Genomic DNA, 144,179 nt, shown 5'->3' with positions numbered 1-144,179 from the left:
ATTCATTTAGCCCAGGGTTGAATAATGCACCCAATTTGGTGATCCATTTCTTTTCTTTCAAATCGAGTTTTTTATGCCAGCCACTTTTATTGGTTCTATCACCAATGATTTTATCAATAATAGTGAAGTGAAATTGTGCATTACTATGTATAAGGGTATGTTTATATAATGCATTATGTTTTATAGTTAGAGTATTTTGAAGTATATACACTTCCTGTTTCCAATGTAGGATGTTTACTATTGTGTATGTTTATCAAAATGTTTATCAAAATGCTGGGTAACATTATTTCTAGGATTATTTTTTTATTGGAACCTTTTGCTATATTATAACAGCAATAGAGCTCCATGAGGGCTTATATAGCAACTTTTCCTAAATTATAGGTGGTACAAAATTATGGTATTGTTGTTATTTATTTATGATAGGATACACTGTTTATCCAAGAAGTACATAATTTTTTCAACACAGAGAACCAGGTATATTACTTTATACAAACTACTCATTTTTGAGCCTTTATGATTGCCTTTATCACAATATAAGGTGACTAACTTTTTAGCATGAGTAGCTTTAACTATATAGTCTATTAGGCCTTCATAGTTATATACTTATTATTGTATTATATATTTTGTCTGGCATATTTATATACTGTCAGTATCTGTCCATGACTTATATGTATATTTCTTAAATAATTCTAATAATATTAGAACCAAAAGAAAAATAGTTACAATATATGTGATTATATATACATCTGACTTCATTGAACTAGTGTATTTTTGTATGCAGGGTTTTATTTTTTCATATCTGAGACCTTCTAAATATATCTTAAGTTTCATTTATGAGATAACATAATTTGTGTGCCAAACTACAGACTTTCGTCTGCTTTGAGAGTTGGAATTACTATACCATTATTGTCTTGTACCAGACGTGGCTATAGGGTGCTATTATTTGGCATCGATAGTCTATTGCCATTATTGTCTGATTACTTGAGTTTTATGTACAGGACTTGGTTGTATCTAATAATATTTTGAACAATATAAATATATTATGGATCTAAAAAAGATACTTTTGGATCTATCAGCAGATAAGGATGATATTGCAGCATTTGGCATTGGTGATGACACCATGGCCTCGGGGAATATCACCTCTATGAAACCTGAACAAAAATGTGAAAAACAATTTGCTGAATTAAATAAAAACATGAAAGCACTTAGATCCTGTGTTTGGCATCACAAATTACTTAAAGCTTATTTGGCCAAGGGCATTTGCCCTAGGGGTCTCAGAGTGAAAATACAGCCTTTGGTGGCTAGCCCTGATGAGAATTTAACTGCAGAATGGTCTTCCATTCAACAGGAATGTTCAATGAAGTTTGTGAGATCTCTATCTGATTATTACACTAGGACCATTGATAGAGAAACTACTTTAGTCCTTAAGTCCATTGAGGATTGTAATTATTATCAAAATGAAACTTTCTTTCCCACTTTATTAGCAAAGCTGAGTACCGAACTTTTAAGTTTTGATACTATCTTGAAAGAAAGGAAATTTAAAAATTTTCTCGTGATCTTTCTGATTATGAGAAGGGACAACCATTTAAAAACATCAGACATGTTAGATTTCAAGATGGACATAATACAAACAAATATTTTTCTAAATCTAAAAGGAAACGTCCGCGCTCTATACTTAAAGGGCATGGTAGTAACATTGAGTCTACTGACTTTGATACCTCGTCTGGGACAGATACTGACACACAGTCCACCTTGGATTCCCCCACTCCCAAACGTAAAAACTATGTATCCCCTTTATGGAACACAGAGGGAGGAGGAGGGGGGGCAGGAAGCATAGAAAAAGTTACAAGTCTACAGAATCTGATGGAGATATTGACCAAAAAGTAAATAATGTATGTAACATCTCTAGTGCCACACTCACAGCTGAACAGATTTCTTTATTAAATAAAGGTTTATCTTTCATCCCCGGTTTTTTTGTTTCTGAGGACAAATTTACTAATGATTTATTTTCATTTTGTAGACTTATTAATCTCAAATTATTTTTTCAGGATCAAGGAGATATTGAACTCTCACAAATGGAATCCTTTAAATATCATACTTCACTGTTTACACCTCCCATGCATCCAACTGTCAACCTATTTTTGCGGAGTGTACTGAGTTACACTTTCAGTATAATCATTGTTTACCTATGCCTAATAATATGACTGATGGTGAAATATCCTGTTTAGAGGAACTTGTACGCAACAAAGAGTTGGTCATTATCAATGCAGATAAAGGAGGGGCAGTGGTGGTGTTAGATTGGAGTTACTATGATATTGAAGCACATAAACAATTAAATGATGCTAGATATTACACAAAAATGCCACTGGACCCCACCTTAGTATTTAAAAAGGATATTGATGATTTTTTGAATTCTGCTCTTGATAATGGCATTATTACTAAAAAAACACTCTACCATTTAACTATCCCTGACCCCACCAGACAATACATTTACTTTCTACCGAAAATACATAAGGACCTTTTACATCCACCAGGTAGGCCCATTGTGTCAGGTATGGGGTCTATTACTGAACCTCTTTCTGAATTTCTAACTATGCATTTAAAGCCTTTGTTGTCATATGTTAGATCACGAATACAGGGCACCACTCAATTTTTGGGTATTGTCAATGATATGCAGTTAGATTCAGATTGGTGGCTCTGTACCTTGGATGTGTGTTCACTATACACTAACATCCCACATTGGGCTGGACTTGATGCAATTGAATTTTGGCTTTACAAATCTAATATGTACCAACCAGGATTCAACACGTTTTTGTTAAATCTTACTGAGCATGTTTTGACCAAAAATGTTTTTTTCTACAATCAGGAATGTTATTTACAGATCAGAGGTACAGCAATGGGGGCATCTTTTGCCCCCATATATGCTGATCTTTTCATGGCTTACATCGAACAAATTATGATTTATGATGATACTCATAATTTGTTTTTACCTGAAATTGATATTTGGCGAAGATATTTGGATGATTGCTGGATGGTGTGGAAATCTGATGTTTCATATCTTCAGGAATTCATGGAATATCTGAATGATAACAAATGGGGAATACAATTTACCATCACTTATGACCAAAAATCCATAACATTTTTGGATGTTTTGGTAACCAGAAACAATGATAATACTTTAAAAACTGAAACTTACAGAAAATTCCCCCAGTACAATACCATCCTCCACGCATCCAGCTTTCATCCAAAACATATCGCAAAAAACATTCCTAAGTCACAATTCATTAGAATAAGACGCAATTGTTCTGATAACAATAGTTTTGTCAATCATGCTCAAGATTTGCATAATAGATTCATGGAGAGGGGTTATAACTCAGGATATGTTACAATGGCTCGGAATTATGCCTCTGGTTTACATAGACCTAATCTATTGACATATAAAAAGAAACCCATCAAGTCAAATACATTACGATTTACAACAACATTTGGCAGAAACACTAATAATTTTATAAATATTATTAGTGACAATTGGAACATATTGGAAGCAGATGTCAGAGTTAAAGCTATTATTCCTAACAAATGTTTATTTTCTTTTCGAAAAGGAAAGACTTTAGCCGGTCATTTTAACCATTTCAAACACCATTTTGAATCTACTTTACCCCAGGTTTATCAAACTACTATTTTGGGGGACAAACTAATTGGTTCCTTTCCATGTGGACACTGTGTTAATTGCAAACATATGATGAAAATAAAAGAGTTTACTAGCAGAAACACCAATAGAGTTTTTGATATTACATTTTTTGCCAATTGTAATACTGACTGGGCCATTTATTTGGCATGTTGTACCTGTCACTCATTTTATGTTGGGCAAACTTCTCGACCAGTCAGATTACGTGTATCAGAACATTTGAGTGACATTAGATGTAAGAAAGCATCTAATGCATTATATAAACATACTCTTATACATAGTAATGCACAATTTCACTTCACTATCATTGATAAAATCATTGGTGATAGAACCAATAAAAGTGGCTGGCATAAAAAACTTGACTTGAAAGAAAAGAAATGGATCACCAAATTGGGTGCACTATTCAATCCTGGGCTTAATGAATGTTTATAAATAAATATTTCTACATAGGATATATCCTTGTTGCATATTTGGAAGTATATTATTATTATTTTTGTATTTGACAATCAATGGTCTAAATATTATTTAATAATATACTTTGAATGTATTACATTCTGATGAATATTTATGAGCATATGTCTATTGTTTAACCAATCACTATGGCTTTATCTGTATAAATTCAAGCATTTCATGACAAGCTTCCTTGCTATACACTGAAGAAGGCTAGGTTTAAATTCAGGCCGAAACCGGTTTGTTTGTAAGCTGTTATGCTGTTTGAGTAGTTTTTATTAAACTACTTTTATTCTACTTGCAGTCTACTTGTTGCTGGCTTATCTCCTTTTGTTATTGATTCATGCAGAGCCATGCAGCTCCTTACGTGCAGGGGACACTTTTGGATGGTAGTTGAAATCGCCCATTATTAGGGTGTTTGGTTGAACCCTAATTTTTTTCAGTATATCAAGAAAAGAGGAGTGGGAATCCTGGGTCATGGTGGGGGGATCTGTAGCAACTACAATTTGGATTGCAGTCTTGTCCAGAGTACTTGCACTTGGATAACCTCGGATGCATTATTCTGCGCAACTAGCCTGGAAGTGTGGATATCCTTAATGAATATGGACACACCTCTGGCTTTGGTGTTCTGGTCCAGGTTAGATGGCTAAAAAGTGTGGTATGTGTTATAGCCTGGTAATGCAGGGGTGATCTCTAGAGCCTTGAACTAGGTCTCAGTCACTGCACAGATATCGATGTCATCCATTTAAAGAAGTGCCTTGAGTGAGTGCATTTTGAGATTTAGACTTCTAGCATTGAGTAGCAATACCCTCCATTTTTGCTTGCCTGTTCCTGTTACATTGGTGAATTTGTCATTTGAACCTTTCCTAAAAAGGCACTATAGGGGTGGCAAGACCCTTAGCCAGTATCCAGAATCCCAGGCATGACAGGTGCAGGCCATCTCTGGCAAAGCATTGTGGTCTGTCGACCATGTCGTCCCAGGCAGACAAATACTAGATCCCCTTAGAATGACACCAGAAGCTTAGCCAATTGTTGAAGTCAATCATTTTGTCTTTGTATTGTGGTATAATTCTAGGTGATGGCAGGATGCTACTCAGGGCTAGGGTCATTCCAGCCTGGGCTACAAGATTGGAGACCTCTTCCATGTCTCTTATTATGTAGTCCAGAGAGGTACTTTCAGGGTGTTCACATCAACAAGGACAATGACAGAGTCATATTTGTATTTGTTGTAGAGTGATCTGAGTGTGTGGGTTATGTGGCAGATTCTGGAACCCGACAGACAGCTGACAGTAAACTTCTCTTTGTTTAGCCTGGTGAGTGGGACATTAGTGTGCCTGACTATAGAGTCACCTATGACTAGTGGGTTGGGTACGTTGTTTTGCCTTATGGGCTGTGGTTTATTGGCACACTGAGTCTGTGGGCTATGTGTCATTTGGGTTGTGTTGGGGTGGAGGTTGCTTGCATTTCTGCTTTGGAGGTCTCTGCTGCTTGAGTAGATTATTATTGAGAGCCTCTGAAAATGTTTTTGTGTTTCTATATGTGGATTTTGGTGGTGTAGGTTTAGTGGGACTATGTGATGAGTGTGGTGTGGTGCAAGTGTTTACCTTCTCCTTTTGACTGTCAAGTTCGGTCTTGGTTGGAGAGAGCTTAACCTCCTGTTTGGCTAGATAAGTGCATCTCTCACAGGTTGTGGTGTTGGGTGGTAGGAGGAGAGGGTTGTCTATGTACATGAGGCAATTGCTACATTGCCCCAAGATGCTGAGATTCATCAGATAGACAGGAGAGAACACTGGGAGCTGACCCTTGGACATGCCTGAATAAAAAACTACTTTCCTCTAGACAAGTGAGGAAAGTCAGTACAAAAACTGTTTTCCTCTAGGTAAAGAGGAAGGTTGAGTGCTGTAGTAATTTGTAGCTTATTTAGTACTAACAACACGTTCTGAACAAGTGCTGAGCATGAATAAGCAAATTCAAGTGCTAAAACTAAGAATCTGTTCCTGGATCTTGTGGTAGAAAGGCTACCTAATGTAGTTGAAAGTTGAAAGAGATGGAAAAACTGCCCAAACAGCCAATAAACTACAATTTCTGGGCCAGAAACCACACTTGTACTAGATAGGCTATTTGCTGCTTACCACTCCCGCTGATAAGCTAGAAGGTTTCCCTCCAACACAGAAAAGCTTTGGAGGCTCAGAAGTTTACAAGCAGTCCTGGATACAACAAATCTGTACCTGGACTAGACTAGTTGCAGAAAAAGTGGGAAACAAGCACAAATGCAGGCTTTTAAAGCAGAAAGTTGAAAAGATGGAAAAACTGCCCAAACAGCCAATAAACTACAATTTCTTGGCCAGAAAACACTCATGTGGTAGATAGGCTACCTATTGCTTACCACTCCCACTGATAAGCTAGAAGGCTTTCCTCCAACACAGAAAGGCTTTGGGTGCTCAAAAGCTTATAAACAGTCCTGGTTACATCAAATCTGTATCTGGACTAGACTAGTTACAGGAAAGGCAGGAAACAATTTAGAAATTTTCTTTGGAAAGTGGAAAGGGAGAAAGGAGAAACAGAAGACAATTCAAAATTAACAACCTAAGTGACTTTCCTTTCACAAATGTTCACTCTGTATTAGGTAGAATGAGCTATATATATATATATATATATATATATATATATATATATATATATATATATATATATATATATATATATATATATATATATATATATATATATATATATATATATATATATATATATACATACATACAGATATCTACGTATATAAATACATTTCCCCTACTGTTGAATGACTGTGCTGAATGATATGTTTGAGAAAACATCACATTTATTTACATCTGACATGCCTTAGTGATAAATAACTTTGGCTATAGTGTACAGGGTCCTGGGTTTGAGACTTGCAAGGGCTGATTTTTTTTTTTTGTTGTTGGGCAGAACAGGGGCTGTTGTAGATAGAGTGATTAAGCCACTTTAAAGCAGTTGTAAGCAGGTTTGCACAGAGCTAAGCGATGCTTAAGTGAGCTTAGCTTTGCTTACGTCCGCTTAAACCCACTCTAATTTCAAATAAAAAAAAAGAAAAAAGGGAGCTAGGAAAGTGGTGAAATTGGGGCAAGCAGGGGGATAAACAAGAGAAACAAGTAGGGATGTGCAGGATGGGTATAGAAAATGACCATAGCTCTGCATTTCTTTGGCAGCAACAGCTGCTTTCAATGTGGACAATTTAGAATTTGGAGCCTCACAACTACAGGAAGGTGTGTGGGCATCATACAATATGGATGATTGGTAGGGTTAGATTGTGTGATGGGTACATGTCACTGGGCAAAATGCAGAGCTATGTATGGGGCGTGAATTTTTTGTGAGACAGATGCCCTTTTTTAAGGTGAGAGTGGGATATTAAGGAATGATTACTGGTAAGTGTGGTGAGGGAGGTTTGGTAGGACAGGTTGCATTTGCAGACAGACAAGACAGCAGACAGGGGTGGTGTATGACACTTGGGGGTAAACCCCTTGACAGGGAGGGTGGTTGGGAATCTCTGGCTCATGAGCCCCCAGATGGTAGTAGTGGCACTGATGTCCCCGCCCAATGGCAGCCACCTCTGCTCCTTTACAGCCACAAAGGTGGCTGTGCTGGGGGCTGGGCTGGAGTGGCCACCTACCTCTTTAGCTGTGACAGCCTGCCCTCCACCTGGTGCAGGCAGTCATCCAGAGCTCCCTCTGGAGGACACTGCCAACCATGCCACAGACCTCATCCTGGGTGACAATGTCCTCACCGCACCCACTTGCAGGGGGTGAGCCCTATCCCCTGCAGCAGTTCCACCCAAGGGTGGTACAGGACCAGCAGATGAGGGAGGTCTGGGATGTAACCCGGTGCCTCGGCCAGGTGGGGTGGGAGAGGCGGATCCGCTGGGATCTGCCTTCCCATATGTGCTTTGGTGTGGAAATTAACAATGAATATTGGTTAGTCATGCACAACACATTACAACATTAGTCAAAATAGCATGCATGGATATTCCCATTTACCCAAAACAGTGCAATTATAACAGTGCCATAGCAAACAGAACCCATGCATATATGGAATGGCATTCAGTGTTGCAACAGAACACCAGTTTGTGGTATGTCAGGCAGGCAATAAGATGATTATTCAACAAGGAATATTAGTATGCACACAGTTTAAACAATGATAAACCAAATGGAACAACGGTCCCAACAGTAGAGGTTTGTTTAGGAACATACCCATGTTGGTTTCAGTGTGATGGTTGGATCAGTTGAGTGGTGGGGGAAGACAACAGATTCAATTGACAACTGCTATCAAGTATATTTGTCAGTACACTACTATTCACTACTCTACATTCTGACCACACTTACACTCTACCTATGCCATGGGGCTGCTACATCACACCAACAGCTGTATATATAAACAGAGTAATTGTACCTTTATTTTAGTTATACACATCAGACCTGTTTCTCTACCAATTTCTTTACCTGTGGGCCCGTGCAGATGAACTGTGTGCACATTACATTGCTGTTTCTACACGTATTTCAGATTCACATAGTTGCAGGCCCTGGTGTGTGTGTTGTGTCTTTCACATACATCTACTGTGATATTCTCTGTGTGCAGGTTACTTGGCAACTGGGGAAACTATCTGTGACAGGGTGACACTTGGGGCTTGTCTGGGCCAGACTGCAGAGTGTGGATGTGTAGCTTGCGTCTATTTGTGGGACTGGGGCTGATCAACACAGCAATTGTACACCTTTCATAGCTATACACATCATACTAGTATTTCTATTCAGATTTCTTTACCTGTGTGCCCTGTATTGACAATGCATGTGTTGCAGTACATCATTTTTTCTATTCAGATTGAAGTTTAAAATGGTAGAACCAGACTGAGATGTTAGTGGTGGCCCCTGGATTTGAACCATGCTGTGTGTGCAAAATTGAACTACAGGCCTAGTCCTTATCAGACTGGGCTACTGAGGAGGTGCTGTGTGTTGCTTGTGACATTTCTATCTAGTACATTTTTTTGTGCACAGTACTTTTATTATGACATGTTGCATTATTTGTTTCCCATTTTAAGTACAAATTATGCATACACAACAGACATTGGTGTCACTGTTTGTGAAACATGTGCACATAAGCTGGATTGCACATTTGACTGTTTTACAACTACATACTGCAATTTAGATTCCTGAGTACACAGTGTAGGTTTTAGGTCTGCACCTGTTAGCCTTATACGTTTCTCAGTACATTCACAGCTACATACAACTGAAAATAAAAGGTTAACACAGGACAATGCTAGTGGACAAACAAGTCAAACACATTCTGATGGGGATATGTACTGTTGCTTTTTTTACCAGTTATTTGACATGCCCATTCTAAAGTATGCAGACAAGCAGTGCTAAATCAGTTCACCTCAGTTTATGCATTCTGCAAGACATACACATTTCTATTTATCAGGTACAAGTCAGATGACACACACCAGTGTTTGGGATCACCTTTATTAGTTTTGGCATACATATCTGTGTATGCCTCGGAACTCCACAATTACTATTCCTGCATGATCTGCACATGGGAACATTTTTCATTTCTAACTGTTACAGTAGCCCTGACATGGCACTTTCTTGGCAGGTTCACTCAGACACACTCACATATATTCTAATATTCCTCTCCTGCATATTGTACCTTGTTTGCTACTAATATCTGTATTACACAACATCTGGGAATACTCCATTGTAACACTGGCAGCCTGACACAGGCATTTATTCCTGACTTTTACAGCACAATTATATATACAGGCAGTACTACCATTACTATAATTTTGATTTCTTACTGCAAATAGTAGGGCATATTCTGTACTCAACATACTGCTTACACAGCCGGGCCAGTCACTGGGCATGAGCCTGCACATTCTGGGACCTCCCCGCAGCAGCTGTATGGGGAGACATTACACATTAATCACACCTGCATATAATCACAAGTTGAACTTTTTCCATACTTAGAGATACAGAAGACTGCATACTTACAGAGAGGTGGGACATCCTGCTCTTGGGCTTCTTGGATCCACTGGTCCAAGAGTGCACCAGTCCTCTGCTTCAGGTCATTATGGTGATGATGTACCTGCTCACTAGTCCAGGGTATGCCAGTGGCACTGGTGAGATCATGTGAAAGCTGGTCCCAGGCCTCCACTTTGTACTGCGAGCCCTGGTATTGGCCCTGCAGTAGCCTGACATCATGGTTTTTAATTAGGAGCCCAACCATGACCCTGGACTCCTGTATGCCCCAACATTGCACTCAGAAGTTCACACCTTCTTCAATGATAGCCATTTTGGTCCTGCTGTGTGCATTTCCAAATGGTTATGTCTGTATTCCCACCTGTGCGGTTTAAATAAGGTTTTCCCACACTTTTTCTTGATTGGCCAGTTTTAATATGCTGCACTATGCTTAGCACTGAGCAAATCCGCATAGCAATGCTTACACCAGCTAATCAGAGCTGAAAGCAGGTAAGCAATGCTTACACTAGCAAAACATTGCTTAAATCTATTTTTTCATTAAATTTATAACTTTTTTTTTCAGTTATATTTTACGTATTCCCAGCCTTACTGTGCTATATGTGAGCCATATGATTGACATCATTCACATTCATTAAAAGTTTATTAAATAATTTGCCAGAGGGGGGATTTCAACCAGGCATGCTCTACATGCTATACCATGGTAGTACCACTATGCTACAGCAACTTGATGATGTATTCTAGCACTTGTCTATCATTTTCAGGATTTCAGCCAGGCTAAGCATAGTGGCGCACCGCACAAACAAGTTGCAAGGCACTTAAACTTCAGATTCATTTCATGAAAAAATATTACTACATTTTTTTTATTTTTTACTACTTTCCTCTTGCCCTACTGCTTCCATGCATGTAGGGCAAGAGTGCATACATTTGGGGTGTGCACTTGAAGGCTGCTGCCATCTAGGTGTTTGTGGTATTTTTTTTTCAGTGTCTGCGGACACTGAAATGTTAGCTATTTACATTTTAGTGTCTGTGGACACTCGTTTACTATATAATATTAGAGCAAGGCTCTAATATTATATAGTTTGACAGTCATCTGTGTCAGAAAGTGCCATACGGCACTTTCAGAGTGAAGGGGGCATGTTTCAGGTACTGACACTGCTGTCATATGCCCCCTGCACTTGTTCCTGGTTTGTGTCCATTTAGTTTAGATAGCACGCCTTCATTCATATGCAATGTGCGCTGCTATCCTAAATGGACACAAACCAGTCCGTGCAAGAATAGCCTTATTCTTGCATGGAGCTTCGTGAATCCAGGGGTTAGTTGCAGTTATGTTTATGATGACATTTGGAAATTGTAACATATAAACAGGTCTGGCAAAATGAAAAATAAACTCAGTGGTTATAGCAGAATCAGTCTTTCATAAGTACATGCTTGCACAGAATTTCAGGAGAGGATCATTCTGCTTAACCCTAGATGGATGTTCAAGATGAGTCAACATTGGAAGATATGCAGTCAATATAACTTTCAAACTAATTTATCCTTCAGTTACTGAATGTTCACAGTAGTTTCCTTGTTAATCAAAATGTAAACTACAGATATTTTTTTTCAAAAGCTTGGGTAACTAAAAATCCTGGTTATCCCAGGCTAAATGAATGGTGTGTGTGTGTGTGTGTGTGTGTGTGTGTGTGTGTGTGTGTGTGTGTGTGTGTGTGTGTGTGTGTGTGTGTGTGTAAAAGTGTTTGTAAGTGTGTATGTTTGTAGGCTAAAGTATTTTGAGGACTTTCCTAGCCACAACACTTCCCAGTGTCCTGTGCATTTCAGCTTCTGGTTTCCCTTCCCCCCAAAAGGGCACATTTTCTTTTACATTTATAGTTTCCAGTTTGCTCCTGCTTTACATTAAACTAATTGGTGGTCCTGTACTCTTTTTACTCTACTCTCACTTGTGTTTTGCATTTTGCTGCAGCTCTATTGAAAATAAGTTTTAATGTTTTATCCATCTTTTCTCATTTTGCCTCATTGTTTCATTTTTGCTAAGTGTAGTTTTAGGTTACATTTAGTTTTCTACCTGGTTTGCACGTGTTTACTCCATTTAGACCTGAGGTAAGTTTTCTTGCGATAGCCCAAAAATGAAACTTGAGCTGAGGGCAGATCCCTTTGAGCAGTACTACCCAAGTCCTTTCTTTTACTGACCAGCTGCACTGGCATTACTGACACCACCCATTTGCTGCATTGTCAGGTTGTTGATCTGTAATCCCAAGTTCCACCTGAGTAGCTTAACATTTGAGCACTAGTCCATTGTAATCACTTCAGGTAATTGTGATCAGTAACCATAATGAATGTCTTACCATACAGGTAGGACTGCAGCTTTTGAAGAGCTCAAATTGTCTCAAAGCAATTATTTTCTACAGCTGCACAGAATTCCTCCATTGGCTATGGCATAGGTTAGCCTCAAGTCACAGTTTGACAAATACCTCCAAAATACATTATTTTTAACTAAGCATTGTTGTTTATCAGAACACAACACAACTTTAGCAGTAGCTTAACACTAACATTCAAACAAAACATACCTGCAATAAAAATATATATGAGTGAGAACATGACCATATCTTGGGCCACTCCTGTAACAGTCAGTCTTACACTTTATATCAGTTTTGCATCATTATGTTAATAATTTTTTTACATTATTGTCAATTCCAATACATACTATCACATACATATTATTAATTTTAACGTGTTAGTCATGGCCTCCCAGTCACGTCATATATACTGTGATCATTTCATCTAAAAATAATGGTGATTACCATTTTGCACTCCAGTCTCAAATGAAAGTCAAAATGTTTAACAGCAACAAACACCTCTTACTGTAAAGGGTATTTCAATTTAAATATTCTTCAGCAAATACATTACAGTTATCACCAACCAAACACCATCACCAAGCCAGCATATGAAAACCATAGCATTTTATCCCATGGCACTTCAAGTCCCAGTCTTTCCAGAAACTGAAAAACAATCAATAACCATAAATCATATGTCAACTTAATAAATAAAACTCACAGGCATGTACCTACCCAGAGTGTGGTGCATTGGCAACTGATATAACATAAAAGGAGTATACCATAGCAATGTCCCTAGCTGCAACACTATTATGTATGATGTGCAAACATGAGCAGGATGTGATTTATAAATGCATTCGGTGTGAGCTGCAGAGATTCGACAGCACAGCTGCTCAAAGTATATACTAATGACATTAAAATGAGATGATAATGAAGGACAAAATCAAAATGTAGGGCTAAAGTACACAGATGCATGAAAACAAATGGAGTAGCAATACTGAAATATATAAAGATATATCAGATATACAAACCCCAGTGTTAATGACTACCACAAATCCCAGTGTGCATGCAGGGAAGCCACAGAAATATGTTAGGCATTGCTGCAGCATTAGTCAACACATATATGCAAAAGGCTACAGTTGCTTCTAGGAGCCAAGATGGTGCGAGTCCTCACCCTCAGAAGTGCACTGCCACCTGACAATGTTTAACATTTCATCACCCTCACAACATTGACATTATAAACTTGTACAGCATGGATATGGACTCCATGCAAGAGCTGGGAAATGTGTTGGCCTTAACTGTAAGCTCACGGGAACCATGGACTATAATTCCAAAAATATGTAGGTTTCTCTATTTATATCAAACCTTAACACATCTCAAGGTTGACCAAACTGTATGACATGCTTGAGCTTCTCCTTGCCCAAACTACCATAGGAAAGGTTCAACACCAATTTCCCGACAAGCTATTGGTTCCCCCTCTTTAACTTAGAAAATGCATAGCACATACTTTAATGTTTTTGGGACAATCCCCATTCAACACAATATTCTATTACATTGTAACCTGCAAATCCTATACAACCCCATATAGGAGGCCCAGAGATTCAGGGACAATGTAGTACCAACACCCTGGGTTAACAAGTCTACACAAACATGGGAACATGTTGCACCCTCCCCCACAAACAGTGCAATGTCCTCTGTCTCAGGTCTGACTATAAAGCTGTCTCCTTTGAAATAAATTATATCATCATATTGTTAGTGGAGGCATGTTATCATGTGGCAAATGTAGTGGTTGTCCATATATAATTAATTTTTTTCCCTATATTAACAATATTAGTTTTAGACCTGATGGGACGTATAACTGTAGGACTGAGAGAGTTATTTATGCCATAAAATGTGGATGTGATAAGTTTTACATCGGCCAAACTAAGAGAATGTTTAAAATTAGGTTACGTGAACATTTGAGAGATATTAGGATAAATAAATTAGAGAGCCCCTTTAGCTCAACATTTTTATACATATCATGGTGGCCAATGTGATAGTCTAAAAGTTACTATTTTGCAACAATTGGTTGTAAGTGATTTTGATGTAAATATGATCAAGAAATTGCTTCTAAAAAAGAAACTATTTTTATTTTAAAATATAACACCTTGACACCCAAAGGTCTGAATACAGACTGTTGTTGGAGAAGTGTGGTTTAAAACAGTTTTATCTTTTTAAATTGTTTAATTGTTTGATTTCTTGATTGTTTAATTAATGAATAATGATTGTAGCTGGTATTATTTAAACTGCTTGTTTATTATACCTTGAAGGCTTACTGTGGCCGAGGCGCTAGAGAAATAAAGAAGCTTTTTTATCTTGGTTGTGTCGTTTTGTGGTGTAGCAATTTGGATTCAGCTGTTGTTCGTTGGTATTTTCCTTTATGGCCAGTGATCCAGCTACCAATATTCCACGTATTTTTAGAGAGGACAGTGGTGGTACCTCTCAGTGGACTATTGATGGTTTCTTGAATGTTAATTCTAATCATGAGTGTCACCGTTCCGATATGAACACAGGCAGTGATAATGGTTCGGGTGTTCCAGTATGGGACCGTTTCCTAGCAGAAACACGTAATAAACGTATGAACAATCCTTTTGCTAATATTGGTAAACATTCTATGGACTTTCCGACAGAGGCAAAAACATTGATTTCTAAGCTTAGTAATCTAATGAATAAAGAAATGTCTACATTCTACAATTATACCAGCCTGCAAAGATATCTGGATTTGGATATCATTCCACGAGGGCTGAGAGCTGTGAAATTTCCCTCTGAACCATTTAATGTTACGTGTTCTGCTGATAAGGTGTTTCAGCAGAGATGGGAATGTGCAGCACATCAATGCTCTAAAGAGTGGATTAAAATTTTGGTTGAGAGATGTATTATCAAATTAGCTAATTTGAAGAAAGATATCAATATGGTGTGCACTAACGTAATGTCTGTACTAAATAGAACTAGACTTGAGTCTTGTCTACGTGATATTCAGGACAAGGTAAATTTACAAGAAAAGAAAGTTGTTGAACAAAAGACGTATAAAATCCAGAGAAATCTCTGTGATTTTGAAAGAGGTACTGCCTTCTTCAGGGGATCCAATCAACGTTCACGCTCCAAAGCTCGCCCGCCTAATGGGTTTGGATGGGCGAGAGAGAGAACTGCTAGTACTACTAGTATTGACTTGCTGGTTAATGCACAAGATAGACATTATGGTGAGAACGATGCTAATGATTTTCCACCTTTGTCATCTCCGGTAGATGACCGGTATTTTTATGAGCATTTTCGTCCGCCGCGAGATTATGGGAGACAATAGAAAAGAAGTTATGCTGAACAAGAACATAATAGAGGAGGGCCTCAATGCCAGTGGCGTGACAACAAAAGGACTAAATGGTACTAATATATGTTTTAATCTTAATAATGTGGTTAATTTATCTGGTTGCTTTATGAACAACAGTATTATTACAGTGTTAAATTATGGATTAAAATTTGTACCGACTGTATTACCTAAATTATATGAATGCAAAATAGAGTTGTTTAGATTTGTTAGGAAATTACATTTATGGTATTATTTTCAGTATTTAACCCCTGAGAGGGTTGCTGAAACTGAGTTAAATAACACATGTAGTATAGATGAAAATGTAGTAGATATTGACACCAATGATTTGTTTATATCTTGTTCAAGTGATTTCAATGCTTACTGTAGTATAGATACTTCATTGGTGGCTACAAAAAATGATTTTATGCCTCCGTGTTCCCATGAAGGCATTAAAAGATTTCAAACTATGGTTGAATTTGAAATAGATTTGTTGTTAAAGAATTTTGATAAGAAACAGGTGGATTATAATTTAACTAAAAATGAATGGTTAGAATTAGTTAATTTTTCTAAACAGAAAGAGTTGGTTATAAAGCCCTCTGATAAGGGGAATAAAATAATTATTATGCATTACAGTACCTAAACATGTGTTTAGATTTATTAAAGGATGAAACAGTTTATTGTATAGTAAGTAATGATGTTGTTGAATGAGCTAAAGATAGTTACATATGTTTAATACAGAGAGGTTTGAGATTAGGTTACTGGTCTGAAACTGATGTCAGGAATAAGCTGACAATTTTAGCTACAGGTCCAGCTTATTTTTATTGCTTACCTAAAATTCATAAAAATATTAATAATCCTCCTGGTAGACCTATAGTTTCAGCCAGTAAATATTTTTCACATAATTTAGGAGCCATATTACATCAAGTATTATTAAAAGAAGCACAAAAGCTTCCTTCTTATATACAAGATTCTTTTGATTTTTTAAATAAAATAAAAGATGTTATATGGAAGGATAATATGTATTGGATTACATTAGATGTGAAGAGTCTTTACACTAATATTAAACATGTGTTTGGATTGGAAGCATTATACAAACGAACGGGTGATCATCCTCTTACACATTATGCTTTGGATTTAGTGAAATTTTGTTTGGAAGATAATTATTTTTATCTTGAAAATCTATTTTTCATCAAATACAGGGTACAGCGATAGGTGCTCCATTTGCACCCATGTATGCTAACATTTTCATGGGATTGGTTGAACAAGAATGTATTTATACTAATTTATTTGTTAAAAAGTATGTGAAATATTATTTTAGATATATTGATGATTTGATTTTTTTTATGTGAAGAGGGTATACATCTGGTATCAAATTTTGTACGGGAAATTCAACATAATAGGTTTGATATATCTTTTGATGGGTTACAATATGGACAAACAGTTTCTTTTTTGGATATTCATTTGCAAGGTATTGTTGGAAAACATGTTGGCACAAGTATTCATAGGAAATTTGGTTTGCCACATGATTTTTTGATGGGTACTAGTTGTCACCCTAAACATACCATTGAAGCCTTACCGTATGGTGAATTTTTGAAAATTTCCTGTTTATGTAATGAAGATGATATATTTATGAAGGAAATACAGTATACTAGAACTATGTTTATAAAAAGACAGTATGATGTTAAATTGATTGATTTAGATATCCAAAAGGTACTGAATATTAGATATAATACTAGACCCTTATTAAAAAATAGAGGCAATAGTTATGGTGGTTATAGTATAAAAAAAGAAAAATTATTTTTAGTCTCTACTTATAATGTTTGTAGTGATAGTATTAAAAAACATGTAGTACATTTTTGGGAATTTTGGTGAACTCAATAATTTAATGGATAAAAAATTATTTTTTTCTTACAAAAGGGGTAAAAATATTAAGGACATGGTTGTATATACAAACTTTTTCAGACCTGAGTTAAAATTATATCATCATATTGTTAGTGGAGGCATGTTATCATGTGGCAAATGTAGTGGTTGTCCATATATAATTAATTTTTCCCCCTATATTAACAATATTAGTTTTAGACCTGATGGGACATATAACTGTAGGACTGAGAGAGTTATTTATGCCATAAAATGTGGATGTGATAAGTTTTACATCAGTCAAACTAAGAGAATGTTTAAAATTAGGTTATTTGAATGTTTGAGAGATATTAGGATAAATAAATGAGAGAGTCCTTTACCTCAACATTTTTATAAATATCATGGTGGCCAATGTGATAGTCTAAAAGCGACTATTTTGCAACAATTGGTTGTAAGTGATTTGATGTAAATATGATCAAGAAATTGCTTCTAAAAAAAGAAACTATTTTTATTTTAAAATATAACACCTTGATACCCAAAGGTCTGAATACAGACTGTTGCTGGAGAAGTGTGGTTTAAAACAGTTTTATCTTTTTAAATTGTTTAATTGTTTGATTGCTTGATTGTTTAATTAATGAATAATGATTGTAGCTGGTATTATTTAAACTGCTTCTATATGTGGTTTGTTACTCCTTGAAAGCTTACTGTGGCATAGGTGCTAGAAAAATAAAGAAGCTTTTTTATCTTGGTTGTGTCGTTTTGTGGTGTAGCAATTTGGATTCAGCTGTTGTTCGTTTGTACTTTTCTACTACACTGTAACTTGCAAATACTATACAACCCCATATAGGAGGCCCAGAGATTCATGGACAATGTAATACCAACACCCTGGGTTAACAAATCTTCACAAACATGGGAACATGTTGCACCCTCCCCCACAAACAGTGCAATGTCCTCTTTCACAGGTCTGACTATAAAGCTGTCTAATTTGAAATAAAAGTAAGACCTGTGACCGCAGCTAACTCAAGAACTTTTACAAACTATACTAATGAACACTTCCTACTATTAAGTAACACTTTAGCAAAATTATCAGCCTCCCCAAACCTTCAGAATACACCCGCCGTTGGTACTGTTCACAGAAACCTTATACAATCATATAAATGGCTGCACAGAGACAGCTCTATCTATCCAGAACAAACACTGGACTAAAAAAATAAGCTACCCTGGTGGAATTCCAACATCAGTAGGTTATACAACAAAGAAAGAAAATTATGGCAAAAACTGGGAAGTTTAGTGCCAGCAAGATAAAAACTGATCCTTCATCAAGCTAAAAAACAAACTCAGAGTGCCAAGAACAACCAAAAATCCTTCTTCAGACATGTGCAAAACCGCAAAGGCAGTACACAATAAAGTGCCAAACTAATTGTTAATGGAGACATCTATATAGCAGCAGAAGATATAGGGCAGGATTCACAATGGCTTGCATGGAGTCTAAGAGTCGTGTAAGACTCCATGCAGGCATCGCGATCCAGGAACAGCCCGAAATCCCGTGTAAGAGACAGCTAAAAACGAATCTTACACGGGCAGGGCGTCGATATGCTAATCACCTCATTTTCAGCCGAAAGGCATGCAAATGAGGTAGATTAGTGATCCACAAAGCTGAAACCAGCCCGTGTAAGAGTCGTGTTAGGTGCAGAAATGTACTCAGTCGACAACTGAGTACGTTACAGCAAATAACACAACGGAGCCATGACAGCTCCAAATAAAGTGTGCAAATGTTGTAGTCAGCATTCCAATGGCCAAATATGTGGCCATTGGCATGGTAACCTGATGCAAACATGAAATAAAATATTTTTTTTTTTCGGAGATCGGCGATGTTTAAACGCAGCGCAGCCCTGCGCAAATGGGCTGCGCTATATAAAACAGAAAAATAAAGGTTTGAAACCCACAAATGTGGGTTTTATGTAATGCATGGATTTGCAATGCAGGGACTAGCAGACCAAAAACAACATGGCCACCGTCTAGTGGTTGCTAAGGGGGGAAGCTGAGTGTAAGACATGTAACTAAGCATTAGTAGGCAATCCTATGTAAATGAGTGGTAGGATAGTGAATCACAGTGTCACATAGCAAATGAGCACATTCTGTGTAGTGTAAGAGTTAAATAAGGGGGAGTAACAGAGTAGGAGATAGGTGACATCACAGGGGGGAATGTCAGTAAGAAATCAAGCTCATTGGAGCAAAGTGGTATGTGAAAGATGTCAATCACACAGCATAAAAAGAGGAGTGTCAACAGATAAGCATGGGAAAGTCAAGAAATGGAAGGTGTACACTGTGACCAACATCAAAGTTTCTTGCTGTACGTGCATGCGTGTGCGCGCTGGGAGGCGCGAGTAAGACAGAGTGCACGCGTGTAAGCATGAGTGCGCGCGGCAGAGTAAGCATGTAGGAGCCTGTTTAAAGATGTGTAAACCTGTTTGCGCTGGTGTGCATGCGTTTTAATCCAAATAAGCAGATTCTAGTCAGTGTAAGCATGTGTGCGCACGTGGTAGCCACTGTGAGCGTGTTTTCGCTTGTTTGCATGCTGCTCCCCCCTAAGGAAACAGAGAGGAAAAGGAAGCAGAAGAAATAGTAGGAAACTAGAAGGGAATACTTGTAGAGGTAGCAGGTGAAAACAATTAGAAGCAGGCAATTACACAGGCAGAATACAAGCCCAGCCCAGCACTTAAAACACTGCAAACAGCATTGCAGTATGTTTCTCTCAAGAGACACTGCATGACAGGAGTAAGCTAGTAGAAGTGAAAACTAAAAAAGCTACACTCAGACCAAACATGCTAGGGGCTGCCATAGTTGTCATAAGGAGACATAGGAGACTTGCTGAGGGTGGTGACAATGGAAATGCTGCCAGACAACCCACAGTGAGGAGACGGAGAAGAGTGTACAGGCCCAGGGTCACCTACCAGGGGTTACATGAGCTGGAGATAGTGGAGTGCTATAGAGTGGACAGAGACCTCTTGCAGCAAATTGTTGAGCTGTGCAGGCCACGCCTCACACACAGAACCAACAGAGGGGAACCCATCCCAGTGGAAACCACGGTATGTGTTGGCCTAAGAATACTAGCAACAGGTACCTTCCAGAGACCAACTGGTGATATGATGGGGATATCACAGGCATCAGCCTCCAGGGTACTGCACCAGTTCCTGGATGCCATGTCAGCACATGTCGGTGAGCATGTATATTTCCCCAATGCCCGTGAGGTATTGGCCAGCAATACGAGTCTCTTCCAGCAAATAGCGGAATACCCTGAGGTAGTGGGTGCAATAGACTGCACTCACATATGCATCAAAGCACCAGCCGGTGAGTGGGGTAGGGCCTACATTAACCGCAAGGGCTTCCTCTCCATCAACTGCCATGTTGTGTGTGATGCCCAGGGCATAATAATGAATGTGTGTGCTGGCTGCCCTGGGAGCTACCATGATTCCCATATCTGGCATTTGACGCAGCTGTACCAGACATTTGGCAATGGGTACATCCCACATGGTCACCTAGTGAGGGATGCAGGTTATGCACTGGAGCCGTGGCTGATGACACCCATCAGAAACGCACACACCTGAACAGGAATGCCATAATGAGGCACACGCACAAACACGTAATGTAATAGAGCATGTGTTTGGGCTGCTCAAGTCACGGTTCCGGTGCCTGAACACATCTCTTGGAGCCTTGCAGTACTCACCAACTACATGTACCCAAATTGTCATGGTATGTGCTATGCTACATAATATGATTCTGTGAAAACAGCTGCAGCAGGACCAGCATGGGGCTGGGACAAACAGCCCCCCACCATTGCCAAGGCCATCACAGGCAGAGCGTGACTCGGAGGAGGAACAACCTGAGCCTGCCCCAGTAGGCAGAAGGAGGCGTGCCCAGTATGCCCTGGCCTTGGCAAAGAGGCAATGCATAGCATATACACTGGCTCAGTAGGAACCCTGGGAATAATACCCCTCTCTGACTCACTCATATAGTAACAGGGATGCCTAACATGACACAACCTGCTCTCAAACATGTACAGGGAGTGTAGTATGTGCATCCAACAGAGGCAGCCCTGCAGCACCACCTGATGCATGATTGCCATGTGTTAAGCAATGTAACACCATCTAGTATATGCAAACATGAAGACCCAACCTAACATCTCAATCTCACCAAGCATGATGCCACACTATGAAGACAACAAGATCAAGTACATTAATTGGCTGAGGTATTGCTGTTAGCAAGGGGGAACACATGGCTGACAGCCTGGGCTGACATGCCGAGCAAGACATGATGCCCCACCTGCTAGGGATGGCACGCACCCAGCACACCTGGCTGTGTGGATACTGGCAAAGGCTGTTGTCACCCCCACTGTGCCTGGAATAGGTAAGTCTGGAAACACAAACCCACCACCATAAGTAGCACAACAGATAATAACCTGGATGTAATGCTACCCAACGCCAGAAGTCTAACCTGCAAGGTGCATGCAGACCAAACCCACCACAGCATGGAGAATGGTAATATGTGTTCTGTAACAGAAACCTTGGCAAGGCCCAGAAGAGCACCCTAATACTACCAGGTTATGCCTCATACCATGCTCTACAGCTCCAAAACATGGAACACATGACAATAGGAGTGTGGCTACCAGTAATTATCAAGGATAACCACACCCCCAGGCTGGTACCACAGCAAGAAGCAGCATGGACTAACCACGGGCAAGTAACACTGTCTCAAACTGTGTACCTGTTTGAAGCCTGCTACAGACCACACACACAAACCCAGGTACCCCAGCCAGCCTTCCTGAAGACACTGCAGAGTATGAATGTCTCAACAAATACCAAACAAGGCACACACAAAGTATGACATAGGTGGCAATCCATTATATATGGAAGAAGTAATCAAGGACCTAGGGACACAAGTAGATGGTAACCTGTCATGTGACACTCACATTGCCAAGGTGGCCAGGAAGACCTGCTATATTGCCCACCTTAATATGAAAGGATGCACATAAAGAGCTAGAGAGGTCACTGTGCCCCCATACTCTTCTCTTATCAGGCCCATACGTGACAACGATGCCCCAGTTCGGATGTACCTTACCTTACACATGCAGCAGTCAGAAAGACCCCAAATGTACCCCAACAGGATAAAGGGTCCAAACATTGGACATCTGCAGCCTGGCTGAAGAAACCACAGCCCAATTCAGAAGCATACTGCACAGTCAGAGGTGATGTATGCCTGATGTACAAGGCCATGTCCAATCCAGAATGAATGGACATGCTCCACTGTAGAAACCCCAAATCCAGCAGACACAGCACAGTGAGATATCTGAACCTCCACACATAGATTAATAGGATGTGCTGGAGGGACACATCCATAACCCAGAGGCTCCTGACACTCTGGAACAGAATCCCAGTCCATGATAGGCTGAGCTCCACACACAAACTCAACAAGAGAAATCTGGTGAAGTGCATGGGAGATGGTAGGTGTACACTGGGGGCCATCCCTGTGTCACATCAAGGAAAGTAAACCCTACGTGAGCATAATATGCACATTGCAAGGGGTGTTGAGACCCACACACAGTCTGTCCGTGCTCAAACAAGGCCAGGGCAGATAGCCTAGTATGAACCTATGATGATACAAATTGTGCAGGACACAAAGGATTATCACACAGCTGTCCTACCTGATGGTAGGAACCATGGTGATAATCCACAGATATGCTCTGCAGCACTCTAATATCACAAACAATACACCAAACCCACACACATTGCCAACAGCCTACCGAAAAGATTCCTTCCAACCTCCCCACCAGCACCTAACTGCCAAATATCTATCCCAGGAGAGTGCTGGCCCCCTGACATTGCAGATGCTGAGGTAACAGCCAGCATCCACAAAGCACAGCACACAACATCAATGGTACCAGATGGTGTCCTGGGTTGTGTCCAACAAGTACTGTAAGAAGAATGGAACAGCAAATAGCATTACTGCGCACTATTAGTCCTACCACAGGATATGTACCCAAAGAGCAATGTACAGCAACAGTGGTCCCACACCACAAAGGGGGTGCCTGAATGGATACTGCAAACTATCACCCCTCAACCCTGACTATCTAGGTTGGCAAAGTAATGGAGAGGATGGTCATGGATCCCATGAATAATGAGATTGGGTACCTACAGACATTGGACCCTACCCAGTGTGGCTGTCATAGGGCAGATCCTGCCCCTTACACATGTCTGACTCATGTGAAACGTGCACCAAGCCCATTGATGTGGGGAATGTTGATCACACAGCCTATCTGGACCTTGCTAAACCCTTCCATACAATACCCTAGTTGGCGGTACAGATAAGCTCACCAGCCTAACTATAGACCCCTATGCAAGTAGATGGGTTGCAAACCAGCTCAAGGACAGAACTGACCTGGCAGACATGCTGCAGCCATGGCAGACTGTAAACCAGGTACAACTGGCATCCCACAAGGCATGGACCTGGGACCTCTCTTGTATGCTGTATATGCCACATAGGTACAGGCCAACATGGAAGGACTCTGTCTGAACAGGTTCGCAGAGGACTACAAACTGGCCACCATATCAGACCATCCAGCTGACACAAGCAACCTACAAAAGGCACACATAGAAACACAAAAGTGGTGCCACAGCCATGTCAACAAGCTAAATGCAGAATAGTGTATAGTCAGCCCCTGTGGAAACACAGTACATGGTCAGAAATTACCACATAAGTGTTAACCCAGTAAGTACATCAGGAGCAATAGGAGACCTGGGGACACAAGGTGATAGATATCCTGCATGTGACAACCATGTGTCTGTAGTGGTTATAGAAACATACCATATACCCACCTAATCATGAAGGTAAGCACAGCTTGGTTAGGGTAGGTCAATGTGCCTCTCCAGTCATTCATCAGCAGCCTCACAATTGTGTACAATGGCCCTTCAGGGATGTACCATAGCAGACTGTTAGAAAAATATGTATTTAAATATATGTGAAATGCTAGTTTAAAAGCAAGGTAGTTTATAATGTATTTTATTCTATTAATCATATAACAGAAGGGATAAATTCATGTGTAAATGCAAGTAGCTTCTGAAACTGCAGTGTGCTTTGACCCCTGACCCTGGCAGCTGCCAGCTCAGCAAACTTGATGTTTATGCTTTTCATAAGTGATTATCTGCTGGGTCAGGAAATTAAATGTGTAAATCTTCCGCTCCTTCCTGATAAGATAACTTGTTCTTGTAAATAATTAAATCTTCCTTTCCTGATGTAGTAACTTGCCCTTGTAAGATAAAAATACAGCTGGTTGGAAAGTGAAACAGTGAACAAAGAGGTGAATTTAAAGACAATCTGCTATTGTATTCGAACTGATATGAGACCTTTAAGAAGTAACTTTACAGAAAGACATTATGACTGACCAGCTGGATAGCAAGGCCGTATTGTATCTAAAGGAAAAGTTTTTTTAAATGTACTGCATCAGCATTATTAGATGAATAGAATCCTGTTAGTAAAAGTGATGTAGATGCCTTGTGACTAACCATGTCAGTAAGGTGGGCATAACTTGAATGCAAACACTATAAAATATTCTGTACTTCCTGCATCATGTCAGACAAAATTCTGTACTTGTATGTTTTTTTGCCTCCTGGTGTACACTAGTAAACTTTTGAATCTGAACCTCCTGTGTATTGAATTCTGATTTTTTATTTAACAGTTTGGTCCTTGGACGAATTCCCTTGGTAAGCTGCAGATCAGAGTGTATCGGTGGTCGAATACTGCGCAGGAGAAGTTACCGAAATGGTTCTCTTGAGTGAAAAGACCTCTGACTGAATTGTCGTGTGTAAAGAGGCTGGCCACTTTCTGATCTGTGGCTGAAGAGCGGAATTTGAACGTTTTCAAAACCAGGAGGCTCAGGTAGGAAGAATTTGCCTTTTTTTCTGTTTTAGATCAGGGACTAGGTTACAGTATATTGTTGTCAAGATTTGTTTTTGCAGATCAGGGACAAAAGGATGTACTGTATATTTTGTCATAGATCAGGGTAACAGAATAAGGTAGACAGTTATTCTAGATAAACTGTAAACAGGAACTAATAATTTGATATCACGTGATAAAAAAGGGTTACGTAATGTTTTCTTTGACATGGGTAATCAGTGCACTAAAACCTAGAGAGATCCGCCCCTAACCGAAGACGCAAAATACATGCAATTACAGCGTGCTGATAATATTAGGTATTATACGAAATGGGTTAACATATATGAATTTGATGGTAAACTAGATAAACTTACACTAGTTAAACTCCTTAAACAGCTTAAATCTGATGCAGGAGGTCAGGCAAAAAAGCAACGCCAACTAGGCATACCTCAAGCACACAGGTGGATTGAGGAAGCAAATCGTAGAGAACAGAAGCTTAAAAATTCTAAAACATTATTTTTTAGACAAAGAGGATAACTTGGTAATAGCTCCAGCTCCTCCTCCTCCTCCCTTGCCCCCTCCCTTACCCTTTTCAGGATATGAAGCAAGTGGACAGGCTGGTCCGCCTCTGCGTTATCCTGAAGTTTCAGTAAGACCACAACCATTTGTTAGAGATCCTATTGAGACTAGGTCTCGAACACGTAAAACATATAGAGACACAGAATCATACCAAATAGAGAGAAATCTACAGGATGAGAGTGAGGAAGAAATATGCTCACTTATAGAAGTTCCAAATCCTCAGGCAGGACAGGAAGGGCAAGACCCAACACTCTTAGTATATAGACCATGGACACCGGAAGATATCCGAAAGGCTACTGAGGGAATCCCCCATCCAAAAGTTAATTTTACGAAATTTTTAGAAGAAGATTTACAAGGCATGAGGTTAAGTTACCACTTGAATGGGGAAGAAGTAGAAAAAGTAGTAAGACAAATTATAGGTCCAGATTGGCACATGATTTGTGGCACCTGGAATCCTCGTAATGCAGAACTTAGGCCACTCCCACATAGTGACGCAGAGTTAGACAACAGAGTGAAAGGTCTGACAGACCGAATCTCTGAGAAATGGAAACCTAGAGCAGACTGGACTTGCATTAATCAATGCATACAACAGGAAAATGAGACAATAGATGGATACTATGCTAGATTATTAGAATGTTTTAATAATCATAGCGGTATGTCGGTTCCTGAGAACCAAACGAATGATTCCCCGTATGAACAACAATTAAAAAATGCATTTTTGAAAGGTTGCATTGCACATATTAGTAGCTTCATTACGAAGCATATGACAGATCATCGAACAGGGAGGCTACAAGCCTTACTCGAATACGCTAGACATGCTGAGAGACATTTTAATAGCAAAAAGAAAAAGAAGGCACAAGTCTTCACTGCTGAAGACGGAGCTGAAGTATTTGTATTACAATCAGGTAAAAAGGGCAAGAAGAATGCCCAGGGAAACAAACAGTCTGACAAACGATCAGAAGATTTTGAAGAGAGGAAAAAGAGAGGTGAATGCTTCAAGTGCGGAAAGAAAGGGCATCTAGCTAGGGACTGTAAACAAAATAAGAAAGCAACGACGGAAGATAAAGGGGATGAGGACTGACTATATGATAGTGAGGATACATCATATGAAAGTCAGGAATCACCAGTAACAGCTAGAATAGAAAAGACAAATGCCAATGTAGTAGAAGGAGTAGAGGAAGTACAAATCGACTTAGACGAAAATGAAAATGAAATTTTAGATTTAGCATTGTTGAGCCTGGAGCTCTACCTAGCAGATACAAAACCAGAAGTGACACTTCTGGTGGAGGGAAGTCAAATTCCTGTGTGACTCAGGAGCATTGCGGACTTTGATACACCCCTCCAAGTTACCAGAACATTCCGAATCACCTGATTATATATTAGTAAAAGCAGCAAATGGACAGCTATACAGGGAGCCACTCTCCCATGATATAGCAATAACTGACCCTATTTCAGGTATGACCCAGAGAAGTAAAATAGCTGTTTCTGCAAAGTGTCCAGTAAACTTATTGGGCAGAGACCTTATGCAGATATTTGGCATAGCAGTAGTTCCAACTGTACAAGGTATGGAGGCACAGAGACAAATGGATACCTTTGTAGTGCGATCGGAGGGTGAAACGTTTTACTGGTACAGCCAGGACCTAGTCACGACTGGTCCAGGGGCAGTAACCGAGGAACTGATGAATGTAGCCATCAGTAAAGCCCCCTCCCTTGACACTGATCGACAGCATTTGTTACACTGTACTCTATATTACTGTACCACACCAGGACCTGATAGAGAGTATGAGCAAGAACTGTTTAGAAATCGTGCAACTAGATTGGTTTTGCGTACTTTGTACTGGGATACAGAGGGGAACAGTGTAGTTAGCTGTTCATTACCTCAAGAATTCCTTGCATTGTATAGATCAAACTGGTTGCCACGTCAGCTTGACAAAGAACAAAAGTGTCAAATGGGCAGACTTAGGAGAAAAAGTAACAAGATGGGAGAAACAGACTGATTTAGAACTGTCAGAACAAGGGATACAAAAACAAAAAATGAACTGGTTGACACAGACACATCCAGCTGTACACTTGCAATCTAGCGAGGACAGCTGATTAGCATTTTTATTAGAAGAAGAAGAAAAGGCCTTATGTGAAATTCCAGCAACTCTTTGGTCAACAGGCAAGTCAGATGTAGGACTTATTCGAACAGCAGGACCAGTTACAATTACCCCAAAGTCAGCTTTTAGACCACAGAAAAGACAATACCCTTTGAGAAAGAATGCAGAAATAGGAATTAAGCCTATAATAGCAGCATTACTCAAAGAAGGAGTACTGGTAGAATCTCCTGATTCACCATGTAATACACCCCTATTTCCTGTTAAAAAAGCAAACGGGGAATGGCAGATGGTACAAGATTTACAAGCTGTAAATAATACAGTAATACCTAGAGCACCTACGGTGCCAGACCCACAGACTTTGTTAAATGATTTAGAACTGCAACAGAAGTATTTCTCTGTGGTAGATATTAGCAATGTTTTCTTTTCAATACCTATACATCCTGATAGTCAATATTGGTTTGCATTTACATTTCAGGGTAAAAGGTATACATATACTCGACTACCACAGGGATATTGTGAGAGCCCAACAATTTTTGCACAATAAATGGCTAGCAACCTGGCAGGGTTTACCCCACTGGGAGGTAGTCAAATTCTACTTTATGTAGATGACATCTTGCTAGCACCCCCCACCCAGCAACAGTGCAGGGAGGATACTGTAGCATTATTGAAATTTTTAGCAATACAAGGACACAAAGTAAACAAAAGTAAGTTACAACTTTGGAGAAAATAAGTTAGATACTTGGGATACGTAATATCCAATGAAGGTAGAATACTAGATGAGGAAAGAAAAACAGCGATTTTGCAAGCACCCAAACCAACAACCAAGAAAGAAATGATGTCTTTCTTAGGTACAACTAATTTCTCGGAGCTGGATACCAAATTATGCTTTGGAATCTGCTCCACTGACTGATTTGATATATAAGATACCAATGGCAGCACAAGACATTTTACAATGGACAACAGAAGTAGAAACAGCTTTCTGCAGGTTGAAGCAGTTGATAGCTTCTTCATTAGTTTTAGGACTTACAAATTATCACAAATGGTTCTTTCAGACCATAGATTGTAAGCAAGGGTACATGACGTCAGTATTGACGCAACAACATGGGGACAAGCAACGCCCCATAGCTTACTATTCATCACAGTTAGACCCAGTGGCACAATCTTTGCCTCACTGTGTACAAGCAGTAGTTGCAGCTGCAATGGCAGTACAGGCTTCGGCCTCAGTGGCGTTATTCCACTCTCTCACATTGAGAGTGCCTCATGCAGTTGCAATAATTTTACTGCAAGAGAAAGTGGCATACCTTTCTCCTGCTAGACATCTTTCATGTATGACTATACTGCTGAGTCAACCTCATATGACAATTGAATGATGTACGACATTGAATCCATCAATATTACTTCCAACTCCTGTGGAGGGCACACCACACAGCTGTCTGCAGGAAATTGAACAGTTAGCTTTACCTAGACAAGATCTTACAGATATGCCCTTGGATAATGCCGAGGTGACATATTACGTGGACGGCTCATGCAGAAGGGGTCCTACAGGGAAGAATCTGGTAGGGTATGGAGTAGTTTTAGAAGCTCAATCCTTACCACACAACTTATCTGCACAAGCAGCTGAACTGATAGCTTTGACGAGAGCATGTACTTTAGCAAAAAACAAGTGTGTAAACATATATAATGACAGTCAGTATGCTTTTTCTACAGTACATGTATTTGCACAACAATGGAAAAATAGAGGAATGATAACATCCAGTGGAAAACCTATTAATCATGCGCAATTTATTTTGGAGTTATTAGAATCTATTCAGTTACCTACCAAAGTAGCTATTTGTAAATGTGTAGCTCATACAAAACAGCAGGATAGGATTTCAAAAGGCAATGCACGAGCTGATGCAGCTGCAAAGCAAGCAGCCTCAGACTCAGAAACTTTACTTTTAAATGAGGAATTACAACCCTCTGAGATTTTAGATTTAGACATGTTAAAAACAATGCAGATGCTTACTACAAAAGCAGAAAAACAAAAATGGGTAAAACGAGGTGCAATTCTTGAGAATGGACTGTACATTTCCAAAGAGAAAAAAACTATATTGCCGTCTAATTTATTTAGATATGCAACTTTGTTGAGCCATGGGCAGAGCCATGTCTCAACAGGGGGGATGGTACAGTTAGTAAATCGAATATTCCAAACATATGGATACATAAACTACACAAAGAAATTTTATGCAGCTTGTCATACTTGTAACAAGCATCATGCACAAGGAGCATTTAAAACCAAGCAAGAAAGTTTTCCTATACCACCATACCCATTCCATTTTATTTAACACAGACACCTGCAGAAACTGGAAAGCCCACACAAATACCCCACCAGGAGGATCGCAGAGCTGTAACAGATGCCATGTGTCGCCTGAGTAAAGAAACTGCAGCTCCACACTGTGCCATACTGCCTGGCTGGAGGTGAACTGTGCTTTATGTATAGAGCCATGACCAACCCTGGTATCAATGGACATTTGGCACCATGTAAACACTGAATGCTGGTGACCTATGCAACTGACAGGCCTGAACCCCAGCACAGACATAAACAGGACATGCTGTACCGATTGGTCCATAACCCAGAAGATCACTCCACTCACGACTAAACTCCCACTACAGGATATCCAGGGAGTCCCTCAGTGACTGTCATCCAGAGGAATCATGATGACTAGATGGGAGATGGTAGGTGTACCCTGGATATCACCTGTATGTCATGGGTAGACAGAGGCACAGCACACTAACCATGACATATGTCATGGCAAACACCAGTAAATGTGTGTTGAAGGACAAACACTCTCTGACTAGCATTACAAATGGACTAGGGCACATGGCCATTGTTTGTCACTCTCCACACAAGTTGTGGAATACATTAACAATGTCGGACAATCATGTACTATGCTGTCCATATCTGAACAAAATGCAACATGGTCATATCTGCACAACTGGCCCTCAACCAGTCTGGTGTGCTCACTATAAATATTACAAGCAGTGATAGGACTGAAACCGATTATACTGCCCACCACAGTGAAAGTTCTGCACCAGTACACTATACGACAATACAACTGTTTGGTCAGCAGGAAAGGATGATGACAACTGTATGCAAACTATCCCATGGTGACCCTGCAGGCACAGCATAATGCCTGTTAGGTTCAGACACAAAGCAGTTGGGCAGTAAGAACACAACCTGATGTCTAACACTCAACTGTACATGATATATAGATGGCGTCCACACACAAACAGAAATGTGGTGGTTCACAGATCCCAACATAAGGAAAGGTCACACTGGGCATGCTCGCACACTTAGATAAATGAGACGTGGCAGTCAAGAAGCCATACAAACTGCGAACTGGGCATGCTCACACACTTAGGCCATGTCACAGTTCAGCAGTTGCACACACATCTGGCATCTCTATGTGTTAACACAGGAACCTCCCACAATACAGACATCTGCCCAGTGCACACAGTGAAGTTACAACTGAGATATAAGTAAAGTACTGGATCCCACTCATATGCAAACATCTCCCACAGTACACACATTGTTTATAGAGATAGGGAAGGCTATGGCAATAAAGACCCACAAACAGTATATGAGCAACACATACTTGCATCTGACAGGTAAACATATAGCCGTAGAGTGCAATACCCGACTGTTGTCCCTAGGGAACACAGAAGGCTATCCACAGTGTATTTGGTGTCTGCCTCCACAGTACAGTAGGCCACTGTGCCTGTGCAAAGTTAATGCATAGATATGCTCTCCCCTGTACTGATGGATAGTAACAGACGTACATACCTCTTCATCCATAATGATGTCAGCACACTATACATATGTCAGGAGCAGAAATTATACCCAGTAATGTGAATAGTGCGCTCCGCTACTGCGTCTCTAACAAGTGTCATAACATTATTAGGTAGGGGTTTGAATCTTGCAAGTGCACAGTGTGCGTGTGAATGTGTGTGGGGGAGTAGTGTGTGCAATGCCATGTGTAAGAGAAATGTCCCTTTTGGCAACTATTACTACACAACACATGCTGCATATTCCACTGTCTAAACACTGATGATGTCAGCACCCTATAAGTACAGCAGGAGAAAGCAATCCCCCCAGTAATGCAAATAGTGCGCTCTGCTAATGCGTCTCTCACAAGTGTCATAACGTAGGTAGGGGTTTGAATCCTGCAAGTGCACAGTATGTGTGTGGGGGAGTAGTGTGTGCAATGCCATGTGTAAGAGAAATGTCCCTTTTGGCAACTATTACTACACAACACATGCTGCAAATTCCACTGTCTAAACACTGAAGATGTCAGCACCCTATAAGTACAGCAGGAGAAAGCAATCCTCCCAGTAATGCAAATAGCACGCTCTGCTACTGCGACTCTCACAAGTGATCTAACATAGTTAGGTAGGGGTTTGTATCCTACAAACGCCATGTGCATTTTTGTCACACAGTTTGTCCATGTGTGTGGGGTGTTGTTCCCAATATTGCACGACATACATTATATCAGTAATGTCAATGCACACATGATGTATGTGTGTGCCACCTACACATATGTACCTGTGAACTGCAAGAGTTTCCATGTCTGAAGCCTGCCTCATGTATATACATGGAATATGCATCAGACAACTGTATGACTGTGGTGTTCTGTGCAGGGGCTGCATGTGGTATGTGACTATACAGTGTGGGTTGTAGATGGTGTCATCCCACCAGCGAGGGATACATGACTGGTCTGGAGCATATAGTCCACATGCTGGTGATGAACAGGTGCAGCATGTTGTCACCACTTGTGGGAGTGGTTACAAGTTGTTCCATAGCAATGCAGGGAATGAATGATAAGAACCCTTCAGATAGGGTCTTGCAGCTAGAGTAATGCTCACACTCTATGTTTGGGTAGTCACAGTACAACCATATAATGGTGTGTGTAGAGACCGTCATATTCCCAGTGTTGTCAGGAAGGCCAAGTGGGGTTCCTGGGGATGGGAGTGTGGTGTGTGCCAGGCTATGAACCTGAAGGCAGTCTAACCCACTGTGTGTTGCACATGGAGAGGCTCTGATGCTTGGTGCAGTGCCACCAACATGGGAGTGTGTGTATCTGAGGTGCCTTTGGATACATCCTCCCTGTTCTGGTTTGGTGCATGTGTAGGGGATGACAAGCATGGTATCAGGAATGACCAGGCACTGATGGTGTGCACCTGTGAGCCTTGTACCAGGAGTCTGTTACTGCATGGATATTGCTGTACCCCATGCTAAGGACAGTTTCCACTGCATGCATCTTGAGGTTTACACTGCTGCTGTTGAGTAGCATTTCTATTAGTGTCCTATCCCATGTGATACCTGTGTAGGTGGCTATGTAATGTCAGCCTTGCATACAAAGGCACTATGTGTGTAGCAACAGCCTCTGCCAATATACAACAGCCCATGGGTGACAGGTGCAAGCTGTCCCAAGCAAAGCAATGTGGCTTGTCCAGCATGTAATCCCACACTGACAGGCATTGGATCCCCTTTGAATGTCACTGAAACATACGTTAATTGCAGAAACTGATGATCCTGTCTACATATTGTGGCAGCATTCTTGGTGAGGGTGAGATGCTACTCAAGGCCAGGGTCATACCAGCCTGTACCACAAGCTCAGAGAGCCCCTCTATGTCCCCTAACATGTAGTCCAGGGAGGTGCATCAGAGGTCATACACACTGGCACAGACAATGACTGAGTCATACTTCTACATGCCTTGGAGTGACTGGTATGCTTGTGTTATGTGGTGGATCATAGTGCCCGATGGGCAGCTCAGCATGACCGTCACCTTGTTCAGCCTGGGGCAGGACCTCAGTGTACGTGACGATAGAGGTACCTCATACAACTGTAGCAGGTGTGTTGTCAAGCCGTATGGTCTGTGACTGTTTGGCACACAGGCTTTGTGAGCTATGTGTTGCATGTGCTCTGATCTGGATTAACGTTTGCTTGTGTGTCTGCTTTGCAGATGTCAGTTGTTCAGGCATGATGCTATTCTGAGAGTCCAATAATGTACCTGTGTGTTTCTGTGTTTGGATTGCGGTCGTGGCAGGTCTATGGGAGACTGGTACTGTATTCACTGTAGTATCCCACTCCACCTGACAGGGAATGCCAGTGCTGTGTTAACAGAGCTTAGCCCCCAGTTTGGCTATGTGGTTGCATCTCTCACATGTGTTGTACGTGTATGGGAAGGGGAGAGGGTTGTGTGTGTACATCAGGCAGCTGTAACATTGCCGCATGACTCACAGATTCACCAACTGGACCTGAGAGTAGATCGACAGGTGACCTTTGCACATGCTACCATAGCATTGTGACTCCCATACTAAGTAACGACACATAGGGCCAATGGGGAACAAGGTACTCAAGGTGACTATGTGAGGGTGTAGTGCTCCTGATTTGTTAGTGCTGGCATATATGAATGCTGTCTTGAGCAAATGTGAGGTAAGTCATATGCAATGTGTTACAGGCAAGCTACATGCAAACAGGACAAACAGTGATGTTCTGTCAAGTGACACATGGACATCAGTACAGTAAGCAATACAGATGTCACTAGGGATCCACAGAGGCACTGTATATCTGCACCGCAGGTGGAATCAGTGTTTCAGGAACATAACAGGCAAACATGCATACAAACAAAGCTACAGTCAGCAGGCCTGTATGTAGACTATGCTACAACAAACAAGGTGTACGACTTCCAGTAGGTAACAGTGCATATATGCAGGCACTATAAGCCAGCACCCAGACATTCACAGGTCAGACTCCACACAAGTGTATAGACCACGTACCTTCGTAATGTTGAATAACTGGCCTGATACCCAAGTGCTCATACCTGTAATAATACACATGCCAAATAACAGACACTAAGCCCTCACTCAGAAGTTCCAGACTTAGTATGATGTATGCTACCTGTCCTGGCACCACAGTATCCTTGACATGTATGGACACTCTCCCTCCTGTCATAGTTAGTTCTGTGTTTTGGTGCTGTCCTGCATGGCATGAGGTGTGACCTTGTAGTGCTAGTGTGCTCTTGTAAGCCTTGAACCTGTTGTGTAGTACTGCACAGATATCAACATCCTGAAACATCTGCATTGCAGAGTCATGTGTGGACAGCATGCAACTCGCAGTTGACATGACCATCATCGAGTATCAATATGTACATTGTTGTATCCCCTGTGCTACCTATGTAGGTGGCCATCCCTTCACAGCCTCACCACCAGTATGCAAAGATGTGCAGACAGAACACTGTGGTAATTACTATGGGTGTACAAAACAATACAATGACATTCATACTGTAACTGCATCAGGCATGCTGGTATATACCCACAATGCTATCATTGCACTGTACTGTTGTCAACATCATACTATTACAATACGTCTATGTAGTCACCCTGTGCATCAGCACCATGTTAACCTGTTCCTGCACTGATTTTACAGATTGCAGGAGGTGGCACAGTTTCATCATATGCACAGGTTGTGTACCTGGTATGCCTGAGTCTGCCACTGATACAACCAATTGACATGTCTGTGTGTGTGTGTGTGTGTGTGTGTGTGTGTGTGTGTGTGTGTGTTGGTGAGGAACAGCAGTACAAGATGGGGCAATGCTAATGCAGTGTGTGCGTGTATGCGGTAGCCCTAGGTGTATCACTTTGTATGTGTGTATGAACGCACAGTCCCACCTCATGGCTGCCATATACATGTGGACAGCCACAGACTGTACCTGCCAGGTCATACAGATCACTGTCTGTGGCCACAGACACGGTACCTGTGCCTAGCAGGGGTGCTATGGACTGTATCAGGTACTAAGCCAGACTGGGTACTGTCATCAGAAGCAGGTGGTTGGTGACTGGAGACAGGTCCCTGCTGGGACTGTCCAGCACCACGTGCACGTGGTCTCCTGGGCCAGTCTGATGACAGCACAGACCCAGCATTGCTGGGGTTGCTGCTGGCACTATGTGAACAGCCGCAGGCCTGTTGTCATCCGCGACAGCTGCCAGCTGCTGCTGTTGCTGGCATACGGCCAAGTCAATGCCTCAACCGTCCACCATTGCCCTGGCTCATGGACATGTAGTTGTGGAACAGATCTAATGTGCCCCCCCCAACGTCTGTCAATGACCTCGGTGAAGTTACGGATGGCAGCCGCAACATCACACATACTGTCACTCATGGCTGTGCGACATGCTCTCAGCTCCCTCAGACCCTGTCTGGTGTACCGTTCCATATGTGACTGTGCCTGCATTACAGCCCGAAACATAGCTGAGGTTGAAAGACCTCTGTGGGCATGTCTGATAGGGGTGGTACGCCCATGGATGTTCCCACGAGAACCCCTGGATGTCTGCTTGTGTGGTACCGTGTCAGGACCCTGGCCATGGCTGCTGTGTGGGGATGCATGTGCCACCAGTACCACATTACCCTGGTCAATGCCCACTGTATCCTGTCCATCACCTAGGGACATTGGTGACAAAGGATGTATTGGCAGGATGACTGTGCGCATTGATGGGGTCGACAGCTGTGTAGTGTCAATTGGCTGACCAATTATGGACCCTGGCACACCTACCTGTGCCATTACACAGGTATCATCATTATCACTATCCACAGCAGCTGATTCAGGTTCCCGGCTGCACGACACCAGAGCAGCACCAGAACCTGTGGGAGTAACACAGGAAATACAGTTTACAATGTGTACACAATGTCACCACTGATGCGCACGTGCACACATGCACACGTGCACAGGTGCACACAAGGGCACATGCACACATGCACACATGGGCACATGCACACACCTCAGTATATGAGATATCAACCCACAGACACAAACACACCTGGAATCAAACACATAGCACTACTGCTTCAGCCTATTATTACTATTAGTATCAAGAGTATTGAAGGTAATGGTATTACACACTCACCAGCATGGATAGGCTGCTTTGCTGTTACACCAGAGGGACCTGCAGAAAAGAGACATTTATTGTCAGTGGGCACAACTGTGCCATTGATACTGTGGGTATGATACAGTTCAGTAGTGCAACAGTTAGCTTCCACAGGTGTACTGCAGATATTAAGGATATCACTCTTGCACAATAATTACCAAGATTACAGCTACAAAACGAGGACACACCTCACACATGCATAACCTAACAGTGTACAGAACAGTCAACTATACACATGGCATGTTACCTGCACGCTCTGTGTCCTGCTGCTGTGTGGCTCCAGCCTCCATCATTACACATGTATGCTGCTGCTGTTGCTGTTGGGCTGGAGCCACAACACTTATGAGTAGTCCCTCCAGTCTGGTGAGGGGGGGGTGTCTAGCCACCCCACCACCTGTGGCAAGCTGCTGCCTGTGGATATCTGACGCATGCTGACAGACATTTCTAATTAAATCACTGCAGTGATGGCGTACCTGCTCATATGTCCGGTTATGTGTGCCTATGTCATTTACCCGATGGACCAGGTCTTGCCACAGTGCAGCCCTCTCCTGCTGGTTCTGGCTGGTGTGGGAAAAGAGTACAGCGAAATCCTGCACCAGGCTCTGGTGTATCTCCTCCTCCTCTGCAGCGGAGTAGACAGGGTTCCGCTGGTGAACCATAGCCCTGAAAAGGAGAAAGAATATATGTCAGCAATATCTGTCAGCAAACTATCGCACACATAATACACATAATACTCGACTGCAGTGATATAACTTAAACACCATATATAGCTTCTGTCTGTCCATTGGGGGATACACATGTAAATGACCAGATATCAGTGCTCATCCAACAACTGTGCACACTTCATACGACAGACTAGTATACTGCAGCAGTCAACACACTGTTTCAGGTAAAATACACAACCTCACACTGGGGGTTTGTATCAAGGTACTGTATGGGGAACATTATCAGCCCATGCACTGCACACATTGCACTTTACATATTTCACTGGTAATGCACACTACTCTTACTTGCCATAACCCTATCTACACCACAGTGACATACAGGGTAACACAGCACAACATATGGCAATGGATCACAATACTTCACACACCTGTCTCTGGCCTCACACGAAGGACACACACTACCATGACAGACAGACAGTCATGGTGAGCAATCACACCAGTATACAACATGCACCCAGTCACTAGCACACTCATTCCACCTCACATATTTTGTTTGCAATGTGTTCATGGGTGTGCATTGTGTCTTAGGTAGGTAGTGTGCTTTTGGCCCTGGGCCTACAGCAGCATACTGTTATGCTACCCTGCCCCTTGTGACACATGTGTTATGATCGTACCTGCTCCTTACAAACAGTTACACAGGGTGACTCGTATGGCATATTACCTATCTGCATAACATTCAGCAGGGGTATGTCTGACATCTACTCATGGGGAGCCTTGCTTCTTAATTCTGTGTGGTCTACTACAGGGTATGTTGTATCTGTGGGTAGGGTCCTGTACCTCCACCATGTGCTCTATACTGCAGTGACAAGGACGACAGACATAGGTAATTTGTGTTGTGGATGTTGGAGGTGTTACCATGGTTGTTAGACAACTGTCATGGGTGTGACGAACTATATATATCCAGCAGTGATAACCTCTATGTAGGTAGTCTGTGTGCGCTCTGTGGTCTTGTCAGTCACTCTGCATAGGTATTGTGTTTGAGTGCATTGACACAGTTACTTGCATATGTCTGTGTCCTTCTCCATATCTGTAGCTGTCATGGGAGGTACATACCATGTAGGACATTGTGGGGTGTGGAGGGGTACAGTGACCTACATGTCCATAGCTGACACCATGTCCGCTGACACATTCCATGTACAGGTATTACAGGACTAGTGTGGTACTGTGTATATCAATGTGGAGCCTATTGTACACTTGTTGCCCCTGTTCCCCCCTGACACATGCAGTGGTGGGCAGGCATGCACATATGTGGTGGTTACTGGTGTCAGTGTTTTTGAATGGGGTATGGTACTCCAGTATCCACACTGGTGTTCACTCCATGCCTTTGACACCAGGCACCTGTTGCAAGACATCTGCACACATGTGCCTAACACAGTATACATATATATATATATATATATATATATATATATATATATATATATATATATATGTGTGTGTGTGTGTGTGTATATATATATATATATATATATTGATATATTTATATCTGTATATAGATATATATATATATATGTTTGTATATATGTATATAAAATATGTATATATATAGATGTAGATATATACATATAGATGTGGGGAGAGAGGGGGAGAGAGAGTGAGAGAGACACAGGGAGAGTGAGAGTGAGAGGAGGTGGGACAGAGAGAGAGAGAGAGAGATAGTCATATACAGACATATCTGTTGTCAGTCAGATCTATTGTATATGTATATGTCTCTGCATATATCTATATATGTATGTGTGTATTACATATATCTGTACGTACATATTCTACCAATCCCGATGTCTGTGCAGTAAGTGAGAACCTGGTTCAAGGCTCCTGAGAGCACACCAGTGGTACCAGGCTATACCCCATATCATGCTTTTTGGCCCCAGGACTCGGGACAAAACAAAAAGGGAGGGTGTGTGTCCATATTCATGGACAACCACACCTCCAGGTTAGTGGCACACATGAAGCATCACAGACCATCCAGGTGCAGATAACCATAGGCAAACCTGCTATACAACTGGTAGCATGTTACAGACCACCCTCCCAATCGTAGGAACCACAGTCAGCCTTCCTGAAGACATTGGAGGATATGAATGCCCCACCACACACCATCATATTGGGAGACTTCAACTACCCTAACATACACTGGGTGCATTATTCTACCCCAAACACCCTAGCCCAAAGGTTCCCGGAATTCACTAAGTCAAATGCAATGGAACAGCTAGTCACCTCTCCCACAACAGGAGATAATATACTAGACCTGATCATCACAAACATGGGGACAATGTGCTACACACCGGAAGTATACCCCTCACTAGTCACATCTGACCACAGACTAATCCCCCTGGATATACATATCCCACCTCCCCCACAACACAAAAGATTACAGTGGGAAACCTCTCACATGCCGACTTTACACTTCTTATAACTGAGTTGGTATCCTTAATGCCCACTGGGCCAGTGGAAACCACTTCCCACAATGCAGACACCTTCACATATGCTTTCTACGGACATCTCCAAGAATGCATGGATCATGCAATCACAAATAAAACCAAGACCCTCTCCATCAAGGGCAGGCATCCTGTCTGGTGGACCCCAGCATTGAGCACATTGTATAACAACAGAAGGTAGCTTCTGCATGGCAGAGCAGAATGCCATAGAGCTAAGGCATCTCTGAAGAGCAAGAGTAAAAAGATACATTTTGTCGTACAAACATGCAAGGCCAACAATGAGAGGGACATCGCTATGGACACTACAGATAACCACAAGGCCTTCTTCTGCTATGTTACACACCTGGGTGGGAACCCTCAGATATGTTCAAAGTTAGTTCACAGTGACAAACGCTACACTGAACACACAGATAATGCCAACATTCTGGCAGACAGGTTCAGTGCAGATTTCTACACTCCCTCACCCACACATGAGGAATTACTTATCCCAGCTGACTGTAACCTCCCTGTCATCTCAGATGTCCAGCTGGGAATCACCCTCAGCAAAGCTGTAAACACAGCATCAATGGGACCCGACGGTATTGCAGGTTGCATGCTAAGTGAACTCCAATAGGAGCTACACAAGCACATTAAATGCTATTCAACTGTAGCCTTACTACAGCATATGTACCTGGACACTGGCATACAGCAACAGTAGTCCCACTCTACACAGGAGGCACCTCTACAGACCCTGGTAACTACCGCCCCATAAGCTTAACCAGCCTGGTCTGCAACGCTATGGAAAGGATCATTATGGAACTCATACACAGAGACATTGGGGACTTAGACACTTGATCCCACCCGGTTTGGCTTTGTAGAGGGCAGATCCTGCCTTATGAACCTGGTTGACCTTTTCAAATCAGTCACTAGAGCCATTGACGTGGGCACAGCGGTCCATACAGCCTACCTGGACTTGCCTACGGCTTTCGACACAATACCGCACTCTGGCATCATAGACATGATCAACAGCTGAAATGTAAATCCATATGTCACAAGATGGGTTGCAAACTGGCTAACGGATAGAAACCCTACAGTAAAACTCACTGGTGTCATGTCAGACTCAGAGCCAGTCACAAGTGGTGTCCCACAGGGCTCTGTCCTGGGACCGCTCATGTTCGGCATATAATTCTCAGATGTGGAAGCAGACCATGGGAGGGTAGTGGCTGACAATGTTCAAAGATGACTGCATACTAGGCGCCATAGTCGATACACCAGCTGACACATACATCCTACTGACAGGCCTCACGGACACCGACAACCGGTGCTGGAGTCATGGCCTTAAAACTGCATGCCACGTAATGTATACTCAAACCCTTTTGGACGGACAAGGTACCCACATATTATCACATGGACAGTAACCCACTGAGTACAGACAAAGTAATCGGAAACCTGGTGACACTGATTGATACTGACCTCTCATTTGACACCCACATTGCCAAAGTGGTTGGATAGACTTCCTACCTTGCCCACGTTATCATGAAGGGATTCACATCCAGATCAAAAGGGGTCATTGTACCCCTATACTACTCCCTTATCAGGCCCATGACTGTGTACTATGCCCCATTTGGTATGTACCTCACCTGGCACTTGCAACAGCTAGGGGGACCCCATAAGTACATCACCAGGAGGATCAAGGGTCTCCAACAACTTTCATATGCTGCCAGACTAACGTAACTCATGCTCTATTCCATAGCATACTGCCTACGAAGGAGTGATCTGTGCCTGATGTACAAGACCATGTCCAATCAGGTATTGATGGACATGCTGCACCTCATACAATCCAAATCCATCAGAACCACAACAGCTACAGATTTAAACCTCAGCACACATATGAATAGGACATACTGTAGGGACAGATCCATCACTAAGAGGCTTCCCATACTGTGGAACAGGATTAGGCAGAGACCCTCACTGACACTCTTCATGTGAATTCTTGATGAGTGGATGGGAGATCATAGGTTTACACCAGGCGTCATCTCTGTGTCACTACTAGACAGAGGCACAGTAAACTAATGCTATTATGTAGGGGGGTCTTCACTGTGTCACTACTATACAGAGGCGCAAGTTTATAAATCTATTCTATACACTGTCTGCAGATAGCCTAGTACTACACTATGACACTTTGAAACTATATATGTCTATGTATTTCTACATCCCTCTCTATGTATACACATATGCATATTATTTATATATATATATATATATATATATATATATATATATATATATATATAGATACACACACACACACATATACATACATATCTCAATATATATACATATATATATATATATATATATATATATATATATATATATATATATATATACACACACACATACATATACACTCCTTTTTAGTTCCACATATGTATACACACAGTAACGTACTGCTAAACATCCATTACTGTACAACCTACTTGTACATTGCACTAGAACCTACACTGCTATGTGCACATAGCTACCTTCACATACATATGTATGTAGAGCCTTCAGTGACAGTTGCAGTATGTCCCTGGCCCTATGCACATCTTCATATACATAGATACAGACCAATAACACATCTGGGGGGTTCACAGTATGTAGACTATTATAGTACTACTTTACATTACCTGTGTTTGTTGCAGCTGTTTGTGCAGGCTTGCAGTTACTTGGCCTGCTGTCAGCCTCTACTATTATAGTACTACTTTACATTACCTGTGTTTGTTGCAGCTGTTTGCGCAGGCTTGCAGTTACTTGGCCTGCTGTCAGCCTCTACTATTATAGTACTACTTTACATTACCTGTGTTTGTTGCAGCTGTTTGCGCAGGCTTGCAGTTACTTGGCCTGCTGCCAGCCTCTACTATTATAGTACTACTTTACATTACCTGTGTTTGTTGCAGCTGTTTGGGCAGGCTTGCAGTTACTTGGCCTGCTGTCAGCCTCTACTATTATAGTACTACTTTACATTACCTGTGTTTGTTGCAGCTGTTTGCAGGCTTGCAGTTACTTGGCCTGCTGTCAGCCTCTACTATTATAGTACTACTTTACATTACCTGTGTTTGTTGCAGCTGTTTGCACAGGCTTGCAGTTACTTGGCCTGCTGTCAGCCTCTACTATTATAGTACTACTTTACATTACCTGTGTTTGTTGCAGTTACTTGGCCTGCTGTCAGCCTCTACTATTATAGTACTACTTTACATTACCTGTGTTTGTTGCAGCTGTTTGCGCAGGCTTGCAGTTACTTGGCCTGCTGTCAGCCTCTACTATTATAGTACTACTTTACATTACCTGTGTTTGTTGCAGCTGTTTGCGCAGGCTTGCAGTTACTTGGCCTGCTGTCAGCCGCTGTTTGTGCAGGCTTGCAGTTACTTGGCCTGCTGTCAGCCTCTTTGTTTTGTTGTTACAGGTTTTCTTTCTTTCTTTCTCTTTCTTTCTTTCTTTCTTTCTTTCTTTCTTTCTTTCTTTCTTTCTTTCTTTCTTTCTCTCTCTCTCTACCTCCAGCAGGTGCAATGAAAGTATTGCATGTGTGGACTGGGAGTACAGGATGCTTTTGTAGGTATCTGCACATGTCCATGTGATTGCCTCTGCACCAATTGTTCTTTCTTTCTTTCTCTCTCTCTCTCTCTCTCTCTCTCCCTCCAGCAGGTGCAATGAAAGTATTGCATGTGTGGACTGGGAGTACAGGATGCTTTTGTAGGTATCTGCACATGTCCATGTGATGGCCTCTGCACCAATTGTTAGCCAGCATTTACTAATTGCATGCAGCCTGTTGTGTAGTGATTGCAGTTCTCACTGTGATTACAGGACTGTGCTATAAAAAGGTCTGTTAGGTAGGCGTAGCCCTTTCAGATTATCAGGGTGGGGACCATGCTGATTTGCTGTGGACACTGTTCTGAGAGTGTAAGAGTTGGTATGTCTCTCATATTTCAGGCTGTGTTGTAGACACTGCAATACATGTTGTTCTGTAAGCTGAGTATTCCTTCCTCCAGTGTCCTCTTCTCCGTGTGTATGTAAACTGACACCTACGACTAGTAATACTGTGTATATGGGTGTGTGTGCTTTCCTGTGGGGATTGTGGTGTAACTGGTATATAGCAGTGGCTCTTGCAATCTATTGATATGGCTTCAATATTTGGCCTTTACATTCACTCCTTGTATGCCTGCTAGGTGTCTTTCCTGTAGTATGTTGCTATGGCTTTCCTATTTTCCATTTACATTCACAGCTTGTAATGCTTGCTAAATCTGTTTGGGCAGCAATTCCCTATGTGTTTGTTGTGGTACGGTGTTACTGCATGCAGTGTGGTCTGGCCATGGTATGGGCCTTGACACTTACAAGGGTATTTGATCATGCTGCTGAGCAGGCCTCAGATACTCTCCAGTGCATCTTTTATCAGCCTCATGGAATGGTACATAGCAGTGGGATACTCCAATGACATATTCTGATATTCTGCAGTTGTGACTGTGGGTTATTTCAAGCATATGTATTAGTACATCATTTGTGCCGTGCAGGTGGTGCATACCTTCAGTCAGTCATAGTTACCACTGCATGTGTAGTTACACCTTTCTGCCTACTGATAGTACATTTGACAGGGTGTCAGTGGGGCACAGTTGACATTTGTTTTCACATGAGGGACATCCCTGTAACTCAGTCACAGTTGTTATGTCTGATCTCTTAACTATTCAACTATGGCAGTGTTTATCCTGCTCTGAGTATGTGTGTGGCTTGCTAAATGCTACTGTGACATTATTACCTAGTAGCTACCAACTAGCATGACTGTTTCTCAGCACACAGTACTATTTTACAAATCCACTAGATTTGACAGTAAATATACATGACATGCTTTGTGTACTAGACTTGCTATATTCCCTTTACATTAATTCCTACTATTTTATGATATATTTCTTTCAGCACAATGCACAATGTTCTTGTATAGCAGTCATGGCTTAGTGGTAAGTCATGCAGACTAGTGTTTCCAAGGTCCTGGGTTCGAGACTGAGGGAGGTATTTTATTTTGCTGCTGAGAAGACTACAGGCCTTGTCATTCAGAGTGACTAAGGCACTTTTAAGCAGTTGTAAGCAGGTTAGCGCTGGTTTGCGTGGAGGTCACGCATGTGCACTGCCGCTTAGCTTCGCGCACACACGCTTAGCTAAACACACAGAAGCGCACACCCGCTTAATACTGCTTAAAGGTGCTTACTCTCGCGCACACCTGCACTATTTTCTTTTAAAGAAAAGAAAATGGGGAGATAGGACAGTGGTGAAAAAGGGGGGCACAAAGAAGGTCGGACAGTAGGAAAACAAGCTCAGGTTTTGCAGGAGGGATGTAGGAAAGGCCCATAGCTGCCCATTTCTTCGTCAGCAACAGCTGTGCATATATTTGTAATTTGGTGTGAAATTTGAAACCTTCCTCCCCTGAGAGAGGTGTGAGGACAACAATAATATTTGTTGTACAGCCAATTGTAATTGCTAGTTTACATGTCCAGCAGACATGTGTGCAAAATGGGCAGCTATGTATGGGGTGTAATTTTTTTGTGGGTACAGAGTGCCCTTTTTTTTTTTTTCAGGTGAGAGTGGTATGTCAGGTACGGGAAGTCGGTATAGCTGGGGAGGTAGGTAGGGGAGGTTAACAGACAAGACAAACAAGATGCATACAGGGGTGTTGTATGACACATGTGGGGGGGTTACACAATTGACGGGGATGGATGTTTGGATATCTCGAGCCCATGAGCCCACAGATGGCAACAGTGGAACTGAGATCCCCACCCTTGGGCAGTTGCCACTGTGCCTTCACTGCCCAGGACGGGGCTGTGCTGGGGGCTGTGTAGGCTGGGCAGCAGGCACGCCCGTGAGTTGTGTCACCCATGCCTCAAGCTGGCGTAGGGGCCCAAGCACAGCGTGCTGGATCTCCCTACACACCACAGTCCGGACACTACAGAGGGTGAGTGGATGTTCTCCTCTGGCCACGCTTGCAGAGGGGGGGCGAGCCCCATCCCCTGCAGTGCTTCCACCCACAGGTGGCACAGGGCCACCAGAGGAGGGTCCGGCCTGGGCACTACTGCCAGGTGCACTCGCCAGCTGAGGTGGGAGAGGTGGGTCCGCTGGAACCCACCTTCCCTGTCGTCATATGTTTTGCATTATTTAGTAACAGTTTGGGTTAGCAATGTGCAATACCATTCACAATTAGTTGTAACAGCATGCATTAGTATTCCCATTAACCAAACACCCATAAATTCAAGCCGTTGCACAGCAAGCATAACACATGCATAATTTGAACAACAGTACACATTCCAACAACATGCAGGGTTGAGTGATGGCAACAGGCCATCAGGTTTGGATGTATGAACAGGGCACATGCATCAACGTACATGCAAATATGTATGAACCAACAGGACAATTGTCCAGGGGTGTTAATTGTGAATACACATACCCTTTTCACGTGGAATGGATTATTTGTGGTTATAGGGTAGAGTGAAGAAATATTTCATTAACAACTTCAAAATACCTATACGTATGCTGTACATTTCTACTAGCTGCAGATATATACACACTACAGGTCTGACTACAGTTTCCTATGTGACAACTTATTCATGTTGGTGATAGGAATGTTACTTCTACATCAATATACATTTCATTTTTATTCATACACATTCATATCTGGCTCTGTTCAGCTACATCATCCTGCTACATTTGCTTTATATGGCTATAGACAACTGTGGATGTTTGATATTTCATACAACCATAATATCTGCATATTGCAAACTGAGAGCAACATATCCAGATTTTGTGACACACATTCCAGCTTCAGTACTTTTTTCAACACATGTTGCTGTTTGGTTCTGCCTGTCACATTCATTTCATTCTGTTCTGACTGCAGTATACTTTATTCAGGAGTTATTACTACTTTATTTGTGGATTCATACCTCTTTCTCACACTCTCTCACTTGTTTTATTTTTACAATTCAGGATGGTACTTAATTCTAGGCTTTATTGCCATGTTTTACCTTTAGTTATAACAATCCTTTCCAACAGTCTCACTTGTGTCATGTTTCAGAATTTAAACAGGGATATATTTCACACATGTGTTTTACTCAGCTTCTGCAGCTGTACTTTTCAGCCTGCTGCAGGTTATGTACTATTATATTACAGGTGGAACATCTTTATTTCAGACTTGTTTCATTTTTATTTTTGGATTACAGGCTGCATCACACTTTTGTAATCAAACAATACTTGCAAACTCTCTTACACTGTTACTTGTACTTTTTATTAATAAGTGACTACACTGCACTCTTTTGCAAGCTGTCATACTTATAGTTTTTTACAGTTACAGGGAGAGAATTACTGACCTGCCTGGTGGTGCAACCACACCAGCCTATCGGCATAGGCTCGACAGTTCACAGAACGGACACCTGCAGCTGCAATATAAATGAAGTAATATTGGAATACACATCTCCATAATATCAGCTAGGTTAATTTCTTACATAAATAATTACATGTAACTTACTCAGTAGTGGGGCGTTGGGCATTTGCCGGGCCTCTTGGATCCAATGGTTCAGTTGGTCATGCTTCCGTCTCTTCAGGTCCGCATGGTGGTGACTGACCTGTTCACCAGTCCTTGGTATTCCTGTGGCACTGGTGAGATCATGTGCCAACCGGTCCCATGCTTCAGCCCTATATGCTCCCCACAGGACCTGGCCCTGCATGAGTTGGGCCTCATGATCATGGACGAGGAGCCAAACCATATATTTGGACTCCTCAATTCCCCACCTCTGTGCTCAGAAGCAACTACCCTCTCCTACACCTGCCATCCTAACTGCAAGTCGGTTCCACAATCGGTTATGCTGTGTATTCCCGCCTATGGGGCTTATATATGCAGTTTTTCCTGCACTCATCTGTGACTGGCCATTTTGGAATTGTATCAGCTTCACAAAACCTGCTTTGTCATGCTCCTCTTTCCATTCATTCCTATATATATGCTATTACTGCATTTCTAAGAGTAACTGTCATGGCTTAGTGGTTCAGTACTTTGACTATAGTGCATGGTATCCTGAGTTCGAGCCTGGCCATTGCTTTTATATTTTATGACCGTCTACACAGGCTAGGAGGTGTGTCTGTGTAAAGGCAATTTTGAGAAAAGATGAACCAGTAGCCAACAGTCTCAAAACCACGAACACTTTAATATATTTCTTTCTTTAAGTGCGATAAATCCACATACACTTTTCGTTGCAGTATATAATGCTAACTTTTTCAGAAGACAAAACAGGTGTTGGATTATACAAGGTACTTGCATAGTAACCTTGTGCTAAAATCAACTACAATCAATTAACCAATCAATTAATTAATTTAATTCTACAAACAAATAAAACAGAAAAAATAATAATAATAATAATATAAAGCAATATAAAATCCAATTCATTTTCAACAATTAACTAACCAGGATCGGACTCACATAGCTTGAGCATATACAGTATACTAAATAGTGTACTAAATTAGTTGCACAAATATATCATACTTGGAGTAATACTATTATTTACCCCCAATAAAAATTAATAGAATGTTAACTAAAGGAAAACCTACAGGCAATTAATCTATACCGGAACGACACTCATAGCATTACCTTAAAAAACTGTTAATACACATTACTTACTTGGATAGTGATATATTTTTATGTTATGTTTTTTCTTTTATTTTATTAATATTTTATTGGTGTTTTTTTAGAAATAATAAATATGTTTTTTTAAAACATTTTAAAAATGTCATATATTTATTTAAACCAGCCTTATAGTTAAGTTAATAAATATTTATAAGTAACCAAACAAGAATGATGACTAATGAATGCTAAATAAAAACTTCTAAAAATATTCTAAAATTGTATATATGTATACATAATTTTTTTATTTTATATAAATATATATATATATAATTATATAAATAAATATAAATATAAATATGCACATCATTAAAATACATGAACTTGGTAGAAACTAAGCACCATTAAAATATAGAAATAGTATGGCACATATATTACTACTGAATATGCAGAGAGAGAATCTCATCTGCAATATTATAAATCGGGCAGTTAACAAATTACCTTTCCAAGTTCTTTAACCTTAGAATACATTTAATCGAGGTCATTTCATTTAGACCAGGGAACTGGTTGGCATTTGTTTTCAATTGCCATATGAGCTCATTTCTCTCTAATCTTAAAGGCTCATAGCCTCCCCTAGGGTCATCAGGTACTTGGTCAATTGCTTTAAATTTAAAGAAATGACCCTCATTTGCATGGCAATGCCTAGCAAGTGCATTTTCTAACTTCACCCTATTAATACTGTATATATGTTCATAAATCCTTTCCTGTAACTTTCTGTCAGTTTTACCAATATAGAAGGCTGCACACTTTACACATTTAGCCTTATACACTAATTGTCGGCTACTACAATTAAATCTGTTCTTAATTCTATATGTGAAGTTCCTAATTGTAAAGCTGCAGCCTTCTTCAACAAACTTGCAATAGTTACACATATTACATTTAAACATTCCAGCATTAGTGGGTATATTATAGTTCTTCATTTGTAAAATTTCTTTAAAATTCAACCCTCTTTTATAGATAACCATTGGTTTATCAGGTAATAAACTATTCAAATTACTGTCCGTAACTAATAAGTGCCAATTGTTAAGTAAAATATTTTTAATATCTTGAGCATCAAGATTAAAGCACGTAACAAAACTACATAAGAATGGTACCCTATTTTCACTTGATGCTACTACACTAGGGTGGTTACTTTCTAACACGGACCCTCCTAAAAGGGGAATATACTTATGTCCCCACCTTTTATTCTTAACCTCCATTGCTATTTCACAAATAAATTCCCTAGGGTACCCCCTCTGTAAAAAGAATCTTTCCAATAAATTACATTCTTCAAGAAAGTCAGTATCTTTTGTTATCATCCTTGCCACCCTAACCAATTGGGCTTTAAGAACGGCTTTTTTCTGATGGGTAGGGTGGCTGCTTGAAAAATGCAAAAACATATTTGAATATGTCTCCTTCCTATAAATAGTTGAGAGATACCTTCCATTGACATAATATTTTTTCAAATAGACATCCAAGTAGTTAATAGAGTCTATACTGAATTTATATGTAAATTCTAAAAAATCAGTGCTATTATTAAAAACTATCATTTCTTCAATTTCATCCTGTACACCTTCATACAACATAAAAATATCATCAAGGAACAGAGTATAAAAAACTGTCTTATCCTTAATTCTTTCATTTTCCAGTACAGTATTCCTCTCCCAAAATGCCATCACAAGGTTAGCGATGCTGGTAACGCACGGGGACCCCATTGCCACTCCTATCTTCTGGTGGAAGATTTCCTTATTAAATAATATAAAATTGTAAGAAAGAACTGTATCAATAAGTTCACTCACTAATTGAATTTCGCTAAGCGATGCTCCCAGGAGTCTCAACATGTCAGATACCCATTCTATCGCTTTATCGTGTGGAATACATGAATAAAGGTCCTTTACATCGACAGTAATAAACAATCCGGTAGTAGTAAACTGTAATGCATCAATAGACTTAAGGAAGGACCAAGAATCTTTAGAAATTTGCCTTTCCATTTTAATGTATTTCTGCAAAATTTTGTCTATAACTTTTGAACAGGTGTAAGTTATACTATTTCTGCCATTCACTAAAGGCCTCATAGGTGGGTTATGTAAATCTTTATGGACCTTTGGGACTCCAAAACAATACTGGTATTTTAACACTGGATTGCTGAAGGTAGTTATACATATTATTAATCCTACCTTCAATAAACAATTCTTCATAGAGAGATTTAATTCTAGCATGTGCCAAATTCATTTCATTCCTAGATGATTTTGAATAAGTGTCACTATCCAAGATTATTGTCATTTTCTCAACATAGTCACTATTAAACATTAAGGCTAGCCCTCCTCCTTTATCCGGTTTCATTACTCGTATAGGGGCTTGTTTTAATAAATTTATTAATTCCTTTTCTTCCCTTGTCATATTATAAATATGTCGATTTTTTACATCCTTCAAATTCCACAAATCCATTTCCATAATTCTTTCAAATAATACCAATGAAGGATGGAGAGGGGGATTATAGACACTAGATACAAAAAAATGAAAAAAAGTGGCAATGGGGTCCCCGTGCGGTGCCAGCATCGCTAACCTTGTGATGGCATTTTGGGAGAGGAATACTGTACTGGAAAATGAAAGAATTAAGGATAAGATAGTTTTTTATACTCAGTTCCTTGATATTTTTATGTTGTATGAAGGTGTACAGAATGAAATTGAAGAAATTATGAGTTTTTAATAGCACTGATTTTTTAGAATTTACATATAAATTCAGTATAGACTCTATTAACTACTTGGATGTCTATTTGAAAAAAGATTATCTCAATGGAAGGTATCTCTCAACTATTTATAGGAAGGAGACATATTCAAATATGTTTTTGCATTTTTCAAGCAGCCACCCTACCCATCAGAAAAAAGCCGTTCTTAAAGGCCAATTGGTTAGGGCGGCAAGGATGATAACAAAAGATACTGACTTTCTTGAAGAATGTAATTTATTGGAAAGATTATTTTTACAGAGGGTACAGAAATTTATTTGTGAAATAGCAATGGAGGTTAAGAATAAAAGGTGGGGACATAAGTATATTCCCCTTTTAGGAAGGTCCGTGTTAGAAAGTAACCACCCTAGTGTAGTAGCATCAAGTGAAAATAGGGTACCATTCTTATGTAGTTTTGTTACGTGCTTTAATCTTGATGCTCAAGATATTAAAAATATTTTACTTAAAAATTGGCACTTATTAGTTACGGACAGTAATTTGAGAAGTTTATTACCTGATAAACCAAGGGTTATCTATAAAAGATAGTTGAATTTTAAAGAAATTTTACAAATGAAGAACTATAATATACCCACTAATGCTGGAATGTTTAAATGTAATATGTGTAACTATTGCAAGTTTGTTGAAGAAGGCTGCAGCTTTACAATTGGGAACTTCACATATAGAATTAAGAACAGATTTAATTGTAGTAGCCGACAATTAGTGTATAAGGCTAAATGTGTAAAGTGTGCAGCCTTCTATATTGGTAAAACTGACAGAAAGTTACACGAATGGATTTATGAACATATATACAGTATTAATAGGGTGAAGTTAGAAAATGCACTTGATAGGCATTGCCATGCAAATGAGGGTCATTTCTTTAAATTTAAAGCAATTGACCAAGTACCTGATGACCCTAGGGGAGGCTATGAGCCTTTAAAATTAGAGAGAAATTAGCTCATATGGCAATTGAAAATGAATGCCAACCAGTTCCCTTGTCTAAATGAAATGACCTTGATTAAATGTATTCTAAGGTTAAAGAACTTGGAAAGGTAATTTGTTAACTGCCCGATTTATAATATTGCAGATGAGATTCTATATATGTGCCATACTATTTGTATATTTTAATGGTGCTTAGTTTCTACCAAGTTCATGTATTTTAATGATGTGCATATTTATATTTATATTTATTTATACAATTATATATATATATATCTATATCTATATATATATTTATTTATTTATATAAAATAAAAAAATTATGTATACACATATACAATTTTAGAATATTTTTAGAAGTTTTTATTAAGCATTCATTAGTCATCATTCTTGTTTGGTTACTTATAAATATTTATTAACTTAACTATAAGACTGGTTTAAATATATATATGATTTTTTTAAAATAATGTTTTAAAAAAACATATATTTTATTTTAAAAAAAACATATATATTATTTCTAAAAAAACACCAATAAAATATTAATAAAATAAAAGAAAAAACATAACATAAAAATATATCACTATCCAAGTAAGTAATGTGTATTAACATTTTTTTAAGGTAATGCTATGAGTGTCGTTCCGGTATAGATTAATAGCCTGTAGGTTTTCCTTTAGTTAACATTCTATTAATTTTTATTGGGGGTAAATAATAGTATTACTCCAAGTATGATATATTTGTGCAACTAATTTAGTACTCTATTTAGTATACTGTATATGCTCAAGCTATGCGAGTCCGATCATGGTTTGTTAATTGTTGAAAATGAATTGGATTTTATATTGCTTTATATTATTATTTTTTTTTCTATTTTATTTGTTTGTAGAATTAATTAATTGATTGGTTAATTGATTGTAGTTGATTTTCGCACAAGGTTACTATACAAGTACCTTGTATAATCCAACACCTGTTTTGTCTTCTGAAGAAGTTAGCGTTATATACTGCAACGAAAAGTGTATGTGGATTTATCGCACTTAAAGAAAGAAATATATTAAAGTGTTCGTGGTTTTGAGACTGTTGGCTACTGGTTCGTCTTTTCTGAAGTTTGTTCTAGTTGGATTTGTGAATAAAGGCAATTTTGATACAGCTTGCTCAACATTGCTCGTCGGTTAGCTTGTTGGCGCGGTGCACAGCTCTGCGCAAATGGGTTACGCTGGCTTACGTGCCATTTGGCTGTCAGCATGCATATTACGCTCAGCTCAGCTACGGGCACACAGTTTCAGCGTGTTAGAACTCTGCTCAACCCCGGGCACTCCTACACCTGTTAAACCACTACTCACCTACAGGCACTCATTTTACACCTGTTATAACACTGCTCACGCACGGGCAGATGTACTCAACTTGTTAGAGTGTAGCTCAGCTATAGGCACATCTGACATTTTTATTATCTCACATTTCTTTAAAATACATGGCCCATTTCATTACATTTTACATAAAATATAATTTTATATATGTACATATGTCAGAGAATTGTTTCGTGCTTATTTCACTAAAAATAAAAATTGTTGTGGGGGCTCGAACCATGACTGCCTCCTCTTCAGCCGACGTCTCTACCGCTATGCTTTTGCTTCTTGGCTTACTTTGCACATTTAGTTCTTATATGCTTTTCCACTGACTGCTAACTGTGGCTAAGCACCGGGCACGCCCGTGCAAATGAGCGCACTCATGGGCAAACATCTTTAAAACTTAGAAAAAAATATATAACATGTTCATTTTTACATTTTATGTTCATAGTCTGTGGGGGCATGTGTTGTGTTGTGTTTATTCACATTTACACGGACTCTGTCGTGGGGGTTTACTTTTGGGACTTTTACTCTTCTGGGGGCGTGTCCATTTGCAGGGCTCGCCCTACGGACACGCCCCCTACTGTCTTACACAGACCGTGTTAACCTTAGGTGTGATTCAGCATGCCCTCATGCATATGCATGGCATGCTGATGTCACACTGTTTAACTGCAACCTCCGTGTAAGATTTGTAACTCTTACACAGAGGCTTCGTGAATCCTGCTCATAGTAAATCTACTGGATGACAAATTTAGTTCCATTTTCACCCCCTTTCCCCAAGGCAACCCTCAGGAAATACCCTCAAATATAACTCCCAACTATCACTAGGGAAAAGGTTCTGAATGCTCTCTCCAAAACCATACATGCTGGTGCTGATAAAATACCAGGATGCCTCCTGAATAGCATGAAACACAACCTAGCAGCTGTACTAGAATAACTATTTAACTGCAGTCTCCAGACAGGCTCTATACCTAGTGAATGGAGGACTGCAACTGTCATTCCTCAGCACAAGGGTGGGCCATCTAAAAATCCTGGTACCTAAAGACCCAGAAGTCTGACTAGTCTCATATGCAAGGGTATGGAAGTAATTATCATCGAACTGATAAACAATGACATAGGAAACAGACACTGTACTCAACTCTAGCCACATCATGGTCAAATGGGGCCCTTGGCAGGATAATGGAGTGGGCCACCCCCACACTAGCACCCCCCATCGCAGCATGCAGCAGGATCCTCAGCCATTCCAGTGTACCATTACTTGGCTATTTCTCCCCAGTTACCATAAACACTGTTCTAGGCTGTCAGTGTGCATGCTATTTTCTGCTTTACTTCTACAGTGACTACAGATATTTGGATTTAATTTAAAACCTTTATTTCAAATTTTATAGAACAAACACTGATATCCATTTGCTGAAAAACAAGACAGTCTCACAATAAAAAAAACACTCTTAGCATAAACAGTAAACCTCTCTGCCCTTGAAACTAACATTCACTGAAACAGAATAGAAATCTACATTCAAAGAAAATGCATCTGGACAGTAGTGGATTAAGTTTAGCTTTGTACTGTTTTCTAACCAAAGGCGCCTTTCACACATTTTTAGGACCATGCATACATGCATGTGTTCTTTGATTCATCTTCTTGATTGTGTTAAATTGTATTAAATCATATTCCTTGTATAGTTCAGCAACACTTATTAGAATATGTTTTAAACTGGTAGTTTTCAGCGTTTTTCTAGTAAGGAATGAAACAAAGTATATGAACCAGTAATAACAAAAGTATCTGTGTGCTCATTGCATTCGTGGGTAAATATTTTACTGTATTTGTATTGTTGGAACACACTATACAGTCTAGTTATTTTTTGACCTAACATAGTTCTGTCTGTATGTTGAAATAGTATGTCACACTGACTAGTTTTAGAATCCAACAGTTTGAATTTAGTTAATATTTTTCACTGCATACTGTTGGGTTCTTGATTCTAGCAGCTGTTTTTTTTTTGCCTAATATCCTTTGTGTTTGGTGAACCAGCTATTGTGGAGTTTGTACTGCATTCCTGGCAGTCTCAGCCTATAACTATTATTGTAAATTGTTAATTGTTGGTGCAGACTTATTTTTCATTTATACTTATTTTACACCTCCACAGTGATGCAAACGCTGTCTAGTTAGTAAGCCCTATCTGACATTATTGTATTCCACTACTGGGTGTGACAGTTGTATGCCAGCAGGAAGATTGTTTGTCTGAGTGTTTATTTTGATGACCGCACGTTACTGTTCTGTACTGCAATGTCTTTGCTAGTTTAGGCTTCTTTCCTTAAAGTTTATATTTCTGCTCTAAAGAGTATCTTTCTTCTTTCCTTTTCCTATAGTTTCTATATCATATCATAACATCACAGCTCCTGGTTGTGGACATCCAGCTTAAAAGCCTCGCTTTCATAGCTCAGGAGCAGACGCTCTCTATTATCAAAAGAGATCGCTGTAAGACAGTGCTTATGAAACTGTTTTTCAATTATAATTCAACTGCATAGCCCCTGGACTGTAGTCATCAAATTTTGTAAGCCTCACTTTCGTGGCCTCAAGAGCCAATGTTTTATATTATCGGCAGGAAATAACTGCAAAACAACACTTAGGATAACTAAAGTGTTGGTTTAAGATTTAGAGATCTGTTTTTTTCTCTGTTAACCACGTTTATTAGTATGCACACTACTGGACCTATACCCCCCATATTGGCTTGAATATTATTAAACTCAGCCTGAATTGGTTAAAAACCAGTAGTTTGTTCCCCTTTTTTCTTTCCCTTTCTTTTTCAGGTCCCTCTACTCAGTTTATTTACAGTTTTGAATAACTGATCTTACCTCAGCTAACAGAATTTTAACTCCCCTGCATTATTTGGGTACTATACCTGATGTAGTATAGTGAGCTACATTTAGCTTTCATATTCCTTTTTTTCTTTTATGCAAAACTGATTGTTTCTGTCTGTCTTTACTCTCCAACTTGTGGCTCAACCTGTTTCTGACGGTCTTTACTCTCCAACTTGTGACTCAACCCACTTCATTTCCCCTCACTTATGCTCGGGCTCACTTCGCTTTCCTACCCTATACTCATTCCGACCCACCCCCTCTTTCCTGTAATTTATACTTAACTGGCCACACCCCATTGAACAATTAGCCAATTACCACTTAGTTTATAGTTATGCACAGCTAAAGCTATCCCAGATCTTTAGCATCTGCCATATATTATATACAACGGCTAACATAAACTCAAGTATCACTCCCTCTCAAGCCCTAATGTACAAGAGACTACATTTTAGTCATATTACTCTTATGATAACACTATTATCCCTTGCTCACATCACTTCTTTCCAAAATAGACTTTATGCACCACTCCCAAATTGTGTCACCTCTACTCCGTATGTACCCGAACTACAAAGTATGAACATTAAAATATCGTCTTCACTCATAAAAAACATAATACATGCATTTCTCATTTATTAAACACCCCAGTATTTCAAAATCATCTGTAAAATTCAATAAACATATTTACTATCACAAAGTTCACACCATACCTAGTCAACAAGCTAACACTTAGTGGTGATATACACTTGAACCCAGGACTTATCACTAATCTAAATTCAGACATAAACATTACCATGGACCACACTCCACTAACAATAATTTCCAAAAGAAGTAAAGGTGATATACTCTTCTTGCATTTGAATATTAGAAGCATCACAAATAAAATCCATGACCTGCATGCCACTATCACTCTATATACACCTGACATATTAGTGTTTACTGAAACCTGGTTGAAACCCCATATCACAAATGGTGAGATTCTCACCCCCCTCCCCCCGGTTATAGCGTTATTCATCAGGATAGAATGGTGAAAAAAGGTGGAGGCATAGCTATATTCTACAAAACAGATCTATCTTTAACAGCTGTTGATCTTACCATGCTAAACTTCAGTAAAGCTGAAATACTATGTTGCAAACTTTCCATAAATTTAAAAAAACATATTAATATAATTGGCATATATATTCCCCCAGAGGTTAATATATCTACACTGGAAAGTATCCTAAATTACATTTCTCATAAATTACTCCACAAAACAATTATATTAGGAGATCTTAACATTAATTGGACAAACTGTAATGGCCAAAAACACTAAATATGTAAACCATCATGGGTTTATCCAGCTCATACAAAAACCCACCAGAATAGACAAAACATCAAACAAGTGCTCCATTCTAGACTGGATACTTACAAATAGACCTGACTGCTCTCCTCACTCAGGCTGTCTCCCAGACAGCCTTAGTGAATATCTCCCAACATACTTACTAAGACTATGGCTGTACCGCAGTAAATTGACACTACATTGGCAGATAAGGAATAAAAAAAAACATGCACCTTGATAATTTCCTTTATATACTTAGACACTGCAACTGTTCCCCTCTTATAGTTTTACTGCTAAATGAAGCCACTAATTACTTCACTAATACCTTCCTATCCATCCTAGATGAGCATGCCCCTCCCAGGACTATAAGAGTTAAATCAAGGTTTTCCCCATGGTTAAGCAATGACTACAGGTCTCTACTAAAAGCAAGAGATAAAGCATGGCTATATTGGCAAAAAAACGAAATCCCAAGTTACTAGGCAATCTTATTGTGAAAATAGAAACAAAGCAAAAACAGAAATAAAACATGATACAATAAATTATTACTCTCGTATACAAACTAAACACCACAATAGCCCACAAATATTCTGGGCAGGTATTAACAACATTCTACGACCTGGTAAAGCTGGTACACACCCTCCCACTACAAAAAAAAATAGCTCTGACTTTATAGCAACACAGTATAACACCTATTTCAGAGAAACTATTCTATAACTCTCTAATAGCCACAGCCCTACTAATACTTCAAAAATACCTACACTCCATCAAAACAAGCACAGCTTCTCTCTTCAACCAGCATCATTACATAGTATAGAAAACTTCTTAGAAAACTAAAACCCACTTCTCTAGCTACAGATCACTTACCACCTGAATTCCTCAAACTATCTACTGACGTAATTGCATACCTGTCTCTATTCTAATAAACAGATCTATTGTTTGGAAGATTTCATACGTCACACCAAATCACAAGGGTGGAAATTCTACTGCATTGTCTAACTATTGCCCTATTGCAATTCTATCTCCACTATCAAAAATACTTGAAAAAATTATTCATAAGCAACTCATGGATCACTTAAATTCTAATAAGTTGTTATCCAGCACTCAACACAGCTTCCAAGCACACCACAGTACCACCACTGCACTTTTGTCATTTGCAAACACAGTTAACAACCACAGAAATAATGGCAAGCATGTATCCTCCATTTTTTAGACTTAGCTAAACCTTTTGATATGGTGAATCACAACAAACTCCTACATGCACTCTCTGATGTAGCCTTGTCACACTCTACACTTAATGGTTTCAGAACTATTTAACTGGAAGACAGCAAGCAGTACATTGGCACCAAAGTCTATCTCCTTTACTACCAGTCACCCAAGGAGTCCTCCAAGGATCTATTCTTGGCCCCTGCTGTTCTCCATATTTGCTAACAATCTTTGTACTGCAGCCGCCTCTGCCACAATTATTCTATGTGCTGATGACTCTACAGTACTATGTGCTGCCAGTACCCTTCCTGAACTGCAAGTACTCACTCAGTCATCATTTCTCAAAATAGAGTCCTGGCTAAAAAAATCCTGCTTATTATTTAACCCTAACAAGACAAAGCTCATGCTATTCCATCCTAACAAAGCTATTATAAACACAGAATCTTTTCAGATTGTCTCCAGAAATAACACTACTATCACTCTCTCCCCACATACCAAACTACTAGGTGTAGAAATTGACACTAATATGAGATTTGACATCCATACCCCTCAATCAATTAAGAAGGCACACAAAAAACTAGTTACACTATATAGGAACAGGCAGTATCACACAAATAGCACAAAATAGCTATTGCCCAAACTCATTTGACCTCAACTCTTCTATATGCACAACCTGTATTTAGTAACCTCAGGAAAACTGAGCTGGTAAATCTAAAAGCCTGTTTTAAATAGCTGGTAAAATAGCTAGATATGCAGCAAACACCACATTGAGATCACAGCATTGCTCTGCCCTAAGGAAACTGCACTGGTTGGAACGTCCCCATCTCTTACACATGTCTCAGCTTAACATGGCTTACAAAATCTTCTATCTTTCTGCAAAAACTCCATCATTACATGACTTGCTAGAGCCCTATTCCTGTAGAAGAATGTTGCGTTCAAACAATAAGCCCCTCTTAAGACTCTCAACAGAGCACAATCATGCTGGAGAATCCACCTACTCTCATATTGCTAACATTTGGAACTCTGTACCTAGTAACATCACATCTAGCACTGCTTTAACTAAATTTAAACAAACACTAAAAACTCACCTTAACACTAAATGGCTCTGCTCTTGCTCTGCCCCAGACTGTAAAATCCTATAAACTCTTTCTTCTTACTAACACCTTTATCCAGGTTTTTGACTGTTGATTTTATGTATTAAATATAACCTAATATTATTTCACATCCCCTTTATGCTACACATTTTTATCTCAGTTATTCCTTTATTTGTACACATTTGTGGGTATCTAGACTATGAAAAATTATACTCTATGCACAGCTGGGTTTTTGTAATCTTTCTTCTCTTTTATCTTTCCTTTAAGACATCTTTTCTTTGTTCTATGTGGGGCTTTTCTCCCTCAGCCTCTGCTGAAAATGGACATTCCATCCAGTCGGGCCTTCCCGGTAATCAAATGTAAAATAAATAAAATAAATAATAAATTTCAACCATAAAAGACCACTCAAACTTCTCATATTATGGTCCATCAATATCAGTCAATATGTGCAGTTTCTTCTTCTTTTGGCTTTTCCTAGTTAGGGGTCACCACAGTAGATCACCTGTCTGCTCATGATTGGCAGTAGAGTTTTATGGTGTCGAGTTGCCAGCCTGGCACCCCACCTTCCACGGAAGGCACACACATAACGCCCGAGGTCAATTTAAAGTGTCCAATCCACCTACAGCATGTTTTTAGGATGTGGGAGGAAACCAGAGCACCTGGAGAAAACCCACATGACCAGAGGGAGGACATGCAGACTCTGCACAGAAGGTACCCCAGCCAAGGATTGAACCGGCGAACTTCTTGCTGTGAGGTGACAACACTAATTGCTGCACCATCGTAGCCATCATCAATATGCATAGTCTCTACAGAAGTAAAAGTCATCTGAATAATTCCACATTAAAGAGATCTGTAGCTAACAAAGAGGTTATGACTTGCAAACAATTTTATATTTCAGTGTTTCATCTACAGTTTCGGTGCCTGCTACCCTTGAAGAATTAATTGCCCATGTTAAATTAAAAAAAAGTTGGTAACTGGTAGTATTGCAATAGGAAATGGCTGGCAAACCAACAACAAGTTCATAGTTACTAGTCATGTCATCCAAAAGATAAGGATACACTCAGGAGTGCAAAACCCCAACCTAATGTGCCCCACAGTATCAGGCAATCCATTCATATGGCATAAGAGTAGAACCCACAATGTTCTGTACCAAAAGCAAGTTTGTTACCTGTTGTGCTACAATCACTGCTTGGGTATACTGCAGCACAAACACTATCATTTTCTAAACAAACAGTTGCACATTCAAACCAGATTTTGCATGAGCTGCAGTATCTTTTTCCTTGAAACTCACAATTCCATGAAAATGCACTGAAACTCACAGTTCCTTTAGTAGTCTGGTAGTTGGTGTAGAGGGTTCAGGTTTTTGTCTCCACTGAAACTTGCAAATCTTCGAGTTTGGTGTAGAGGATTCAGGCTCGTGTTTCCTGTTATTAAGGTACAGAATTTCAACCTGTGTAAGTTAATTGACTAGCCTGCCATCCTTCAAAAGGGAGTTTCACACGAACTCTGCAAAAGAACAGTATGGCAAATTCTACAAACACAGCTTTAAACATAGAAATAGAACAGCTGTAAGTTAAATTCTGAATGTTTCTCTCAAGCAGAGAAGATGCTAAAGAATGTTTACATTATGCCCACATTGGTGTGTATGTTGTATTAAATACGCACAGATGGTGAGTGCATGCGTGTGCCTTCTTGAAGGAGAAGATGCCCAAGAAATATTTTTAAAAAATTAAATAATTCATAAGTATTTGGAAGCCCCTGGCCAGTGCCCATGCCCCAGCCACTGGGACCTAGGAAAATGACTAGGTCACCTATTGCTGGATCTGGTTGTGGACCCAAATCAGTTTAGTTTCATCAATGGAAAGTCATGCCTACTCAGCTTGGGGGGTTTATTTGAGAGGGTTACAAAAGTAATGGATGATGGCAAAATGCCATATACTGTCTTCACCTGGCCAAGGTATTTGACACAATACCCACCTGCAGCATTTTAGACAAACTCATGAACTTGTAAATAAACCCATATGTCCCCCTGGATAGCCAGTTGCTGCACATATATGACCCAATACTTTAGGACAGGGGAGTATATCTCCACAAATGGACTTATCAGTAGCAGAGTCCATCAGGGCTCTGTGCTATATTTTTTTTTCATTTTAGGTATCTTCTCTGAAGCCAAGGCCAACATGAAGGGCCTGTGGCTGTCAAAGCTTGCAGATGGCACAAATCCCCTCCAACAAGGCTTCACACAGACTAATAACTAGTGCCTCAGCCATGGTCTAAAATTAAATTCCAAGAAATTCATAATACTACCCTTTGGGAAAACAAATACATCTAGAATCTACCACACTGATAATACACCCCTAACAGAAGACCTGATAGTCAGGGACTTGGAAATGTATGTAGAAAGTAACTTCATCTTTGATCATGTGTCTATGGTTGTAAGGAAACTTTTCTATTTTGTGCAACTTATAAACAATGGTATGGCATTTAGGTCCAAGGATGTCATTGTTCCACAATATTAAGTCCTTATCAGGTCAATCACTGAGTACAACACCCCCTTTGGTACATGCCTGATGAGTCATTTAGAACAGGAATATCCACAGAGGTTCCTCACAAAAAGAAAACAGGGCATAAACAACATGTCCTACATGGATGAGAATCAGTCTGTGTCTGGCATACAGGCATCCCCTGATTCTAATCTGATGGACCTGCCACATGTTCTCAAAACAAATAGTATCACAATTATCCAATCTAGGGACCTAAACCTTGCCTGTGACATAAATAGGACACGTGTAAGACAGTGTAAGACAGAGGTCTTACCAAAAAGTCTTTATTATAATAAATCTACAAAAACACTATCCCCAGGATTCAATAAACTCCATGCAGGAATAGTGCTATTTCTACACAGAGTGAACAGTGCCCATTTCCGAATAGCCTTAACAGCAGCATGCCTTGCATATTCATGAAGGCATGCTACTACTAAGGCTAAGTGGACACCAACACTACTGAGTGCAGGGGGCATGTTTAAGTAGTGGCTGCACATCCAACACACTCCCTGCACTCTGAAAGTACTGTACAACACTTTCTAAGTGCTTTCAGTGTCCGCAGACACTGAAAGCAGCTATTTATTTATTTATTTTATTTATTTTACATTTGTTATCCAGGTTAGTCCAACTGAGTTTGCAAACAAACTCATTTTCAGTGGAGACCTGAAGAGAAAATCCCCTATTTAGATAGGAAGCAATGCAGGGGGTGTGTGACAGGTACTGTCACACACCCCCTGCATTGTCAAACTTTCTAAGTGATTCCAGTGTCTGTAAAAATGCTGTACGGCACCCTTAACCTGTCCCAACCTCTCAGAGCAAAAAAATAGCCAGAACCTAAAATGATGGGGGGACAAGTAGGCACAGATCATGACTATTGCCCTTACAAACTTAGAATGTTGATAGAGGAACAGGATTTGTATTAATATAACAACATGTAGAGAAGGATTAGAAGTCTGAAACAAATATATGCCGTTATGTAGTGACTTCAATCCTGATATGCCCCATACAGACATAGACAGTTGATAGAATGACAGGTAGTCCATTACCAAACATGCTTTACCAAATATACCAAAAGTGCTTTTAATGTTTTTTTCCATTCTAAGTTAAGTTTAAGTGTAACTGAGCGAGTTTGCACGTTATGGGCCTCTGCTCAGAACATCTCATAGGAGCTAAATAAAAATGTATAGCTAAAATCTTAATGATGAGATAACGTAGTGGTTAGACTCCCAGCTTTGCATGTATGTGTTCACGGTTTGAGTACCAAGACAGCCTTATTGTTACATGGGGAAAGCATTGTAAAAATTAATTTTTATATGTTAAATTATGTAGTAAGTGATATTTGTCACCCAGGGTAATGTAGTGGGTCCAAAATGGAAGTGTGAGTGCATATAACATGTGAAATCACCTATGTATACACAAGCAACCTATACAGAATAGTCGCACCCCCAAGGACAGTATAGTTACCCAAGGGAATATAATGAAAACACATAGGGGGATGTCATGTAAAGTAAATCATATACACTTAATATGTCAGTAATGATGAATTAATCTAAAATCCTGATCATTTTTTTTAAATGAAAATTGAGCAATGCTAAGCAGTGCTCAGCTCTGCTTAGCTGGTTTAAACATTGCTTAGATGTAAATTCTAAACAGCAGTCAGTCAGCTAAGTGGAATTGCACACTGCTAAGAACTGCTCAAACACTAGCCCTTTAAACACAGCTCACCTCTGCTTAGTGGGTTTGCACGTTGCTAAGCTGTGCCCAGCATTTTCAAAATGGTCCAATGATGGAAAAGTACAGGAATATGGCCTTATTTAAACCATGCAGGTGGGAATACAGCCAGATTCTGTTGTAGTTTCATCTGTGCATGAACTATGTCAGGTGTTGTAGAGGGCTCATTCTTTTATGCACAACACTGGGGAATTTTGGAGTCCAGGGTCATGGCTGGACTCCTTGTATCAAACCATGATGACAGACTGCTGCAGGGCTAGTACCAAAGCTCACAGTATAAAGCAGAGGCCTGAGACCATCTGGCACATGACCTCACTAGTGCCACTGGTATCCTCCGAACTGGTGTTTGAAGTGTGAAGCAGGTATGGCATCACTATTCTCACCTAAAGCAGAGGAAGAGGCACTCTTGGCCTAATGGATCCAAGATGCTTGGGACAACCATGCTCCAGCAGTTGACAACCATGCTCCAGCAGTTTTAAAAGTATCTCAGATATAGCTGTACCAAATTCTAGCCTGACTATGTGATAGGTATGCATAATGTTAGTTTCTCACCCTTACAGCTGCAGCAGAGAAGGCTAGCAATATTAAGGCCCATGCTGACAGACTGACATGGAGGCACCGACAGGCTAGTGAGTACATATCTATCCTGTAGTGTATAGTGTTATAAAGTATAAGGAGTACATTGTTTACTGCCAGTAGGTATAGTGTGTGCTGTGTCTAATGAATAAATGACATTTGTCACACTAATATTGATCCACTGGATATCCATTAATAAAAGTGTAATTTCACTGTAATAAAGATTTATACCACAAACTGTTGTGTTTACTCTGGTATGTTGTTGTAGAAATAGAATGTGTACAGGTTCTTCACAGCAAATATGGCATTGACAGCATGAAGTAACTGAGGCTGTTCTGAGAACCAGCTAGTATGCAAAACAGTAGAATGTTGAGCTGTCAAACAAGATATAAAGGAAATATTAAATATTGTATGCACTAAGATCTGAACCCTGAATAGTAATGTCTACAGTATTATAGTGCATCCCCTGCAGCATTGCATTCTTATGTTAAACTTTGCTTTCCAGATTGTATTATTTCAAAGGATATATACACAGTACAATAATTGTCTGGCAAGCATGAATGTCAAGATTACAAGGTCAGACTGTCTAACCCAGAGACTATTAGGCAGAAATCAGTCAAACAAGAGACAGAAGTTTCTCAGTAGCTCAGTGTGATGAAAACTAGCCCTGTTCATTTTAGCACACCAAGACACAGTTAGAATCCGGGGAGTGGTACTGAGATGTGTGCATATATACACTAAAGAAATATTGAATATTTGTAGAAACAGCCAGAAAGTGTTAACAGATATTTTCTCCACAGGTCTTACAGGTAAAGAAATGTTTGTAGTAGCTGTAAGAAAGGTATACTAATATATCAGGTACAACTGCTCTACTGTCCAAACCCATATGCCTGCAAATGACAGCAGGATAGGTACATACACCATGCAATCTCCCTGATACATGTCCCTCAAGTGTCACACTGTCAAGAATAGTGGTCACTGCTGCCAATAACCTTGGACACAGATAGGAATCCAGGGAAGTATGCCAGTAGCAGACTCACACAACATCAGTGCAGGGTACCCCTTCTTTGTAAGCAAGCCCCCTCTAGTAATGTACTCATAGTTGTCACAGTGTGCCCCATACCATTACAGATTGACAGTTTAATACATATGTATGTGCTACAGAAGCTATGGGCCATAGGTAGATGTAAAGTGAGGGCAGACCAATAGATTATTGAGCAGTACTGTTGTGAAAAATCGATGCCTATGCAGTTGTTAATGGACTTTTTTTCTCTCCACTCACCCCTTATCTACATCACTTATTAATATTCATATACTACGGGTATATTTTTCCTCGAAACCTAATGTTGGGACTTGTGTTCTATCATTGTTCACATATTTGTTGTTTGCATATTAACATACCTTGTTCAAATTTCATTGTCGGTGGCCTGTTGCCATCAATGTAACTAACATGCTGTTACAACGCTTACTGTTGTTCCATTTATGCACATGTTCTGTTTGTTATGCAACTGTTTCAAATCTGTTGGTTTGGGTGAATTAGAATACCCATGCATGCTGTTATAACTAATTTTGAAATGTTTTGTTCATGACTAACCAATATAGCTTGGAAAACCACAACACCATAGCACGTTTGGAAAGGCCGATCCCAGTGGATCTGCCTGTCCTGCCTCATCTGGCTGTGGCACCAGGCCCCAGCACATCTGGGACCCAACCTAGAACATCCTCATCTGCTGGCCCTGCACCAACTTTGGGTGGAACCACCTCAGGGGACTGGGCCCGCACCCCCCCCCAGGTGCAGAGTGGAGCCCATCACCCGCAAATATGTTCTGGGGTATGGTGCGCAACATCATCTGCTCTGAGTTGGATGGACAGCTGCACCAGATGGAGGGCCACCTGGTGCACCTGGAGGGGCAGGCGGCCCCTGTTGTCCAGCCCTCAGCACAGCCACCGTGAAAGTGCAGTGGTGACTGCCCATGGGTGGGAACCTCAGCCCTACTGTATCCATTTGGGGGCACATGGCCCTCTGATTCCCAACCACCTTCCCTGTCCAGGGTGTTTACCCCCATCATGTGTCATATACTACCACTGCCTGCTGTCTTGTGTGTCTTGTCTGTCTGCAAATGCAACATATCCTACCAAACCAACCTCCCAAAACATACCTACATCCCTTCCCCAACATCTCACTCTAACCTTAAAAACAAAAAGTGCATTTGTCCCACAAAAAACATTGCCTTATACATAGCTCTACATTTCACTTCCATGTCCAGTGATGTAAATCAATCAACACTCAAATTACTGTACAAATGTATGTTGCCATCACCCCTCCCTGTGGGGTGTGAGGCTGTAAATTGTTGCAGTAGAAATGTAGAGCTATGGTACTTTCATATACCTGTCCTGCACATCCCTAGCTGGTTTCCCTAATATTTTACCCCCTGCTTGCCCCCATTTCACCACTTCCCTATCACCCTTTTTTTCTTTTCTTTATTTAAAATTACTGCAGGAGTAAGCACCGCTAAGTGAAGCTAAGAGAACTTAACTGTCTGTTAGCATCGCTTAGCTTCATGCAAAACCATGCAAGCCTGTTTACAACTGCTTATAAATGCTTTAATCAGTCTGTCTCCATCAGCCCTTGTTCTTCCCAGCTACAAAATAATCAGTGCTGCCAAGTGTCAAACCCAGGGTGCTGGGTTATATACTCAACCTCTTACTGCAAGACATCTGCAAAAAGCCTGACAAAGTGGGGGGATAAAGGGCAAACAATAGTGACATATTTGAAATATGGCTGTTATAAGCATAGAAGTCTGCTAGAGTAGCATGGTTTGTTTTAACATATATTCTCTGATAGATGTCAGGTCTGAATCACACATAATTGTCATCATTTACTGATGTCAATGCTCACATCATCCCAGTGATTTGTCAAAAACCCACAACTGTTACGGGGAACAGACCAAACATATGAGCCACACATCTAGACAGTGTATAGACATCTGGACAGTGGAGTGGTATGACTGCAGTCATGTAACAGAAGGAAAAATACACTGACAGCTGCCAACCATTTCACCCAGCACCTTCTGAACTACAGTCAGACCAGCACAACACTACCCCAAATCAGCTCTGGGGAATTACTCAGCAATTTACAAATATATCATGCACTACAGAGATGCAACTGCAGGGAAAATCAAACATTGGTGAGAAATTCTACACCCGTAACCATTAGCACCACAATCACAGCAACATACCAGTACCCTGACTGAACTCTAGAGTACAGCAGCTGTTTGAACAAACATATCCTGATTGCCAGTCACACACTACACTGACATATACCGCCCCACACCACAGTCTACTGGAAATCCTGAGATGTTACAGGACATTTCTCAGTCTATCCCTACAAACATATACACCTGATAGACTACCAGCAACTGTAGCAGCACGCACAGTCAGATAGAAAAGGATCTATGACACTCACATCTACCACTCTCCCTACTTAGCCCAACAAACATTTCCACACTACACTGCTGCACAGTCTTGACAGTCTGTTAACAATGGCCAGACATAGATAACTCTCAAATGTACATATTTCCACAGAATGTCCAGGGCATAGGACCATATTTATGGCCACTGCCACATACTACTTCCAGGATTCTGCTAAGTCACTGGGATGATATCAGGAGTGAAGTCACTAAATCATGATATGCCATACCTCTGAACCTGTTACTGAAAGACATCTGGACAAAGCCTGACATACTTGGGGACAGGAGGCCAAAAAGAGGGACATATCTCACATAATGGTGTTACAAACTGAAACAGTTGCTGGTGTTACAGGGCTTGTTGTAACACAACATCCCTGAAGGATATGATGTCTGAAACACAAATGGATGTCAACATTTACTGACTTCAATCCTCATATTATCCTACTGATTTCTCAAAAACAGAAATTGTCTGAGGAACAGACCAAACACAAGAGGCAAACCTCTGGGCATTCTGCGGACATCTGGACAGATGAGAGGTATGTCAGAGACATATCACTGTCAGATGTCAAGTCACACAGAAAATACAAGTCCAGACAAACCCTGTTAATCTAGCAATCTTCTATGTGTATAAGAGCAATACTTACAATCTTTACCCAGTTTTGGAACATTGACCCCCCCATTCTGTTGGGCTGTCTACACATTTCTTGTTCTGAGAGGTATTTCCACCTACCTTCTGTGAAGCTGTAACCCCCACCCCTCTATAATGTCCTCCTCACAGGCAAGGAAAAGGGGCAAGTCCCACATGAAGGACTTAATTATAGCATTGTGTTGCTATGGCATTGGCTAATGGAAAGACAACACAGCTGCTCTGGATGCAAGTAGCAAGTGGGAGACATCAATTGGTGCACAGGCCATCAACTGCTCATGAGCATTACCTACAAAAGGCAAACTGTTGCCTATGCAAAACAGGTCTGAACCCATCTACACAATGACAAACTGCGACTACACAAACCTAAACATTTGCATTAGTCTAAGGAAAGTCTTCAGCACTATAGCAAATATGTCAATCAATTCTGCATGTAATGGAATGCAGGAGGGGGGGAAGCAATAATATGAAAATAGGAAGTTAAAACACTAGGTTGCAACAAGACTTGCTGGACTCACATGTTGCTGTCTGGCACCTACAGCCATTCCTGCTGGCCCTGTCTGCAGTGTAATAGATCACAGCTCTGGCCCCTGTGTCACCCAGTCAAAGGTCAGCTCATGTATGACTACTACTGGAGTGTCTGTTGTCCAATACTGACTGTGACACTGTTAGGCCAGCTACCTGGGATGTTGTAAATATTTATATGTCACCTATGAATGCTACTATGATACATATGCTTGTCTTACAAATGTAACATATGTATATAGGGTATGTGAATAATAAACAACTGGCGCAGAAGTGTGTGTTGAACGGTATGTCATATACTGAGTTCATACCTTTCAACTGTCCAGAGTGTTGCAGACTGACCACATGTATGCCTCCTATTTGTAGTCAATGCCTCATACAGTTTTGTATGCTCTGGCAAATCACTGGCAGCCCAGTAAAGACTGAACTACTAAAATGGAGAACATCAATATCTGTGCAGTAACTGAGACCTGGTTCAAGGCTCCAGAGAGCACCCCCTGCAATATCGGGCTACAACTCTTACCACATTTTTCTGCCACCAAACCAAGACCAAAACACTAAAGGTGGAGGAGTGTCTATATTCACCAAGGATATTCACACCTCCAGGCTAGTTGCCCAACACAATGCATCTGAAATTCTCCAGGTGCAACTAACACTAGGTAAGACTGCAATCCAAATTGTAGCTTGCTACAGATGACCCACCATGTCCCAAGATTCTCACTACACCTTTCTAAACATACTGGAAAATATTAAGATGCAACCAAGCACCCTAATACTGGGTAATTTCAACTACCCTGCCATTAACTGGGAAAACTCCTCAGGTACCAACACCTTTTCCCAACGGTTCTTGGAATTCATAAATTCCAATGCCCTGGATCAACTAATCCATTGTTCCACTAGGGGCTCCAATATCCTAGACCTGGTCATTACCAACATGGGTGATAGATGCTCCACACCAATGGTCACTCCCTCATTGGTCAGGTCTGACCATAAGCAAATCATCCTTGACATCCACATCCTACCCCCACCCCCCAGTAAGGAAACCTCCATAAAAAAACTTCTCCAAAGCCAACTTCATGCTACTCAAGTCAGAAGTGGCAAATTCATGACACCCATGCAGATGGGAGCTAAACGCTTGACTGCTGAATCCTACACCAAGGCACTGTATGAGCACATCCACTCATGCACGAATCGTGCCATCCCAAATAGAACCAAGATGCACTCCTCCAAAAAAAGGAAGGCAATCTGGTGGTCCCCTGCAATAAACAAACTATACAACAGAAGGAAGAAACTGTTGCAGAACAGAGGAAAATCCCAGGATGCAAAAAACTCCCTTACCAGCCTGAGTAAAAAGCTAAGATTCCCTCATAAAATCCTCCAAAGCAAGTTACGAAAATAAAATTGCCAAATATTCCAAAGACAACCACAAGGCATTCTATAGTTATGTCAAGAATCTAAATGACCACGCTGAGATCTGCTCTTAGCTACAACAGAATGGCATTAAATACACTGATCCCAAGGATATTGCCAATATCCTGGCAAATCTATTTAGTGCCAACTTCACCCCTCCCTCTCACCCCCTAAATGTCAATACCAAAAGATTGCCAAATTCTGGTGATCATGACCACACAGGTAGAAACCACACTCTCCAAAGCTAAGAATACAGCATCCATGGGACCAGATGACATCCCGGGCTGTGCACTACATGAACTACAAAATGAACTGGCACCTCACCTAAGTGTCATGTTTAATCATAGCCTCACCTCAGCCTTCGTGTTCACTGAGTGGTGCACAGCTACAGTTATCCCACTCCAGAAGGGGGGATCCACCTTGGATCCTGGAAACTACCACCCCATCACTCTGACAAGCCTGATCTGCAAGGGCATGGAATGCATTATCATGGAACTTATAAACAAAGACATTGGCAACCTTCAAACACTAGACACCACCCAGTTTGGGTTCATGAAGGGCCAATCTTGTCTCCTGAACCTGATTGACTTCTTTGAATCAGTCTCCAGAGCTGTGGTTGAGGGTAAGGTGGTCCACACAGCCTATCTGGACCTTGCCAAGACCTTTGACACCATCCCCCACTCTGGAATTATAGATAAACTACTAAGATTGGCATAAATCCCTACGTCACTCGATGGGTTGTCAACTGGCTTACTGACAGAACCCAGACTGTAAAAGTAGCTGACTCCAAATCCAGCTCCAGACAAGTGACAAGTGGAGTACCTCAGGGTTCAGTCCTGGGACCACTCTTATTTGGCATCTACTTCTCTGAAGTAGAGGCCAACACTAAGGGACTCTGGCTAACAAAGTTTGCAGTTGACTGCAAACTGGGAGCCATTATTGAATCCCCAAATGATGTGGATATTCTACAAAAGGAGACAGTACACTACACCGAAAGTGTGATGAGAGACTTAGGGACACAGGTGGACAGTGGTCTCACCTTCGATAACCTCATCGCCACAACAGTCAGGAAATCCTTCTACATGGCATACCTCATCACTAAGGGCTTTTCATACAGAAAAAAGGAGGTCATTGTCCCACTGTACTCATCCCTCATTAGACCCATTATAGAGTACAATGCCCTTTTTGGTATGTACCTCACAAGACATCTGCAACAGCTGGAAAGGCCACAGAAATCCCTCACTAAAAGAATCACTGGCCTAAAGCAGATGCCCTATGCTGACCGTCTAAAAAAACTCCAGCTATACTCTGTGGCGTATAGCCTACTCAGAGGTGAGCTCTGCTTAACACACAAGGCCATGTCAAACCCTGAGCTGCTGGACATGCTCCGCTTAAAGAAATCCCAATCCCTCAGAGCCACATGCTCCAGGGATCTAAACCTTGTCATCACAATGAACAAAACATGCTGGAGGGATAGGTTCCTGACCCAGAGACTCCCCATACTCTGGAATAGACTGCCCATACATGTCAAGCAAAGTGCCTCCTTGGACCTCTTCAAAAGGAACCTTGACAATTGGATGGGAGATAGGAAATTCATCCCATGGATCACATCAGTTGTCCTACTAGACAGGGGTCCAGGGAAGTAAATATTGTGGGAAGAAATATCCAAGGAATTGTTATGGCTAGGCTTGTATAGTCCCTAGGGCCAATAGCCTAGTACCAACCTATGAACCTATAAACCTATAATAGCATACATTTGAATGTCAGATATCATATCCTGTGGAGTATTCCTGTGAATGTGAAACCATCTTTGCTAGGAACTAAGTGTGTTACAGCTAGATTTATAAAGTGTCACTATTTTCCGGCTTTTGCACACCATTGATGGGTGCCTTTTGCAGATGTCTTGCTCTAACAGGAGCTAGGAGTCTTAGCATGAAACTCATGTCATTGCAAGTGTACCTTGTCCTGGAGGATGCTGACATTTATGCAGTCACTGACACCTGGTTTGCAGCTGTGGAGAGCACACTAACCTTGCCAGTTTACTCATCCCACCATACATTTAGACTCCAAATGGAGGGCTGCAAAGCCACAGAATGTGGAGTTTTAGACATTACCATACACATACACACCTCCAGGCTGGCCAAACAGTATAAAGCATGGGAGACATCACTAGTGCAGTTAACTATTTATAAAGCACCTACTGAAAGTATAGCTAGCTACAGACCTTCAACCATGACTCTGGACACCGACTACACTTATCTGGACTTGCTTGAATCTGTCAAGATTGAACCATCTACCCTGTTCCTGGGTGACTTTACCTACCCAACCATAGTGTGCATGACCTGTTTTACCTGAACATGAATGCACAAGGATTCCTCGGCTATGTCAATGCCAATGCATTGGATGAGTTGGTCAACACCCCTACGGCAGGTGGAAAAATCCTGTACCGGGTCCTCACCAACATGAGTAGCCACTGTACTACTCCTACAGTGCCATCCTCCTTGGTAAGATCTGACCAAATAGCCATCACTGTTGAGGTTACCATCCCCCTGCCTCCCCGTGTCAAGGCCAAACAAAAAACACTTTCCAAAACCGACTATAATCCTCCTCAGAGCAGGTCTGAGTAGCTTTACAGCCACCATTCCATCAGATGGAACTAGCAGTAGTGTCCAATTCTACACCACAATATTATGTGAGCACCTACATAGCTGTATGGACTCAGCACTACATGACAGGACAAAATCATCTCCCTCAAGGTAGGGTAAACTGATGTGGTGGACAGCAGCAATACACAAATTCCATAATAGGTGGAAATAATTGCTGGACAGGGCCAAGAAGAAGCAGGTGCCACACTGGAAGCAATATCACCTTGGTTTGAATAAGCAAATAAGGTCACAGTTGAACCACCCTAAGGCTAACTTTCAGTGCAAATTGGACACATCCACCAAGGCCAATCACGAGGCCTTCTTCACATATGTCTGCAGCCTCAGAGGGAACACACAAATCTGCTCCGTAGTGGTGGTCAGTAGTACCACATACACATATGGCAAAGATAGAGCCAACCTGCTACAGACAGGTTAAGTGTAAACATCACCCCCTGTCCTCCCATCAGTACCCATGGACATGCACAGCACCTGCACCCCCCTCATCATCAGGAAGCAGATCCATAATGCCCTCTCAAAGGCAACAAACTGAAGTCTCCATGGGGCCTGTGATGATCCCCTGGCTGCATCCTACATGAACACAGGCATGAGCTCTCAGCTCCATTATGCACTGTAGTCGACCAAGGCCTCAGAACCAGTGTCATCCCATCTGCACAGAGGAAAGCCATTGTCATCCCTCTGCATGAAGGTGGAGCAATCCACTGACCCAACCAATCATGTGCACATCAGCCTAACTAGCCTGATCTGCAAGGGCATGGAAGGCGTTATCAAGGACCTTAGAAACAGGGACATCAGCAACCTCAACATGCTTGAGCCCACACAGTGCGGTAGTGTCAAAGGGAGATCAGGCCTGTTAATCCTGGTTGACATCCCTGAAGTGGTCAACAAACACAAGGATGAGGGGAAGATGGTGCACACTGCCAACCTTCACATAGTCCAGAGCTCTGACAATACTCCCCAGTGAGACATTATACATAAGCCTACATAGCTAGGCATCAACCTGTATGTTACCAGATGGGTAGGTAACTAGCTCAATGATAGTAAGTCAAAGCAGTGTAAGCCACCTCTAATAGTAGGCCCTTACAGAGCAGTGTATCCTAAGGATCAGTCTGGGGGCCTCTGCTGTTTGAGATATACGTTTCTGAGGTACAAGACAAAACCAGTGGTCTGTGGCTGACCAGGTGTGCAGATGACTGCAAGCTGGCCATTGCCTTACATTCCTCGACTGATGTGAGCATCCTCCAAGAGGCCCTTAACCAGTTTAATGACTGGTACCAGAAGCATTGCATCAAACTGAATGCCAGGGGATGCATCATTTTCCCTGTTGTGGTAGATGTCATCCACACTAATTATGACAGTAATAACAATGTACTGAGCATGCAATCAGGTGTGAGGAGAATTGTGCACCAAGGTTGATAGCAACCTGATGGTTTCCCATTGCATTGGCACCATTATATGGAAGGCTGTCTACATGGGTCACCCCCCCCCAAATACGGGTATGTCATTCAGGAACCAGGAGGCCACAACATCCCTGTACTCCATCCTTAATCAGACACATTATCGAGTACAGTGACTCATTTGGCATGTACCTTGCCAAGCAAATGCAGCAGTTGCAGAGACCACAGGGTTTCTGACCAGGCAAATCCAGAGTCTGCAACACCTACCCTATACAGATAGGCTGAAAGTCCTGTCCCTGTACTCAGTCTCATACAGACTGATCATAGGCAGCCTGTGTCTGGCATACAAGGCCATTTCCAAACCAGCCTTGATGGCGTTTCTGCATATCCATAAGACAAACCCCATTCATGCAACCCGTACACAAGGCCTTTACCTGGTCTGTGACATGAATAGTACTTGTTGGTGGGATAGTTTAGTGTCCCACACAATACACTTTCTGCAAAATGCACTTCCTCCCCATGTCTAGCAGAGTACCTCTATAGCCCTCTTGCAGAAGAAGCTGGACTACTGCATGGGAAATGGAAAAGACACCCCTAGGATCCTACGTGTGTCGCAGAAAAACAGGAGAAACAGGTGCTGACTTTGAAGGGACTTGGACAGAACTCTGGACTAGGCTTATGGGGATATCTGGGCCAATAGACTAGTATCATCCTATTAATCTATGAACCTAGTACTTTATGTGTTTCCTGTATGTATTGCAGACTGTCCTGCAATGTTGTCTGAACTTAATCCCTGTGAGTCTGAACTGTGCATGTACTGCATTGATGGAGTATTCTCATTAGTTATTATCACATATTGTTAAACCTTGCCATTGTGTCTGGTCTGTATAGCAGTAGGCAGCTCTTACAGTACTTGCATATGTACTTAGTGACAATGCATAACACACTCTAATAGCCTTGGTCTTGGTTACACTTACCATTCTGCTAATAGGCCCATCACACAGTAGGAATTGTCACCCTTTGTTGAGGGCCTTACAGTAACTGTTAAAGAGATGGATTGTGGCAGTCAGAACTAGGTCTGGCCTGTAGGGCCCAAAGGTAGAAAAGCTATGCCAGATTTTACCAGGAGTGTGTGTGTGTGTGTGTGTGTGTGTGTGTGTGTGTGTGTGTGTGTGTGTGTGTGTGTGTGTATCAGCAAACATTATACTGCAGGATATTGATTTACATATGTTGTCTTCCCATCACAGGTGAACATGGGGGTTGGTGTTTGTCTCCCTCACAACCTGATGGGTGGTCATAGTGAGGAACAAGGGGGTTGTTGGGGGCTGAATCTGTGCCAATAGTTTGTATCCCACTTTCACCCACAATGCCCCCACTCACAGTCAGTATGCTCACACATACCCAGTCCCCAGCAGTCACAGATAATGGACAGTTGGATGGTAGTGGCATGGAACAAGCTAGTGTGGTGACTATGGCAAGTGTGAAAGTAGACACCCATAGCCGGAGACCAGGTGAGATCACACACAGGCAAATGGACAGGGGTGTCGTTGGAGGACTGTTGCCCATCAAACTGCTGTCACAAGTGTCACAGCAGGCATCACCAGATGCATGTTATGGTCCATCAGGGAGGCACTGACCGCAACAGCAAACAGATACTCAGGGTCATGAATGCAGCACTTCCTGCCATGCGTGATGACCTCCATTGCATTTTTGATGCCTTACATCATTTTTTGATGTCATGGATAGATGGTGTGGTGAGACATTGTCACTGCTCGACCATGCAATGTCTGTGTTCGAGCATGTGGTGAGAGTAGGACATTGGCCACATGGACATAGGTCAGCAACCAGATCAGTTGAGAGCCCACATGATCATGTACATTCACACTCCCATAGTGGCAGTACCAACAGCCCTACCAAAGGGAGGGTGCTGTCCACACCACACCAGAGCAGGCCATGTGCAGGTGGTCCTGGCCAGTCCTGTCAGGTACACAGATCCAGCAGACAGCAGTCACCATCGGGGAGTAGTACTACATCTGTCAATGGGGCTGGTGGTGCCAGTGAGACTCCTGGCAGAACCAGTTCCCGTGTCCCTGTTGGGAGATGATGAACCTTACATCCTGCCATGTATGGCCCACAGCTGTCCAACATAACTCTGTGTAGGGCATCCACATGGCTTGATTGTGTGCATATAAACACTCAAACATCTCTATCACAGGCTGCCGACCACCAGACATGCATAGCTCCTCTTCATGGCCCAGTTGACCACCACCCCTTCAGACACATACATACATGATGTCAACCATATGGCCCAGCCTAGGCCTCTGTCAATTCCACACCACACCCTCTGCATGTGATGATACCTGTGCCACATCCCTGTTACCCATACCATCGCTGCAGGGACAAGCTAATATGGGTCGGATGCACAGGGTAAATATAGTAAAGTGTAGTAATGTACTGCTGTGTAAGGTGTTGCCTGCTGGCAATAGTTAAGGGTACACATCAAGGTATATGTACCTTTTTAGCCATGATGCATTATTGCTGTTAGTACTGCTGATGGACTGTAGTGTCACATACTGTATTCTGTTTGTGTTCCATGTGTCTGCAGGCTGTGGGCCTGTTGACAGTAGTAATGATGAGTATGGAGGAGTGGAAAAACAGTGACCTTTTCATAGCCGAGGTACAGCTGTATATGTACATGTTTACCAGGTGTGTTTACATGCAACAGTGTGTGAGGGACAATTGGGGCAAACAGTGTGACCTTGCATACATACCCCCGTGACACAGCCAGCTGGCCTTCATACATGTCACCTGGGTGTTCTGTAGGACCACAGGTCATACATACAAAGGAGGTTACTTGAATACTGGCACGAGGTCCCTCACAAGCTTAGCCATTACTTTAACTGCAGCAGATTCACCTATCAGCACGTGTTTCCCCTGCCATTTCTGTCCCATCCACTCAACTTTGATGCAGTTGATGAGGGTATGCCTGGTACTGTGTATGACAGGTTTGGGGTATGTATTCCTGACACAGGTCAGTCTGTGTTAGTCTAACCTGACAATCATCAGCATATGTATCTGCTATCTGATATGCAAGTCTAGCCTCTCATGCTGGTAGTGCACACAGAGTCATATTCCTGTACATGGGGCAACTGTTGAAGGGCTGAGCACAGCCCCTACCTGCCCAGTCTTACAAATGATAGCTCTAGATACATAACACAAATACCACAGAGGTAATGTAGTGTTGCAGTGTTTGCCACTACTATTCAAGTGGGTTACAATTGCAGGGGCTGTTAGGATTGCCAATGGTCAGTTCAGAGACCCTTAACATGGTAGAGCCATCTGACACACACACACTGTTGCATGGGGACATGCATTAAAACACACATGCACTTAGAGTTGACACTTCTCAGAGTAGATGACCTACCCATCTATTTATGTACAGTACACAGTGATAAGACCATTGTATGCACCACAGTGGTGTTGTGTTAGAAACTGTGTAACTGTGCTTGTAAGGTTGATGACATATGTATGGGCTGAAATTGGGTTGGCAATGGGGAGCTCACAGCGTGGAAGAGGCACACAAAATGGTATAGCCATCACATACTCACAGTAATGACAGCCACAGGGTATGTGCATACAGAAACACATACACAGTTGCCAATAGACATATTAGTAACCCTACATATCCATGTGTATGTACTATAGTGCTATGTACACATGGCATGCTCTACATAGATTATCTGCATGGGACATAACATACAACCTCTTACAACAAGTAATATTGTGAATGTCTTCATGGATGGTGGGATAACCCATCAGAAATAGCGATTGGTCTCATCTACTGCTCCTACAAACCTGGACAAGTGATAGAGTGATAGACTTTGTATCAGCATGATGTGTCAGTCAGAATTTATATCTGATGCTGGCTTATGTGTCACTATGGTAACTGTGACATATTTGGCAATGATATCACAGGAATGCTCATTGTTAGGGGACATGGACCATGTATAGGTTGCAAACATCTGGATATTCCACGTACATCTACACAGATGACTGGTATGGGCAGTATAGTGTAACATAGTGCATGTGAGGCAGATGCCATTAACAAGTTCTTTAAAGTAATGCCATGGGTAGGGGTCCAACAGACCTTCAAATGGTATAACCTACACACAACAGCCACAGGAGATATGCTGCACACACACACACACACACACACACACACACACACACACACACACACACACACACACACACACACACACTACTATAGTTGTCAGTATTGAGATTAGAACCCCAACCTATCTAATTATTTGTATTATAGTATTACGCAGTTATTGCACACACCACATAGCTTAGAGGGCTGACAGGTGTATACAGGTACTGCTAAGATGAATGCCATCAGCAGGCCTTGTAAAGTAGGGCAATGGGAAGTGTACTGGATGGTACATGCCTCAAAATGGTATAACCCACACACCTATTGGATATAATTCTCACCCAGACACATACACACAGACACACACATACACACACACACACACCATCTCACAGTTGCCAGTATTGAGTTTAAAACCCCTTCTTATCTACCTATGTGTAATACAGTGTTATGCAGTTATCACAAATGCCATGAAGCTTATAGGGTTTAATAGCATCCCAAGGTATGTTTAAGGTGAATTACATCAAGAGCCCTTGTAAAGTATGGCAATGGGAAATGTACTGGGTGGAAAGGGCATCAACATACATTACCCTACAAACATACACACTTACAAACACATTTACACACACACAAATACATTTGCCAGAATTGAGAGTCGAACCCCTGCCTGTCTAGTTATTTTTACTATACTGTTATGGAGTTATTACATGCACCACAGAGGTTATAGAGCTGAAGGCTGTCCAAAGGTACTTCTAAGGGGAGTGACATCAGCAGGATTGCTAAAGTAGGGTGCTGGGAAGTGCACTGGGTGGGAACGACCTAAAACTATTCACACACACACACAAATAGAACCCCTGCCTATCTAGTTATGTGGGAGCTTATAGGGCTAGGGTTGGGGCTGTCCAAAGGTACTTCTAAGGGGAATGACATGAGCTGGACTGCTAAGGTAGGACACTGGGAAGTGTTGTGGCTAGGAAAGTCCTCAAAATACTTTAGCCTACAAACATACACACTTACAAACACTTTTATACACACACACACACACACACACACACACACACACACACACACACACACACACACACACACACACACACACATTTGCCGGAACTGAAAATAGAACCCTTGCCTATCTAGTTATATTTTTACTATACTGTTATGTAGTTATTGTACACATCACAGAGCTTATAGGGCTGAGGCTGCTCCAAGGTACTTCTAAGGGGAATGACATCAACTGGAATGCTAAGGTAGTGCACTGGGAAGTGTGGGTGGGAATGGCTGAAAACTGTTCTCACACACACACACACACACACACACACACACACACACACACACACACACACACACAGGTGATGTGATATTTCAACCCCCACCTCAGTACTATTACACAATGGAGCTCACCTTCATGCTGGCACATGTGACTGGTATGCCACTGTACACAGGACATCACTGTATGCCATTCAGGGTATCCCTGTGTATGACTCACTCTGTGTATGTCTCCCTGTGTATGACTCACTCTCTGTGTATGTCTCCCTGTCTCTCTCTCTCTCTCTCTGCATCACTGTCTGTCTTTCTCTTCCCCACGTCTATGTGTATGTATGCTTGACATATTGTTATATGTTGTCCATATAAATGTCTGTGTATCAGATGCAACAGATGCAGATATATCACATATGGGCCACCTACAGCTGAGAGTAATCCTGTCTGATGGGTGTGTGTAGAGACAGTAAGGTGTACATAGCTGTCTGTATGCAAAGACATCTATGCACAATACAGTTATATAGTCTGATGTGGGTTCCAACATGGGCTGTGATTCCCTAAGTGTAGGAGCATGGCCACTATGACCTTCTACAGTAAAAGTGGGCCTCCATTCTTGAAATAGTTGTTCTCCAGTCGTGGGTTTTGTGTTACAGCCATACCTCTCAAAAGAAAACAGGAATTTGCTAGAGGTACAGAGTTTGTGTTAGCAGACATTTTCTGACATATCTGACATCTGACACTGAAATATATTGTGTCATTACCTAGTGACAGACATCCTCAGATCCTCACAGTGCTATACCAGAGAAATACAAGATGTATGATGCACAGACCAATATTATGAGCTACACTCTAGACATTCTTGCCCAAGCTAGTTGAGAGGTGTGACTACAGCCAATTGACTGATGAAGCTGTGTAAACAGTCCAGCAACTTGGTGATATACTGGCTGGGGACCACCTGCTTGTGTGTTTTTCTTCTTACCTGAAAAGTCATATCCTGGTATGCATACCTCTCAACTGTACAGTTTTCTGCAGATTGTCCAGATGTTTGACTAGACGTTTCATCCAGTCTACATAAATGTGTGTTTAATGGCAAGCTAGTTGCAAATAATTACAGACTGAAGTTACAAAATGATGACAGACAGTGTTTCAGACCTCAACCTTCAGACAATTCCTGCTAATGCAAAACCCATTATTCTACCAACTTTCTCAGTTTGTAAAAGCAATATTTACAACACATGCCTATCATTGGGCCTTTTCCACTTTTATTTATGACCTTGTCCAGATGTCTTGCTGTCAGAGGTTGAGATGTATGGGTGTGGGAACAGAGCACATTCTACTGAACAGAAATGTCCATTATATGTGTGGTATCTTCCACATAGCACTGTGACTTCCAGGTATGTCAGTAGCAGAGCAGTACAGAGTAATGTGGTGAACCACTGACAGACAGTTGTGTACAGGTTGATAGGTTGATATGACATTAGTAGGCTATTGGCCCAGAAGTCCTTATAACACATGCAGATGAGAGTGTAGCCCATGTTAAGACATGTCAGCACCCAGAGACCCTGTCCAGCAGGGACACAGGTGGAATCACAGGACTATATTTTCTGTTTCCCCTACACTTATACAGGGAGCATATCACTAGGGGTATTGAAGCACTTGGCTTGATGTGGACAGGAAGTGTATTTCACAGATGGGGAGTGTGTGTGATACTTATCTGTCACACCAACAAGCTGTACTGATATCACAGACCAGGTTGATTCTGGGCCTACAGGTTGATGGAGTGGGCCTTGACTTCCTGATGTGCAATGATCCCATCAAGGCAGGGTCTGGATTGCTTTGCTTGCCAGACAAGGGTCACCCTGCAGAGCCTGTATGGAATGGAGTAGAGTGACAGTGCTGTTAGCCTATCTGTGTAGGGTAGGTTTTTGTGGTCCTGCATTCTCCTGGTGGGGAATCTCTGTGGTCTCTCCAACTGCTGCATGTGCTTTGTGAGGTACATGCCAAAGGGGGCGTTGAGCAAAATAATTGGCCTCAGACGGTTACATGGCTCTTATGACCTCATTGTTCCTGGATGGGATGCCCTTGTATTTGAGTTGTCCCATCTATGAAGCTTTATGTACAACAGGAGCAACATGGTGCTCAGACATCAGGTTGCTATCAACCTGGGTGGCCAACTGCCTCACTACTGATTGTGTATGTAGAACATTGTTGTTACCAAGATACTATGAGGGGACGTCAGCCTCCCCAAAGGGGATGATGATGCATTGGCAGGCATTCAGCTTGAGGCCATGTTTCTGGCATCAGGCATTTGTTTTTGTGAGACCCTCTTGTATAATATCCACATCACTTAGGGTATTGATGACAGTTCCCAGCCTGCAGTTATCTGTCAACTTGGTCAATCATGGACCAGTATTTTTGGCCTGCACATCAGGGAAGTATATCATGTATACCAGAGGCCCCCAGACCGATCCCTGTGGTATGCCACTCATTACAGGTGTACTGTTTGATCTGGCTACCTCCATTATGATTGTGTGGGTTCTATCAATGAACCAGTTTGATACCCCTCTGTTAACATATGAATTGATGCTTAGTTGACAGAGTTCATGTACTATGAGCAGGTGGGGAAAGATGTGTAAGGCTTCAACCAGGTGATGGTGACCAGAGTGCACCATCTTTCCCTCATCCATGCCTTTGTTGGCTGCCTCAGGGAAGTCACCCAAAGTTCACTGACATGCCTCCCCTGAGGATGGCAGACTGTGTAGTGTAATGTATTTGGATTTTGCCAATGTTCCTGTTAATGTGATTCATGATAATCCATTGCATGGCCTTGTGGATTAGGCTAGTTAGGCTGATGGGTCTTTCATTTCCTGGAATGGTGAACACTCCACCTTGGTGTAAAGGGATGACAGTCGCCGTTTGCCACTCAACTGTGACATAGACAGTATAAAGTTTTTGGGTTTTGTAGGATGCGTAATGATACTGCCAGTTCATGCCTGGGCCTATGTAGATTGCAGCCTGGGATGGATTCAGGTCCCATGGAGGCTGTCTTCTTGACTTGGTGAGGGCAGTGATGCCCTGCTTCCTAGTGATAAGGATTGGGTGTTCAGGTACTGGTGATGTCCTGATTGAGTGGCAGGGGGACATTTCCACTGAATCTATCAGCCAGTGGAGTGGCTATATCTACAGCATTTGTGTATGTGGTGTCCTTGACCACCTGCTCTGCACAGATCAGGGAACTTCCTTTGGGAATGCAGACATATGCGAGGAAGGCCTTATGATTGCCTGTCTTAGATGTGGGCAATTTGGACTCAGAGTTGCCTTGAGTGGATTCCACTGGTGCTCTTATTTGTTTGATCAGGCTAAGGGGTGCTTATTTCCAATTGTGCACCTGCTCCTTCTCAGTCCTGGACAGCAATGTTATACTTTTGGTATATAGTTACTTTATTACAGATGTTTGCAGACAGGTTTACTCTCCCTTGCAGACAGTGATGTTGTCCTGTCAGGTATACCTGTTTCTGTGCATCTCTGTCTGTATGCTGGCATGCTAGTTTTGTGTACATTTGGAAGTTGGTGCCTGTTCCTCTATTGGGGTAGGTGGCTGTTCAGCTGTTTATACCATTCCTGTGGTGGTTGTGAGCAGCTTGTAGGACATCTTCCTTTTGCCAAGGCTAGAGGTGGGTCAGGAGATATGGTGGAATGACATGTGACCGCTTTTTTGTCTGATCTTGCCAGGGAGGATGATACCATAGGGGTGCTTCAGCAGTTGATCATGTTGGTCACTGCCAAGTCTGACGTAGGTATCACATCTTGTGGGGGTATCAAGTGGCTGTCCTAGGGATATAGCATTGAAAAGGTGGGGGCATCTCTGTACATTTCTGTTCTGGCATGGTTGGATTCCCAATCAGTGATTGAGTAATATATGTCAGCCAGGATCAGGGTGATGGGTGGAATCATGATAGATTTGTAGTGGACCAGATATGTAGGGGTTGGTGTCCTGAATCAGATATGTTGGCCTGTAGCTACATATAATTTGCATAGGGGCCTTGCCACCAGTTGACTATACTTGGGGTGTCTCATGGTGTTAGACTGTTTGACCAGCCTGAAGGTGTGTGTCTGTCTAATATACATTTATACTCCACCTCCTTTGGTGTTGTTGCCCTCATTTTGGGGTCTGGCTGTGAGATGGGATGAATGATCAGGAAAGGATGGGTTTCTCTCTGCAGCTGTGGGCCAGGTGTCTGAGTGCACATATGTCACTATCTTCCAGGGTTACAACTGCTTGCCATGAGTGCATTTTCCTGTTAGACTCCTAGCATTTAGCAGCATGGCCTTTAATTTGCATTTTGTTGAGAGTTTTATGTCAGCAGTATGGACCTCATGACTTTCCCCACAAAGGCACTATAGAGAGGCAAGCCCCTTTGCCAGAGGCCTGAAGGCCAAGTGAGACAGATGCAGGCCTTATCTAGCAAGGCAGCATGGTCTGTCAATCATATATTCCCAGGCTGCCAGGTAGTGGATCTCCTTGGGATTACACCAGTAATTGAGCCAAGTGTTACTGACAATCATTATCTGTTTGTATTGTGGCATCATTCTGGGTGACGGCAGAATGGTGCTAAAGGCTACGGACATACCTGCATGGCACCAATATTCAACAAGCTGACTCAGGTCTGTCTTCCTATAGTCCATGGAGGTACATCTGGCATTGTTCACATTGCCATGGACCAGGCTGGAGTGATATCTGTACCTGTTGTGGGGTGACTTGAGTGCATGTGTGATATGGGGGATTATGGCACCTGACAAACAAGTGACCGTGACTTTCTCCTTATCCCACCTGGTGAGGAGCAACTCTGTGCGTCTCCCCATGGAATCTTCTACGAGTTATATGTTGGATATATGGTAAGGCCTTAGTGTTTGCAAGACCCTGGTGTGTGGACTATGCATGGTCTGTGGTGTGTAGGTTTGTGGAGGTCTCGTGTTTTTGTCTCTGAGGTGTCCTTTGTTTGGGTTTTTGTCTTGTTGCAGACCTCCACTTATGTGGGTGTGTGTTGTGTATTTGCAGGTGATGTTTACTGACTCCATACACTGCAGGGCACCTATGTTACTGCACAATTTGATCTGGTGTGCACATTCTCCATTTGTCTAGCCAGTGGTTCCCCTTCCCCTTATGTGTGTCTCTTTATCCTTCTGTAGTCCAGTCACAGGCTTTGCCCATGGTGGCTGCTGTTATGTATTTGTACTTCAGGTGTGAATAGGGTGAATGCCGTAACATCACACACAAGGTTATGGACGTCACACCTCTGAGTGTACCTATTTAGCAGGTTGTCCATCATTGCACCACTACATCTGCTGTGATCCTCAGATGGTTTGTGTTACTATGTTATTATGAGGCTACATGTTGGCCTAGCTGCCAAACTGTCACAGACTACAGGCCCATATATGACAGTCAGACAAAGGCCCACACATGGGGACAGGGTGTTAATACTGTTCTACCAAGACAGCTGGGAGACCTGTTTGGTATTTGCTTTCTTTTTCTGATGGTTATGACATCTGCTTCTCCACTGTCTGCCATTAATGTTTTGACATGACCCTTTCTGGTTTTGTAAATAGTTGGCAGGTGAATGCAATGTTAGGACAAGTTGAAAAGATATACAAGGCATAATTGTGCTCCTTCTGTGACAACCTGTCATTCCAGGGGTATGGATGTTGGCCAGTGACATGTTGTCAGTACTGACACAATAAGGTGGCAGCCTTTTATAACCTGGCAGTGTAATGACCTTCAGGTACCTGCTGTACTACTAGGCACCATACCTCTCAACTTCTTAGAGCCAGACATCTGGACAAAGCCATAAGTAATTGGGGGACAAATGCCTAAATATAAGGACCATTGTTAACTACTGGCCTTACAAACCTAGAAAGGTGATACAATAACAGGTTCTGCATTAGCATGCATTTTTCTAAAGGGTATGAGGTCTGAAACTACAATCTGTCATTATTTTCTGTCTTTAGTCTTTCGTGCCAATGGTTTGCTAGAAAACACAATTTCATGATAAACAGACCAAACATATGATGCAAACATATGGACATTCTGCAAAATGTCTGTACAGTTGAGAGGTATGGTAGGCACTGTATAGGTTACTTCGAGCTGTTTACTGTCCATGTGTGTCCCCCTGTCCCTGACCTGTCCAGCTTTCCTGCAGTAAAAGATATTAATGTCTAGACAGTGTGTACAACTCCTACCATAGGTGTAGATGACATGCAAAATAATTGGCACTGCAGTTTTTGGAACATGTACCCTGTCAATCACAGTACTGTACCTAGGCCATTGAGACATGACAGCCAGGCATAAGTGCAGACCACATACTGACAGTATTAACCACACATATACATAGCTCATTGACCACTACATATTGTGGATATGCGACAAGTTTTCAGGTTGATTGGGACAGCCCTAGGAATGTGTGCTCTGCTGCTAATACCATACAAACATTAATGTTACAGCATTTCTATGGGAAGATGTGTGTGTGTGTGTGTGTGGGGGGGCACACCTGTCAACTGTACACAACATTTGCACAGACTGTGCTGATGTTGGCTTTACATTTTGGTTCCATTTAGCATAGTATTGTGCCTGTCTTGGAGAATACAGGCATATCACTAAAGAGCACAGGTTAGATTGTAATGGCAGACATTTGGGTTTCATACTTCTTATCCTTCAGAGCCTTAATACAACTGCAGGACCTGCTGTGATATCACAGTGTATGGCTGTAGGGGAATATTTCATCATTGTCCCCATTTGTGGGTCTTTGCTAGACATTTTTTTCTGGATTTCTATGGCTGATGTGCTGTGTGGGGCTGAGGGGTGAGTATGGGATCCCCACATTGACATCCATGCATGTGACCTATGACCCTCCAGTTAGTTAGCCCCCCACATATACTGCAGTGAGATTTGTCACCTAGGGGACTACTGCATACTCTGGGGAAGCCAGTATTGGGTGGACGTTTCCTGTTGTCCTACATAGCTGTTGGTCATTTGCTGCTATCCCGGTAGGTCATCCCATTCCCTTGCATGCATGCAGCGATACCATAGTTATGCTACCACAACATAATACTCCATTCACTTATTGTTAAGATGACTGACTTACCTTGTGCCTGCAGTGGTTATGAGGATGGTGCTTGAGGGCTGACTCTGTTGGATGCACGCAGTACACAGCCTATACATGGTAATGTACAGGTAGTGTGATGTGTGTGGCATCCATTTTACTGTCAGAGAGAGGTGTCAGTCCCTGAGTCCCTACAGTGTCAGTGTGTGTGCTATGAGCTGCCTCTTTGCCAAGGCCTGGGCATGCTGGGCATGCCTCCATCTGCCTACAGGGGTAGGCTCAGGGGGTTCCCCTTCCAAGTCCCCTGTACCTGTAGGGACCTTGGCAATGGTGGCAGGCTGTGTGACCTTCCCTGTGATGTTCCTGCCACAGCTGTTTCCACAGGATCATATTGTGTAGCATGGCACATACTATGAACATGTATTTACATGTGGCAGAAGAGTACTGCAGGACTCCACCAGATATGTCAAGGCAGTGGAACTGTGACTTGTGCATCCCAAACACATGCACTGCAATGTTCCTGGTTTGTGTGTGTGCCTCATTATGTCGTTCTTGAGTGTGTGTGTGTATTTTTGATGGGTGCCATTATCCACAGCTCCAGTGCATAGGCAGCATCCCTCACCAGATGGCCATATGGGATGTCCCCCCTGGTAAATGACTGATACAGCTGTGAGGTATGCCAGATGTGGGAGTCATGATAACTACCAGGGCTGCCAGCACACACATTGATGATAATACCCTGGGCATTGCACACAACCCGTCACTTAATGGAGTGATAGCCCTTCCAGTTGACATAGAGTCTACTCTGTTCACTGAGAGGTGCCTTGATGTGGATGTGAGTGCAGTCTATGGCACCCAGTACCTTTGCTAGTCTGCTACATGGTGGAAAAGGTGCATATTGCTGGTCCTCTTCTCAAAGGTGCTGGGGAAATAAATGTGCTCACTGGCATGTGGTAGCATGGCATCCAGGAACTGGTGGAGTACCCTGGATGCAGATGGCTGTGAGACCCCCATGATGTCCCCAGTAGGTCTTTCGAAGGTACCTGCAGCTAGTATTCTTAAGGCTACACATACCTTGGTGTCAACTGGGATGAGTTCCCCTCTGTTGGTTCTGGGTCTGAGGTGAGGCCGGCACAGCTCGATGAGTTGCTGATGTATGTTCCTGTACACCCTGTAGCACTCTAATATCTCCAGATCATGTAGCCTCAGGTAGGTTACCCTGGGTCTGAAGACTCTTCTCCTCCTCCACGGTCTGGGATGGTTGTCAGCATTATCCTCCTCACCGCTCTCAGTCTCTAGCACATACTAATGTATTAAAGTGACAGCAGCCCCTAACATTTTGTCAGTTAAAATTCCCCATCTGTGTACACCAATGGTGCAGAGTTTGTGGGAAAAATCAGACTGAAAGGTGTTTGCATACTTTATACTGGTGTGCTGCAAATGCTACCTGTGTGATTGGCTGACTATGATGCATTCCACCTGCCAGCTATATTACTGAGGGGTTTGAATGGGCCACTGTGACTGGGAGAGGCCATTTTAGTGATCTGTAGGTCATTTCCTTTATGCTGCTATTTCCTTTTCTTTTTTTTTTTTTTTGCTCTGTTTACACCCAGTGGCACACCGTGCAAACTGTTTTAGCAAGTGTAAACATTGCCTAGCAGAAAAACCCCTCCCCTGGACACAAAAATGCTCCTCAGTTCTTCAAATAGCTAAGCACAGCTAAGCAGCCTCAGACACACACCCCTTGCTTAGCTGTGCTTAGCTGAGTGCAGAGCTCCAATGTGCTTACACCAAGCATGACACACCCCCTTTTCAGATCAGCTGCTTCTCCTGCTTAAACTACCACATTATAGTTCCTACATGGTTAGGTGCATATGGACATGGTCTCCCATTTTGCTGTTCAATAAATTTAGTTCATTTGTATAACCCACTTACTTAGTCCCTTGTTACAGCACTATTCCAGAGCGAATGTCCTAGGCTACCACTGTTACCTGTTATTGTCTTGGTTCTGCATGCTACCCATTATAATGGAAATATTCATCTTTCACAATAAATTGTCTTTTTACATGTTTTTTTTATTTTCTACAAGATCTCATTTGTGCGCCACTGCGCTACTCTTAAATGGCCAAAACTGGCCAAAAAAAAAAAAACTTTAATTTTTATAATTTTGAATCTGTTTTGCATGCCAATGGCCATATCATGCCTAATGCTCTTAATATATCTTTTACTTTGAGCTGTCATGCCCCCGTTTTGATTTTTGCAGAAATGTACATGGTTAGTAACCGAATACATTTCTGCAGCGGACACTGCTCTGACATGGATGCCTGCCTGAACTGAATCACTAATTAGCCTAATTTGCATGGTTTTCATCAGCAAATAAGGTAATTAGTATTATTCAGTGGTGTCCATGTCAGAATAGTGCTGGCAAGCTCATGCATACCCCCAACCTTGTTTACCGAATTGCTCGGGAGCCATATTCCATGCAATAGCTGCTACACTATTCTGACACAGAGAATCGGCTTTACTGAATCCCAGCCTTTGTCTCTTGATAAATGCACACAGCTGAGGAATTTCTCCACCAGCCTATCAAAGAACTTATGAACCTATACAAATGTTGAGGCCAGTTCTTTTCTCATGCAGGTATCAAAGATGTTGAGGCCAGTTCTTGTCTCACACAAACGTCAGTCATTTTCCTTTTGGCTCACTCTTTTTTATGGTCTAAGATGGATCCTTTGACAGTATGCCATGACTATTATGACAGCCTAAATGTACAATTTCTTCTTTGCAGCTCCAGAGTTGGGGGGGCAGCCCTGATTACTGATCATTGCTAGTATGGAGTTTTCATGTTTTATCCATTTCTGTGCAGGTTTCTTCTTATTGTTTTGATTCTATTTCACCTTACAAAATTGATTGATTACATTACACTGTATATGTACATATATTTTACATGTAGTCTTGCCCTTGTGAAATGAGTTATGACATAAAAGTGTATATGGGCTAACCCAGTTTCCGAATGCTATATAAAGTAAATAAATACATAGGTGCAAGTCCTTATTTTAAAACTTCAAATATCTTCCTAATCGTCATATGACTGAGACCACCTCTATGAATTTTGGTGATATAAAAAACAACTTTACAAATGCCCGACTGCACATTCTTGCAAGGTATCATGAGAAACAAGGGCACTCATGCATGCATGATGTCCATAATGTTGATTCACTTTCATTTTATGTATTTTGATACCATTTTTAAAATAGAAATTATGATTTTTTTTTTTTAATTACAGTACATAATACATCTTAAAAGCATTATGGTCAGAATGCAACAAATGCAGTGACAGTACAGAAAGTAGTTACAGCAGCGGTTGTGGAAATATAGTTCACATAGACTAGAATTCTTACTATTAAGAAATCACAATATGCTTCTCCTAAATGAGGTCAGTAGCCACAAATAGCATTGAAAACCTTTACATAAAATATTGCTGCTTTTATTTTAGACTTAGTCCTTATGTTTTCGGAAGAGATCATGACCTTTCTTTGCTCTAATTAAGAATCAAAAGCACCAAAGGCTTAGCAGATTACTGGAAACAAACAATTTATTGAGTTAGCGCTTTCGGAAACAAACTGTGTTTTTCCTTCTTCAGACAAGGTACTACCATTTTGCAGAGCTTATAAATAACACATACAATGCCAATTAACTGATTGGTAAAACTAATTGAATAGTTTTAAAGTGACAGATACAATTCAGTAGATTTTACCAAGCCAAAGGAATACACCTTAGGCAAATACACTTAAGTCACAGAATCCTAACTAACAATTCAACCAACATGTAAAAAAATGATGCTGTGTATAAATGTTAAAAAACACTTAATAAAATTGTTGTTAAACAAATCCAATAAAAATACTTATTAAACCATTAAAACAAATCTTTCATGGCACTAATACTTTAACTAAACTGAAGGCTCACATGTAAAGTCAGTAAAACTGTTATCTGTTTAAAGCCAACTTCTTTAGAAAACATTTTATAGAGACCATTTCGTTTAAACCTGGGGTAAGTAAGCAGCAGTAGAAATTTGCCATTTGAGTTCATCAATTTCCAGATTAATGTGCCAAGGCTCCTCTAATGTCTGTATTAATTTGTTTTAACACAGAGAACTTAAAAGCATGGTCTGAAAATATGTGCCTAGCCAAAGCATTATTTGTATCCCTTTTGTTAACAGCATAAATGTGCTCATAAATGCATGTCCTGAGCTTTCTTTCGGTCTTCCCGATATAGAAAGCTTTACAGGCCTGGCACTTGGCGCAATAAACCACTCCCTTAGATTCACACGAAAATCTACCATTAGGTTTATATACCCTCTCCCTTATTTCAAAATGGTGATTCGTGTTCAGGTACCTACACTGTTGACACCTCCCGCATTTAACCATGCCTTTACTAGTATTGGGGTGTGGGTTACTGGAATATTGGAGCAACTGTTTCAAGTTCTTCCCCCTTCTAAAGGTAATCTTGGGTTTATTACCAAAAAGTTTAAATAGGGAGGGGTTCTCCATAATGAGGGCCCAGTTCTTATAAAGAGTTTGTCTAATAAAAGAGAGGTTAAGGTTGTAAGTAACAACAAAACTTGTGTGGTGGCAGTCTTTGGAGTTACATAAAGAAACAACCCTCTGGTGAATGGGAGAGAAGTCCTCAGCCAAAGCTTGAGTTGTACCTAAAAGGGGTGTAAAATAGCCAATCTGCCTTTTAGTAATGACCTCGGTGGAGATACCAGAAACTAGGCTCAGAGGGCATCCTCTCTTAAGAAACATACGTTCAAGCTTAGAACATTCATCCGTGAAATCTCCCTCATCGGAGATCATTTGGGCTGCCCTGACTAACTGCCCCTTAACCACTGCTCTCTTTTGGTGGTAGGGGTGGCAGCTGGAAAAATGAAGGAAACAGTTAGAATAAGTGGGTTTCCTATAGATGGTACTTTTAAATCTTTTTCTACCCACATCCTTATGCAGACTAATGTCAAGAAAATTAATACATTCATTTTGTAGGTTGAATGTAAACTCCAAAAAATTAGTTGAAGCTGAAATCAATTCAATAAATTCTTGAACACCTTCAGTCGGCCCTTTCCACAAAATGAACATATCATCTTGGTACCTTGTGTACCATGCTATGTTTTCTTTAAACACAGCCATTTTAAAGAGGAAGGTGGCCTCCCAATGAGCCATTATGCAGTTGGCAAAACTGCCACCACAAGGGGATCCCATCGCCACCCCTGATTTTTGCAAGAAGATCTCTCCCTCATAAAGTTCTTACTCAACACTAAATCTAACAAGGAGGTGACGACATAAATGGTATTATTGTCGCATTTCCTTGCAGACATAAAATCCCTAATCCACTTGATCCCCAAATCCTGGGGAATCACTGTGTAGAGTTCCTTTATGTCTACTGTCAACATTTTGTAATCTTCCTTAAAAGGGATGGGAAGATGGGTTAAAAACTCCAAGAGTCCTTGCATATTTGGAGCTCTTAACTAGGGGCCTTAGGATGCTATCCACATAGTTGGCACAATCATAAGAAATAGACCCACGTCCGTCAACAATGGGTCTAAAAGGGGGGTCAATAATCCGCTTATGGATTTTAGGAATGCCAAATAGGGATGCCATTCTGGGGGCATAGTCAGAAAATCAAACAACTCTAAGTCAATAGCCTTTTCAATAAAAGCTAGTCTAAAGCAGCCCTAAACTTAGCGCCACATTAACCTCATTAAGACAAACTTGTTGGTAATGAGTTCTTAAGATATTCGGTCATACATGCCATATATGTACTGTGATTCATATAAACTAGGCCCCCTCCCTTATCCAGTTTCATAATCCTGATTTTGCAATCGATCAGCAATTTAATAAAATCGCGCTCATTTTGAGTGATGTTATAACAGTGTTTCGTGGTTCTTAAACCTGAATCAACACAAGCCCTAAAATCCAACTCACACATTTTCTCAAAAGCCAAAATATTAGGGTGCAGAGGTGGGTTAAAGGTGCTTGAAACAATAAAAATTGGCAAGGGAGGGACGGACCCAAAACAGCATTGAGGTTAATTTCATGCAAAAGTTTCAAATCCACGATGGAATCTACTAAGTTCATCCCTGAATCTGGGACGAAAGATAAACCCAAGGCAAAAAAGTCAATAATATCCTGTGGGAAAGTCAAGTCAGAATAATTATAAATAAAAAAGTCACCAGCAGAGTTAGGCAGCACTTGGGGTTCTAAAAACCCCTCTACTACTACCTCCTGCGCTGGTTCCTTCGTTTGCATGTGTGTCCTTGTTGGTTGGACACTCTCGGATTGTTCTGCCCATTGCCCTGATGTAAGTGAAAACCCTGTTGCATGGACATCGAGGGCTGGTTAGACTGAGCACAATTGTCTGTGTTTCTATTTTGGTTCCTGTTAACAGCAGCTCGAGTGTTAGCAGCAGGGAAGGTATTAGAATTATTTGCATTGTTCCTAATTCTTTCACTTCATCTGGGCACATTTTCCTCATTGAAACTGTCCATCTCCTGATCCCCATTCTCACCTGGTGTGTCCTGATCCACATTGTGTGTACTCAGAAAATTGTTAACCAAAACAGGTGGGGGTGGGGGATAGGCAGTCCCAGAAGAATACTGCTGAGTGTCTCTTAAAATTTTCTTTTTCTTAGCAGAAGCCAGCTTGATAATAGTGGCCTCAATACTGTTGAAAATCCTCATATATTCATACTTGTAGCGAGGAAAGTCAACATTGGATGTGATGTCAAACTCCATCTGTTCTAATTCAGCTTTAAAAATAGCCACCTGAACTTGGTACTGCTTAACCATTAATTTAATAAAATCAAAACCTTGTTTGTTAAACAGCTCAATGAGTTCCAAGTGGAATTCCGACTGGTTTACCAGCCCAACAGGATAACGCCATTGTCTAAGCCCCTTCGGAATAATTTCTTTCTTAAGGCATTCTTCTAAATAGGAAATTTGTAGCTGCAGCTTTCTGCAGCGAAAAAGTTTGTAATCAAATGCATTAATAGTATTAGAAAGATTAGAGGGCGTGTTATCTGAAAAAACAGTGGCGTTGGTTGAAACAGTATTGCCAAAAAAGTTGTCTTTACCTAGAAAGCTTCCTAGCTTTGGTGGCAAGTCATTGGAAATCACATGGTTGTCAGTATTCACAACAAAATGAGAGCCTTCATTCAAAGGTGTTGTCAGCGGTGCCTCAATGTTAGCACTTGAGTCGCCCACAGACCTTCGACTGCCTTCAGCATTGTTTCTGTTGGAAGAAACAAGCAAGCTTCCACTGCTCACATTAGAAAGTGGGAGAGACCTCCCAGTAACGCTCAAACCAGGAAGTTGTTGTACACTAGGTCGCTGTACACAAGGATTCTGTAAAACAGGACTCCGTTGCCTGGCTGCCTCAGCCAAGCCATCTACTTTCTGCGTCAGACTGTCAATACGCCCCATTACCAAATCTAATAGGGCTGTTAGGTTGCCGGTGGCATTCGCCTCCAGATCTTACATTTCCAATAGATCCTCCACTTGGAATGGGCTCTTCCTGAGTAAAAAGCGAGCCCTGTGAATCTGCTGCACTTTGGTTTGCCATGTACATGAACTACACAAAAAGGCAAACACACAAACTAAGAGTCAAAAGCACCAAAGGCTTAGCAGATTACTGGAAACAAACAATTTATTGAGTTAGCGCTTTTGGAAACAAACTGTGTTTTTTTAGAACCCCAAGTGCTGCCTAACTCTGCTGGTGACTTTTTTATTTATAATTATTCTGACTTGACTTTCCCACAAGATATTATTGACTTTTTTGCCTTGGGTTTATCTTTTGTCCCAGATTCAGGGATGAACTTAGTAGATTCCATCGTGGATTTGAAACTTTTTGTACGCAAAATTAACCTCAATGCTGTTTTGGGTCCATCCCCCTCCCTTGCCAATTTTTTGCGTGTTTCAAGCACCTTTAACCCACCTCTGCACCCTAATATTTTGGCTTTTGTGAAAATGTGTGAGTTGGATTTTAGGGCTTGTGTTGATTCAGGTTTAAGAACCACGAAACACTGTTATAACATCACTCAAAATGAGCGCGATTTTATTAAATTGCTGACCGATTGCAAAATCAGGATTATGAAACCGGATAAGGGAGGGGGCCTAGTTTGTATGAATCACAGTACATATATGGCATGTATGACCAAATATCTTAAGAACTCGGCTTACCAACAAGTTTGTCTTAATGAGGTTAATGTGGCTTACGCTAAGTTTAGGGCTGCTTAGCTTTTATTGAAAAGGCTATTGACTTAGAGTTGTTTGATTTTCTGACTATGCCAGCCCCCAGAATGGCATCCCTATTTGGCATTCCTAAAATCCATAGGCGGATTATTGACCCCCCTTTTAGACCCATTGTTGACGGACATGGGTCTATTTCTTATGGTTGTGCCAAGTATGTGGATAGCATCCTAAGGCCCCTAGTTGAGAGCGAGCTCCAAATATGCAAGGACTCTTGGAGTTTTTTAACCCATCTTACCATCCCTTTTAAGGACGATTACAAAATGTTGACAGTAGACGTAAAGGAACTCTACACAGTGATTCCCCAGGATTTGGGGATCGAGTGGATTAGGGATTTTATGTCTGCAAGGAAATGTGGCAATAATACCATTTATGTCGTCACCTCCTTGTTAGATTTAGTGTTGAGTAACAACTTTATGTGGCTTGAGGGAGAGATCTTCTTGCAAAAATCAGGGGTGGCGATGGGATCCCCCTGTGGTGGCAGTTTTGCCAACTGCATAATGGCTCATTGGGAGACCACCTTCCTCTTTAAAACGTCTGTGTTTAAAGAAAACATAGCGTGGTACACAAGGTACCAAGATGATATGTTCATTTTGTGGAAAGGGCCGACTGAAGGTGTTCAAGAATTTATTGAATTGATTTCAGCTTCAACTAATTTTTTGGAGTTTACATTCAACCTACAAAATGAATGTATTAATTTTCTTGACATTAGTCTGCATAAGGATGTGGGTAGAAAAAGATTTAAAAGTACCATCTATAGGAAGCCCACTTATTCCAACTGTTTCCTTCATTTTTCCAGCTGCCACCCCTACCACCAAAAGAGAGCAGTGGTTAAGGGGCAGTTAGTCAGGGCAGCCCGAATGATCTCCGATGAGGGAGATTTCACGGATGAATGTTCTAAGCTTGAACGTATGTTTCTTAAGAGAGGATACCCTCTGAGCCTAGTTTCTGGTATCTCCACCGAGGTCATTACTAAAAGGCAGATTGGCTATTTTACACCCCTTTTAGGTACAACTCAAGCTTTGGCTGAGGACTTCTCTCCCATTCACCAGAGGGTTGTTTCTTTATGTAACGCCAAAGACTGCCACCACACAAGTTTTGTTGTTACTTACAACCTTAACCACTCTTTTATTAGACAAACTCTTTATAAGAACTGGGCCCTCATTATGGAGGACCCCTCCCTATTTAAACTTTTTGGTAATAAACCCAAGATTACCTTTAGAAGGGGGCAGAACTTGAAACAGTTGCTGCAATATTCCAGTAATCCACACCCCAATACTAGTAAAGGCATGGTTAAATGCGGGAGGTGTCAACAGTGTAGGTACCTGAACACGAATCACCATTTTGAAATAAGGGAGAGGGTATATAAACCTAATGGTAGATTTTCGTGTGAATCTAAGGGAGTGGTTTATTGTGCCAAGTGCCAGGCCTGTAAAGCTTTCTATATCGGGAAGACCGAAAGAAAGCTCAGGACATGCATTTATGAGCACATTTATGCTGTTAACAAAAGGGATACAAATAATGCTTTGGCTAGGCACATCGCAGATTTTCCAGACCATGCTTTTAAGTTCTCTGTGTTAAAACAAATTAATACAGACATTAGAGGAGGGCCTTGGCACATTAATCTGGAAATTGATGAACTCAAATGGCAAATTTCTACTGCTGCTTACTTACCCCCAGGTTTAAATGAAATGGTCTCTATAAAATGTTTTCTAAAGAAGTTGGCTTTAAACAGATAATAGCTTTACTGACTTTACATGTGAGCCTTCAGTTTAGTTAAAGTATTAGTGCCATGGAAGATTTGTTTTTAATGGTCTAATAAGTATTTTTTATTGGATTTGTTTAACAACAATTTTATTAAGTGTTTTTTAACATTTATACACAGCATCATTTTTTTACATGTTGGTTGAATTGTTAGTTAGGATTCTGTGACTTAAGTGTATTTGCCTAAGGTGTATTCCTTTGGCTTGGTAAAATCTACTGAATTGTATCTGTCACTTTAAAACTATTCAATTAGTTTTACCAATCAGTTAATTGGCATTGTATGTGTTATTTATAAGCTCTGCAAAATGGTAGTACCTTGTCTGAAGAAGGAAAAACACAGTTTGTTTCCGAAAGCGCTAACTCAATAAATTGTTTGTTTCCAGTAATCTGCTAAGCCTTTGGTGCTTTTGATTCTTAGTTTGTGTGTTTGCCTTTTTGTGTGTTTCTTTGCTCTAATAACAAACAGTTATGTCTTCAGGCACCTTCCCCTTACATGCCCAGCACAATTCTTATGTATTGAAAGACAATTAATTTCTCATACAAATCGAAATGTCAAAAGAATGCCTACACCATACAAATCTAATAATTAAATGCAAATCTTCTGAAATCATTTTGCAACACCCTAGAAAGAGACAATATAAAAAGGCATATTTTCCGGTGTGCCTCTACATCATTTCAGAAGTTGATTGCATCAAAAAGGTGAGATATATTTTCTTAAAACTCATAAAGAACTTTTGACATTGATAGGATATTTGTTGGATTAGAATTCTCATGTAAAGTGCAGAGACACACATTGTTCAATTTACTACTAGTTAGTTGTATGAAAGAGAATTAAGACTAATCTATCTTCTGAGGTTGTTTTTATTCTAACATACTGTACACACACTGTTGTTCTAGCAGACTTTGCACATGGTTTGCAGTGTGTGTACCATTTCACAGGACATTAAACCTTCATTAGTAATGGTAAGGGTGGCTAGGGTGTGGCATTTGTGGTAAACCTGGTTCTTTTTTTCATGTTCTTTAATTACGTTTTCACCAGGTAGACGAAGTAGACTTATTAAATGTTATATGTTCTCAGAAAAGTAATGACATAAACAAAATGTTAAAGACAGCATTTGGAAACAGAATGTGCGTGTATATTTTACAATACAGTGCTTACATGTAGGCTAAATAACTCATAATACATTGTGAAAGTAAAAGCCCTAGGGCATACTCCCACTTTGTCTTTATGTGATTTGAGGGCCACTAAATTTCACTTTAGAGTACTATAAGTAACCCAGATATGGTTTGAATGATGGCAGCTTAAATGCCATTACTTCTGTGGTAATTGTCATTCAAAGAATGATTGGAGAGCATACACATGCATACCTTACAATAAAAGAACATACATGGTACACATTCTAGATATGCTCCCTGCATAAACAAGGTTAACAACAAGTATATTTCAATGAAAGTTGCAATCAACAAGATGTCACACTGTGTAGCTTAGTGGGTAAACACAAGAGATGCCACAGAAGTGCATAAGGCTGGTGCAGACTTGTAACAAAATCAAATGAGACAAGCATTGTGGTAAAAACTAGACAGTGCCTGTCAAACACAAAGGAAGGAAATTTAAAGGCTGAGAAGGAGCAAAGAACAGTAAATTAGATATAGTTCACACTAATCATGTGACTGCCTATCAGAAGTGGGGAAATCATTATTCTGACTTATCGCTGGAAATTCTGTAAATAATGTACGGTTGCCAAATAAAACCACAACTCTTGAAACTCACTGTATGGGTATTAATGCTACCATATATCTGCTGTTTACAACGCTGATATTGTCATGGCTCACAGAAAGGAGTGTACCCCAAGGTACCTGCACCTTATCCCCCCTCACTCACATTTTCTGTCTCAGTCTTAAGGGGATCATATATGTGGTTCCCATGCTTTCAACAGGGACCCTAATTAATGTAGTTAGAAAACTTGGCAGATTGTATGAGGCACATAAATCCCAAAGTCATCTATGGATGTCCTTTCAATATAAGAAGGTAGCCATCTGCCTACATCTATAAGCTACACCAAGCTTTCTTCCTTGTTCTACAGATTAGAATAGAGCACCACTAACTGAATGGATAGCTTCAGTGCCAGCTCTTAAGCCACATTCGGCATGAAGGAGGGATTGGTACTTAATGCCACTCTGTAAAAAACTGGAAATGGTTCACTGCAAATCACAACTAAGGGAGCCTTCAGGAAGATGTCACTGGTACCAAAAATAAGCTCTCCAAGAAAGAATCTTTAATATAGCAGAACTAGCAGGCTCACAGGGAAGTAGGATCATATTTTTTTCTATTATGGCATTTAGGAGTCTGTAGGTCTCCTAAGTAGTATTAGATGAAAGCTGCCCTTCAAGAATTATCTGTCAAAATGGATGTCAAGGATGGATCCTGGATTATGCAAGCTGTGATGGCTAAAATTAAATGAAGGATAAGCTAGTCCCTTGTCAAAGAGTTATATTAGGTACTTTAGAACTGTAGCATGCATTGGGTCTACTGTACTATTTGTACAGAGTACTAAACACATTTTCCATTTAGCCAGGAGTATTTCAATCTGCTAGGTTTTCTGGTATTCTAGAAAAAGAGGGAGGGGTGAATCTAATCAGCCAGTAAGCCATGTTTAGGCACCTGCAGTTTAAGTACACAAGGGATCCCTCTTGATGTCCTAACAGAGTGTAAATATTTTGGAGGAGTGGGAGGGGGGTATCACCTTCTTATGTGAACTAGAAGGGAAAACAAGGGGTGCCTTGGCCACAGACTGGCAGTCAGGGTTAGCTTTACTATTTTATTTCTTGCTTTTAGAAGCAGTAGACAAGCTAAGAATACATACAATTCCTGACCGCAGAGAATTGTGATGACATACACTACCCTTGGCTCCCTTGCATGGATAACACAATTTAGCTACTTGATTGTTGTTTTTGTTTTTTGAAAAGCAAAGAAATTCACTTTTTGGACACCCTACTTGTATACCAGCTTCATAAAAACGTATCTGTTCAACTACATATTAATAGAGGCTAGAAGATAATATGCTTCGTTGGTCTGACAAGTAGCTCTCATTTGAGGATAAGTATATGAACATAAAATGAAGATACTGCTGTCAGATCAGTTATAGTGCTGTCATAACTAACCTGCAGTAGGATAGGAGTCATCTCCCCCGATTTTTTATATACCACTTTGAGAAAGGGAGATACTGCCAGCACAGTTATCGGATCTGGAATTTTGTAAATAATTATATGTTATTTGTGAATATCGACATGATCTATATAAGATGCTTGTGTTACAAATGAATTATAATTGTACATCATGCATATCAAACTGGTCTGTACAGATATGTGTGTTAAAAAAGGTATTTTGTAAAGTACTGAGCTTAAAGATGTATCCACAGTGTGCCCTGCTGGAAGAGAACAGAAATGTACATACACTATTGTAACTGTTTAAATGTATATAGTTTAACACTGGAAACTGGAATACAGAGAGTTAACTTCAGAAAAATAGTGGAAATTAAATTATTTTATGGCTATGAAATAAAAGATGATGTCTTTCAGTTTCAATGCAGCAAGGAGACACAATGCCTAAAACTAGGAAGGTTTCTGTATTGTCTTTAAGCTGAAATAATTACTAGACTTTAAATGTGGAGGGACCTAATTGTTTTATGACTTCCAGCATCTGCAAAAGATCTGAGGTCTATGTATTTTCAGAGGTAGATGCTAAATACTGCTATCTTCCAGCAGTGGGGCTTTCACCTGGGATAGAGTCAGATGACAAGAAATGATGTAATTCTGAAAGCTATCCCAGCAGTAATATTTGAGATATTAATTTGAGAGCTCTCTGAGTGAGACAGAGCATTCTACATTCTGTCTTGGACCTGACAACAACTAGAAGATCCATTCACCACATCTGCCTTGCTCTTAAGTAAGTCACCTAGGATATAGTAATTCTCTTAGTTTCAGTGAGGAATATAGTGAAGTATAGTTTAGGTGCTTTTCTTTATTTATTTGAGACTGTCATGCAATGTTGTTTTAAATATTTCCTGTAGTTTTGAACTCTGATGTCACTGTGAATATATGCTGAATATTTTTCTTGTTCTTTTATTATTTATTAATATATTTAAACTTTTCATTGTGGCTGATCTTTGTGAGATATATTTAAGTTTTGAGAGTACTTCCATATTTATTTTTTCTCACTTTGGGCCACTCCTAATAGCCTTGCTCTTGGTCAGACTACCATTAGTATTAATAGTAACATTGCAGAGTAAAAGTGGATACCCTTTGTTAAGGTCCTTAAAGTAGATAATAAGGAGTTGGCTGATGGCAATGATAACTACATTATAGTCTGGGCAGAAGGAGGCATAGCTAGTAAACCTGTGTCAGCCTTTCCCACTGTGTGTGTGTGTGTGTGTGTGTGTGTGTGTGTGTATGTATAGGGTTGCCACCTTTTCAAATGTCCAAAGTGGGACATTTTTCATACAAATGTCAGATTTTGCAAGGCAAAACATACCCATGGCCAGTACAAAGGACAAAACTTCACTTTTTTTGCCTAAATAAACACTTATTCTTGTAGCATTTTAGTTGCTTATTCTGTTTCTTATAACATTTAGGCATTTCAGAAACAGAATAACTTTCTTGGGATGAGAGTTGCTTTTGTTAGATTTGTTTGGAAATATAATTAACTTAGTCTTTTTAGGGTTAAGAATGAGTTGGTGGCTAGAAAGGAATGATTTAGTTTCTTGAAATGCTTTTTGCATCTTGCCTTCGAGTTCTAGGGAAGAGGGGGCTGATATAAGGGGTTGTGTCATCGGCATGCTGTATGATTGAGGCTAGTTGGGTTGCAGACATAAGGTTATTTGTAAAGATGATGAAAAGAAGGGGGCCCAGTATGGACCCTTGGGGTACACCAGTGTTAACAGTCAGTATAGGGGAGATAGAGTGGTCCCATCTAGTAGCATGTTGCTGTTTTGATAGATAGCTGTGCAAACATGTTAGTGTTGATTGACTAAGGTTGTAAGTGGCAGGTTCGTTAAGAAGCAGTTGGTGGGAGATGGTGTCAAAAGCTTTTGACATGTCCAGGAAAATTGCAGAGACTAGTTGACCATTGTTTATAAGGTGGTGAAATTTGTTTGTGAATGTTATTAGGGCAGTGTTAGTACTATGCTTGGGACGGAAACCATGGGTGTCTGCTAGAAGATTATTTGATGTAAGGTGGTTTAGGAGTTGTTGCTGAATACATTTCTCAAAGATCTTGGCTATGGGCGGGAGGATTGCTATAGGGCAGTATTTAGCGATTTCTCTAGAAGGGCCACCCTTGTGGAGGGGAATGATGTGAGCTATTTTCCAGAAGTGGGGCACATATTGTTTGGAGATAGAGCGATTGATTATAATTGAGATAGGGTAGGCAATGAATGGGGAAGCGATTTTTAGGAACTCATTTGGTACCTGGTCGGCAGCATGGCATCAGGGTTTTAATTTGCTTAGAAGATTTGTTATATAGGCTGTTTGAATAGGTTTAACAGAGAAGGATTCTGTTGTGCCAGATACCAGGGAGGGGATTGTGAGTGGTGCATGTCGATGTTTTTTTAGAAGGGTGGAGACAGAGTTAATAAAGTATAAGTTGAATTGTGCGGCTATTTGTTCAGAGATATTTGATGTAGGAGAGGAGGTTATGGGTCTACCAGGGTTGAGGAGGTAGTTGATTGTCTGCCAAAATTTTTGTGGGTTTTGAATGTGCTTTTGTTGGGAGGATTGGAAGTGGGCTTTTTATCATGGTTTATTTTTAGTTTGGTTTCTTAGTTGCTGGCAAGTGGAAGGCATGGTCTTGTCTTTGGAGGATAAGTATATGGCTCTGGCTTTGTCCTTTTGTTTTATAAGTAGTTCAGTATCAGGAGACAGCCAAGGAAGTTATTTTGCTTTGGTGCATATTTTTCTAGTGGGGGCAAGGTGATTTAGAAATGTATTATTAAACAGTTCTACTGCAAGGTCCAGTTGTAGGCATTTTAAAGGTAACCAGTTGCAATTTTGAAGTAATTGACTAAACAGGTCAGGGGAGAAATGTTTTTTGCTGTGGATGCCTTTAAAAAGATTGTGGGTCTTGGGTTGAAGTTTTTTTCTTAGTAGGAATGTAGGGGTATAGTCACCAAGGCTAATAGGTAGACAGCCAGACTGGTGACTCAGGTTTGATTTATTAGTTAATATCCAGTCCAGCAGTGATTGTTTTTTCTTGTGTTTATCCATGCGAGTCGGACAATCTGTAACTTGGGAGAAATTAAAGAGGTTGATGAAATTAGTAGGACTGTCAGAGGAGCAGGAGAACCAGTCCAGGTTAAAGTCTCCTATGATTATAGTTTCTTGACTGAAAGAAAAGGAAGAGAAGAGAAGTTCTATGCTGTGGAGACTGTTTCCGGGGGGGGGGGGGAGAGATAGGCAGCAATAATAATTATTGATTTATGGGCTTTTATTTGTAGCCGGGTGATGAGGATTTCTGCATTAGGGATATCTCTTGATATACAGTCTAGTTTTTCTACTTTTAGGGAGTCTTTAAACATAACTGCTACACCACCACCTCTTTTAGTTAGTCTATCTTGTCTAATTACATTATAATTCTTGTATGTAATTTCTGAGTCTTTGATGCATGGTTTTAACCAGGTTTCGGTAATGGTTATTATGTCTGGAGAATAGATGACCGGGATAGTGTGAAATTCTGTGATTTTGTTTACAATGCTCCTTAGATTAGTTAGTTATTAGAAGGTCAGAACCTAAAGACTTAGGCAGGGAGGACTGAAAACTAGAATTGCAGAGATCTTGGTTAGGAGAGTACAGGTGGCTTGGTTGAGTAGTGGGTAATACATATGAGAGAGCTACATCTGGGAATATTGTGTGTTTACCGTGTCATCTTCTCAGTGTACACCCCCCCCCCAGTGCTGCCAGTGGTGAGGATTGAGGCTCCTTGATTACGGGTCCAGTGGTTGGTTTTCACATTTAATGGTTGGCAGTGTTGGGATATCCACATATTGGGAATCAGTGGTGTGGATATTGAACTCATGTAGCCTGTAAACAGTGGTCACTAAAGAAGGTGTTTGTACTCTCAAGCAGCCACATGGTAGATATTTAGAGTTTCATATCACAATATTTTTATTTATTTTTTGTTAGCTTAGTCAGTCAGGGAGAGCAGGCAAGGATGTCAGCAGAGGAGTATGGCAAGCTGACAAGGAGCCAGTTGGCTTAGATGTGCCAAGACAAAGGACTGGTGCATGCCAACCTGACTAAAGCAGAAATTATTGCAGCCTTAGTTCCAGCTGCACCACAGACTAGCAACCAGGAGGTCAATCAGACTGGTTTTGGAGATGTACAACTCTCAGAAAATGGACAGTTCAACTTTGCCTCAGAGGACTTAAATATATGTCTAGAGTTAAAGAAACTTGAACTGGAGGCCAAATGGTTGGAACTAGAATCACAGTAAGACTGTGGTTTTTGGAGGCTGAAGAAAAGGAGAAACAGATGGCATTAGAATCAGAGAGACTGAGACATCTGGAAGCCGGAGAAAATGAGAGGCAGAGGCAACATGAAAAGGAGATGTTGACTCTTTGCCAGGGTCATGGAGGTAATGGGGGAGGGAATAACCAAACCCCAGAAGCCACAAAGGTGAGTAAATTTCTTCCACAATTTATAGAGGGTGATAATTTTGATAGTTTTATTCATATGTTTGAAAGGGTATGTAAACCGTAAAATGTGACCTAGGGCTCTGGGTACTGTTCCTGACCCCCTTAGTCCATGGTAAAGCTGTAACTGCTGTTTCTAAATTGTCTGATATTGATTGTTTAAATTATAGTACTGTTAAAAATTGTTTATTAGAGTGTTTTAAGTTAGCACCTGAAGCTTATAGAAAAAGTTTGTGAGCATAGACACAAAGCAGATGAAAGTGCGTGAATATATTGCTGAGTTATGCACTTATTTTCTTAGGTGGGTAAGTGGGTGTCAGGTCATCACTTTCAAAGGGCTGTGAGATGTTTTGATGAGGGAACAAGCTCTTAGCACTTTGCCTGAGGACCTGAGAATCTGGTTAGCAGATAGAGAATTTAATATCACAGATGAATTGGGGAAAAAGGGAGACCTAATCCTAGCAAGCAGGGCATCACTGCACAGGAAAGGGATATCCAGTGCTGCACATGGATCTAAGGGAACCCATGGTGGGCAGCCTAAACTGCCCCAACAGAGTCTGCCAGTAAGATGAGAAGCCACTAGTTCAGATACATGGCCAGGGTCAAGTGTTAAATGTTTTAAATGTAACCGGTGGGTCCATGTAGCATAGAGATGTCCATGGAGGCAAGATGGGGAGCAGAAGGTGGGAGATCCAGTAAGTGAGAATGACAGAATGACAGTAGTAAGCTGTCTGGAGACAACAAGGGTACCAAAGGTTGCATCCTATCTTAGTAGATAGAAAACAGACCACTGCTAAGAGACACACAGCCTCTGACCTAATCATTGTGAAGCCTCCAATGGTTAAGGAGGAGCACTACTTGGTTGGCAGTCCACTCCAGTCAGAGCTTTAGGAGGGACCCCATTTCAAATACCTTTGGCTAGGGTTCCCCTTGGCTGAGAGGGTAGAAAAGAAAGCAAGTCGGTGTGTTTGAGGATATCCCTGCAGATATCCTGATAGGGAATGATTTTGATAATGCAGTACCTTGTGTGCATGCAGTCACAGGCAGTCAGGTTTGGAGACAAGCATGTGAGTCTGGTAGCCTGGGGGAGGGACCCAGACAGACCGCACACTTGCAGCCAGGACTGGTGAGGTGGTTACTTCAGGGAGGGAGCTAACATGTAACAGTGAGACTGAAGTGAGCCACTGCTGCTTGTGGGCACTGATGTTCCCCTTGCACAGAGGGACTGCAAGGGCAGAGGTGAGTAGTAGTACCCAGGTTGAGAGTGAGGCATCGCTGTCAGAGGATACCAGACTTCCTGTGGAAGGGGAGCTAGTAAGGGTTACAGAGAGAGTTGAGACAGCCTCATCTTTCAGACCCTACATTACAGGGTTTGAGGGAGGTAACCAGAGAGCTGCCTGATGCTCAAGGAAAAGGGGAATCTGTATACTAGGACAAAGGGTTACTATATAGAAAGTGGACCCTTGAGGGAGGGCTAGAGGGTGAGAGAATACAGTAGTTGGTAGTGCCCATAGCCTACCATCTGGCACTTCTAGCCATAGCCCATGATATCCCCTTTGCAGGTCATATGGGCATAAAGCATACAAAGAGAAGTATTATGCAGAACTTTTATTGGTCTGGGATTTCCAGAGATGTAACAGGGTACTGCAGGACCTGTGAGCAGTGCCAAAAGGTAGGCAAGGCAGGAGCTTCTTTAATGCTTTGCCTGTGATTGAGGATCTGTTTCAGAGGGTAGTTATGGATATTGTGGGGTCTCTGAGTACCCCAAGTTCCAAAGGAAAGAAGTATATCCTAGTGGTAGTAGATTATGCTACGAGATACCCTGAGGCAGTGGCCCTCTCCTCAATTAAGGCAAAAAAGATGGCAAATGCTTTGTTAAGAGATTTTCAGCAGGGTAGGTTTCCCAAATGAAATACTGACTGACAGAGGTGCCAATTTCATGTCAGACATGTTGGCTTGTCTGTGGAAGCACTGTGGGGTGAAACACCTAAAGACCACTCTCTACCACCCCCAGACTAATGGTCTTATGGAGAGGTTAAACTCTACACTAAAGACCTTGTTACATGCATTTGCAGAGCAGTTTAAGAGAGAGTGGGACAAATATTTGCCCTATCTGTTGTTGAGTTAGAGAGGTGCCCCAAGAATACACAGGTGTTTCACCTTATGTGCTGCTGTATGGGCATAGGGTGAGGACCTCTACATTTGATATGTGATCAGTGGGAGAATGAGGATGACTCACAAGGAATCTGTTGTGCCATTTGTCCTAAACCTCAGGACAAGGCTCAGGGAACTCATGAGCTTGGCCCAGGAGAACCTGGCAGAAGTCCAACAGCAGAAAAAGGTCTGGTATGACAGTAATGCTCAAGCTAGAGAGTGTGCTGTAGGGCAGCACATTATGGATCTCAATACTGTCAGACAACAAGCTGCAGGCAGCTTAGAAATTACCCTTTGAAGTGGTAAGGAAGGAGTGCTGTTAACTACATGGTTGAACTGCTAGACAGGAGGTAGGGGCACAAATTGTACCATGTTAACACAATGAAATATTACCATGATAGGGAGCCCTTGTGCTAAGTATTTGCAGTATCGGCAGGAGGAGTCTGAGGGGGATCTATTGCTACAGGGAGCCAGCCAGCAAAATCCCAAATTATGGTGGAGCCTAAGGTTGCAGGCATATGATATGACAGTGCAAAACTGTAGGGGGGGTAGCCAATACAGATGGGCTCTCAAGACAGGGTATGGGGAAGTGTATTCCCAAATAGGCCTATCCCTCTCAAGCAACATTTCTCAAGTGTCACTTGAAAAACTAGCTTGAGTCTTCCAGGGGGAAGAAGTGTAACAAAGGGAGAGACTGCCAGCACAGATATTTGGAATGTTGTAAATAATTATATGTCATTTGTGAATGTCAAAATGATCTATATAAGATGCTTGTGTTACAAATGTATTAGAACTGTATGCCATCTATATATCAAACTGGTCTGTATAAACGTGTGCTAAAAAAGGTATTTTGTAAAGTACTGTGCTTAAAGATGTATCCACAGTGTACCCTGCTGGAAGAGAATAGAAATGTACATACACTATTGTAACTGTTTAAATGTATATATTTTAATAGTGGAAACTGGAATACAAGAGGTTAACCTCAGAAAAATAGCTGACATTAAATTACTTTATGGCTATGCAGTAAAATATGATATTTTTCAGTTTCAATGCAGCAAGGAGGTGCAACGTCTAAAACTAGGGAGCTTTCTGTATTGTCTTTAAGGTGAAATAATTACTAGGCTTGAAATGTGGATGGATGTAATTGTTTTATGACTGCCAGCATCTTCCAAAGATCTGAGGTCTATGTATTTTTACACGTAGATGCTAAATATTGCTAGCTTCCAGCAGTTGGGGTTTCACCTGGGATAATCAAATGGCAAGAAATTATGTCATTATGCAAGTTATCCCAGCAGTAATATTTGACATATTAATTTGAGAACTCTGAGTGAGACATAGCATTCTGTATTCTGTCTTGGATCTGACAACAACTAGAGGATCCATTCACCACATCTGCCTTGCTCTTAAGTAAGTTACCTAGGGTACATTAATTCTCTTAGATTCAGTCAGGAATAAGTGAAATATAGTTTAGATGTTTTTCTTTATTTATTTGAGACTGTCCTGCAATGTTGTTTTAAATATTTACTGTAGTTTTGCACTCTGATGTCACTGTGAATATATGCTGAATATTTTTCTTGTTCTTTTATTATTTATTATCAAATATATTTAAACATTTCATAGTGGCTGATCTTTGTGAGACATATTTAAGTTTTCCGTGTACTTGCATATTTATTTGGTGACACTGTGGGCCACTCCGAATAGACTTGCTGTTGGTCAAACTACCATTTGTATTAATAGCAACATTACACAGTAGGATTGGGCACCCTTTGTTAAGGGCGTTAAAGTAAGTGATAAAGAGTTGGTTGGTGACAGTGATAACTACCTTATAGTCTGGGCAAAAGGGGGCATAGCTAGTAAACCTCTGCCAGCCTTTCCCAGGTGTGTTTTTGTGTATAAATCAAACCTCAAAGTGCATGTATGTCAGCTTCTTGGGCAGGGATACGAAGCACTGATTGGACAGAGAGGGTGTTGGCGGTCTTGTCTTGTCCACTTACCTGAGTTCTCAACTCTATAGCTGTGCCAGTGGGGAGTCTTATTGGGGATCTGGAGAAAGAGAGAGAAACCAGCCCCAGACTGACTGTGGTCTCTGTGTGCTCTTAAGGGAAATTGCACTTGATACAGAGAGCTGCATCTGCAAATACTGTGTGTGTACCTTGTCATCCTCTCAGTGTATGGCCCCCAGTGTTGCCAGTGGTGAGCATTGAGCTCTTTGATTACTGGTCCAGTGGTGGGTCATCACAGCCACATCTCTGTGGTAGTGTCTTTCATTTTCTCCTGCTTCAGATTTTAGTCTTTAGGGTTTAATCCCCAGCACTGCTCATTAAAACACTGGTGCAGTGCTGTGTCATACTGAATTTTACTGCAGACTGACGAAGATGTCCAGATTGGTTTGCCACTGAGTGGTATAAGACAAGGAGATGTAGAATTCTTCCAGTGGAGCAGCTTTATCAGGCCATCATTCCAAAAGTGGTATATTTCAATCCCCTTGGATCTTAGGGTGGTAAAAATGGATCTGGAAAAAAAGTAAACCAATACTGCTATATGTCTGACAAATATCTGGGGTACAACATATATGCATGCACCCTTTCTTATCCAGGCTAACCATTATGGAAACCCGAATGAGTGATAAAGGAGGGTCTTTGTATCTTTTTTATTCTCTAACATTGGTTTCCATGGAGATCTATAAGATGATTTCTATTTTGTGTGCCACTTTGGAATTACCAAGAGTCTTGAAAAAAATGTCTCCAATGCTCTGTTAAGGGGACTATCCTTATGTTACTGTCTTGCAGAAGTTGTTGTAGAACTGTTGTGGCAAACTTGTCTGAGGATAAGGATGAACAAGATGAATTTGCAAAGGAATAATTTCCCTGCAGGAAAGTGAGGGGGGAACAAGTGGGCACAGTTTAAAGTGACTGCCATGGCACAGTTAATCTTGAGAACTATTTTTTGGCTGTGAAAGGGTCAGTTTCTCTTTTCTCTGCCCAGCTGTTGGCCCTGACCACTAACCACACTTCACTGCTTTTTCTCAAGGGCAATTTCCCCGTTTAAGTGATTCTTCCTTTGGACTGCATGAAGTAAATGGGCCAGTGCTTGTTAGGATAATTTATACTGTATGTAGAATCCGGTGGTTGAAATAGTTTGTCACAGTGCATTGTTTTTCTTAGCTTCACTACTCTTTTTGAGTGAAAAGTGGATGCATTTTGTTTAATTTGCATTATCTCTAAATCTCATACACAAGTGACCGAGACTAAGCCAAAAATAATGCATGGGAAAGAGAGCCAAATTCACCCGTTCTTGTCTTATAAAATTAGAATGTTTTTAAAGCAACAGAGTTTGCATTAGTATGCATTTTCTGAAGTCTGAAACTCAAACAAATGTCATTATTTAGTGACTTTGATCCTCAATGGCTTGTCATAAAACCACAAATTTTATGAGGAACACACTAAAAATATGAGGCAATAATCAGGATAGTTTACAAAATTCTGGGCAGTTGAAAGATACAGTTTCCATTTCAGTAACTCTTGAGTTCTGTTCCCCTTAAAGAATAACTGTTGGTTCAGTTTCTCTTTTACTGGCAATCATTCAGAGATTATAGATTTTTATTGCAGCCAATGAACAAGTGTATATTAATAAATAAGTGTCTGTGGAGGATACAGTAGGTCTTTTCCCCCCTAAAGTTTTTTTTGGATGAAACTTTGACTGGCTTGTTTTAAACATTTGAAGATTAAACTCATCTAGCTTGGATGAACTATAATGAAACTATTTACCCTAGTCTTCTAACCTCTTAAAGATGCCATGGAAAGAGGCTCAGAAAGTAAGTTTTTACTTAATGGATGTCTTGATATACTCCAATAAGGTATGGATCCATAACCAGGCATGCTCCTGTATAACTTTAGTTTTATCCCTAGCAGAAGTATCAGTGGCATAATACCGGTTTAATGGAATGCTTTCCCACATCCAGGACTGTCTGACTTAAACTAGTCACATTTTCTGTGGGATTCATCTATCATATCATTCAGTACACTCTACAGTTTTTTGAAGACATTCTGTTGTTACTGTAAAATATTTGTTTGGTAGTTAAGGATCCTTTTAGCTAGGGTTGAAGAGGTATATAGCTTTTTCTCAAAATGACCCAAAACTCTGCTCTTTCTGCATATCATTAGGGAGGGTATTTAATATAGGGGCTAATTTTTATCCTGTCTTCACACCCGAGGATATAACTGCTGGCTTTGGGAGAAAGTTTTTGAATAGACACATATATCCATGGCATAGGAAATCATAGGCATTTATATCCTTATTGGTATCATAACTGTGGAAGGGTGCAGCTGGGATACACCAGGTCCTCAGGTTTGTCTACATCAAATCTATGAGCCCTGATCACTAACCATTACAGATGAAAACAATTACATTCCTGGTAGCATATCAGAGTAAAGTTTGCCAGTATGACTGAGAACTCAGTCAAATGTTTTTCCATAGTCCTGTATGTGATTACAGGGATGATGAATAGAAACAGTGCAGAACTGCAGCTATGGGCAAAGGATGCAGGGTTTGATTCTGACAGGGGTTAATTGGCTAGGCTTAAAATGGCCCACAATTTAGCCTAATACTAATCTTGCTGAACAGACAGATTTGTCTCCTAGAGATTGCCACTCCTCTGGAACAAACTTCCAATTCACATAAAACAGAGCTTATTTAACCTTAACTTAGACAACAGGATGAGAGACCATAAATTTACCCCTGGGATGTCACCTATGTCCCTCTTTGATAAGGGTAGTCAGTGCTGATCATAGACTTGTGCTGCAAATATAGACCATATAACTTGGTCGCTAGGGAAAAAGGGTACAACATGGCTAGACTTATAAATCCCCTAGGGCAAATAGCCTAGTAACCTCTTATGAACCTATGAACCTCTGAGGCAGCTGCCCCAGGCACAAAGTGTTAGAAGGTGAGATCAGCAAGTGCCAGTTGGTCTTCAGTGTATCACCTGGATTCAGAATTGAATGCAAGTATGCTTGTTGCTGGTACTGTGTGTGTGCTTTGAGTGCCCATGTGTGACCAAAACTATAGCAGCTGCTTGCTAAAAATATATATATAGCAATCAGTTTGCTACAGTTTGAAAGGACAGAAGAGTTTTTCCTCCTTGACAAAATGTAGAGGGGTGTACAAGATTGGAGAGATGGTACATAGGTACCAGAATATCTAAATACATGGCATCTCTAAAGCAGTGCCTGAAGATCTCATGAGCATGGCTTTTGATGCAGAGTGGATAATGGAGATAAGAAATGGAAACGGCACAAATGTGAAATTCAAAAAACCACCAACAAATACAACATAAACTGCATATGACTGAGTTTAATTGATGTCCAGATCACAAGAATCTTTTCCAGGGGGCTAGATGGCCAGCTCCATACCCTATCTATCTCATTTCCTGCCACAATTAATATATAATGGAGGTGGGCTTTATAAGTTAATTCTTGCACCATTGTCATCAATATCTGATGTGTGATAGAGGCAGTGCTATGGAGTTTGAATTCTACCATTGGTTCCAGCTATTATATAAAGGGCAATTGGCATTAAGGTTACGCAATAAACATATACTGTTGTCTAGGATGATAGACAAGTACTGCCAAACCCACATAAGTTCCAAAACGTACAGACTCCCCGACATTTCATCTATCTCAAATTAAACCCATTGTCTTTCAAACTGAGCTTACCAGAAGTAATTAAATCTTGGCTATAATTATGTTTGCAAAAACAGTCAAATATTTTTTAGTATAAAGGTGCAAGTTTTGACTCTCCAATATCAACGCATCTTCCCCAAGCTGCAAGTTGTCATACCACCATTTAGACAAAACTAACAAAAAAGAGCCCATCGTATTGTTTACACTTAAAATAACCCAGCATTTAAATATTCAGATAATACCAATTGTCAGTGAGTATTCACCCTTTTAAGGACTACAGTACAGCATATGGTACACAGGAAAGATGCAAACCATTAAGCTAATAAATAAAACATCAATCCAAGCATTCAAAGTTAAATAATAAAATTCTTTATGTGAAACAAATAAAGCATTTCCTTTCCAAGTAAATATGCACAGACTAAAAAGTTTAAACAAGAATATGCTTCACCTCAGTCTAAGAAGTATCAATAATAAGGTTCACAACTTGCATGCTATGCTTGCAACCCATTCCCCTGACATCATGTATCTATCGGAAACTTGGCTCAAACCCAGTACTAAGGATGAAGAAATTATCCCACCTGGGTATAACATCCTTAGGGCCGATCGAATAACTAGAAAGGGTGGGGGCATAGCTGTTATGTTCAAGAACTCTTTGAACATCACAATGAATCCACTCCAACCTCCCAAAGTCCCTAACCTAGAACTGATTGCCCTAAAGCTATGCCTAAACAACCAAAAAAGTATTAATCTCATAGTAATTTATTTACCACCAGGCAAAAATGTTGAAAATCTAGAACAAACTCTTAGTTGGTTTGCTACCAACTATCCCCAAGAAACCATAGTACTAGGGGACGTTAATATTGACTGGTCCCTCTACTCCGTACACTCAAATCCACTCCCCATCAACTTACATAGCTTTCTCCCAAAATATTCTATCTCCCACTAGAATTGGAAATGCTCAACAAAAGGAGAGCATCATTGACTGGATTCTTACTAACAAGGATACACATAACTATACCGCAGGGACCCTTCCCAATGACCTTAGTGACCACCTTATTACCTTTATTATAAAACACAAATGTCCGACTACAAACCCCCCCCCCCCCAACGAGGCTAGTTAGGAACAGTAAGAATTTTGTCCCAGACCAATTTCTTGCAGACCTCAAAGCATGTAATTGGTCCATCCTAAAAACTCTTCCATTAGATGAGAGTGTGTCATACTTTAATGACACTTTCCTCAAGATACTTGACTCTCACTCTCCTAAGCGACTTACTAGAACTAAGGAACGTATCGCACCTTGGCTAACAAAAGATACTAAAACCAAAATTAAACTCCGAGACCAAGCCTGGAACAAATGGAGAACTACAAAACCCCCCCTAGATCGCATCAAGTTTCTACAGCTTAGAAACTCAACCAAAGCAGCCGTTATGTCTGATAAAAAACAATATTTCTGTCACCTCCAAGATAAACACCAGCATAACCCTAAAAAATTCTGGGCTGGATTCAATCACCTCCTTCATCCAGGTAAATCTACCACCCCCACCCCTGAGAAACTCATGGGTAAAGATCCAGGAGAAATAGCCAACACTTTTAATTCTTTTTTTACCGAGACCATCCAGTCCCTTGCCAGTCAGCTTACTTCTTCTCCCTCGGCTGTAACCTTAACTAAAGACCCAGCTCAACCCTCCTTTAACCTACAACCAACATCTACCTCTTATATTCGTACCCTCTTGAAAAAACTCAAACCAACCACCCTAGCGGCTGACTTACTCCCAGCCAAATACTTACAAATAGCATCTGACGCCATAGCCTATCCCGTTTCAATCTTGATCAACCGGACCATTACTGAAGCTTCTATTCCCTCAATCTGGAAAATCTCTTATATCATCCCTCTCCACAAAGGAGGGTCCTCCACTGACACATCTAACTATAGACCCATAGCTATACTGTTTCCACTAGCCAAAATCATGGAACGCTGCGTTCACAAGCAACTCATTAGCCATCTTACTCGTAACAACCTCCTGTCTACCACCCAGCACAGCTTTCGCCCCCATCATAGCACAACCACTGCTCTCCTCTCCTTTGTTGACTCAGTCAACCACAACCACAATAATAAATTAATATCCTCTGCGCTCTTTCTCGACCTATTGAAAGCCTTCGACATGGTCAATCACCAGCAGTTGCTCCACACACTTGAAACCTTTCATCTTAGCAAATCAACCATAAGTTGGTTTAACGCCTACCTCTCTTGTAGAAAACAGGCGGTTCAGTGGCAAAACAGGCTATCAGACCTACTCCCCACTAATATCGGTGTTCCCCAAGGATCTATTCTCGGTCCCCTTCTCTTTTCCGTCTTTATAAATGGTCTACACTCTATCATTCCCAAAGCCACCTGTATTCAATATGCAGATGACTCCACCCTGATCTGCTCTGATGTCTCTCTCGCCAAACTCCAAGTCACAACCCAAAACTGCTTTACCATAGTCGAAAAATGGTTCTCGGAACTAAAACTCTTACTTAACCCAACCAAAACCAAATTACTTCTATTTTTCCCCACTCCAACTACCTCCCAAGGAAAAGTACCTCCTAATACCAACAACCCAACCTTCCATGTGTCCTCCAACAATGGGACCATAATCGAACCTGTCTCCCACACCAAACTACTAGGGGTGACCATAGACCACAAGCTTAAATTTGATACGCATGTTAGCCTGACCATTAAGTCGGTAAACAAGAAACTCGGGTCCATGTATAGAATAAAGAACTTTAACCCAGACACCAAACTAACTATCGCCTGGACCCACCTCCTCTCCACACTCCTTTATGCCTCCCCGATATTCTCCTTCCTTAACAAGAGAGAGCTCAATAAACTATCTTCAACCTATAACCATATAGCCAGATTCATAACAGGAATGCCCTATCGTACCCATCACTGCCTAAATCTGAGGACACTGGAATGGTTAGAATTGCCCAACATTCTCAAACTCAACCAACTCACTGTGGCATTTAAAACAATCAACCATCCAGACAAAACCCCCTCACTGAGCAAAATACTTACCCCCTACCCCAACCTTAGTCCCTCGGGTCATCCAAAAGTCTACAAGTGCAGACCATCAAATCTAACAACTCGGGAGGTGAAGCTCTCTATGCCAATTCCATTGGTAAATTCTGGAATTCCCTCCCAAACAACCTAAGACTCATGACCTCTCTTCAATTCAAAAAACACCTCAAAGAACTCCTAAAGTCCCAATGGCTATGCCCTTGCTCTAATCCAGACTAACAGCAAACGTCCCAGGCCCACCCAGGCCCTCCTAAGCCTCTACCCAACACAAAACCTTAAGGGTTCACAACATAGCCATGTTAGACCATCTACATAAGTCTGTACCTCTTTTAAACTATATGTATAACCTACTTGTTTGCTTTATTTGCCTATGTATATAATAATAATTACTTGTTCTGCTGATGTTTTTTTGTTTATGTACCTCTGTTCTTTGGAGCTTTTCTCCCCGGGCCTCTACTGAAAATGGACATGTATCCAGCTAGACTAGCCTGGTCAACAAATGTAAAATAAATAAAAATAAAATATTCAAAACAACAGATAGAAGAAAAAATATGTCTAGCACATAAACCAAAAAAATTGCCTCTGCCGAAAAGGTTCCTTACCATCTATTAAGATCAAAAGAGAAAGTCTTTATTTCTGAAAGATCAACAGTTTGAGCTCTGTCCCAAGGGTGTTCTACAGCACGCATTAAGCCCTACAGCATTTGTAACTCACACCAGTTTACAAATGTTCTTCTATATAAAACATTTACTGAAATGGCAAAAAAATGCAATTTCTTTTACTTTTACATTTTGAACATTCACACACATTTTAATCCGATACGGTTTTTAAATGGCTCCCTGTTGTAACTCAGTCACTCCTAAGTGAAAGTCATGGAATAGTGAAACAATGTGAAAAAGCAGGAAAACAGCAAATGTCAAATATCACTGATCTCTTTTAAAGTTGTTTCTTGCAGGATGCAAGCCCTCTGCACCTCAGTGTGTGTGTGTGTGGGGGGCAATCCCCATCATCCACAGACCTATGAATGCCAACCTTGAGACTGCAGTACTTTAAAGAAAAGAGAAAACTGAGAAAAAAAATGTCAAACTCGGTGTATTTAAGTACACATTTTCTCTCCTTCACTCTCACAGTTCTTGGGCCCACAATACTGAGTCTCAGAATACCATGTTTACTATTCTTATGCAGTTAGTTTACTTTACATTTTTCCTTTAAAAATAGTAATATTTTCCCAGGTTGTTACAATTCCTCTCACAGTCACCTTTTAAAGTCTGGTTCTAACAGAAACCAGTCCAGAGGAATCAATGGTACAAGCTCAGACGTGGCAATGATCTGGGTTTGAGGACTGACTGGGTCTATTAAAGGTCATGAGGTTATGAAGGATGACTATGTACCTAATAAATGTGCTGCCTTTCAAACTGAATAGGGGTGTTGCTGAGGGGCTACTATATCTAAAATAAATACACAAGCTCTAATTAGAGCTTCTACTGCAATATAGCACAAACACCAAGCATGGTAACCATCAAAATATGTGAATAGTGGATTTCATGTGAAAGAATACTTGACATATTATCAAAATTATTTTTGCACAAGGGTTAATCCTCCTTCCACCCTTCTTACTTATATATTCTCATTCCAAGGCCAATCCAACTATGAGAATGAACAATAATTAAAAAATATCACTCTTCCTCTGGTATGCTGCAGATTTGGAGAGTGCGTACAGCATACTGTCAAGTCTGTACACATCATCAAAACTTGTAGCAAGAAAAAAAGAAACATACAAATGCAGACTCAAAATAGCATGCTCAATCAATAACCATAACCAGAGCTCTCTTCCAACCAAGATACCTTTAGAAATTTCTTTAAAGCTAGCTGCCTACTCCTAAGTGATACATCTGTAAGCTTCAAATCCCAAACTAAACCCAATTAACCCAACTAAATATGTATAAGTATACACCACAACACTATACTAACATGTAAACAGCTGCACCCTGTAGGAACAAGTGCAGGGCAAGCCCCAGAAAAAAAAAACACGTGGTGGAACCATAATATCTACAGACTTTATAATAAAAAGAAAATAATTTTGACCAAAGGTAAGAAGAGTAATTCCCAGAATGTTAGAGCCCTTGTCACTGAAGTAAAACAAACAACTCAGTAGTTTAATAAAACCACCAAAGCCAAGTCTGGGGCTAGAATAGCTACCCAAGTAAAAGACAATCACAAAAAAAAAGTTTAGTTATATTCCTAATCACAAAAGCAGAGTGCAGCAATGCACTGAGTTGATTGTGAACAATGTTACCTGGATTGAGGCTGATGATATAATGAACCTACTAGCTGATAAATTTAGCTCTAACTTTACCTCTCTCTCCCCTCCATCTGTCCTTCAAGCTATATTTGAAACTGGCTCAACTCTAGCAATCACACAAGACCAAGTCCTAAAAGTGATATCAAAAGCTACAAATACTGCATCCATAAATTATGACATTATCCCTGGATGCATCTTAAATAGCATGAAGTAGGATTCAGACACACCCTTAAAACCACTGTTCAGTCTCAGTCACACCCTTAACAACACTGTTCAGTCTCAGCCACACCATTAACAACACTATTCAGTCTCAGCCACACCCTTAACAACACTGTTCAGTCTCAGCCACACTCTTATCAACACTTTTCAGTCTCAGCCACACCATTAACAACACTGCTCAGTATCAGCCACACCCTTAACAACACAGTTCAGTCTCAGCCTCCATTTAGGGTTTGTACCAAGCAAATGGAGGACAGCTACAGTCATTTCCCTGTGTAAGGGAGGACCTTCCACAGACACGGGCAATTACAGTCTCAAAAGTCTAACCAATCTTATATGCAAAGTCATGGAAACATGCATCAGGGAATTTGATCAATCAGGACATGGGGAACTTCCAAACATTGGACCCATCTCAGTTTAGATTCATCAAGGGCAAGTCATGCTTACACAACATGGTAGATTCTTTTGAAGAGGTCAACAAAGAAATGCATGATGGCAAAATGGTACACACCTGTTAGAGAAATATGTATTAATATATATGTTTAGTGCTTATTAGAAGCTAAAAGAGTTAACACATTTCATTCTATTTTATGTACAGCTTAATTCTGTATGAAATTATAAGATGATTTTTCAAACCACAGTATGCTTTCTGAAACTGCAAGATGCACCCTGACCTAATATTTGCTAGCACAGCAAAATTCATGTTTATGCCTTTTGGAAATGTACTGAGAAGCAGGTGATTATCTGCTAGGTCAGGGAAATGAATGAATAGTGTATGAATAGAACAATACTGTTTTCTATAATATGATCGAATATGAACAATCAGCTCTGTTCGTGTTATGAGAACATGCACAGCTGTGGAAAAGAAGAGATACATGAAACAAAAGACTGCTTGAAGAATCTGTACTTGCTTTGTGCTCGAATTAGCTATAGTACCTTGAATGGTAATATAACATAGTGGGAAGCTGTATCTAACTGGTGGTCACCAAGGCCACGTTGTTTTTCTTAGGAAGTTTTTCATAAAATTGATAGTGCAAGCAGAAAATCATGGACAAACAGCTGCTATGAAGTAATGATGTTAAAGCTTGTGATCTGTTAAGTCAGCTTGGTAGGCAATGTCTAGTTAGAAAATGTACAAAAATGACCTTACTTACTTAATCAAAGACACAAAATATATGCAATTACAACTTGCCGATAACGTTAGGTACTATACAAAATGGGTTAATAAATACAAATTTGATGGCAAATTAGACAAACCTTCACTTATCAAACTTGTCAAACAACTTAAAACAGACGCAAAAGGTCAGGTTAAAAAGCAACGCCAATTGGGAGTTCCTCAGGAGGAAGCAAACTGCAGCGAACAAAAGATTAAAAATTCAAAAGCAATGTTAGACAAAGAAGACAATAACCTAGTAATGGCATCAGCCCCCCCACCCCCTCCACTTCCCTTACCAGAATATGAAGCGAGTGGACAAGCTGATCCACCTCCGCTATACCCAACTGTTCCTGCGAAAACAAAACTGTTTGTCAGAGATCCTGTCGAGACTAGGTCTCGAACACGTAACTTAAGAGGGGATATTGAATTATATGAAATAAATAAAAATTCACGAGCTATGAGTGAAGAAGAGATATGTCCACTCATAGAAGTACCAAATCCACAGGCAAGACAGGACCCAACTCTTCTATTGTATAGACCGTGGACACCGGAAGACATCCGGAAAGCCACAGAGGGAATTCCCCATCTGAAAGTTAATTTTAGAAAATTCTTGGAAGACTTACAGGGCATGAGGTTAAGTTACCATTTAAATGGAGAAGAAGTAGAGAAAGTAGTCAGACAAATCGTAGGTCCAGACTGGCACATGATCAGTGGCAACTGGAATCCCCATGATGCAGAACATAAGCCACTCCCACATAGCAACACAGAGCTGGATAACAGAGTGAAAGGTCTGACAGACCGAATCTCTGAGAAATGGAAGCCTAGGGCTGACTGGACTTGCATTAATCAATGCATCCAACAGGAAGGTGAAACTGTTGATAGATATTATGCTAGATTATTAGAGTGTTTTAATAACCATTGTGGAATGCAGGTACCTGAAGACCAAACACATGATTTCCCATATGAGCAACAACTAAAGAATGCATTTTTGAAGGGTAGTATTGCACCCATAAGTAGTTTCATTACAAAGCACATGGTAGATCATCGTACGAGTAGATTACAGTCATTACTTGAATATGCAAGACATGCCGGAAGGCATTTTAATAGCAAAAAGAAAAAGAAAACTCAAGTATTTTCAGTAGAAGATGGAGCAGAAGTCTTTGTAGTACAGTCCGGGAAGAAGGGTAAGAAAAATGCCCAGGGAAACAAACAATCTGATAAGCGATCAGAGGAGTTTGAAGAGAGAAAGAAAAGGGGTGAATGTTTTAAATGCGGAAAAAAGGGACATTTGGCAAGGGATTGCAGGCAAAACAAAAAGGTAGCCACGGAAGATAAGGAGGGTGAGGACTGACTATATGATAGTCAAGAATCACTAGAAGGGAATAACCAAGAAAAGACAAATGCAAATGTGATAGAAGGAGTAGAGAATGTGATAGAAGAAATAGAGGAAGTGCAAGAAATCACCGATGGTGAAGAAAACGAAATTTTAGACTTGGCATTATTGGGCCTAGAGCTCTATTTAGCAGACACAAAACCGGAAGTTACACTTCTGGTAGAGGGGAGGGAAGTTAAATTTCTGTGTGACTCAGGGGCTTCACGGACCCTGATACATCCTTCCAAACTACCAGAAAACTCAGAATCACTCCATTATATATTGGTGAAAGCAGCTAATGGACAACTAAATCGGGAGCCACTCTCCCATAGCATAGCAATAACTGACCCTGTTTCAGGGATGACCCAGAAGAGCAAAATTTTTGTTTCTGCAAAATGCTCAGTAAAACTTTTGGGCAGAGACCTTATGCAGATATTTGGCATAGCAGTAGTTCCAACTATGCAGGGTATGGAAGCACAGCGACAAATGGATACTTTTGTGGTGCGACCGGAGGGTGAAACATTTTATTGGTGCAGCCAGGACTTGTTTACGACTGGTCCAGGGGCAGTAACCGAAGAACTGATGAATGTAGCCATCAGTAAATCCCCCTCCCTTGACACTGATAAACAGCATTTGTTGCATTGTACTCTATATTACTGTAGCATACCAGGACCTGATAAAGAATATGAGCAAGAACTGTTTAGAAACCATGCTAACAGATTGGTATTGCGTAATCTGTACTGGGACACAGAAGGGAACAGTGTAGTTAGCTGTTCATTGCCCCAGGAATTCCTAGCACTTTATAAATCTAATCGATTACCTCATGTCAGTTTAACTAAAGACAAGAATGTGAAGTGGGCAGACCTAGGAGAAAAAGTCACAAGGTGGGAAAAACAGACAGAATTAGAACTGTCAGAACAAGATGTACAAAAGCAGAAGTTGAATTGGATAACACAGACACACCCAGCTGTGCACTTGCAGGCAAGTGAGGACAGCTGAGTAGCACTCTTACTAGAGGAAGAAGAAAAAGCCTTACGAGGCATACCAGAGGAAAATCAGAAGTAGGACTTATTCGTACAGCAGGACCAGTTACTATCACGCCAAAGTCAGCATTTAGACCTCAAAAGAGACAGTATCCCTTAAGAAAGGATGCAGAAGTAGGAATCAAACCTATAATAGCAGCCTTACTTAAGGAAGGAGTATTAATAGAATCTCCCGATTCGCCATGTAATACACCCTTATTTCCTGTTAGGAAAGCAAATGGAGAATGGCATATGATCCAAGATTTACAAGCTGTAAATGACGCAGTTATACCTAGAGCACCTATGGTGCCAGAGCCACACACCTTATTAAATGATTTGAAACCTCAATAGAAGTATTTTTCTGTGGTAGATATTAGCAATGCGTTTTTTTCGATACAGATACACCCTGACAGCCAACATTGGTTTGCATTCACATTTCAGGGGAAAAGGTATACATACACGCGACTACCACAGGGATATTGTGAGAGTCCAACAATATTCGCACAGGAAATGGCAAGTAACTTGGCAGGATTTATCCCACCAAAAGGTAGCCAGATTTTACTTTATGTAGACGACATTCTGCTGGCAGCCCCCACCTAGCAAGAATGCAGAGAAGATACCATAGCATTATTACAATTTCTAGCCACTCAAGGACACAAAGTAAGCAAAAACAAACTGCAGCTTTGGAAAAAAACAGGTTAAATACCTGGGATATGTAATATCCAAAGAAGGCAGAATATTAGATGAAGACAGGAAAATTACAAGCACCCAAACCGACTACCAAGAAGGAAATGATGTCCTTCCTAGGTACGACCAATTTTTGTCAGTGGAAAAACATCTGATGGATAACATGATTAATTTATCTTATTATTGTTATTTTAATTAGATTTAATTCAGTTTCAAGTTAGAATCTAAAGTAGTTATTCAGAAAAGGGCCATATTGTACAACAGGACAGAAGAATTTCAAAGGTAATGCAGGATACAACAGCATGCAAGCAGGCAGCAGCAACTTCAGAAGCATTTTTTTTTGAGTGAGGAATTACAACTTTCGGATTTTAGATTTTGAATTTTTTAAACAATGCAAACACTTAAAACACAAATGACAAAAACAGAAAATGATAAAACAAGGAATGGATAAAACAAGTAGCCATGTACATCTCAAAAGAAAGAAAAACATTTTGCCATCTAACTTGTTTAGATATACAGCTTACTGTCTGTCTTATATAGATATGTTTTCCAAATGGGTGGAAGCTTTTCGTCCTCATTCCCTAGATTTGGCATACGGAAAAGATCTACAGTGACAATGGCAATGGACAGGTAAACAAAACCATACAACACACAAGACGCGTTATTTTGATTTTTCCATTTTGAAATTAAAACTACCACCAACCCCACCCCAATCTGCAGGAGAGGCATAACGAGGTTCTGAAAAAAAAAAGCTTAGGAATGAGATTAAGAGAGACACAGAAGAACTGGTGCACTGTCTGCCTCTGGCGGTTAAACTGTTTGGGAGGGCAGGGGGAGGGGCATAGTGGAACCTCAGTGGAAACTGCTCATGCCTGCAGACCAGGAGGCTGACAGTGGAAAATTGCATAATCATCCTGTTAGCTATACTGGTAACACATGTGTATGCTGAGACTTATAAAAATATTCAGGTGGGGGTGGGTGCAATGTGACTGTTTCTTATAAATTTATAAATGTTATATCAAGCAGAAAGCAGAAACTATTTGTGATACAACTATGACTCATATCTTGAGAAAATGCAAAAACAGTTAGTGAATACAGCATAATCCTGTTCTTTTGAAGCAACTTTCTATCATTGATAAGAAAATGTTTCATGCAGGTGAGGAAAATTGAAACATCAGAGGTCAGCAGCAGAACAGAAAAAATCCAATCAAGAGAAGAGAGAATCCAGTGATGAAGATGAATTGAAGCAGGAACATATAATTCTGTGAAAACAAAAGATAAACTGACACACATGGACTTGAGTGACACTATTATATCATGGGCAGGCACAGCCTATATTCCTGACAACCAGCATGAGATAACTGACCATCTTGAGGTGATCCATACTTTTTCCAGAATTTGTTTGGGGGTGGGGGTCCATCCTAATGAATATCCTGATTGCCATTTGTGGAATTACTCCTATAGGAGCATGCATCTGTGTTAATCAAGATATTATAGACATCAGTTTCTGAGACTTTGTATCAAAGTACTGAAGTTGTTGAAAACTGAAATGTGTTTTCATTTCATAAGTCTAAACTAAATGACTCTCTTAACTGCAAAATGAAGGCTGGGAAGTTAGGAGAAGAAACAACTTTTTTTTTGAAAATAGAATAAAAAAGTACAACAGGGAAAAATGTTAGAGAAATATGTATTAATATATATGTTTAGTGCTTATTAAGCTAAAAGAGTTAACACATTTCATTCTATTTTATGTACAGCTTAATTCTGTATGAAATGAAGAATCTGTACTTGCTTTTTTGCTCGAATTAGCTATAAGTACCTTGAATGGTAATATAACATAGTGGGAAGCTGTATCTAACCGGGTGGTCACAAAGGCCACGTTGTTTTTCTTAGGTTAAAACTTAGGGTCAGCTTGGTAGGCAATGTCTAGTAAGAAAATAAAAAAAATACTTACTTTTCAATTTTAGTTAGAGAAACTCTCTGTATTAACATTTTTTTGTCCTTGCTTGCCTAGATTAAAAGTGGCTTAACCTGAACCTGCTGTGTATTGATCTTTTTGAAGTTTTTTTTTTTTGACACACACACACACACCATACCAAAGCCTTTAACGCAATTTTAACAACAACTGAGGCAGGCAAAAAAAAAATAAACTGGGAATAAACTCCTATATCATCTACTGGATTACAGACTGTCTCAGAGATAGGACACAGGTGATCAAAATAGGGACATTACCTCCATAAAGAAACTAATCATCCAGCGAAAAGTTTGTCCACATTGATAATATGCCATTAAGAGTTGACCCAGTTGTTCAGGATTTGAGACCTTACGTGGACAGTGATCTAACTTTTGACCAACATCATTGTCCCCCTTTATTTGGCCCTCATTAGGCCAGTCATTGAATACAATGCCCCATTTAGCATGTATCTGTCCAGTCACATGCAACAACTGGAGCACCCACATAGATACCTTATGAAAAGGATACAAAGCCTAAACAACAAGTCCAAGTCAAATGGCATCAAAAATACTCAATCTAGGGATCTAAACCTCTTCTGCATCTTCAGTAGAATGGTTTGGAGGGAGAGGAATATGGAGGATATTCCACTTCCACATAAAACAGAGGCCATCCTTGTACATATTCAAGCACAGCCTAGATCTATGGATGGTAAATGCTTTATCCCATGCATGGGTCTCCTGAAATTATCTATGAAATGATCACAGTTATTCTCATTAAGGGTAATACATAATTATCAACGATGGGATGGGTCAGGGCAATCTATAACCAAATGGGGTAGGTTGTTTTGAGCACAAAATAAACAATTCCATGTTTAGAACAAGAAGGAAATCCTGTTGTTGATGCCCGAGCCATTACTGCAGACCCTGAACACATATCTGAGAATTTCTTATTCTGCAGTGCCTAAAAGAAAGTTATAGCATACATATTGAAATCTTGTACATAAACCTATATATGTTCTTCACCCGATGTTGTTCACTATTAGGACAAGTGCATTATGCTGCCCTTTAGACAAACCTTACATCAATGTATTAATCTTCTGTAAAGCCATCAAACAAGTAGAATAAGCACAAGAAACTATATGAATGAATACCTAACACATTATCAAAAGCATCTGTTGCAGGAGGGCGAGTTCTTCCCCCACTCCTTTATTAACCAAAGTATTTGTGACATAATTCCCAGACTTCATGCTTGGATAGTCCTCCACTGTTCTAATGTCTTTGCTATGACTAAAATTTAGCTAAACCCCAACAACAAAAATGAAAAACTCCTGACCCATGTTATACTATCCTATGACATTACCATTTTCACAAAAGAGCAGGCATAGTTGTAGTAATCCATCCCAAAACTCTTGAACTCACCTTTCACTCAAACACCCCCTGTTCAATGATGCTTAATTGTGCATTACAGTCTTAAAAATAAATTTCTACAAAAATATCTGTATTGAAACTATCTCCATCCTGTTAGGGAATAATATATTCAACACAGAAAAGATACGGTTGTGGATATCTATAAACATCAGCCAGGAAAGCATTATGTTATGGATGTAAAGATCAACTGGATAAGTATCAATCAACTCATACTCTGTAACAAATATGGTTAACTTATGTACAACGTCATCCGAATCATAAATACCTCAACTAGGTACAGCCCTTCCTCTAACACAGTTTCATTCATCAACTGGGCTCTTACATCCAACCCAAGTAAAATACTCTGAGCTGATAACCTTCCAGACTCACTAAGTGACACTCTAACTGCCATCATAAAGATATCTCCATTAAACAATCATTAGATAAGACTGGTTTAGTCTGGTACATTATCTCTCCAAGCTCTATAAGGACAACTTCTTAGCCAACCTAAAACATTGTACATGGAACTTATTAAAACCACTAGATGATGTTGTTTCACATTAAAATAACACCTTTCTCTATATATTAAACCAACATGCTTGCATCAGAGACAAGAGGATTAAATTCAATACTGCACAACAAAACTAAATATCAAGTTAAGTCTGATAAAATGTCTTACTACATCAGTCTCTAAAATTCACAGGAAAATAATCCAAAATTATTTTGGTCAACTACAAATAATCTTCTGAATCCTAGTCATCCCTCTCAGTCATCAACCACTCTCCAAAATCTGATACATTCCATTGCTAGCCAATTCAGTACTCTCTCCATCTCTTTGGTATCCTGTCTTCTTAGCTTTCCCTCATCCAGTAACCTTCAAATATCCCTCCAACAAACCATTTAAAATGCATGCTTTCATTTTAGCTCTGTACCCATTTCAAGTATAAAAGACTGCTACATAAACCCACATCTGCAGCTCTGAATGGCAATAACCTTCCTCCTGAGTACATCAAACTAGCTGCTGGCCCACTGAAAAATGCTATTTCCATCTTAGCTCATACAATCCTGAATAGCATGAGGTTAATCAGTGCTCTTCCTTCCCAAGGTCTTCCAAGCCAGGAAATCACTTGCTTCCTGAGATCCTTTCTCCAAACTCCTTCAATGAAAGTACATGTTATAGTATTTCCATTATCTGACAAATGGCAGGGGTTACAAAAAAATGTAAAATGTAAACGTTTTTTGTAGACAGTGGGCTACACACCAGTGTTAACATAAAAAGGCTGATGCAGATGTTTATTGTATATTGCAGTTTTAAGAAATAAATTGTATTTTATTAGCAAAATAAATCACTGCTGCTATAGTCTATCAAACTGTTATACCTCTGTGTAAATGTGCAAATAGATCCAGTATTCAATGGGATGATTGTTAAACTGCTGGAGAGTTTTTCAATGATATATAACTAGAGGAGAGAACATACCTCTGTTTCTGATATTGCAGAATCAATGCAAAGTATGCAGCTAAGAATTTTACAATGTTTCAAAACAAATACTGCTCTACAAAGCTATTTGTGTTAGATGTAGAACATCTTCACACAACCCACTATGTTTTAATGTTATTTTTTTACTAATATCATGTGCTTACAGATACCATCACTAAGATGACATTTTTGCATTACTGATTAACTCCAGTTCTATACACCCTGTGCTGAACATTTCACTTTGCATGTGTAGTAAATCAGATCAGCTTGTAGACAACACCTTGCCAACTTAGTTTTAGGTATGCACCTGTATGAGGTTTTCAGAAATTAGATTTTGACAGTACTGAAAAATATACTAATTTCAGTAGTCCAGGAAAGTCTCCTGTAAAGATAACAATACCAATTAATAAACAGATCACTTCAGGAAACTTTCACCCAAAAATCTGGAAAAATCCATCATCATTCAAGCATCTCTCTGACATAAACGCCTTTGACAAACACAGCTTCAGACCCCAGCACAGTACCAAAGGGACTCTGATAGCCAAGTCCCATCTCACCAGATTCCAAAACACCTGTGCTCAGCCTGCTCGCAGTATAAATGGTCACTTACACTGAGAGCAAATCTTTCTCAAAAGAGCACCTAGAAAGCTGTGTTCACGAATCCAGGCTACAAAGTGGATCAAGGAATATTCAGATCTACACCAGTTTCTGGTGGGAGATCGATCTCCACGTCTCTACTGTTCAATCAGTTTATAAATAACTTGAAAAGAGCAGCTGTGGATGACACTATCATTCATATGAACATATTCTGGCCATAAAGAAAACTACTTATATTAATTTCAGAAAATGTGTAGTTTTCATAGTTGATTAAGTTACAAAAACGTTCCTTTAGTGGAGATACAAAAATTTTCCTGAAATGAAAGAACTTAATTGGCAGTTTTATCTGCAAGCACACAAGTTGCCCGGTTTAAATGAAAACAATAACATCAAGTGTCTTTTAAAACCACAGTATTTATAAGGAATTTTTTTTTTGTTTTCATGTTTTTTTATGCATATACATCAGTTGAAATAGTTTTAAATGTATTAATAATTTTGGTTTTAAAAGGTTTTGTTTGGTAATTCTAGTAATATTGTTTTAAGATTCACATCATTCATTTGTTTGTCACAGGATTAAGTTTAATTGATTAGAGAAATATACAGCAATGTGTTCTAATTGATTTTAGCTCTGATGAAGTTCTAATTAAAGAGAACAAACACACTTAGCAGTTACTGTGTGTAAAGTGTGGTTTTATCAAGTTCCAGTCATTTTATCTGAGTGGTCACCACTGTTTTGGTTTATATTTGTTCCACACAAACAGGTAATAAATAGTAACATCAAATTCATGCTGACAAACATTGGCATTCATGCATCTAAATTCAGAACATTGAATTTATTTATTAGTGATACTGTAATCAATTGGTTTCCTATCTGGGACTGGAGCTTACCTTATCCCACTGCATGCTGGAAAGGTTGTAGCTCCCTAGAAACCTGAACTGGATACAGCAGGTTTTCAAATGAATGAATGACTGAATGAGTGGATAAATAAATGTATTAGTTATATTATTTGTACAGGTAGAGCCCCTAGCCCCTCATGTCCTCATTTTAAAAGGCTACACCACATAGTATTTATTTTAAATTAAGGAATTTTAAATGATAAGCAGTTAACATGTAAATACTCTGACTGCCATTCATTTCAAAATGTATGATAACTGTAACATTCAACATAAAATTAAATATTAAAGATGAAGGCAGAGTTGTATCCATGGCAGACCTAAAAGTATTGAAGCAAAAAGTCAACATTAATGTAGTGCACAAACTTCACAGAGACTTTCATAATGTGCAATGTGGTACAAATCAAGCAGGTTGTAATCTGTGTTGTAAAGCTCTGAAACTGTCTTCAGGTAGAAGGGGGACATACTCGTAGATGGACAACGATGTGGAGAGGTTGGAATCATAATGTGTGTACGGACAGGTAAGAGGGGGAAAGGTCTGAAAAACAACTATGAGATATAATTATTAATGCTAATTTTTATTTATATTTTCTTCCTCCTGTATATTGCCAGATTATTAATGTCATGTACTTATTCCTTACTAGTGGCACCGCATGATGCCGTCATTCTCTGACCATGTATATGGTATCCTGGAGAAAGTCTGTGACTTCAAACTATGGAAAGGAGAGAAGGGAAATGTGGCTTTATGTGTGTTTATCTGTTCCTGTCCCAGGAACAGAGAGTTTACATGTTTTCATGAGTTTCATTTAGAACATGGAATGTTATCTGCCCATCTTATGGAAGAACAACATCTAATCTCCTCAGTCCCCACAGTACTTACTTCCTCCTCCTCCTGAGGAAGGGGTGGTATAATACTCTACTCATTCCTACTCCCATCCCCCAACCATGGCCAACTATAAAACAAGGTTGTTAGTAAATAGCAACTCACTGGCATTGCATGTGATACCTCGCTTCTGTACTATTATGAATATAATGCAGTCTTTTTGTGAGTAAAGTAATATTGTTTGCTTAACAGTTTCCCTGGATTACACATCAAAGCAGCTGGTACTTCTCAAAAGATGCTGGCACTCATACTCCTCTGCCTTGCTACTTCCACCGGTAAGTCCTTTTTTTTCCCCTTGCTGTGCATTGTTATGTATCTTTAAAGGACATATTTTTATGTAAAAATATCTACCCCTCCACATATTTGGAGACAATTTATTTACCAAACAAGGTATCCATACCAGAATTGAAGTCCCTTAATCTCTGAAAGACTATCTGAAACCTGTTGGAGTAGCTTGCATTTTTTCTCGTAAAAATAACTCACCCATTGATACTCCAAACTACAGATAGCTATTCACACTTTCACGCTGCTTAGAAGCACACACATTGTTGTATGGAACTAATCTAGCTATATGCACTGCTGACACAAAATTTTCTATTTTGTCTTTTTAAGAATACTGCATGTTGAATGTTCATTGATGAGAGAGGTGACACGTGCAGCGCTGCTCAGCTAGGATAAACCATTACCGGTGCCAAAAAGTCTGCTCTTCAATTTTTCACTTAGATCTTGCTAGTTCTCTTCTCTCTTGGACTTTAACTAACTTATTTGTCCAGCGCTTTTTGTAGCAATTATTGTAGCACACATAAGTGCTATTAGCACTAAACATCCTATAAAGAAACAGCTCCAGTACTTATTAATAGTGCCCATCCCTCCAGGCATGTATAAAGGTCAGTTCCCTGTGCTTTCTCCTATTAACCTGGTGAACTTGGGCATCTTCAGGCAGTGCAGCAACTGCCTCATGTACACAGACAACCCTCTCCTCTTACTCCCCAACACTCAGACTTGTGAGAGATGCACTTATTTATCCAAATTGGAAGCCATGCACTTTCCAGCCAAGAGTGGAATAACTGGTTAAGAGGAGAAGGTCAACACCTGCACCACATCACATGGAACACATAGCTCTCCAGAACACCCACCATCACAGCTCTCACATAAAAATAAAAAACACACACCCACCTTTGCGGAGGCTCTCAATAGAAATCTGCCCAAACAGCAGAGACCTCCAAGAGAGAAACACATTCGACTACCACAGCACAGCACAAATCACAAGACACATAGCTCACCCACACAGTGTGCCCCTCAACCTAAGCCCCAAAGGCAAAATAGCTTACCCAATACACTAATCATAGGTGACTCAATAGTAAGGCACACTGATGTCTCACTCACTAAGTTGAATAAGGAGAAGGTAACAGTCAGCTGCCTGTCGGATGCCAGGATCTGACACATAACACATGCATTCAGGTCAGTCCACACAACAAGTACAGGTATGACTCTGTCATTGTCCATGTGGGTGTGAATGACCTGAGAGGTACCTCCCTGGACTACATGAAAAGAGACATGGAGGAGCTCTCAGATTATGTAGCCCAGGCAGGTATGACCCTAGTTCTGAGCAGTATCCTACCATCACCCAGAATGATATCACAGTACAAACAGAAAATGATTGACTTCAACAATTGGCTACATTTCTGGTGTCATTCTAAGAGGATCCAGTATCTGTCTGCCTGGGATGACATGATCGACAGACCTCGATGCTTTGCCAGAGATGCCCTGCATCTGTCACCTCTAGGTTTCTGGATACTGGAAAAGGCTCCTGCCACCCCTATACTACCTTTTTAGGCAGTGTTCCAAAGACCAAATTACCACCGTAGCAGCGATAAATAAATGCAACCTGAGGGTCATACTGCTCAATGCTAGAAGTCTAAATCTCAAGATACACTCACTCAAAGTCCACCTTAAAATGGAGAACATTGACATTTGTGCTGTAATGGAGACCTGGTTTAAAGTACCCCTGCACTACCAGGTTATAACTCATTCCACACCCTTCAGCACCAGAACTTGGACTGAAGTTCCAAAGGTGGTGGTGTCTCCATATTCATTAAGGATATGCATACCTCCAGACTAGTAGCACAGCATAATGCATAGGAGATACTTCAAGTACAACTAACATTGGGTAAGACACCGATTTAGGTTGTAGCCTGCTATAGGTCCCCAACCATGTCCCAAGACTCCCACTCCATGTTCCTAAGCACCCTGGAAAATATTAGGGTCCAACCCAACACCCTCATACTGGGTGACTTCAACTATCCCTCCATTACCTGGGAAAACTATTCATGCACCAATACACTAGCCTAACGTTTCCTGGAATTCATTAATTCCAATGCCCTGGACCAGCTCATTCTTACCCCTACTAGAGGGAGCAACATCCTTGATCTGCTTATTACCAACATGGGGGATCATTGCTCTCCACCAATAGTCAGTTCAACCCTGGTTAGATCTGACCATAGACTAATAACCATGGAAATCCACCCACCCACACACCCCGCAAAAGTAACCACCATGAAAACCTTCTCCAAAGCTAACTTTGGGCTCCTAAAAACAGAGGTGACTAACTTCATGCCACCCATGCAAATGGACAATGGTTGCATGACTGCCGATTCATACACCAATGTACTGTACAAACATGTACATAAATGCATGGAACTAGCCATACCCAACAGAACCAAGATGCTTTCCTCCAAAAAAAGGAAGCCAATCTGGTGGCCTCCTCCCATTAACAAACTCTACAACAGAAAGAAGAAACTGTTGCAGAAAAATGGTGAAGTCCCAAGACTGGAAAACCTCCCTCATTAGCCTCGACAAAAAGCTGAGATCCCTCATAAAATCCTCTAAAGCTAGATATGAAGGCAGAATTTTAGCACATACTAAAGACAAACACAAGGCCTTCTATAGCTATGTCAAGAATCTCTATGGCAATACCCAGATTTGCTCTGAGTTACTGCACATTGGTACCTCATATACTGGGCCAGCAGATATTGCCAACATACTGGCCGATTGATTTGGTACCAACTTTACCCCTCCCCCCCAAAGGACTAATCACAATACAGGAAGAATGCCAGGCACCCAGTAGAAGCTGCACAGGTTAAAGCTGCATTGTCCAAGGCCAAGAATATAGCATCCATGGGACCCAACAATATCCCTGGCTGTGTTCTACATGAACTACAAAGTGAACTGGCACCACACCATTGTTCCCTGTTCAGTCACAGCCTCACCTCAGACTTTGTCCCTTCCGAATGGTGCACTGCTACAGTCATCCCTCCCCATAAAGAGGGAGCGACAACAGACGCTGGGAACTATCGTCCCATCAGCCTGATGAGTGATATGTAAGGATATAGAGCGCATCATCATGGACCTAATTAATAAGGATATAGGGAATCTCCAAACTCTGGACCCAATGCAGTTTGGTTTTGTGAAGGGTAGATCATGCCTGTTCAACCTGGTGGACTTCTCTGAGTCAGTCACCAGAGCTGTCGATAAAGGCAAGGTAGTTCATACAGCCTTCCTCAATCTGGCCAAGGCCTTTGATACCATTCCAGAATTGTAGATAGACTCACCAAACTAGGCATCAACCCGTATAACACTAGCTGGGTTAAAATTAGCTCACTGATAGATACCACAGTGTGAAAGTGGCAGACTCCAAGTCAGACTGCCGACCAGTCACTAGTGAAGTCCCACAGGGATTGGTCCTGGGTCCTCTCCTGTTTGGCATCTACTTCTCAGAAGTCTAGGCCAACACGGAGGGACTCTGGCTGACCAAGTTCACAGATGATTGCAAACTGGGAGCCATTATTAACTCCACAAGTGATACAGACATTCTACAGAAAGGCCTCACTGAGACAAACGACTGTTGTCAAAACCATGGCCTTAAGCTCAATGCCAAAAAATGCATAGTCATCCCCTTTGGGAAAAACTCAGTTTGCACAATTACCACATCGATGGTAGTCCACTGAACACTGAAGGCATTATAAGAGATCTGGGGACACAGGTTGACAGTAACCTCTCCTTCGACCACCACATTGCCACTGTGATCAGAAAGTCCTTCTATGTGGCACTCATTACTAAGGGTTTTGCATCCAGGAAGAAAGAGGTTATCATCTCTCTGTACTCTTCCCTCACTAGACCAGTCATCGAGTATAATGCCCCATTTGGCATGAACCTCACTAGGCACCTGCAACAACTGGAGAGGCCAAAAAAGTACCTCACAAAGAGTATCCTAAGCCTTAAACACATGTCCTACATGGACAGACTCAAAAAACACTCACTTTTCTCTGTCTCATATTGTCTAATAAGAGGCAATATCTGCTTTATTTACAAAGCCATGTCTGACCCAGCTTTGTTAAAAATGCTACATCTAAAGAAATCACAGTCCCTCTGCACTACATGCTCCAGAGACCTCAGCCTCATTACCATAATCAGCAGAACATGCTGAAGAGACAGGTTCATAACCCAGAGACTGCCCATGCACTGGAATAGACTTCCCATACATGTCAAGCAGAGCACCTCACTGACCCTCTTCAAGAGAAACCTTGATGAATGGATGAGAAATAGAAAATTTACCCCGGGGATCACTCCAGTGGCTCTGCACCATAGAGGCAATGGGAACTAATGTCAGGCAGCACGATATAGGTCACATTAAAGGTGGGAAACATTTTGAAATGATTTATTCTGGATTCATTTTTTTTATATCATGAAAACCTGGCATTTTAACAAGGGTGTGTAAACTTTTTATATCCACTGTGTATATGTGTGTGTATATATATATCTATATATATATATATATATATATATATATATATATATATATAGTTCATGTCAGGTAGAACCATATATATATATATATATATATATATATATATATATATATATATATAAATGTGCACATATATAAAAAGTTATGAGTGAGTTAGTGAGTTTAACAATTCTTGAATGGATGACTTTAGTACAGAAGTTACAAGGGCCAGGAGTTATTAGACTCAGTTCTATATCATTTCATCAAAGTGACTAAAACATCAAATCCCTCTTCATCTAAGTTAATATGTCGAAAGCTAAGTCCATCGAACATTCACTTCCACAATTTTTTTCCTAGAGAAGTTATTTAGTGGACCAACCTAGTGACCATCACAAGAACTACAGTATTTAAAACTCACCCAGGTGGGGGGCTGCACCCCCACATACCCCTAACTAAATATATCAACTCTGAGAATACACTACAGTGTGTAAAAGTGCAAATTCCCAATGATGGCCATCTAGTTAATTTCCCTAGGAAAAAAATCTCATAAGTGAACATTTGATGGAGTTAGCTTTTGACATATTAAGTTTGATGAATAGGGATTTGATGATTAGTCACTTTGATAAAGTGATAGACTCACCAGTCAATACATATACATACATATAGCTAGATAGATAGACAGATAGATAGACAGATAGAATGTTTGTGTGTGTGTGTGTGTTTAGCCAGACTGGGGGTAAGACATATATGTGTGTACTAACCTCATGAGTGAGATTTATGAATGGTCACATCTGATTGTGCGGATGTAAGGTGCATCTCCCACTCAAGCCTTACATATTCTGTTTATATAGTGCTAGTGTTTGTTTTTGTATTGCCCTAATTATTTTATCATTTTTAAGTAACTGTATTTTACTTTACTGTTGCTCCCCCTTTTGAATTAGGGGATATGCTTGGCTTACTGAGTTTGTTTTGGTATTCGCTGAATAAGTTGCACAAACAGTCATGAGTAAGGTAGCTGATCATTTGTTTCTTCTATGTATTATTAGGAAGGCAGGTGTACGGTGCTTCCTTGAATAGAGTATGTTTGCTGCCCTACTAATATATGCAGTACTAGTTCATGTAATAAGTACAGCATTTATATTACCTTTTTCATTACATTTTTGTCCCAACTTCCCTGCACAGGCATGCTTTGTGTAGGCAAGAGGCAGTTTGTCACTGATTTATCCAGTAACTGAAATAAAAACATAAAATTAATGTGATCTTATAAAAATAATAATATATTAGTTAAAATGGTGTATATTTTTAAAACACAGTTTTTGATTCATCTAGGCTCTCCCATTAGGTTCTATAAGCTGGCAGGTGGCTGTCTGATATTCATTTCCTTACCTGGTTGATCAAAAAACAGTCAAAAAATAAACAAAAACAGACTAAGATTTTAATGACATTATATGAGTGTAAATGATCTTTAATTTTAATCTTTACATTAAAAGAGGCTGCAGGAGGTGTGAATACCCATGGCTGACAGTAGCAGGATTAAAACATTTGCTGATGATGGGCCTCGGTGCATTTCCTTCTCTGCCAGCTTGTGAATACAATCACATTATACAATGCCCCCCATTAATATTCAAAAATGTGCACGCTGATTGGTCAGAGTGCACGTTGTAAATCAGAGTTATAGTAATGGAAAAAGGTCCGGTCGCCCGGACTTTTTCCATTACTAAAACTCTTTTTTTACAGCAACGGAGAACGCAAGATCTCCGTTGCTTCACACTGTCTCGCTATGTTAAACTCATTTAACATAGCGAGACTGCTTTAAAAAAAGCAACGTAGATTCTCCGTTGCTTTTTTTAAAGCTGTCCCACTATGTTAAACAAGTTTAACATAGCAAGACAGTTTGTAAAAAGCAATGGAGAGCTTGCTTTCTCCGTTGCTTTTTTCAAAACTGTCTCGCTATGTTAAATGGGTTTAACATAACGAGACAGCTTTAAAAAAAGCAACAGAGACTCCGTTGCTTTTTTTAAAGCTGTCTCGCTATGTCAAACCCATTTAACATAGTGAAACAGTTTGTAAAAAGGAACGGAGATCTTGCTTTCTCCATTGCTTTTGCCCACAGCTCTGATGTACTGCATAGGCATACGCATGTGCAGTACATCAGAACTGCCGCAGAATACCAGACAGCTGTGGAAGGGCAGAAAGGAGGCATTATACAATGCCATTATTTAAGAAAAGTAATTATTTTTTTTCTTAAATAATGTCATTGTATAATAGCAATAACCCACTTCTGGGTGTGGGTAATGCTGGATTTACCCACAGTTGGCTTTGTTTGGCCACTCGGGCTTTGCCCTCGTGACCAAACCACACCAACCGTGGGTAAATCTAGCATTACCCATACCCAGGCGTGGGTTATTGCTATAGTGTTTCATACAGGTAGTGAAGTTAATGTCTGCTACAGCATAAAACAGGAGAAGCACACAAGCCCATAAGACATCAGTCTTTGTTTTGAGTTTCTTGTGTAGGGTCTGTACAGTATAAACTTAACTAAACGAATTAGAAAATAAATAAAACTGTCAGGTTCTGTTCTAATTATGGACTGTGTTATTCGAGTCTGTGTTATACCACTCTATGATTACTATTGCTATGTTTCTGATTACACGCGCTGATTATTAATGTTATGTTTATGGCTCATGCTTCCTGATTTCTGTATATTTGATCTTGCTGTGAACAGTTGCTAACTTTTAAAATGTGTCTTGATGACTGACTACTTTGGTGTCCTTTGTGTGATTTATTTTACATTTCTTATGCCCTCTAGTGTTAGTTTCTCACACTGACTGCTATGGGAATGTTATGAAGACACCCACCTCAGGAGCATTAAAGGTTACAGCAAATCAGTATAAGCTGTCCTACCTTGGTAATTTCCTCACCATGTTTTGTATTCATGAATGAGTGCAATTCTTCCCTCAGTGCTGCTGAATTTCCTTGTTTATATTAGAATTTCTTTCTTTTTTTTTTTACATTTATTACATTAACAACATGCATAATTTGTGGAAGTTCTGGAAGTGAAACACAATGTTTGTATATTTTTTTGTACCACATTTCATGATGTTGCCCTCATGTCAACCCATTACCACAATTTCTGATGATTTTACAACTGTACAACCTTCTAAGTTTAATACCATCTTACACTAAATATCTAGTAAAACGTTCTGTGAAAAGATATCATTATAACCACATGCTAGACTTCAAAAGTGAAAGTGAACTGTGTCATTCGTGTTTATGAAATTGGCATTGTATGTCTAAAATATGGTAAATTCATAATGCAAAATCTATCACACTTTATTCAGCAGAAGATCAAAACCTAAAAAAAATGCAACAAAAACAGCTATGCAGCAATTACTCTTCAGAAAATTTGTATGCCAGCATGAAAACATAAAGCAAAACATCTCATAGACATCCAGACATCACTTGTACCCAACATGCAAGGTCGTCAGATTCCACTCTTCTAAATTCACTTCCCATCATCAGACATTTACTTGCCTGTTCTCTCATGGTCTAAGCTGCTGTCATTTTATAGTGTGGCCAAACCCAAACTGCCTTTTCTTCTGCAGCTTTTGATACTTTCCTATGCTTGTGCAACATGGATCATTATGATAACACAGAAGAAATATACCACAGAGATTTTGACATGCAGTTTTCAACACCACGTTAACAAAAATATCAAATCAGGTGACATAGGCTTAGAACACTGGAACCACACCTTATACAGGTAGCAAACAGCCATGGTTAACAGGTGATGCGATGCTTTAGTTGCCACAAAAGCTGTTGCTCTGAGCTTTCCAAAAGTGGTTTCACTTAGCGAAGGGTACAAGGTTTTATGCCCTCTACCTCCTTTTTTCTACTATGTGACTTTGAAAAAGTCACTTAAGCCTACAGTACTCATGGATTGCCCATGAAAAGGGACAATTGCTTCCAGTAGACTTACCTGGTAATAAATGTGTCAAATTAAAATTAATGACTTTTACAACATATCCCTTCATTACTTCTGCTTGGATAGCTATCGCCATTATTAGGATGATTCCTGACCTTGGGTCTACTAAAGAAATGATTATAGGCTCCCAGTGGCACATAAAACAGGTGCATGTATCTACAGACACTCTCTGGTTATGTTGTAAAACACATGAGCTACTATACTGCAGGGTCATAGGACAATCTAGAACTGTCAAGGAAGACCTGAAAATCCATCAGATTGTAGCCAAGAAATATATTAAAATATTTTACCTCTGTATTGTATATCTTGTTTCTTTTACAATCTTACACAAATTACACCAGCCTATTTTATTTTTCATTTATTTATTGTACTTGTTTACTGGGAAGTTATGCCTAGAAAAAAATCAATTTTTCAGTGAAAAACTGCCAAGAAAAGCTCAAAAAACAACCCCCCCCCAAAAAAAACAATATCAATAGAAATACAACCATTTTCAAATAAAGACTCTGTTAAAAAAATTAACATTATACAAAAATTTTAATTTGCAACTTGTCAATGGCATGGGTAGCTTTTAAGTAAGCAATTAAAATAGTCAGAAGTGTAAAGATTTTATTGGAAATTGGAAACTTTCATAAAACATTTGATACAATACCTCATGCTGCCATTGTAAACAATCTCATGGATATTGGCATACAATCCTCTGTTGTCCCAGTCCCCTTCAATAAACACACATCACACCAAATGACATTTGACAACCTTTATTAAACTTCCATAAACATAACTTTATTGAGCAATTTATTAATCACAGCATAAACATCCATATAACTGTTAACTAAGGCAGCATGACCTCATTCACCCTGACCAAACAAGCAGTGTCCTTACCCTCGCTTGCTTTTTACTTATCAAGCAGTGTCCCATCACTGACTTTCATTTCCTACTTATTGAAATAAACATCCAACCAAATCAGCAGTGTCCTTACCTCCACTCGCTTACTTTTACTTATCAAGAGGCATACAACTGCTCACTTTCATTTCCCAACTCCTTGAATTGAACATCCAATACCAGAGGGGGGACAGAAGAGGAACAATCCCGCCCCTCTTCTCTGCCTCACAAAACTTATAAATTAATCACAAAATCCCCAATGTTCCCCACAAAAAAAAAAACAGGGAGGGAGGATATACCTCACAAGTGTATCTTATTATGAGGAACGTACCTCATTTGAGGTCTTAAAAAGTTCATGTTCCTCAAAGTTCCACATTGAAAAGATCTGGCACATATTCTTTGTTAGGAATAATATCCATGGAAAATAGAAATAAATCATATTAATTCATTAAAATATCTTTTTATAAGTAAAACCGGCATATTTTAACCATCCTAGGACCTTCCTAGTTAAAGTTTTCAGTAAACCATTAGTATGTGTTCCATAGTTTGCCTGTTTGTTCCACATCATTTTGGGTATGGAAGGTTGAGAGCAATGAGGAAGGGTGAGTAGCAAGTTCACGCCAAAATTTGATTCCTTACCCAGTTCCACTTATACCCATTAAGCCCCTCCCTACACTTACCTCATTTCCTCCCAATCATCCTACTTTCCCATTTAACCCTTCCTCCAACTAGCTTTCTTCCCCTACCCTCTTACTTCCATTACTATTTCAATCTAACCCCCCACCCTTGAAGATGTCCATGGACAAATTGATTTGTTACCAAACCTCATTTACACACTGAATAGCCATCTGGCTTTCAATTAGAACCCAGGAAATTAGGATAAGGGAGACTACCTCCAAAAGGAGGTTAATCATTGACAGAGTACCTCATGGATCTGGGCTGGGTCTGCTCCTTTTTGGCATTTACTTATGGGACTTCTGGGCAAAAGTCAAGGGCCTCAGGCTGACCACATTTTGTGGATGATTGCAAACTTGCAGCAGTCAAAGAAGCCACCTATGACACTAACATCCTACAGGAAGGACTAACACAGGCAAATCAGTGGTGCTGAAGCCATGGCTTAACACTCAATGCAAAAAATGCATAATAGTATCCTTTGGGAAGTTAGCCACCCTAGGAAATTACCTCATCAATGACACATCCCTAAGAGTTGAATCAGTAATTTAGGTACACATTTAGATAGTAACCTCTCTTTTGACCAACATGTCTCTAAGGTAGTAAGGAAATCATTCTGCATTGTTCGACTAATATGCAACAACATACTATCTAGATAAAAGAAGTCATAATTCCACTGCATTCAGCCCTCATAAGGCACCCAAGGAAGTCATAATTCCACTGTATTCACACCTCATCAGACACATGATTAAGTACAACATCCCACTTCAGTATATACCTGACTAAGCACATGCAAAAATTGGAATATCCACAGATTGTCCTCACAAAAAGAGTACAGGGCATAAACAATGTTTCCTACGCAAATCACCTCAAAGCCCTATCTCTATACTCTGTTTCATACAGACTGCTGTGAGGCAATCTATGCCTGGTATACCAGGCATCTTTGGATCCCACTCGGATGGACCTTTTGCTTATCTGCAAAATGACTATCATCAGAATTACTTGATCTAAGGATTTAAACTATGTTTGTGACATAAGTAGGATATGTTGGGGGGATAGTTAAGTGGCTCAGAGAATTTTCCTTCTCTGGAACAGACTTCCTATCCATGTGAAGCAGAGCTCTTCTCTAATGTTATTCAAGAGAAACCATGGCAAATGGCTGGTAAATAAGAAACATACCCTAGTCTATCATCTATGTCTGTACTGTACAGAGGGAGTCTGTAAATATTTCCCTAGACTGCATATAGGTCCGTAGGTTCATAGGTAGGTACTAGGCTATCGGACCAAGGGCCTACATAAGCCTAGCCAGCAAGGTTCCATAGCTTATGCCACCCAAGAAAGTTATTTTCCTGTGCCACTGTCCAGCAGAGACACAGAAATGATCCCCAGGGTGTATTTCCTATTTCCCATCCACTCATCAAAATTTTTCTTGAAGAGTGCTAATGAAGAACTTTGCTTGACATAGATGGGTAGCTTGTTCCAGAGTATAGGAAGTCTCTGGAACAGGAATCTATCCCTCCGGTGTGTCCTGTTTATTGTGGTGACAAGGTTTAGGTCACTAGAGTGTGTAGCTCAGAGGGATTGGGATTTCTTTAGGTGTAGCATGTCCAACAGCTCTGGGTTTGACATAGCTTTATATGTTAGGCAGAGATCACCTCGGACATAAACTTGCAGGATACAATTTAGATGCTTGGCTAGGCTTATAAAGGCCCCAGTGGTCATTAGCATAATATACATCTATGACCCTATGGACCTATGGAAAGATAGCTTACAAAGACTTGGTAGTTAAGATAGACTAGCATGGGAAGATATTATTGTAAACATTTTTGTGCTATTGCCAGTGATTGAAAAGAGTCCTCAGAGCAGCTCCCTTACTGTGCTAACAAATAAAGAACTCAATAAATAATATCTCTTCTTATTTATTATTTTATTTATTTTACATTTGTTTACCAGGAAAGTCCGATTGGACACAAGTCCTTTTTCAGCGGAGGCCCAGGGAGAAAAGCTTCACTAAAACAACAGAGAAAAAGGTAACAAATCCAACTATACATTCTGATTGTAATACATGATGATTAATATAGGATATATCATATTAATAAAGACAAATAATGATCACACAGTATAATAAGATATATGATAGTACTTAGTGAGTAAGGTACATATATAAGCTGACATGTCATGTACAGGATATCTATGTACAAATGTATGACATTGTCAGGGTGAAGACTGAACAAAAATATAAAATTCTTAATAAGTATAAAATATACTATACAATTTTATGACAATGCATATATGTTAGTAATGTTTGTTGCATGGTAAAGAGAGTGTTACAGTTGCTAGGCTGAGTGGTACAGTTGCAGAGTTTGTAAGATTAGGATATTTATTTATTTATTTATTTCCAGTTTGATGACCGGGAAAGTCCACTGAGCCAAGCAGAGCCCATTTTCAGTGGAGGTATAGGGAGAAAAGCTCCAAAAGCAATTAACAGAATACAACATATGTAAAGTATGGAATATACAGTATACAAAAGCATAAATATACAATTTAAAACACAAATACAAAATCAGGGAGTATACATTTAAAGAACACAAATGTTAAAATAAAGATAAAGTTAAATGTAATACAGATAATAGAATTAAAAGTACAAGTCATAAAGTGTTTATACAAGTTTAGTGTTTGTTCTAGCAATAATGTTAGTGAAGGGAGGTTTGAAAGAGATGACAGTGAAATTTAGGTGGGAAGGGAGCAGAAACAGTCCCAGTTTGAGGTAAAATAAGAATGGAGGAGAGATTTGAAATTAGAGTGGTTGTGAGTACAGCCGAGGGAGAGGGGGAGAGAATTTCATAGTTTAGCTAAGGAGTGGAAGTAATTGGCTAGGAGGGCAAATGGTTTATAGATTTTAAGGAGATTTTGGTTTTCAGATGTAAGACTATGACTGGGGAGGTAAGGAGTTAAGATAAATGAAAGAGAAGGGCAGATGGAGGGTTGGAACATGAGTTTGTGAGCAGTGATAAGTTGTATGAATTTCAGGTAATTAGGAAGCTCAAGCCAGTTTAAATTTGGGGGGAATGGCAGTGATGGATGGAGTATTTGGGACCTATAGGAAATTTACAGATGTTGTTATAGCAGACTTCCAGTTTGTTTTTTAGGCTAAGTTGGAGATGAGTAAGTAGAGGGGCACCATACATAAAAGAGGGGAGCAGGTAGGAGGAGGCTAGAATACATCTGGTAGAAGTGGTTA

Source organism: Protopterus annectens, chromosome 5.part0 (genome assembly GCF_019279795.1).
Source record: "Protopterus annectens isolate FY-2018-M chromosome 5.part0, PAN1.0, whole genome shotgun sequence".
NCBI classification, from domain to species: domain Eukaryota; kingdom Metazoa; phylum Chordata; order Ceratodontiformes; family Protopteridae; genus Protopterus; species Protopterus annectens.
This window is presented reverse-complemented; position numbering follows the sequence as displayed.